Below are 144,179 nucleotides of genomic sequence, written 5' to 3'. Positions count from 1 at the left end.
TCCGCACCCCCCATAGTCGGGGCTGGGTATTCCCTAAACCCAACCCTCACTCTGACGGCTCATTGGACCCCTAATATCACTACCTGTGGCCCCCAGCAAACTCCTCAGCCTGGTCTGGGGCACCTCACTAGCACACTGCCCCTCCGCACCCCCCATAGTCGGGGCTGGGTATTCCCTAAACCCAACCCTCACTCTGACGGCTCATTGGACCCCTAATATCACTACCTGTGGCCCCCAGCAAACTCCTCAGCCTTCAATATCTGAGCCTTTGCAGATGGAACCTGAATTTTCTCCTTGGACTGGACTACACCCCTCCCCCCCCTTGATCGAGGCATTTGGGGACCCTGGCACCAAGGCTCTCATCTGTCAGGGGGGGGGTCGTGTTGCCACGGTGGCAGCAGGCTCAAAGCCGGACCAGGGAGCCGTTTCTGTTTGATAACCGCAGCACAATGGCCGCCGCGTTGGCTTAGCTAGAACAACATATAAATCCTGCCACAGTCAGGCTGCCGGCTCGTCGCCGGCTTACATAAATCACCCGTTGGGGAAGCGCCGTCGCTGCTCCTGTGCCAAGGCCCTGCGCCGGCTGGGGGGGGGTGGGGGGGTACGGCAGGTCCTTCTCCAAAATGTTGTCTTATCAGCCGCTCACAAATGCCAAGGGGGGCACAAAGGATACCCCAGTTACCCAGGCGATGCCAGGGACAGGGGCCACGGCCACGGGGCAGGGCCAGGTTTGTCGTCTTTGGGGCCCCAAAAAGTCTCAGAAATAAAATCAGTAGCTAGAAAGTAGAATCAGAAAATGATATCTATGTAGCTGGATTGTACAATTCAGCCATGGGGAAAAAATTTAAAGGCCACTATATATTTTAAAAAGTCTGCATTTTAAATCCTGGTTTAATCCTGGTTCTGCTGGCAGAAGCTACACTGAGCAGCAGGTTACTTCCAGGTTCAAAGTTTCTAAGACAGCAGCACACAAGAATAAGGTGAAGCAGGAGACACTGGGAACGACCAGAAACCAGCCAAGTAAAGGGCTAAAGGTAAAGTGTAGAAGCGACATTCTAATGCCAGAGATCAACTTATCCAACCGTTTCTCATGAATTAGAGGATGACATCAAGTGACCTTCAAAAGGAATGGGGAACATTAAGTGCAGGTGTGAAGTGCACTGCTAGGACAGTTTGTATCAGGCTCCTAGAAGCAGGACTGTCCCATAAAGCGAGGAAGAAGCCCTTCATCAGTGAGAAGAACTACTGTAGGCTGCAGTTTGCAAAAAAAGATACACACCCATTAATTGAGAAATGAGTGAAACAAAAAATTGCACTGTGGTCTCAATTTTTTCCACAACTGTATGTTTCCTCTGCATCTCCTAATAAGGAATGTGTTTATTTAATATTTAGTGTAGTGACTGTTTGTGGCCAGCAGGGGGCCACACCTTGGGGGCCTTGCACAAATCTGTGGTTTGAGTGGAGGTAAATACTGCCGTTGCCTGGATGCTCTACAGCCTGGGGACACAAATGATAGTCCAGCCACCCAGGTAGTACCTGAGAGACGCCATCGCAGGCCCTCGACACCCCACCTCCGCGTGACTCGTCCCCCATTTACACCCCGCGCCCCAGGGACCCCTGTGACGGGGCCGCATGTCTGATGGCTCCTTGGGGAGGGGGACAGGGAGCTGTTGGCATAGCTGTTACATGGGGCATCTGGCTGAGATGAAACACGGAGGCATAGTGTCTCGGCATCCCGCACATTGTGAGCGTGTCACAGAAGAAGGAAACCAGTCGCATGCTCGATGTTTTTCTCAAAGCAAAAGGACAGGAATACAGGATGTTCAGCCCCAAGGCCTTCAGTAAACGGAATGGGCTGCCGGAGAAAACAACCCCTTCTCATATGCATTGGCCATACTTAAAGGTAAAGGTAGAATTTGACTAGATAGATAGATAGATAGATAGATAGATAGATAGATAGATAGATAGATAATAATTACTTACATGGCATATTATCAGGAATTATATAAATCACTTGTACTGATATATGAAGATGCTACTAAATCACGATGAACATAAAACATTCATCAGGTAACTTAACATTAAAAAGATAATATTCCAGTAAAACTACTGAAGAGTTGAAGCCCTTCTCTGGTGGATCTGCACCTGGATCGACACGGGCATTGCACTGGATGTGGGAAGGCACACACACACACATACACACACACACACACACCGTGCCTCCACGTGTGTCCCCCCCCCCACCCCCCACATCCCCAGCAACATCCGTGTCACTGAGGGCTAAGTCTTATTACCCAAACACATCAGCAGAGAGGATGACTAGAGGCAGGCTGAGACGGTTTTACGGGGGGGGGGGATGACAAACAGGAAACAGTGAGTCAGTGGGGCGTCATTCTCCCCCCCCCCCACTGGCTGCATGACCTCCCCCACCTCCGCCTCCCCTCCCCCACACGCCAACTCCCCTTCCCCCACTCCTCACACTCCCTGCCCTGAAGCCCCCCCCCCCCGCCATGCCGCTGCCTGGGAGGGGCGGGATCAAGTGAGCCCTGCTGCCGGGGATGAACCCACCACAGGGCCTCAGATTAGCTTTTCAGTCGGAGGGACAAAAGGAGCCCCCCCCAAGCCCTACCCCCACCTCCACCCCGTTCCGCTTGAATCAGGCAGGCAAACACCAAGGGCTCTGAGAGCTGGGGGCAGGGGGGCCGTGAGCAGCGTCACAAGGGGGGAAATAACATCCCCCAGAGGCAGACTTCTGAAGTGCCGGGAAACAGCAGAAGAGCCCCCCCCCCCCCCAACCGAGTATCCGCTCTGTTTTCCGGCCAAACTGGTCGCACTGGTATTCCGGGCTTCCTGGGCCCAGCCGGCAGGGTGTGGCGGCCACAACGGATCTGCTTTCGGCCGCCAAACCTTATTAACTTTTGCCCGCCCGGTCATAAATGTCTTGAATGTGGGGGGGGCGGGGGTGAACTTCCACCGTTAGTCCCCATCTACCCACAAATGGCGGGAGGGACACTGAACCGTCCTGGTGTCCCGCGAGATACCATCGATCCGGAAGCTTTGTAACCCAACATGCCGCGCCGCTGCACCCAGGAGCTCGAGAATCGCGCGGCTTCTGCCCGCGACCGCTCTCCGTCCTCTCAGAGTCAGCCGGGATGACCCAGGTCCCTGGAAAAATCGAGCAGACGGTATATGAACATCTAGGAATTTCCCCTCTGTTTTGAAAAAAGATGATCCAGTGCTTTCCTGTGCTGCTTCAGGCTTCATTCACCGAACGGGGCAAACAAGGCCTTGTGTCTGCGTTGAGAACATTTGTCTATCATGAGGGAAGGTCTCACACCGGCTTTCTGAGCGCGGCCTGCACTGGAGATTGATTCTGGGCCTGTGGGTCGACACGTTTTTCGTTGCCACTGGAAATCTCACTGTAAACAGGCCTGAATGTAAACATATAAAACAACCATCTGTTTGCTGCAGCCGGAGGAACATCCTGGCATTTTTTTCTGACGCTGCTCGTTTGTTTTAGCAGCGTGTGGGGAAATACCACAACAGATTACGAGTCGGTAGCTGTTTTAATGCCGCAGTGTGTCACAAGAACAAGCCCTGCCTTGACAATACTTTCTTTACACATTTGTATGCTCAGTGAAAATGCTATGCTAGTCATTCTGTGATGGTGCCCCCAGGCGCATCCGATTGGCTCATACTGCCGCACATTGTGACACGTTTCTGCTGCTGGGTGTCAGGTGTCTGTCACCATACCCTCAGGTCATGAGAAAAACGGTGCAAAATGTAAACCCTGGGTTATCAGAACGGAAGGTTCCGGAAAAACTTGCAGACTGCAACCTGGCTCTTCAAAATGGCCCTGGACAGGCCACGCACTGACACTGGGACAGTGGACACTAGACCCGCGCGGCGGCAGGCTCCAGTCAAAGAGCACACTGCCACCCTGTGGACAAAAGGAAAACTGCATTCAGGCAGGGACTGCACTGTTTACAGTCTGATTCCTGCATCAGGTAATTTATATTAAACTCATTGATATATTAATAAATGTATAACTCCTGAGGATGTAAAACTCTCCCGAGGATGTAAAGGTGCTAGAGAAGTAAAGCTTGGTTCATTTGCACTTTTATTTAGAGTAATGGTGATGGGTCATATGGAGAGGATGGGTGTAGATGGATACCCCGGCATCTGGGCTGTGCTGGGTGCTATCTGTAGGGTGCTGTTGGGGGGGTGATCTCCTGACACATCTGGAAGGAGCCGGCACCAGAGCCGCAGAGGCGGCAGGGCGCCGGCATGACCTTTGCCCTCTCTCAGGGAGGTCCCGCTCAGTCGGAGTAGCTCGGCCCACTCAATGGCAGCACAGGGAGTGGTGGGGGGTGGACAGGGCCTCATGTCCTCCCCGCCCCCACCTGGGCGAAATGGCATTTCCGCCCAAAACGCCGCTCTTCCTGCTGGTCCAGGATGATGTTCCTCGGGACTGTGATGCCCCACGGCATGCTGGGATAGCTGGAGAGGTACTCATAAACCAACATGCACCTATCATGAGAGCCTCCCACAGGAAGTGCACCCCCCCTCCCCTCCACCTCACATGGGGGGCTGGGAGAGGCAAACAAAGACACAGCCCACAGCCCCCCCCCCCCCCCCCACCAGCCTCACTCCCCTGTTTTTTTTCCACATGGTTTCACCTCTCTGCTGGTTAACGAGGAGGCATGCAGACCCCCCCCACCCCACCCCCCCACTGACGCAGCCCTCCCCCTCTCCCCACAGGGGGCGCCGTAACACACGTCTCCATGCGACGGTTGGAATTGCCAAGAGAGCCCAGCTGCCTGCCGCAGATGCCCCAGGTGGCATGACATCAGCTACACCTGCAACTGCACAACTACAGCAGCACACCCCCCACCCGCTGCGATCGGGGGCCCTGCAGGGAGCCCCCCCCCCATACTCAGACATGACAGCATTCGGGGTGAAATATCATGCCGTTAATAGTCATTTAAACGCATGAAAAAGATACTTGGATTTGGAAAATTATTAAAATTATACATATATAAAAAAATATACATTTTTTATTATTTATCCATCTTCCTTTAAGAAGTTATCCAGCACAGGGTCAACATTCATTCAGCAGAAACTCCAGACTTTGGAGAGGGCCATACTCAAAGGCCTACTGATGACATCACTCTGCTGATCCTGGGATTTGAACCTTTCAATCACAGACACCTTGCAGTTATTGTACAATGGCAGCACAAGTGTATAGCACTATTGAAGAATTGCAAGGCACTGCTGGGACTCAAAGCCAGGACATTCCCTTTACTAGACAGATGTGTTTACCAACTAAGCCAGTGCACCACCTCCCTGAGCCCTGCGGCCTACCCCAGGAGGGACGGGGCACGGGGCGGGGGGCAGGGGGGCCACCCTGGGTGGCATTGCAGTCACAGGGCACAGCCTCATACACAATTACAAACTAAATTCAAATTAAAAACTAATTCAGAGCAACCAGACTGGCCAGGAAACAGGAGTACCTGGAGGAAACCCACAGAGGCACTGGGAAAGCAACACGCACAGAGCTGGGGGGTGGGGGGGGAGGATTTAAACCCCCATCCCTGGAGATGTGAGGATATAGTATTAGCTGTACTAATTAATTGTCACTGAAACTGCTTTTCATCTAGCAACACGGTCAAAAGAACAAAGGCCGGTGTTTTAACAGTACAGCTGATATTTATGTAGCAGAAGCTTTAACCCAACGCAGTGTACATTTCTGAGAAAACACGGTCAGGCCGGCCCTTGGAGCAAGTGAGGGTTACGGGCCTTGCTCAAAGGCTGAACGGAACCAATCACCGTGCCAAGCCTGGGATCTGACCCACTAACCTTCTTAATAACAGGCTAAGAGTCCTGCTCTGCTGAGCCAAACTGCTTATTTACGAGTCCAGTCCCCTTCGCAAGTCTCGGGGCGGAGGCAGTTCACTGCGCTGTGCACTGCAGCCACCAGCAGTCTGATAAAGCCCAGCGAGCCGCGCATCACAGGAGGACAGAAGCGGACAGCCAACCATGATGCCCGGTTTGCTTAAGCGTGATGCGTTGTGTCCTCCTGCGTCTGCACCCATCCGCATTCCAGAAAGTCCAGGTATCACCTCGCAATGTAATTCATTCCCAATGTCACCCGCAAGCCGCTTCTATCACGTCCACTGAGAGGGAAGCGGCCGTCATTAATAAGGAATGCCAGTAAGGTTTAATAATTGATGGGTTCTATGGGATATTCCTTATAATTCAACATTTTACTACAGGCACTACGAAAGCCAATTCCAGGCGTGTCCATCCGGCGAAGCTTCTCCATAACTCACCCTGGCAGCACTGAGGAGGAAATGTCTTCAAAGTGCCTATTTTTGTCCCACAAATCAAAGCCCCATCCACATCTTTCCATTATCAATTTCTAATTAAAGTGCCTGCAGACTAATAATAGAGTCTGAGCCATGTTTGGTTTGGGTCCAGGGCCGGTCGGGGGGGAGTGTCACGTAGAGCTCCACCTGGTGGACATAGAGCAGAATGAGGGCCAGGTTCCGACGTTAGCAACCGTATTGGAGAAATAACAGTCGCTAAGCGCTCAGCCCCACCCCCCCACCCCCCCAGGAATAAAGCGCCGAGAGGAAAAACAGAGGTCGAGAGGACAGGGCACCCTCCCCCATGCTGGGAAGCAGAGGCTGGATCTCAGGTAGTGGGAAAAGAGGGATGGGGAGAGAGGTGGAGAAGGAGGTCAGAAAGGGAAGGATCCAGGCAAGGTCATGGGGACGAGGACCTCTGACCTTGGCTGCCAGTTAACATCTCTCACAAAGCTGTGCTGGGAGTGGCACAGCACTGACACACACGCAGAGGCCGGGGGAGTGAGCGGGTGGGGGGTGGCGAGGCAGGGGGGGCCTGCGGTCTCGCTTGGCCATTCAGATGCGCTCATCTCCCACCAGGTAATCCGAGCTTGTCGATAGGTCTCCTCAGAAGGCTCAGGGCTTTCAGGAAGATCTCTGACAAGGGTCTCAGACCTCTGGGGGGGGGAGGGGGGGGGCTCTTACTTCCTGCACTCAGCAGAGATCCAGCGGAAAGGGGGGAAGGGGCAAGAGGGGGTGGGTGTGCTGTGGAAATCCTACTGCATTATTCCATTAGAAGGTAGCGTGCGAGGAATGAACAACAAGCAAGACCTCCTCCCCCACCATGAGCAATCAGAGACACACTGAACCGGGCCAATGTCACACTCACAGACACTGTTATACACATAGAGAGGCACAGACACACTGAACCGGGCCAATGTAACACTCACAGACACTGTTATACACACAGAGAGCCACAGACACACTGAACCGGGCCAATGTAACACTCACAGACACTGTTATACACACAGAGAGCCACAGACACACTGAACCGGGCCAATGTCACACTCACAGACACTGTTATACACATAGAGAGGCACAGACACACTGAACCGGGCCAATGTAACACTCACAGACACTGTTATACACACAGAGAGCCACAGACACACTGAACCGGGCCAATGTAACACTCACAGACACTGTTATACACACAGAGAGCCACAGACACACTGAACCGGGCCAATGTAACACTCACAGACACTGTTATACACATAGAGAGCCACAGACACACTGAACCGGGCCAATGTAACACTCACAGACACTGTTATAAACACAGAGAGCCACAGACACACTGAACCGGGCCAATGTAACACTCACAGACACTGTTATAAACACATTGAGCCACAGACACACTGAACCGGGCCAATGTAACAATCAGAGACACTGTTATACACATAAAGAGGCACAGATACACTGAACTGAGCCAATATAACACTCACAGATACTGTTATAGAGACAGAGAGCCACAGACACACTGAACTGAGCCAATGTAACACTCACAGACACTGTTACAAACAAGGTTCGAAGGGCACAGACACACTGAACTGAGCCAATGTAACACTCACAGACACTGTTACAAACAAGGTTCGAAGGGCACAGACACACTGAACCAGGCCAATGTAACACTCACAAACACTGTTATACACCCAGAAAGCCACAAACACACTGAAGCAGGCCATGACAACACTCACAGACACTGTTATAGACAGAAGGGCCCAGAAACACTGAACAAGGCCAACGTAACACTCACAGACACTGTTTGGAGGATCACAGACATACTTATTTGGGCATAGGCTCTGAAACACAAACACAGCCCCAAACACACAGACTGACATGCATGTAAACTAAACTGGGCTCTGAATATTCTCACTCACGCACACAAAAATGCACACACTTGCTCATTAGTATGCATAGTGGGTGAGGAGTCTGTCTCTCCAACAGCTGAGTGCTATTCAGGAACAAAAGGTCATTTAAAAGCAGTTATACAAAGGAGTTACTGATACCTCCCTGCCTTTGTGTGAGTGTGTGTGTGTGTTAGGGGGGCTACTCAATGGGGGGGGGGCTGACAAGGGGGGTCCACAACGGACATGACAGCTGTGTCACGTTGTTTTATTTTTAGGCGCCACCTGAAGCCCTGCCCCCTTGCAACGGCAGTGTGTATCCTGGCAACAGCTCAGTCCACCCTCATCTCCCTCCCAGACTTGGGGGGGGGGCGGTGGTGGGGATCTCTGGGGATCACCCCAATTGGCCACCCCCTGGGCTATTAGATGGAGGTGCATCCTCCTGATTAACAGCATTATCGTCTGTTTCCTGGGGGGGGGGGGGGGGGGGGGAGTTTGCCAGCGGTAGGCAGCTGACAGCACTGGCACCTCAGCGTCCCATGTAAGCCTAACCCCCCCCCCCCCCCCTCTGCATATCCTGAATGGACCGTGCCAGGTGGGACCCAACTACAGGCCTCAGTTCTCTGCCAATAGCAATGAAGTGAATGCTGACATCTAAGGCTCTGAGCTGCAAGATTAATGAGGCTTATAAATGTCACAGGGCACCTGAGTGCAATAAAGTCTTGCGGCTATTCGGTCTTTATTTGCTTAGAAGATACTTTTTGGTACTAAATTATTTGCACGTCATGCAAACATGTAAACAACACACACACACCAAACTCGATAGATAGATAGATAGATAGATAGATAGACCTGAGCAATTTTAACTTTTTTTATTATTAGCTCAAATCTATGAAGATATGCTAATTTTCACTCATAACTTTTTTTGCTGAATTAATAATAAGTTACAGTCATCTACAATCGCTGACAAACATGTCTCCATACTGAAGGCACTTTTGCAGAACGGCTCACACAGAGATCTATGTGAACTAAAAGCTGCATCATTTTTCAGTTCTGTGACAAAACAAAAAAAAAACCTTCAATGTCCACATTCACCAAATTCATGGATTGTTTTCTCAGACTCCACCCCCAGAAATACTTTACATATGTAGACAAGAAAAACATGAAAATGTGCTGGTTCTAACGATTTCTGAAAATGTATTATTATGGCTTATTATAAAAATAAACATTAAAATCGGCCCTTGCTTGCATGGTGGAGCTCGACTTTGTTCCTCCAGAGAAAATAACTGCCCAGGCCTGGTCTGGAGTCGGCATGGACATGGGGGTCCCGGTTAATTCCACCAGGGAGGAGAAAAACAGAGCACTGTAAGGAATGATCAGGACCAGGTGGAGTGGATTGACACATCCAACCCCAGTCACATGACCCCCCCAGCCAGAACCTGATGCAGATGTTTTCTCTAAGTAATGGCCATCAAACCCCACAAGCCACCACATCGCAGCTCACGAGGCTGTCAAGCTCTACAGCTTTGTTCCTCATGAAGACTCTCACAGATGTTGGCCTGGACATCTGGACAAGCTTCTGTCCCGTGAGCAGGGGCCACTTTACTTACTTGATTAGTTTTCTGCGATGTTTCACCCAAGTAACTGACACGAAGAGGGGGGGCTCAGTGGGTAGGAGGGTGACCTCACACCTCCAAGGTTTGGGGGCTGAGATCCCAGCTCTGCTCTGCCTGTGGACCTCGCCATGTTCTCTCCGTGTCGTGCTGGTTTCCTCGGGCTGCTCTGGTTTCCTCCCGCAGTCCAAACACAGGCAGGTTGGCTAATCTGTGTCTCTACACTGTGTCCCCTTAGTGTGTACATGCCCTGTGACGGACTGGCCTCCAGGGGTGGATCTGCTGGGATTATTCAAATATTTAATGTAGTGACTGTTTGCAGCCTACAGGGGACCCCCCCCCCCCCTTGTGGGGACCCCTCCAGGGTGGTACCCCATCCTTGTGCCCTTTTCTCCCTGGCATAGGCTCCAGGTGCCCCTGTAACCTTGATCAGGTGGCTAGAGGTGGTTAGAAGATTGATGGATGGATGGATGGATGGATGGATGGGATGTTTAAACAGTTGTGTTGTTACCAAAGCAATAGAAGTTACAGCAAAACATTAATTTCCTTCTAGGTTTTCAACCAGTATCCTATAACTAACAAAGCTACAGCCTTAAGCAGCCAACCATGCACTGCTGGTTATTCCTGGAAAGGAAACTGTGGAATTCCATGCAAGTCTCCCTGACTTTCTTTGCACTACTACTGGTTATCGTCATTAATGTTTTATTGTTACTGTCTTTTAATATGTAAATGTCATTTTGCTGTGTAATTGTGTGTGTTGTGGAACCGTTTATTGTCATGCATTATGCATTGACACTGTTCGTGTATTTTTCTTGTCTAAATGTCTAAATATGTACATTGTGTGATTGTAGACATGGAATTTCCTTTGGGATTATGACAGTATCTATCTATCTTTCTATCTGTCTATCTATCTATCTATCTATCTATCTATCTATCTATCTATCTATCTATCTATCTATCTATCTAATATAATGTAATCTTTCTGGTATGTAGAATAAAAGCTGTTCTGCTCGTTTCCTCCACGCGCGCCGTCCCGCCTGAATAACGGGCCCCGTGCTCCCGCAGTCGGCGAGTCCCGGAGCACGCTACACCACGCAAGCCTCCCCCTAGGACCCGCAGCTGTCCAGACAGAAGCCTGTAGCTCCCCACCCCCCCCTCCCCCGGGGGCGTACATGTGGTCCCCATTACAGTCCCGCGGAGATCGTAGGAACCCCAGCCAATTCACAGTCCTATGAGTCCCCCCCCCCCTCACCATCACCACTGACACACCCCCCCATACACGCTAGCTCATGCTGCATATTTCATCACACATCAAGAGTGCAGGCCCCCTCTCTTGTGGTTGTGTTGCGTAAGTCCCCCTGACGCCCCCCCCCCCCCCCCCCCGCCCCCACCCATCCCTTGCTGCATCTGACCCACACCTAGATCTGCTCCTGAACTGCTATGTTCGCTGGACCCTTTAGGTAGCCATTCCGGACCATTGAATAATGGACTAAACGCAGCGGGAGGACCGGAATGTTCTCCATCTTTAGAGAGCTTTTGAACCTCCCCGCTACAACCGTAAAAGTTACACGTCAAGGTTCGAAGTCGGACCACAGGTGTTTGACGGCCCGCCTTGAACCGCCTCCATCTTGCCCAACTCAGCGGGAGCTGGTGTAGTGGGAATTCTGGGAAACGCATACCCCCCCGGGAAGAGCGAACAATGTTTCCCGGGACATTAAACGATGCTGATTTTTTAATGCTAACTTAACCCTGGTGACTCCATGACATGCATAAAGATGGATAAAAAGCATCTTTTAAAACTTTTCTGCATGATAATCAGTCAAAAAAAATGTATATTGATATTGCCAGCAGTATCTGAGAGTAGGAAGACCGCTCTCCATTGTTGTGCCCTGTCTGTCCCCTGGCATCACCAGCACCTCTGCCCATTATGATGTCACAGTCGTTCACACTCAGAAGCATCTGTTCCCCGCTGAGCGTCGCGACGCAAAGCCGCTGCCGTTCCATTGCCAGTCCTCCTGCCCTCAAGGGGGCAGCACCATCCGACTCAATCATTCAGATACTTATTCAATTAACGAGGCGAAGCACATTAGCGCCGCGGACAGGGCCCGGTGTGGCCTGAGTGATCCGCAGATGCGGCCCTGAGAAGGTGAGCCCATATTGATCAGCATTTGTTGTGTCATTAATTTTCCAGATGGGCTTGAGTTAATTACAAGCATGGCATTAGTGAGGGTTCACTGCGGCAAAGACTCGCAAGCCAGGGTAGCGAGACTGATCACTACCCATTTACATCATGTCGAGCACAGCAGGGCCAACAGACAGCTCTATCTCGCGATACCGCAGGGCTGCTCATGGACCGACTATTAACTAAGGACACCCTGTGGTCAGTCAGGGAACAGCAGATCCAAATGGCGGTCTCAGGATGAAATGATGCTTTATTTGCCATTTGCACAAGTATATTGTCATGCTTTTATGGAATATCCTATTTTGCTCTCCTTTGACAAGCAGACACACACACACACACACACAAGAGTGAAGCTTGGAGTACGAGGACAGGGTCAGCCATTTATCTGGCACCCCTAGAGCATTTTTTAGAGGTCTAGGACCTTGCATGAGAGCCAAGCAGAGGTGTGACTATTCTGGCAAGAACGGGATTCAAACCGGCAACCTTCCAATCTCAGGCTCAGAAATGTAACCTGCTGAGCCACACACCAGCCCCCTCTGCCAATACCCAAATAAAGCCTGTATGCAACAATTTTTTTTATTATCAGACTAAAATGTCTTAGCTGGGTGGAATTTGTATACTCTCCCTTTGTTTTGTTGCATTCCTCAGGCAGATACATTTGCTGAGATCTCTAAAATGCCCCAGAGTTTGTGTGTATGTGCCGTATGATTGACTGGCATCCCATCATGCCTTGTGCCCTGTGATGGGCTGGCATCCCATCATGCCTTGTGCCCTGTGATGGGCTGGCATCCCATCATGCCTTGTGCCCTCTGCTTCCTGGGATAGACTCCAGGCCTCCCCATGACCCTGCCCAGGAAAGGCGTTTGGAAGATGGATGGATGGAGTAATGCTGCTATATTTAAGCTGTCCAGCTGACAAGCAGATGGTTTTTATTTAAGGCAGAAGTACAGTCCAGCAGGTGACCACACTCCAGAGCGGTGGCTTTGAATTGGGCCCCAGCACTGAGCTCTTACACGTTATCCGTTTGCTGACTTGGAACTTCTCTTGGATTCTCCTAACAGTCCAACGGTATGATGTTTATATAAAATATGGATTCTACACTGCCCCTAGTGTCTGAATGTATGTTTGACATCCCATATAAGGGTTAGACCATGGCTTTTAGGATAGGTAATACAAAGCAAATTCCAACTTTTATTGCAGTATATAGGAGGTGGTGTATGGCTCAGTCAGGGCACTGTGCCTATTATCAGTAGGTTGATGGCTTGAATCCTATTCTTGGCAGAGTAGCCACATCTCTGTTGGGCACTTCAGCAAGAACCTGGACCCCCTGAAAGCTGCTCTGAGGCACTGGAGGAATGAACCCCAGCTTCACCCTCACCTGAGGCACTGGAGGAATGACCCCCAGCTTGACCCTCACCTGAGGCACTGGAGGAATGACCCCCAGCTTCACCCTCACCTGAGGCACTGGAGGAATGACCCCCAGCTTCACCCTCACCTGAGGCACTGGAGGAATGACCCCCAGCTTCACCCTCACCTGAGGCACTGGAGGAATGACCCCCAGCTTCACCCTCACCTGAGGCACTGGAGGAATGACCCCCAGCTTCACCCTCACCTGAGGCACTGGAGGAATGACCCCCAGCTTCACCCTCACCTGAGGCACTGGAGGAATGACCCCCAGCTTCACCCTCACCTGAGGCACTGGAGGAATGACCCCCAGCTTCACCCTCACCTGAGGCACTGGAGGAATGAACCCCAGCTTCACCCTCACCTGAGGCACTGGAGGAATGACTCCCAGCTTCACCCTCACCTGAGGCACTGGAGGAATGACCCCCAGCTTCACCCTCACCTGAGGCACTGGAGGAATGACTCCCAGCTTCACCCTCACCTGAGGCACTGGAGGAATGACCCCCAGCTTCACCCTCACCTGTGAGTGTGTCGGAAAATTGAGGGTAAGATGGGCCATGTGGAAACTAACACATTTCCACGTACCTCTTTTCATATTTGTACAAATAAAGCCTTATTTCTGCAGGATACTTTGAATTCAGTCTGCCTTATAGGGCTGGGGTGGGGAACCTGATCCATGGAGAGCCGGTGCGGGTTTTTGGGATGACCTCACCATAAGCCAATAATAAGACAGTGATTCTCAACTGCAGTCCTGGGGACCCACTGTTACTGGCTGATTGAGAGGCCATCCCAAAAGCCCGCACCCACACTGGCCCTCCTTAGAGCAGGTTCCCCACCCCTGCTAAACCTGACTCTTTGACCGCCACGCTGCAGGTAGAGGAATAGATAGATGACAGCTAATCTATAGCTAATAGAAACCACGACTCGACAAAGATCTTACAGGGTGCTCTCTGCTTTAGAAAGCACTTTGGGTTTGACATCCACCATACGCGGCTTATCCGAACAGCCCAGACATTGGCCAGGCATCCGGACACCAGGTCTCCCCCCCCCCCATCCCCACACATGTCTGACAGACACTGGCTGTAATTCAACTCTTTGCCACTAGAGCAGGGGTGGCCAATATTATCCACAAAGGGCCGCTGTGTGTGCGGGTTTTCGCTGCAGCTCCCTAATTATATTGCTAATTAGAGGACTGATTGGCTGAAGAGTCCTCACACCTGGGTTTGAACAGCTGACCTAAAGGTTATCCCAAAAACCTGCATACACACCGGCCCTTTGCGGATCAGACTGGCCACCGCTGCACTAGAGGAACTGATGCTCTTGGCCCTGCAACTAATTGCAAGAAGCCCCCATTTGCTCTGATGGATTGCTGCTAAATTTAATAACTCAGGGTTGTTGGGAGGGTGTGTGTGTGTGTGTCTCCATCTGGGCTTCAAACCAAAGACCTTCTGTTTGGCCTGTTGATACGGTGGGATCAGCGCCCCAGTCAGCAGCCCCCCAGGCATGACAGATGCATCACGGCCACGCCTGGATTATGTGTGGCGGCTCCAAGCTTTCAAAAATCCTTTCATCCTTTTTTCTGTTATAAAGTTACGATCGTCATCGACGCTGGGGGAAGGCGCAATGCCTAGGCTTCTGTCAAGCCATTCCCCCCTCCCTCCATAACCCCCCCTCCCCCACCACCACCTCTATTTATGTCCTATTGATCATCCCTCTGCTTCGCAACATCTGCATCACTGGGGCAACGGCGATGACTTCTGGTCAGACGTCTCATTGGCTGGCTTTCATATGCTAAGTGACGCATCAGTGTCCCTCCCCCGCCAGCTGACCTTACGGTGGCTTTGAGTTTGAGCAGCAAAACAAGATGGCAGCCAAGGCCCTCAAGGAACCCAACAGTGATGTACGGGGTGATGTACCCAGCCTATATTACCATACTATTTCTCATATTTAAAGCAATATTAACACGAGAAATTACCTTTAAAACAGACACTGGCCTCCACTACATTTTACTTCTTTAGAAAATGCTTTTTATCCAGAGTAACATAGATTTTTTTTTTTGAGAAAGCAGGAGGAGAGCCCCTGGAGCAGATGGGAGTTAAGGGCTTTGCTCAAACACACAACCAGCTTTGGTCACAGTTCGGGTTACTTACAAACTGCATCAACCAAAGTGTCTATATTTAGACATCAAAGCAGAAGATAAACAGAACCTGTGTTGGCTCATAAACAAGTGCATTCCTGTCCTAGGTGCCTTGAGGTATTGCCACAATCTCCAGGCGCCCGCAGAAACACCACGTGGGGTCCTTCCTACTCAGACGCACCACACTACACAGGATGCGAACCTCCCCTTTAAGCCTTGGTCAAGTGGACAGACATTGGTATGCTAATGAGGGATTCTTATTGGATAGCTCTGTGCGCATAGGCAATTAGCTTCAGAGAAAGCCCATTAGTGGAGCATAAAGGCCAAGATTGTTAAAGGTGCTGTTTCTGGAAAATGGAAAATTATAATCCCGTTACCACATGAATGGAAGCTCCGTGTATCAATCAATTCGAGAGGAATTCCTGTATTTTTAAAGAGGGACTGAGAGTCCTTTGAATGTCGCTCTGGGTTCTGCAGCCGCGTCGCACGCACCCCATTTATGCACTGGCTCACCACAATGGCATTTTGTTTACTCTGCTGTAGGCGACCCCACTGGGCTGGAGTGCCCCCCAGCCAAAGAGGGCCCCCCCACGCAAAACCCTTGTGAGCTCAGGCCCCACCGTGAGAGACAATGACACTATTTAAGGGCACAGAGGGAGAAGAAACACATCAACCGCTCGAGCGTGTGTGAGGCTGAGGAGCTGGCAGTGAGCAAGGGCCCTCCTGCACTGGAGAGAGCGACACTGCAAACTGCATGAATAGATAAAAATACATAGATAGACAGACAAATAATTCCCGATAGCCATTTTTTATTTTATATATTCATTTATTCACAATTTATTTAGCCATATTTTTTGTGCAGCCATTTCATGTTTATTCCACAAATATGTACCTCTGCATTTTCCATAGTCGCCTACCGTCATGCTGTGTGAGGGTCCTTGGTTTGATACCTAAATCCATTTAGCGAGATAAGTAAACAGATTACAGACTGTGCCGTAATTTAGCCCTGATCAGAACGTATTGTTTTGCACAACGGATGAAATAATCGCACGAATTGTTGTTTGCGTGGCTGCCTGACAACATTTCCGACAGAAAAAAAAGGAAGCGTGCAGAGCAAGAGGCCCTTTGGCTGGGAGCCGCGTCCAGACGCGAGGAGAAACAGGAAACGGGCCGATGTCAGTCAGCCTGAGGAGTGCCGAGTATGGCGAGCTCACTTCTCCTCCCAGCGGACTGACACCTTGCCGTTTCATATCCGTCTTCTAGCGTGAATTCGAAATAAATCCTCACATCCACCGATAGCGCTTCTCCCCCCACCGGACAGCTAGCGCCCCCTAGAGGCGACAGACAATGTATAACGAATACCGAGCGGAATACCCCTCGGACGCTTCCAGGCGTCCCGTCGTCTGGTGTGTTATGCACCCCTCAGCTATGAGAAAGCTTCCACTATTTTGAGACATCGGAAACCTGTTAAATTTGTTATTTATTATTCGATTGTAGTTCATCCATCTGCTTATCCTGGACAGGGTCAAAGGGACTATGTGAATGTAACGCCATCCGAACCAGGAAAATCAGCTCCGAAAAACCAGCTTAATAAAAAGAAAATGGGCTGTATCGACACTTGTCACTGCGGGATTATTCATTAACCGAAAAACTGAACAGGGAATTTGCTTCTAAGAGGATGAATTAATAGCATAAGACTGTTTTAAAACTGCAAGCTAGACAATGAATGTTTAATAATGTATCTGATACTGTTGGTACAAACGTAATTGTGAAACCGACCTTAAAAACCGGTAGTAGTATTATGCGACTCGTAAACGCCAACCCGTATTTGGCCACGGAAGGCAAACAGACTCGGGGGGGGTGGGGGGAATTTGGAAATCATCCCGTCCGTGAGGCGCCACAGCTTGACCATGGCGCCCCCTGCAGGTGCGCCGCGGTAGTGCAATTTGATGCAAAAGGAGAAACGCCAGTCTCCATCGACCAGTGTTCCTCAAACCCCTGGGACCTGGGAGGGAGCAAAAACGTGGACCGTCTGGGGGTCTCTCTGACTTATATAAGGATTTGTGGAATGGGTTACTTATATAAGTTGAGAACTGCCTCTGTTGAGGGTAGAAAACTACAGTAGCATTATTAAGCTGTAAGAAGTAGGTTATAAGGGAATGAATGAAAATAATGAAAGAACAGGCCTGGATGGAGGATATGGGCAGATTGAGTAAATCCCTCAGAGCTAAGTAGGTTGTTCTCAGTATAGGGTGCCCTTGGTGTCATCACTGTAGTGATTCAAATTCCATACAAAATGTTGTAAAGTGCTTTTTATATATATATATTGCACACAAGATAATATCATATTAGTATAATGGCATTTGTTCTAAAGTGCATTTTGTGTATTCTATACCCAGGGACATTGGAGGGGCACGGATACCCAGAGAAATTCACAGGGCCCAACACTTTCTAGGGGATCCAAATCCCCCCCCCCCCCCCCACCCCCCTTGGTGAAATCAACTGAGCGATTGAAAGTGCCTACCTGAGCAGGGGGCCCAGGGTCACATGCGTTTTATGTGATTAAATAACAAAAATGTCAAATAAGCCACACATTTTCTTACAGTTGTAAACCAGGTATCACACAATTGAACATTCAGCATGTCTTTGGAATTGCTGGGGGTAACTGACCATTATGTCACAACCTGCATTTTGTCTTTCCCTCAATGGACTTATCACAACTCCTGCATGCCCACCAGGCTTAAGTCCATCCATCTTCTGTAACCACTTATCCTATTCAGGGTCATGGTGGGTCCAGAGCCTATGGGCACAAGGCTGGGAACAACCCAGACTGGGGCACCAACCCATCACAGGGCACAGTCACACACCCAGACTGGGGCACCAACCCATCACAGGACACAGTCACACACCCAGACTGGGGCACCAACCCATCACAGGGCACAGTCACACACCCAGACTGGGGCACCAACCCATCACAGGGCACAGTCACACACCCAGACTGGGGCACCAACCCATCACAGGACACAGTCACACACCCAGACTGGGGCACCAACCCATCACAGGACACAGTCACACCCCCAGACTGGGGCACCAACCCATCACAGGGCACAGTCACACACCCAGACTGGGGCACCATCCCATCACAGGGCACAGTCACACACCCAGACTGGGGCACCAACCCATCACAGGGCACAGTCACACCCCCATACTGGGATAAGCTGTTAGAATCTGTGGATATCCTGTGCATACAAGAGACATTTTTAGCAAAGCAAGACTTGGATTAACTTAATATGATAAATGATGATTTTCTTGGGCAGGAGAATCCACAACTGATTTTAGTATGGGAATTGTACGGGGTAGAATACCGGGAGGAGTGGCTAATCTCTGGAATAAAATATACGATCCACTGGTTAGTGTGATTAGGTTAGACTGGTCGACTGGTGTATAGCAATTAAAATCACTTACAAAGAAAACACTGCAGTAATTTTAAATGCGTACACCCCGTATGAATGTCATCATAATGAGGATGAATACTTAAATAGGTTGGCTTTGATAAGTGCTTTTATCAAAGACAATGACTGTACAAATATATTAATGGTGGGTGAAATGAATGCTGATATCTCTGATAATAACTCTCTGTTTGGTCAACATCTGATTCAGTTTTGTAAAAGCAATAGGTTGGTTCTTTCAAGTGAAGTGCTGTTACCAAAGGAAAGCTATACATACATTAGTGATGCATGGCAAGAGTATTATTAAGTATTAAATATAATTCTAAAAAGAGTGTTGTCATTATTGCCAGACGTAAGGAGGATAGGAAGCAAACATTTTCTCCTTTTTTCTTGGCAGATCGAGAATTATAAATCGTGAATAAGGTGAGATATTTAGGTCACATCATTAGGAGTGATTTATGTCATGATGATGATGATGATGATGATGTAATGCACCAGTGCTGTAAATTATATGGTCAAGCTAATATGTTGGTGCGTAAATTTCATATGTGCACAGATGATGTAAAGATTGCTCTTTTTAAAGCATATACTGCACTCCACTGTATACAGCACATCTGTGGTGTAGCTATAGCAAAGTAAAAATGAAAGACTTCAGGTGGCATGTAATGCTGCATTTATAATATTGTTTAAGCTCCCAAGATGGATTAGTGCAAGTCATATGCTTGTGACCAATAATGTTCCTACCTTTCATGCTTTGTTGAGAAATCTTATTCGTAAATTTATGTGTAGATTAATGGAGTCGCAAAATATAATTATTAAAGCCATAACTGAGCCGTCAATAAGTGACACACGCTGTTTCTATTGGAAAAAATGCTTGTATGTTTTTTAATGTGGCTTGTATAGCTGTGTTTTTTTATTTTTTACTTATTTTTGTTTTGTGTGGTTTTTGATGTGGACCTTTGTTGTCTGATATGAAATAAACTTACTTACTTACTTACACTATTCACTCACCCATGCACACTTATGGGCAATTTGGCAACTCCAGTCAGCCTGACCAGAGCAAACCCCATGACAACATGGGGAGAACATGCAAACTCCACACCTGTAACCCTGTCAGAGACTTGGACCCAGGTCCCAGTGGTGTGAGTTGCCAGTGCAAACCACTGCAGCACTGTGGGTACCAGAGGTGTGAGTTGCCAGTGCAAACCACTGCAGCACTGTGGGTCCCAGAGGTGTGAGTTGCCAGTGCAAACCACTGCAGCACTGTGGGTCCCAGAGGTGTGAGTTGCCAGTGCAAACCACTGCAGCACTGTGGCGCCCCCGAGGCCTGAGTATTTACACTTATTTTTTCAAATTTTCTTCATTGTATCTTTAGTTGGCTGTGGTCGTGATGAGATACCCAAATAATTAATATAATTCTATAATGTTAAAATAGATTAATTTATCATATTCTCTTAAAATGCTCACTTTATCAAAAAATATCCACCCTTTGTAAACAATGTAATAAACTTTCAAAACAAAAAGAAATAATACCTTTTTTTGGAAGTTACAAGGTTCAAAAGGCACCCTGTACTGAGAATGACCAAAATGCACTAGTAATGGTGTTATTACCCTCTAGCAATAAGACTCCTGTTTTATAATTATTTTGATACAGATTATTGTCAGTCATCTAGCTCTTTCCCCTTTAAAAGCAGTTTACTGGGGAGATTATGGATATATGGTCACTTGATGCTTTCAAGAGATGTATTTGTGCATCAACAGCCAAGCCATGCAGGTTAATTTTTATCATGCTACCTTTCCTAGAGGCAGCATGCAGTGAGAGAACAATAAAACTCGCAACACTGGTCCCCGTCTGCCTTCACATTTCACCTGCGATGTAATTAGATATCTGACCATACTGGTGACTGTCGGGTGGATCGGAGGTGAAGCACTTCAGGAGGGTCCCGCACGGACCACCCTGATGCTGTCACTCCTTTCTAGAATTCAATGGCCAATTGTGTCAGAAGCAGCACTAAGCTGTTTTCTCATGAAGGGTACACTTGAGATATGTCGATGATTGTTCTGAACAAATGTATCCAAGTTTGTTTTCTTATGTAAAGCCTGGACTATAGCCACTTTAAACTGATCAGGGATAACACCAGAAGTTAGGGAGGTGTTGAGGTTGTGTTTAAGTATGGGTATTATGGGTACTTATTGAGATTCATTGAGGAATTCATTGGGGATATGGTCTATTACACATTTACCGGATGAATGGTGCAGGGTGTGTTTACACAATCTTGAGACACGTGCAGTGCTTGGCAAGTTAATATTTTTTGACTGGTTTGGACTTCTGGCTAATTTTAATAATGAAAATTATAAAACTGTTACTGCTAAGATTAGAATGTCTTATGCAAGAACCTAAGAAGAACGTCCAAAAAAACGTCTTTTAAAACACGGCTCTCTGCCTTCTCAGATGATTAATGCCATCAGTTTGGTGACAATGTAACACAATCAAGTAAACAATAACAAGTGCAAACTTGGACATCTTATGTACTTTTTAGTCAATGATCCACCATAAGTATGGCACAGACGCTCATGCAGGGTAAACGCTGAAACATCTGTGCTACTCCCATGCTGGGTCACCAATAAAAAGGAATGCAAGGCACGCAAATTTGGACTCAGTTATTGTTCAAATAACTTTTACAAAAGAAAAAAAAATAGCTAACCTTTTATCATTATTATGCTGGTTGTAGCAGAATGGAGACCCTCCTTACCCGGCCCACGACTGTCAGACCATACTTACAGGAACATTGGCAATTCAGTTATCTCTCTAGCACACTAAACCACTAGGGGGCAATGTGTGGCTCAGCGTTTTGTGGCTCAGCAGCCCTGTGATCAGAAGGTTGCTGCTTCAAATCCCATGTTCCGCAGAATTGTTTCTCAGTTGGGCCCATGAACAGGGCCCTGAACCCCCAACTGATCCTGGGATTGGCTGATCCTGGGATTGGCTGATCCTGGTTTCACAAAATGAACTTCACTTTGGGTAAAACTATCCACTAAAGAAATAAATAAAAATGTAGCAGCCAGCCCAAAAGAATACCCAGGCAAGTGTTTGTGATGGATCACATCTAATAACCAAAGGTCATCAGCCCACATGAGACAAACTGAGTTAATGAGATGTTTCACACAGGCCAAAACAAAGGCAGATGAAAGTGGCCCAACTTAACATATACCCATTACCCAGAACCCAATTACCAAAGTCCCCCAGAACCCTGGTTCCAGCAGGCCAAGTAAATGCAGTAGCACTCATGGTAGCCCCAATCACTCAGAAGAAGCACTCTGACAAATGAGCACAGCTTGAAGAACCCAGCAAGCTTTCATACCTAACAACCATGTAAATGTCAGTAGGTGTGCATTCCTCTGCTGAAATTTTCCAGATGGTTCGGTTGCTTTCTGGCGCCCTCTGGTGGCCCCACCTGAGCTTTGCCGAGGATGTAACGTTCCTCCTTTTGCTCTCAGGTTTACGGTGCTCCGTGTGCAACCGATAAACCACAAGCAGTGTTTGGTAGTTTTGATTGCTTTCATTTTCAGTGGAACTATTTCATTCTGGGCCCGTGTAACAACTATGTCGCAAATGTATGTAATATTGCTGACATTGCTACTAGAGGTTTAGCCAGGTATTTAACAGGTGACGTTTCAACTGAAGGTATCTGTTTGCCTTAATCAAATCTCCTTCACCAAGAAGATGTCGCTACTTTTAATAGCAACCAATCAAACATGTAAGTTTTATTTTTAGCAGTGTAAAGGTAAGTAATAATGTTAATGCTGATAATACTGCTAATAATGCTAATAATAACAACAATAATAAGATCTATATATCTATTATTATTATTATTATTATTATTATTATTATTATTATTATTATACACGGGAAACAGGATCCCCTAGTGCAGGGTTATTCAAATCACGGTCTTCGGGGTCCAAGCCCTGCTGGTTTTCCAGCCTTCCTTTACCTGTCAGTCAGGTGTGAGGCCTATGGCCAATCAGAATCAGTAATTATTAAACTAACTGCCTGGGAGAACTGAAAACAAGGGCTAGATTTGAATAGGGGGCCCTTAGTGGAACATCTACCTCTTAAACTTGGTTAAATATGGTTTCTGGTGGTATTCAGTCATATTAGTGACATGATGTGAAATTCTTAGGATGCACCATTGTAGAGATCCTGGGTTGTTGAAGTCGGAAACTGTTTAACCTGTGATTCAAGGTAACGTACCTGAAGCTCTAAGGATTTTTGGCAGGCAGTTTTGTTTGCTATGTTCTTTGATAATATTAATGATCCCTTCCAATTAAGATTGTTCTGAATAACCATTGCATTTGCTATAAAGGCTTCCTCAAGCTAGAGGGTTAAGGAGTAGATAATTGGTAAGGGTTCAGAGACATTTTATGAGAAGTTTTGCATATAGATATGACTATTCTTATTAAACCCTTGGATTGTTGAGGTTCAGTATCATTCGTTTCCTCATGGAAATTTCATTGCTGGAAATAATCTAATTCAGCCTCAGTGTCAGAGACCCATGGCCTCATGGAAGTATTTTGCTAAAACAACTGACTTTTCACGGTTTGGAATTTTAACATCCCTAACATGCATGAGGTTAATGGTTTAACATGCAGGAGTTTCATGGTTTAACATGCATGAGGTTCATGGTTTAACATGCAGGAGTTTCATGGTTTAACATGCATGAGGTTCATGGTTTAACATGCAGGAGGTTCATGGTTTAACATGCATGAGGTTAATGGTTTAACATGCAGGAGGTTCATGGTTTAACATGCATGAGGTTCATGACTTCAATTACAAGTGCAGCTAGGCTGAGCTGCAAGTGAATGTCCAGCTACAACTGTAAGCAGTACTGGAGCAAGAGCTACACAGTGTCTTCCAAACAAAGCAAGAACCTAATAAGACAACTATTCAAATCAACAGAAAATGCAGCATTAAGAGCATTCAGGAATAGATGAGTGTAAAATTACGTAAATCACTGGAAAGAATCTATACTGCAAAGTCCACACTTCATGCGCAGTAAGACTCTCACAACAGGGTTGGACTGATAGGCCTCAGGGCCCCGCCCACCTCCAACTGCAAATCACACATGTATGCAAAACATTTACGAAGGTTAAAACACTGATATCATAAACCCTGAATGAAATTGTGACATGCTATTTTTATATCTCCCATTTTTATGTATGCAGTTTCATTATGGTTGTCATAACACAAAAGATATTAAAACATTTTTGAAATGTAATAGTTTGTAATGTTTTGTAGTCAAACGATGTTGTCGAGGCATGTATTTAACAAAATACGCATGTTTGTGGAATTTGTTAATTACTGCAAGGCATGATGGGTATGATATTTGGAGGCTACTTAAATTTCATGATCTGCTGCTGGTTTTGGAATTTTGGAAGGGGGGGGGGGGGTGGGGGCTTGGTCCATTTCTGGCCATGGCCCACTGTACAGAATCCACTCAGGGGGTACATGGTAAACATAGTAAACCGTGAAAAATGCTGCTGGCGTTTGATTTCATGTTAGCCTTTAACTTTATCCTTTTCCCAGACACTACAAAGGGTATATTTCCTGTATTTTCCTTTAATTAAACTACTGTTCTTTCGATTTAGTGACGTTTAAACAAGGCATTAATACAAAAACTGAAACGACTGTAGATAATCTCTAAAAGCTTCTTTGATTCAGTAGCAGAGAGAAACTCATTTCCTTACAGCTTCTACAGGGAAGAGCATAACACTGGCTGGGACAGGCTGGTATAAGGTGTAGTGATTTTCTGCACACACCGAAGGTGTTCGGCTTCTCTGCATTAATTGCAGGCCACTTCCTTCTCCAGTCTGTTATTCAAGTAGACACCAAGACATATAGGCGATTTACCAGAGTGAAGTGGCACCCCCTACTGGTCAGATGAATATGTTATATCAATAAAATTATACAGTATTTGTCATAGTTTAAAAATGTGGCTTGTGTTGATCATATCACTGCGCAATTAACAATCTATTGTACATGTATTTGCTTTTCTAATTTTTATTTCCATATATATATGTATATATTTATATATATATTAATTTATCTGGATAGAGTTTAGCATAGCTTGCATTGAATGACTGGTTGGGCTCTCTCACCTTACACCCCCTGGGAGAAAAGCCTACATTACCTATTACCTATGAATCAGGACACTTTGTTAAACATAAGCAGTGTTTCTCAACTCGGGGTGATGGGACAATTTTCCGTGGGCCACAGAGTGAGTGTGCTTTAATAAAAATGACTTTTCCCAAGCCCCCCAGTCGAAAACTATTTTTTGATCGGGACTTAATGACCCATGAAAAATGCAGGTCCTAATGCTCGGGGACCCCTGTGGGGACCACTGTCACAGTACCATTTAATCCAGTGATCACCAAGTGGTGGAATCTGGGCCGCATCTGGACCGAAACACAATCCGGACCAAAATCTGTCATCATGGGTCCCACCAACACTGTCAGAAAAAAAGTACCAATTTGTACCATTGAGGGGACCATTACTTGTCACTGGGGGGGGTCTGCCAGTTGTATCCTAGCTGTAGGTACCTTGTAGGCACACATATGCACTCTAAGGAACATTTTTGCAGCATTGAGGGTACATCATTGTTGCTTGTACAGTGGGACACAAAACTGTACCGGGGCTGTGGCCTTTCGTCTGACAGTGACCCCATCAACATGATGCACTGGACCATGGCTTTGTGTTGCTGGTGGAATTTGGCCCATGGGGAATAATGATTGGTGACCCCTGACCTATGCACACAGCGGTCTGATGCTCCCTGATGATACCTAGCACGCTAACATAAATATGCTCTCAGTTCAGTTAACTCTGAGTGAGGGCCACTGAAATGAAACGTTGGACGGTGACAGTGTTGTATGTTCATGTGCCCTTTACCCAAACCTATCTGCCTTTACAAAGGTGTGATGATCTTTCAGCCTGAGCCAACAGAACGATGGGTGGCCTAAGACAATGAGACACTTTAAGCGACGATTCACATTACTTAGCAATAGAACAGTCTGCGATAAATTCTAAATAAGTTATAATTTTAATCTGGGAGAACACAGGTTCTAGTTAAACTGTCCCAGTCAACGGTTAGATCAGTGTTTCTCAATCTGGCCATCAGACGGTCCACATTTTTGCTCCCACCCAGCGTCTGCCTGTCCCTGACGACCGGGTTGAGAAACACTAGATTAGATGAACCAAGTTTGGCGCCTAACTAGAGCAAAATAAAAAGCTTTACTGATGAACCCGAGTAATCTAACTGTGACCACAAGAGGGAGCCCTTTTCACGACTACAGAGTGAGGGCAGCAGCTTTTGGGTCTATAGGTACAGTAGGTATAGTACAGTTTCCGTTTTATCCGCCATACGCTCACCATGGCTGCAAAAGGATGGGTGAAATTATCCAAAGCTCCCCCAGGCTCAGCCAAGCTGCCAAACTGCATTTCCCAAGGTCTTGAAGACAGTGAAGTCCTTACAGATTTATAGCATTAAATATTATTCATTGATTATCTATCTCTATAATGTCCGCAGATCTACCATTCTGTCACACCGTATATGGTAGGACGCATAGCCTGTTTACTGAATAATGTGTGAAAATCATTTGCCTTTTCTGTAAAGCTTAAACGTAAGACAGGTGAAACACCGATGGGCGTTTCGCAATTCTTTTCAGAAATGCTGCTGGTGTGAACTGATTGGACACGAATTGAATAAATATTCTTTATATTTAATATCATGCATATTTCAGGTCCCTTACTCTGTCTATAGATTGATTCGGTTTTCATTTCATTGTACCACTCATTTAAATTGAAAATGACCTAGCGGCATACATACAATAATACACGCACCATCCAAAGAAGAAATCTGACGCTGGCATGGTCGGACCACAAAACCTTAGATCACGCCTATTCGGGGCAAATCACATCGCCGCGTCGAAAATCGAGTCTTGAAGAAGAAAATGCAATTTAAATACATATTAAAAGCTCGGGAACTGGAGAGAGGGTAGGTTTGCACTAGGCGTGCGCTATTGCTGCAGTCGGCGAGTGCGGCTGCGGGCTGCTTCAGGACCTCTGCGTGGACAGCGCGCGTCGGCGCTTCATCATCCTCCCTCTTCATCCTGCCATTGTGGATAACGTACACTTGGCTGCTTTTATGCACTCCGCCATAAAGCAGAAGATCATCTGACGTTTTTTTTTTTGGACAGATCGAGAGACGTACGGGACTGATCGCCATAATAAAGGAATACAAATCAAAGTTGTACCTGCTCTGGTCCACGCATAGGACAGGCTGCTTAAATCGTTCGGTGTGTTTTATCGATCCCCGAAAGCTGATGGCCAGCACCTCAGGCAGAACATCGATGCATGTAGACCTGGGAGATTCATACGAGCAGCTGGATACCTAAAATAAAGCGGAAGACCCGGTAATGGTGGTAAGTATATTAGATGATATTTGATTTTGAAGTAATAGGTTATATCATTTTAATTTGCATTTCAGTTTTATTATTATTATTATTATTATTATTTTTATTATTTAGAAAAGTTAGAAATCAGGATTGGCTTGATGTGTCGGTATTGGCTTCATGCCTATAATAATTATTAAACATTAATTTCAAATGCCAAAACAACCGTGATTTTTCTGTCACCAACACATAGGTATAGTGATATTTAGAAAAATGGGCATATATGGGGGGTTTTGTTTTGACTAATAATCGTCTTTGCGACGCGACTATAATATTTCATTCATTACGTTAGCTGGAACAAACCTGTAAGAATGACTGATGCAGTATTTCATCAAATATCGATGATTTGATAAATCGCTACGTCAACCTTCACATCACACTGCAAACATAAGATTGGCTTTATCTAAAAGAATGTTTTATTTGAAAGGGATATTTTTACTACATGAAATGTGCTTTATATGAAGCCTATGTAATTAACGGTTTGAATTGGTTCTGTTCACTTCTCTTACAGGTTTTCGAATAGTGTTCGTGCTGTGTGGGAACTTGATCCAGGGCTATTGCAAAGGGCTTGCCTGTCAGCTATGTACGTAAGCAAAAGCATATCCTGGCTACAGTATTAAGTAAGCACTACGTGTGACTACCGCTAGTTTTGAGAAACAAGAATGGACACAATGACCCACTTACAAGCTGGTCTCAGCCCCGAAACCACAGAGAAAGCTCGCCTGGAGCTGAACGAGAACCCGGACACCCTACATCATGACATCCAGCAGGTCCGAGACATGATCATCACCCGGCCGGACATCGGCTTCCTCCGGACCGACGATGACTTCATCCTACGCTTCCTACGGGCCAGAAAGTTCAACCAGATCGAGACGTTTAAGTTGCTGGCACAGTATTTTCAGTACCGGCAACAGAACCTGGACATGTTTCAGAGCTTCAAACCCGATGACCCCGGCATCAAACGTGCTCTTACGGATGGTTTCCCCGGTGTCTTGGAAAACCCCGATCAATATGGCAGAAAAATACTGATCCTCTTTGCGTCCAACTGGGATCAGAGTAGGTAAATATTTAAATGTTATTACTTTGTGTCATCTCTCTTCATCACCCTTTAACATTTCCATCCATGTTTGTAAAATATATGTATAGTTTAAACAAAGTCAATTTTGTTTGCAGATATAGGTAGACTTGTACACAGACATCTTCTGGAAGTTCCATGAATCTCAGAATCACCTTCTAGACCCATCCCTGATCCATGAATTCTTGGGAACTACGTTCCAACCCCCACTCCTGTTTTTTTTGTGATAGGCCACCCCCACCCCCCAACTGCAAAAAGGCCAGCAAATTCTTGCAGATCATTTAATCACATATCCACCGAGGTTTCAAGTTCAGGTTCAGAAATCAGGGCTGCTGTTGAAGATTGGGCCCCATGAAAGTATAAAAATGTTTAGGCTCGCAGTCTCTCAAGGGCCCTTGGAATCGGCCTAACTTTTCCCAGTTTTACGGCACCCCTGTCAGAACGTACAAATCCAGACCAAGATTTTGTTTCAACCAGCCAGTTGAGTATAAATGGTCGCAGTCACAGAGTACTTAACTGGCTGGTTGAAACAAAATCTTGGTCTGGATTTTTAATTTCTGGACCTGAACTTTCCACCTCCGACCTTTTTTTCGAGGGGGAAATCTCTGAGACTGGGAATTATTGGTGGGATGTCTGAATATATTCTTCCGTTAATGGTTACTAAGAAAAGCCCTACTAATTACAACACATTTCATTCATTGATGGGTGTTAAAATAATCGAATGCCAAAGTTTTTTGTGTGTATACATGTTGTTCCTTTTTTCACGTGGATTAAAGGCCAGTCTGTCGCTGAATTAATCTGGCATCCATACCGGCAGTTTAACACATCGGTCATCATCTCCGGTCATGCGTGTTTCCGGGGAGGTGTGAAATGTGACCTGAATTTCAAAACCGCTTTGCTTCTTCTCAGTTGGAGACCTTACATTCATGCCCATGAAGAGCATCACTGCCCATTTTGACTAAAAATAATCTAACCACCCCCCCCACCCCCCAAAATCCTAGCAGACTACCAGTGAGCCCCACAATGGATATAAACAAACATTTTTTGGCTTAACATCACATGACATCAAAATAGAAAATAGTACATTTGAGCAGAATTATGCAACATTTAAAATCTCCAAAATTAAAGATATGTTTTCAGATAAGGACTTTGGATTGATGGGGGCAATTACCTGCATGTCTTTGATTACTGATCGACCTCCATCACCGAGTCTGGGGTGTAGTTGTTTACCTTTAAATACAACCTTGTGGCATGTCAGAATATCGACATGTGGCAGCAGGAATGTCCAATACTTGTAACAATAGGTTCTTTATGTAGAATAAGCCTTTTAGAGGGAAGCCATGTTTCCTGTATCATTCAGAGCCCTAAAGGAAATACTCAACAAATAGCAGGTGTTACTGTTAGTACTGTTATTTTGATATAAATTGTTATGAATTGGTGGTTATCAAATAGTTTTACACCTGAATGTCTTTAAAAATACATCAAGTTCAGACAAAAGGTATTATAATCCTAGTTATTATCAGGAAAACTTCAACCACTAGAAATGCAGTAAAAACATAGTGTTTCTTTTTGGCTGTGTTTATGAAATTCCTTTTACTTTATTATTCGTTTATGGGATGCCACGTGTCCACAGTTCCAGTGAAAACTAGCACCTGTTATACTGAAAATTTTAGCTAGTAAGGAGGAACACTCTTCAAATTACTTGAGTTTCTCTAGGTATTTCCAGCACAACATTCTGTTAGTGATTGCTTGAAGCTTCTAAATGAAAAAAAAAAGATTAGCATGCCCTCTGGGAAATCATCACAGTGTCCTTCATTACCTCCAAGCATCGGAGAACATCCTTTAATATCCTTTAACATCTCCAGATTTCTCCGTACATGCAAACATATAAGAACACAAGAAATGACACAACTCGTCTCATTACTGTCAATGGGCACCATATGGGAAAGACTGATTACTCAGCACTGACCCAAAGAGACATATAAAATAAGAAAAGGTTGTTGCCAGGTTTAAAGAAGTTTCTGGAAATCTACACCAAAGATGAATCACTGTAAGGATGTTCACATTAAAACAGCCGTTAGTGGGAGTGAACAGAGAAACCTCATCAGGATAGTAGGAGCCTACATTAAAATATAATACATGCAAAATTTAATATTCAACTTTTGGGAAAATGTAGCTGTAATGTAGCTGGTATCATCACCATCAATACAGAAACACAACAATTCTGCAAGTACTCAGAGAGACAAGATTTGATGGGTGATTTCATCACATAAAATAAATCGCATTAAGAAAGGATATTTCTACAGTTGCACCAGTGTTACCAGCCAAAAGGTTCATGACCTTGCCAATATACTTAATTGTGAAATGCATTTATCAGACGTTCATCTTCTTGTTAGAGGTGGAAAGTTCAGGTTCAAAACATACAAATCCAAGATTTTGTTTCAACCAACCAGCTGAGCATAAAGAAGCACATTCACAAAGCACTCAACTGGTCGGTTGGAACAAACTCATGGTCTGCATTTGTATTTTCTGAACCTGAACTTTCCACGTCTGCTTGTGGTCTTGTTGTTCTTCATTATTGGTATTACCTGCTTTGAGTATTTCATACTGTAGGATCACCTTGAGTGGGCAGGGCAAAAATTAATTAAGTGTCAGTTCCTCTTCTGCTCAGTTTAAAGCTCAGTTGGTTGGTGAAGGTATTGTAGACTTGTAGTGTTGTAGGACTTAGATTCAATTCTGGGATTGGGCAGATTAGTTTGAGGGGGTGGGGTATGTCTTACTTGGTTATAGAAAGGTTGCTAGTTCGAATCTCATGGTTGGCAGAGTGATGTCACCTTTGGGCCCTTGAGCAAGGTCGTTAACCACCAGCTGTACCTGGAACTGGCTGACCTTGCCTTTTCAATTGTATATCACTTGGGGTCTTCCATACCTGCTTGTCCAATGGCTGTGAAATATGTCTGATATGTAAAGGATTATGGTATATTTAGGCTATGGTCTTCTGAGGTGCTCCAAAAAGGTAATACATCCTTGATTAAGGTATTTAGCAAGGTTATTCTCCATGCGTACTGTCAGTGTAATGACATCATCAGCTGTAGGTTATAAACTGTGGTATTCTGTTCGTTGTGTTTTGTCTGATATCACTATGCTCACACTGCACTCTTGTCTATGATCCCACAAAGGAACTGCTTCACAGACATCCTACGGGCCATCCTGCTCTCCCTGGAGGTCCTGATTGAAGACCCCGAGCTGCAAATTAATGGCTTTATTCTCATCATTGACTGGAGCAACTTCTCCTTCAAGCAGGCCTCCAAACTCACCCCCAACATCCTTAAACTGGCCATCGAGGGGCTGCAGGTGAGACAGAAACATACACACTTTCTGTCATGTTCCAGTGATATTCGTTACACGCTTATTCTGAATGGGTGCCCAGTGGAATGTAGAAAACAATTTCACACGGCAGAATTCTGTATCTCAAAGCAATCCTTTAGGTTCTAGTGGGTACTGTCAACATCATTTAAGTAATTTATCAGAATTTATGTACAAACAGTATATACCAAGAGTGTGGTGTATGGCTTAAATGGTTAGAGTGGTGTACCTGGGATTGGATGGTTGCAAGAATCCCTGGAACGGCAGAGTGATTTCCCAGTTGAGCCCTTGAGCAAGACACCTAACCCCCGATTGCTCCCAGGAAAGTCTGACCCTTTTCTTTTTAAATGTATGTCACTTTCTGTAAAAGCGTCTACTAAACATGTAATGCATTTGACTCCGACGTAATACAGCACTACTATTGCAATGGTTTCATGCTAATTTGAGAGCAGTAGTTCTCATTTCTAGAACAGATGACAGATTTCGGGAGACTGTTAAGTGTTGGCAAACGACGTGAGGACATGTTGGGTATATTTTTCGTCGGCTGAAGGGCCTACTCCTCTCTGGAGTGTGATGTAACCATCGGCTAAATTGTGGAGGCTCACGGTTCTAGTAGGATTGGATGAAAATGGATAAAACAGAAGTAGATGCATGAATGGCCCTGTGTGTGTGTTCATCACAAGGAAATCGATGAGCTTTGTGTTCTTTTATTTCGCCTGGAGCCTCTTCTTCGGCTTGCTGTCGAAGCTCTGCGGTGCTCATAGAAATATGTGCTTTTTCTTTAGGAGCACATGAGGCTGGACATTTATCTAACATCCAACTAGAAAATACATTGGAAATTGCAACTTATATTCCCATATCCACTGGCATCTTGGAACATTGTGTCCCCATAAACTGTACGGCACAGCAAAAATGTCAAATTATGTTTGCTGGAGGCTGTTGACAATCGGGAATTGTGACTCGAGTGATTATCAAATTACTCCAAGTCTCACTTCTTTCAGCAGAAATCTGAATACAGTAATTGAGGCAAAGTTTAATTTCCAAGCAGACAAATGACTAAATAACAGAATGGATGTGACCCAAATCTCTGCAGTTTCATAAAGACACCATACTGTCAACATGTCAACATTCCCGGCTCAAGACAGGGAATGGATTCTGTGCAACGTTAAACCAAACAGTCTGAGCCAGGTCATGTTGGGCTGTGTCAGGAATAAATAAAGATTGACATTTCTGTTGGATCAGCGTTTACATATTGTTGCGACGCCTTGTTGCTAAGTAACAGGATCAAGTGGAAAAATGGTGTGCCATCAGTATCCATGACGATTCAGGAGAACACCATCACATTCAGGCTTTTGTTTGGGATGTTTCATTAGAGGGTGCGGACAGCAGATATTTCATAAAAATGTGACAAATATGACTACATGTGAATGTTTAGTTTTATCCTAGGGGCCTGAACAAAGGTCCAAATGAAACTGGAAATAATTTTGAAAAGACACCAGTCTTTTGAAAAGTACCACTTGCTGTCTCTGAGCTCACAGAGGTGGTTACCAAGTAACCGCTTCTATGGATTTAGTGGAAAACAATCTTTAAATAAGGCACTGGTGTGTCTGGGAGGTGTGATGTCACCCCGATGCATAACCATCTCCATCATCATCATTATAGTTGCATTATAATCACTTTACTAATGATTGTACTTACATCCTATGATAATTAATAGAACAAATTGAAAACTGGAAAAAAAGAAAAATATACAGTCAAACCTCGGATTGCGAGTGTTTTGCAAGACGAGCAATTTTTTTAATGAATTTTAACTTGATAAACGAGTGAGGTCTTGCACTACGAGTATTATGTATACGCTTTGTCTGCCGAGCGTCACGTGATCACAACTGAGCCGATGGTTCTTCTCTCGCTCTCACTGCGGGATTGTGGGTAATCATCTCCCATGCTTGGTCTCAGTCGACATGCCTCACTCATACAGTCAAAATTTAATAGAAAAGCACCACCCAAATAAGGGCCTAGCAGTGCGAGGGATGAATCTGTTTAACGGCAATGCAATGTCCACATTTCCGCAAAATCGAAAAAGGAGGCAAAAGTGGCCATCATTGGATAGGTTCTTTGTTAAAGTCGCACAAAGAGAAAAAATATTCCAGTGAGCCAACAGATAGCAATGATTCTGTTAGTTGTAGTGAATGTTGTCCTACAGAATAACCCTCCTCTTCTCCTCTCTCTCGTCTCCCTCACACCATCCACGATTATTTTCAAAGGTAAAGTGCAGGTTAATTTGTTTTAATCATTTTTACTTTATATTTTGTATTAATCATTTTTTAATGAATATTTTTGGGTTGTGGAACGAATCATTTGAGTTTCCAGTATTGTTAATGGGAAAATTTGCTTTGATATACGAGTGCTTTGGATTACAAGCACGTTTCCGGAACGAGTTATGCTCACAAACCAAAGTTTCACTGTATATAGAAAAAACCTAAATTAAAAAGATAATTAAATATATACTGTGTGTGTGTGTGTGTGTGTGTGTATATATATATATATATATATATATATATATATATATATATAATATTTATATATAGTTATTTTTTTACTTTTTTTTTTTTTTACTTTAATTAATTCACCCCCCAAAGTGTGATGTCATCATAAAGCCCTAACTGTCCTCTTAAGGAATAATAGAACTTAACAATGTGGCATGTACAGTATGAGGGATATGAGCAAAGACAATGACCTCGACAGAGGAGAAAAATAATTTGCTGGATCTTGGGAGCATATAAAGACAAACTCACAAAAGGCAGTAATTTTCCTGTCTTTGTCATTGTTTGGGGCTTGAATGAATGCTATACTTTATTTCCCCGGGGGGTGGTGGGGGGGGAAGTTACTTGCAGCATGTGAAGAAATGGAGATGAAACAAATGGATTCGCTTCCGGAGTCTTTGGCTGCCGCTCTCCCAGCTGCTGGTTGCTTTGGCCAATGAGAACAGGAGTTCACTGCTGCTGTGTGACCCACATTTCACCAAGTGCACGAGAAAGTGAATGGAACACAAGAATGTGAGAAAGGGGGTGTTGTGTGGCTCAGGGGGTTACGGTGCTGTGTCTGTGTGTCATCCAGGGTCAGCAACGTGATGTCACCGCGGGGCCCCTGAGCAAATTGCTGTCACCGGGTGACCCTGCTTTCATAAAGATGTATGTCGCTTTGAATAAAAGGATTTCTTAAACAAAAGGAAAATTCCGATTATAAAATTCAAGAAATGACAAAGGAATTGTATTTTGAATTTCGGCCAAGCTCATTCAAAACTGCTAGCATACTGGTGAATTTAGTCACGTTATCAAGATTTATGCAATTTAATTAGCCCGCACAACAAACTTTCATTACAAAACATTGGCAAGACATGATGCGCTGCTCGCATTAATTGATTTAATCTCTGAGCTTATCAAGGTTGCCTCACAGCTATTCGCTCTCATTAAGGACCAGGTTTGAATTCTGGTCCTGAATCTGACCTTGTTGACTGACAAAATGCTGGGCGCAGCGACACCAGGCTGCCGAAGTAAACATAAAAACCATCAAACAAATAAACAAGGTGTATTGAGGAGAAAACACTGTAACATCTGCACATAATCAGTTAGCAGGTAAATCTAATGAATAGCAAGAATATATAACAAGTAGTGCTTGCCAAGGGGAAAAACAGGTGCCAGTAGGCAGGAAACCTTCCCGGCGCACTGAGGAGCAAAACAGAGAGATGCTGGTGCTGCGTTCCAGTGAGTGTCAGTACGCAGGAAACTTTCCCGGCGCACTGAGGAGCAAAACAGAGAGATGCTGGTGCTGCGTTCCAGTGAGTGCCAGTACGCAGGAAACCTTCCCGGCGCACTGAGGAGCAAAACAGAAATGCTGGTGCTGCATTATAGTGAGTGCCAGTACGCAGGAAACCTTCCCGGTGCACTGAGGAGCAAAACAGAGAGATGCTGCTGCTGCGTTCCAGTGAGTGCCAGTACGCAGGAAACCTTCCCGGCGCACTGAGGAGCAAAACAGAGAAATGCTGCTGCTGCGTTCCAGTGAGTGCCAGTACGCAAGAAACCTTCCCGGCGCACTGAGGAGCAAAACAGAGAGATGCTGGTGCTGCGTTCCAGTGAGTGCCAGTACGCAAGAAACCTTCCCGGCGCACTGAGGAGCAAAACAGAGATACTGGTGCTGCGTTCCAGTGAGTGCCAGTACGCAAGAAACCTTCCCGGCGCACTGAGGAGCAAAACAGAGAGATGCTGGTGCTGCGTTCCAGTGAGTGCCAGTACGCAAGAAACCTTCCCGGCGCACTGAGGAGCAAAACAGAGATACTGGTGCTGCGTTCCAGTGAGTGCCAGTACGCAGGAAACCTTCCCGGCGCACTGAGGAGCAAAACAGAGATGCTGGTGCTGCGTTATAGTGAGTGCCAGTACGCAGGAAACCTTCCCGGTGCACCGAGGAGCAAAACAGAGAGATGCTGCTGCTGTGTTCCAGTGAGTGCCAGTACGCAAGAAACCTTCCCGGCGCACTGAGGAGCAAAACAGAGAGATGCTGCTGCTGTGTTCCAGTGAGTGCCAGTACGCAAGAAACCTTCCCGGCGCACTGAGGAGCAAAACAGAGAGATGCTGGTGCTGCGTTCCAGTGAGTGCCAGTACGCAGGAAACCTTCCCGGCGCACTGAGGAGCAAAACAGAGATGCTGGTGCTGCATTATAGTGAGTGCCAGTACGCAGGAAACCTTCCCGGTGCACTGAGGAGCAAAACAGAGAGATGCTGCTGCTGTGTTCCAGTGAGTGCCAGTACGCAAGAAACCTTCCCGGCGCACTGAGGAGCAAAACAGAGAGATGCTGGTGCTGCGTTCCAGTGAGTGCCAGTACGCAAGAAACCTTCCCGGCGCACTGAGGAGCAAAACAGAGATACTGGTGCTGCGTTCCAGTGAGTGCCAGTACGCAAGAAACCTTCCCGGCGCACTGAGGAGCAAAACAGAGAGATGCTGGTGCTGCGTTCCAGTGAGTGCCAGTACGCAAGAAACCTTCCCGGCGCACTGAGGAGCAAAACAGAGATACTGGTGCTGCGTTCCAGTGAGTGCCAGTACGCAGGAAACCTTCCCGGCGCACTGAGGAGCAAAACAGAGATGCTGGTGCTGCATTATAGTGAGTGCCAGTACGCAGGAAACCTTCCCGGTGCACTGAGGAGCAAAACAGAGAGATGCTGCTGCTGTGTTCCAGTGAGTGCCAGTACGCAAGAAACCTTCCCGGCGCACTGAGGAGCAAAACAGAGAGATGCTGCTGCTGTGTTCCAGTGAGTGCCAGTACGCAAGAAACCTTCCCGGCGCACTGAGGAGCAAAACAGAGAGATGCTGGTGCTGCGTTCCAGTGAGTGCCAGTACGCAGGAAACCTTCCCGGCGCACTGAGGAGCAAAACAGAGATGCTGGTGCTGCATTATAGTGAGTGCCAGTACGCAGGAAACCTTCCCGGCGCACTGAGGAGCAAAACAGAGAGATGCTGCTGCTGTGTTCCAGTGAGTGCCAGTACGCAAGAAACCTTCCCGGCGCACTGAGGAGCAAAACAGAGAGATGCTGGTGCTGCGTTCCAGTGAGTGCCAGTACGCAGGAAACCTTCCCGGCGCACTGAGGAGCAAAACAGAGATGCTGGTGCTGCATTATAGTGAGTGCCAGTACGCAGGAAACCTTCCCGGCGCACTGAGGAGCAAAACAGAGAGATGCTGGTGCTGCGTTCCAGTGAGTGCCAGTACGCAGGAAACCTTCCCGGCGCACTGAGGAGCAAAACAGAGATGCTGGTGCTGCGTTCCAGTGAGTGCCAGTACGCAGGAAACCTTCCCGGCGCACTGAGGAGCAAAACAGAGATGCTGGTGCTGCGTTCCAGTGAGTGCCAGTACGCAGGAAACCTTCCCGGCGCACTGAGGAGCAAAACAGAGATGCTGGTGCTGCGTTCCAGTGAGTGCCAGTACGCAGGAAACCTTCCCGGCGTACTGAGGAGCAAAACAGAGCAGCTTAACAGAGCAGATGCAGCACCAGCTTAAAAACATCTAACACCCATTTTGCACTATTGAAACTTAAGTATCTTTCTTTTATTTCGCTTAAATTCGCCCCCATTTCGCTCTCGAACCGTCCAACCCATCACTTTGTGACATCATTCCGGTCGCTGTCCTGCCCGGATTTTTGCAAGGCAAAGACTCTCCTAAGGTTCCGCCTTATAAATATTGGAGAACCTCTTCAGAATACCACCATTATTTAAAATGGACTCAAAATAGTCCAACATGCACTGTACTGCAATTTAATTCAGAATTGTGCCCCAGGCAGTCACCAGAGGTGGGTCTTGCAGTATGTTAATGCACCATGGTCATTCAGAATAAGTGCAGCTGGGATCGTGATTACTAGTGTAATCTAAGACAGTATTTTTATATTTATCTATAGAGGATTGTTCTGTTTATCTGTAACAGGTTAGGGGGATAACAGGTTTTACTGTTTTCTGATTTAAACAACTCCCTCAATGCGATGAATCATACGTGGGTAGGAATGGAAAAGATGGTTCATATTTTTTTGCTTGGAATTTAATATTTAAACTCAAAAGAGCTATTCAGAACCTGAAAATTCATCACAAATTTTCAAATGGTCAGAGAGCTGTTAATTAAATATGCGTCTCATTAGTTATGAGACTTTTCTGGAATAGAGATTAGATTACGACCTTGGAATCCTGGCCAATCTTGGCTGTCCTTTTGAGTCTCAGAACACAGTGTTACTCTACTGTTGTCCTATTATTCAAATTGAATTGCTTATGAAGTCACAAAAGGTGACACCCAGTCCCACAAAAATAATTAATCATACAATGTAACATAGTTGCAGCTGGATCTTGTTTACCAGGCTGACAGGTCTACCTGGATCATCTCCCCAATTCCTAACCACATTCTATCCAATCACAGGCTAAAGGGACCTTCAAAAAGAATGTATTGGGTAGTGAGAACCACCTGGGCAATGGAGTCTTTTGGGCACCATTTAACTGGCATCACTAATAGCCTTCTGCTGATTTTAATAGTTTTCTTCTTAGGTTCTTGCTTTGTTTGGAAGACACTGTAGCTCTTGCTCCAGTGCTGCTTACACTTGTAGCTGGGCATTCACTGGAAGCCCAGCCGAGCTGCACTAGTAGTTGAAGGGTTCTGGATGGGAACTGGGGCAAATTTAACATAAGACAGTTATTTTAGCTCTGTGTGTGGAAAAGAAACACAAAATGGGCTTTGGATGGCCTAAAGGTCCAGTGTTAGAGTCTCGATATTTTTATTGCAGTGGCAGAAATGTAATAGTTTTTGTGCTCGGTCCCATGATGTGATAATTATCATACTGGACTTTGAATCCAGTGATCCAGTGTCTGTAATGTACTGTTTTCCTCACTTGTATACTTTGTACAAAAGAGTCTGCTAAATACAGTAAATGTAATATAATTATTTTTAGCAGCCTGATACCTTTACCGTCTTCATACCCGACTGCTCTGTACAGCTAAATGTCTTTGATGTGGTCACCAGGGGGCGATCCTGAACCTGGGGTACCAGCTGGGAGGTTGGGGGCGTGGCTAATCACTGCTCCCGCCTGGCCCTACCTGTTGTGTGTGTGAATAAATGGCTTCAGGGTTAAACACCATGAAGGGGAACCACCGCTGCACCTCTGCCATGACCTTAGCTGTACAATAACGTGAATCTCTATAGGATTTAGTTATAGTGTTTAGTTAGCCAGTATTTCTCAAACGCTTCCGAAATACCAGCTGCATGTGTACATAATCAGGCTCACTCAGCATTTATTAAAGGGATGCGATTATTGGCCAATTAAATCAATCGTTTAATCCGACAAAGTGTGTGAATGTTTAATGTGTCATAATTTTATGCCATATAGCATGAGGTACTTTTGTATGCAAAGTTTGCTGGGAAAAGCTGTGAATGCAAGTAGAATGAAATGCTTTATTTGCCATTTGTACAAGTATGAGAACAGGTACGTTGGAATTGTCTAAGGACTTTGCATGGTCCATACTGTCCTTTAGAAAAGACATACACACATATAGAGGTGAGAATGAAACTTGCGGCCTGAGCATAGGGTCATGTGTCCATCCAACACCCCTATAGCATTTTTTGGGGGTTAACAAACTTGCCCAAGAGTCTAACACAGACGAAACTATTCTGCTGAGCAAGGGATTCGAACCAGCGACTGGTGATCACTGTTCTGTAAGGTGCCAATGCAGTTTGGGCTGCTAAGCAGCTAATTAATTACGTTTTATAACAAACTTGAATGTTTTCTTCTCTTTCATCATTCTGATAGGACAGTTTCCCTGCTCGCTTTGGCGGAATCCATTTCGTCAACCAGCCGTGGTACATCCATGCCCTGTACACAATAATCAAGCCCTTCCTGAAGGACAAGACGAGGAAGCGGGTAATTACCGTCTGCCTCTTGTGTGAATCTGGTCTCGTGCGCTCAGGGCGACGCTCTGATTAGGTCTCAGAGTGACAGGGAGCTCGGATAACAAAGGCTAACAGCTAGTACAAGGAGAAAGTTATGGAGATCTAAGGAAGCTCTGACTTTAATGGGGGTGGTTTCTGGGGTAATAAGTTATAGCACTGTATTTCAGTCATACTGGATTGTTTTTAAATCGTTTGCCGAATTTTGTCATGGCGGATACAGGAATAGGGTTACTTTTGAAAACACTGCATACCAAGGTATGATGTCCGGATGGGAAGATGGTACGAAAAATTAAATACTGCCCAAGCTTTGGGGGTATATGTTATGCAAGTCTGCAAATAATGCCAGGCTCTGTCAGTGCTGGAAGGGACTGGGTATTTAGCTTTAGGTTCACAATAACGTGTAGAGGAGCAGGACAAGGGCACCGGGATAAGTGAGGTTAATGCACTCCAAGCCGTGCGTTATACTGCCCGCGGAGGCACAGACTCGCACATGGAGTGCCTTTAAAAATGTATAATGCACGGTTTGAAGTGTGTTAACCCACTTACACCACAGTTACTACACATTTGGCTTACACATTTGTTCATAAAGACATCTTTTTCGCGATCACGCAATGAAAACACATTTCTTAGTAAGAATACTATGTTATGCAAATGATTAAGCATTTTGCTTATTCACAACCCAAGCCACCTTCATTAATAATAATAAAAAAAAGCTCATTGCCAAGACCATTAAACAGTAGCTAGTTTGATTATAATAATGCATTTATTTACTATTGTGATTTTCCTAGCTGGAACTACTTGGGCTGTTAAAGAAAATGGATCAACACTCTGACCAATCAGATTTGAGGATGTGCTTTAAGGCTACTGGACATATTGAAATGTTCTTATGCTAAGATTTTATTACAAGGGATTTTCTGTATTAGTTGACAGCTAAGGTTTAAGAGTGCTTCCTCGACGACATTTAGCTCAGCATGGGCCGAGATATTACTGTCATCTTACATGCTTCAGTGAAATAAGCTTATATGAAAAAATGTTGGGGAAAAAAAATCCTGTGTTTTTTTAATATCACAAAATGTGTGACGTTCTGCTATTCGGTCTCGTTTTGCTGCACAGATTTTCCTTCACGGGAACAATCTGAACAGCCTGCACCAGCTGATTTTCCCAGAATGCCTGCCGTCGGAATTCGGCGGCACGCTGCCTCCCTATGACATGGGCATGTGGGCACGGACTCTGCTGGGCCCGGACTACAGCGACGAGACTGAGTACACGCACACGTATGACGCGCTGCACGTTAAGGAGGCCCTGGGGGTTTCTGCACGTGAAGATGCTGACACGCTAATGAAGAGGTATTTGAAAGCAGACCATACTGCAATGCTTCCTAAAGCTAAACAAGTGGACCATTGTACTAACATAGCAAGTGGCATAGGTTCAAATCCCAGGGAAACCATGTAAATTGTAACCCTGCTCTCTACTTGAAGTTGATTTGGATAAAAGTATCAGATAAATGAGCAGATATACAGTCCAAACACCCATCCTTGATGGCACCTAACACTGTACAAGTGTTTCATACCTACTCCATTAGCTGGAAAGCTACATATCTTATAGTAATTACTGTATAGATCTCCTGTCCATCTTCACGGGGGGGGGGGGCAGAAGCCTGGTACAAGGCTGGGGTCCCCTGCCTCCCCTAACGTAGTAACTTTGTGGCCAACCTCACATCTGTGAGCCCCCTGTTAGCCACAAACAGTTTCTACACTTAACATTAAAATAAAGAAGTTCCTCATTTAGGAGATGCAGAAGCAGCAGGTTCTGCTAACCAGTTAGCTAGCTGCAGCCTCCTGACTCTACTCACTGGCTACTATTTAGTTTTTAAAACATCTGGGGGGGAGGGGCAGAAACAGCTAATTAGCCTTAGTCTTTAAATATTGAAGCCCTGACTGAAGTGTAAGTAGGACATGGTGGAACCTCACCGGCTAGCACCGGCGTGCTGGGGAGAGGGTCACATCCCGCTCCTGCATGCTATGCGGGGGCAGCTGGGATGAATCGATTGAATCCCTAATGATGGTTTAATTTGGTCTGTCTCTGTTGGGTGGGGGTAGACGACCCCTTCGGGGGGGGCACTGCCCACTCGTACTCACAGGCTCCAGATAGGCCCCCTGCAAACCCGGGTCGGATGATAGGTTGGAAGGTGGACGAATCTCCATTCTGAACTACATTTCTTCGCAAATGCACATTTCATTATTTCCTGATTACTTCCGATTAGTTGAAATGCATTATTGAAGCTCGACATGCCGGCCCTCCATTGATCTTGCAAATGTTTCCGTTAATTGGCTCTTTCTCCATCATTTGTTTATTCTCCTTTTGTTAAAGCGAAAGTAATTCCGTCCCGTCCCGTCCCGTCCCCCCCCCCGCAGGCCCGGGATCGATAGGGAGCCGTCGAGACTTTCCTTCATATTCTTTTAATGAAGAAGAAGCAATATGAAGTCCTTCTGTCGTAACTCGTCTTTGGTGACTCGTTATAGCTGCTCAGGGCCATCGTTGGGCTTCGTGGGAAGTTTTATGTGTTCCGCTGCTTGCTGTGGATATTGGCTCGGAGACGAGGTGCCGCTTTGATTTAATATCCCATTTTTCCTAACTGCTCCTTGTTACAAGGATGTGCTTTCGCGTCAAATTCCCCCTTGGGAACAAGCTTCTCTGCATTAATCTAAGGAAAGACTCAAGGATCTAAAGGTTATTAAAGGTTTATTTTGCTGCAATGGTAGTAACTGAACAAGATGCTTTTGCCTCCCTGAAGAGGAATCCAGATAGCTAGCCACTTTTGTATTGCCCATCTTTCCTGTCTACATTCAGTCTTTTTCATCTCTCCTTTACAGGATTTTATAAGGTGGAGGGCATGAAGTAGCCATAATTTATGCAGGGGGACGATCCTTATCATTAGCCAATGATATGTTTTGAATCAGTGAGTGACAGGGGAGGAAGCTAATCAGTTTTAAGCTGGGGTCAGTGCCCCTGTAGCCCCGCCTCCATATACAGAACTGACCTTTATATTTAGATCCGGGTCGTTTTGTCACAATCCCGTCTTGGCTGTTCCTCCTGCTGACATGGGCTTCTCCTTCTGTTGAAGACGCACTGTTGGCCGAACTTGCCTGTGACTTTGGTGTTGTGAAAGGGGCAGCCCAGTTATGGGACTGTAGGCCTGCACTGACTAGATACCACAGTCTCCTCTGTGCTGTGATTAGATTGCCAATGAAAGGGCTTTAATTGGTTGTGAGAATATAGTATTTATGGTAGTGTCATCCTCATAAGAACATAAGAACATAAGAACTATACAAACGAGAGGAGGCCATTCGGCCCATCGAGCTCGCTTGGGGAGAACTTAACTAATAGCTCAGAGTTGTTAAAATCTTATCTAGCTCTGATTTAAAGGAACCCAAGGATTCAGCTTGCACTACGTTATCAGGAAGACTATTCCATACTCTGACTACACGCTGTGTAAAGAAGTGCTTCCTTAAATCCAGTTTGAAATGTTCTCCCGCTAATTTCCACCTATGGCCACGAGTTCTTGTATTTGAACTAATGCTGAAGTAACTATTCGGTTGAACAGCATCCAAACCTGTTAGAATCTTATAGACCTGGATCATGTCCCACCTCAGTCTCCTTTGCTTGAGGCTGAACAGATTTAGCTCAAATAACCTTTCCTCGTATGACATTCCTCTAAGACCAGGAATCATTCTTGTGGCCCTACGCTGCACCTTTTCTAAGGCCGCTATGTCCTTTTTAAGATATGGTGACCAAACCTGTACACAATATTCTAGGTGAGGTCTCACCAAGGAATTGTATAATCTTAGCATTACCTCCCTTGACTTAAACTCCACACACCTGGAGATATACCCCAACATCCTATTGGCCTTTTTTATTGCTTCCCCGCACTGGCGAGAATGAGACATGGAAGCATCAACATACACACCAAGGTCTTTCTCATAATCAGCTACCTTTATTTCAGTAGGTCCCATAAAATACCTGTACTTTATATTTCTGCTCCCTACATGGAGTACCTTACATTAGTCTATGTTAAATTTCATCTGCCAGGTGTCAGCCCAGTCACTAATTAAATTTAGATCCCGCTGTAGCTGCTGAGCCGCTAGTTCAGTATCTGCTACACCACCCACCTTGGTGTCATCTGCAAATTTCACCAGTTTACTGTATATATTGGTGTCTATATCATTTATGTAAATTAGGAACAAAAGGGGTCCTAAAATTGAACCTTGCGGTACCCCACTATGAACGCAGGCCCACTGTGACATTGAGCCTCTTATAACTACTCGCTGCTTCCTATCTGTTAACCAGTTATCAATACCTGTCGCTTTGAGTTTAAGTGAGAGCCTCTTGTGGGGAACAATGTTCATAATTCATATGTTATATAATTTTGTAGCCTCTCACCAAATAGCTCAGGAAAAAATGCATCGATTATAAAGGCTGTACAGTTTCTCAGTGGGTTACACTGCCACACCCCCAGGGATGGGGGTTCAAATCTGGCCCCTGCCTTGTGCATCAGGAGATGGCATGTTCTCTCTGTGGTGCCCAGGTTCTCCAGTTTCTACCCACAGTTCAAAAACATGCAGTTAGACAATTAGTGTCTCTAAATTGGTTATTCTGTGTGCTGAAGTGGGCTGGCGTCATATCCAGAGTGTCCACATGTGTTTCCTGGGATTGGCTATAGCCCCCGTGATCCTGCATAAGGATAAGTGGTGTGCGTATATATATATATATATATATATTTTGCAATATGCAGCCTAGTTCTCAGTTTGTCACTGATGAAGGGCTTCTTCCTTGCTTTATGGGACTTCAGTCCTGCTTCTAGGAGCCTGATATGAACTGTCCTAGCAGTGCACTTCACACCTGCACTTCACGTTTCCCATTCCTTTTGAAGGTCACTTGGTGTCATCCTATGATTCATCAGCTATCAGATAAGTTAATGATCATCTCTGTCTCCTGGGATAGGTTCCAGGCTCACCACTTGGGGTGTACCTGGAAATTCTGGGCCACCTGACAAAACATCACCTTGCCCCCCCCCCATTATATAATTTAACATATTGAAGGGTCCCTGCAAAGTACTGGGTTCCCTGAATCTGCCAAGGTATCCATGCCCCATCTGTGCCCCTCTTCTCCACGACCCTGTTGCAAAAGATGGTTGGACATATAAGAAGTTAATCTGTGATTAGACTGGTAGAGTAACAAGGTCAAAGTGTGCAGTGTTCCCTTGGTGACGGAAGAGTGATTCATGTCCGGCTGGCTAACAAAATGGACGGCTTTGTAAACGGTCAAAAATGTACATAATGACGCAAATTTATCATTTATTTTATTTGATGCTGACCTCAACCATCAAGGAAACAGAGGCCTGGTCAGAATTTAAACACTAAATTGAGCATTAAAGACTGCTGCTCAAGAGTTGCTTGATTTTTTTGTCTAGATAACGTCAACAGTGCAGTGGGGTTAGGGTTAGGGTTATATGGCTCTATATGGGTCATATGGCTCTTATATGTTTATTAGAGCCTGATTAAAGGGTTTCAATAGCAATGATGGTAGCTGAACAAGACCGTCTGAAATTAAGCTTTATTTTCCATCATTATTTATGCATACAAGAGGAATGGTGTATGGTTCAGTGGGTCAGGATGCTGTGCCAATGATCAGAAGGTTGTCAAATCAAATCCCTGGTTGATTTTACTGTTGGGCCCTTAACCCCAATTACTCCAGAAACTGGCTGGCCCTGCTTTCTGAATTGTGCACGGTTTTGGATAAAAGTGTCTGGTAAATACATACAGTGTGATCATGCCAAGCCACCAGACTGGGAGGAGACAGTGTGAGATTCACTCCAGCCCAGCGTGGGCCTGTATCAGACTCAGGCTTTGAGGCAGACCCAGAAAACAGAGGCTTATGCGTTTTGTTTAAAAGGCAGACGCCTTTATCCAAAATGATACAAGCAGGGTCAGCCAATGCATGAGCAATTGGGGGTTAAGGACCCTGCTCACGTGGCCAACGGTAATATCACTACTGAACCTGGGATTTGAACCAGCCACCTTCCGATCACACAGCACCGAAAGCGTGAGGCCTCCTGTCTGCTTCTGACACACCTAGTAAAACCACTGCGTGTAGAACAGGGATGGAATGCCAGTGTGGTGCAACGATCCACAAACTTCACTTGTTAATCAAAGGTTGTGGGGTCAAATCCTGCTGGTTTAATCACTAAAAAGGAAACCTGCAGTGTATCAAATATAGATGATCTAAACACACCCAGCTCTTCTCAACTTTATCAGCAGGAATTTTTGCATCTGTGTTAATTAGGTGCTTGTGACCAAACACTTAAAAGGGGCACATTGGGACTTAATTAAAAGTCTAAAGGCTACTTGCTGAAATGAGAATTTAACCTTCATATTTAAGAGGAAGTAAAGCTCACATGGTTAAAAGATGCAGATTGAAATACATGCACCATGTCTATGACAGATACAGAAGTAAAGAGCACAGGGCTGCAAAACAGGTCAAGTGATATATAAGTTGAACAATGAGTGAAATTGGTCAACTTGGATGCACAAAGGGGATCAATTATCAAGACCAAACTCAAGTGCAGCTTACATTGAGACAAAGATCCCTGAGTGCTATCAGGCTGGTCAGCTGAACTCTGCATATAGTGACATTTCAGGAAAAGAACCATCTGTGTAGTCAGTAGTAGACACAACTGCCTTTCTAGGATTGACATCATGGCAGGTATTTACATAATTTAGCTATGAAAGGCCGTAATAATGATCTTTAATACCGGTGTGATACATGCATTGGAGAACGCATTTATCAAAGCTTTGTTGTGTATGCATAGCTGTGCAAAAGCCTTAGGCAGTCAAAAAGTGTTTAAAGCTATTTATCTATGTAGAAGAACAGAACTCAGAAAAGAACACAATGTAACATTAGAAGATATGCAAATGAACAGTAACACAATATAAACTAAGAAGAGTTTCTTCGGTTCTTGCTAGATGCCTAGATGAACACCGCTTCAGTTCCTGAACCTCCCCTCAGGGGCACCGCAGGCACTAAATTAACTTAATTAGATAACTTGATGAGGTATTACTGGGCCAAACATGGTTTATTGGATGTCTTCTGCAAATACTGTGGTGACTTCAGGAGGTTTTGAAATGGCGTTAAATGACAGAAAATCATAGCTTTACACCAACGTTATTTAAACATAATTTTCTTTAGCAGACTGTTGCATAGTACTGCACATACCCTTCCAAGACAATGAATATAAATTATACAAGAGAATTGTTAGTCTACTGATATTAAATACTATATTATACTAAAAATAATGGAGAGAGCCTTAAAAATGAATGAAGGGAGCATGAATTGTGACCCAGTTAAACAGCGTCTGCACCTGCCAGGAGGTTCCGGAAGGCTCTGTCTTCTCAGTAACGCCTTAATGTTTGTTAATGAACTTCATTATCATCTACAGACACTTAAGGCTGTGCAGTGTATTCAGCGGAAAGCAGACATTAGTATGAAACTCTCATTACCTCCTGCTGTATCACTGCAGGTTTAATTTTCTTTAACTCATAGACGTGTCTGTATGCCTTGTGATGGACTGGCATCCCATCCAGGGGGCACACAGCCTGGCTCCAGGCCCCCCCAGGTAGGGGTGGGTTCGTTATTTCTGGGGCCACACTCAAATAGTCAGAAGATCATGGTTAATTTGCAGAACGTGTTGTTTCGGCATCTCCTAAATATGGAATGTGTTTGTTTAATATTCAGTGCAGTGACAGTAGTGAAGGTCAAATGAAGCTTCCTGAACCATTTTTTGACCCCCACTAGATGGCGCTCTTAGTTTGCGTTGCAGCATGCTTTGAACCTTTTTTTTGCACAGACAGCACCATCTAGTGGGGTCAGAAAGTACAGTAAGTGGTTCATGAAGCTTCATTTTTCCATCACTGTTTGTGGCCAACAGGGAAATGTCTGATTTTAGTGGTGGTAAACACCGCCTCTGCCCTGAGACCCTGACCAGAATGAATGGATGAATCGATGGATGGATGGATGGATGGGAGTCCAGCTCATTGTGTCACCCCCACTCTAAAACCACCGCTTTTACATAGACAGTGTATGTGTGGTACAGTGGGTCAGGACTCTGTTCTTTTGATCATAAGGTTGTTAGTTTAAATCTCAGGATTGGATGATGTCACTGTCGGGCTGTAGAGCAAGGCCGTTAAGCCCCAGTTGCTCCTGGGACTGGCTCACTCTTCTTTCTCAAAAATGTATGTTGCTTTGGATTTCTGGACACAATGCTACTTACTCACAAGCCGCTTTAATCAAAATAAAGCATTTTTTTACCACCAAAATTCTTTTAACCTGTAAAGGGTTCAACAACAATCAGTGCTGCTGACTGACGGAGCACCAGCAGAAGAATCTCTTCTGGCACCCAAAATTGGCCACAATGTGCACACACTCCCTGCAGGTGGCGCTAGAGCACACCAGTCAAGAACCAAATAGCGAACTGGCCTACAGCATCTATTTTCAAAACCATGGAAACATCAATGATAACGTGGGCCCGCTAACAGGGTGGGGAACAGCACAATCAGTCCCCCCACCCCCGGCATTCACCACGAGCATAGGCCAGACGGCGACTCACTACGATGCCTTTGGCATAACTCTGCCCCGGGACAAGCAGGAGGAAGGAGCCTGATATGAGTCATTCGTCTTAAGGAGGGCTTAGCATGATCGTGTTGGCCAGGGGGCCGCGAGGGACTGGCAGGCGACCGGCGGGTCCTGTGCAGTTTGTCAACACGGGAGCTTGAAGACGTGTGGCTTGGCTCGGCACGTAGGCGACAGACGGAGAGAACGCGGGCCGCGGCTTCTGGCCTAATCCCTTCTGAAATCCATCTCTTTTGTTCCAAAATTTGAATCCCGCTCCCTGAAGTTCTCAGATCAGCGGGCAGATGGGAGGAGTCCCTACTTTTACACATGGCACACTTTTCCACTGGAGTTCAGGAACCTGGTTCCTGATTCTGAGTTCATGGGCCAACAAAAAGCTCATAGGTTACCTCACATGTAATTTCATGTATAGTACTAGTCCCACCTAGTAGTTCCTTGTGGTGTGAAAAATACCTACTCTAGAGAATGGGATAAAAAGGGCAACAAACTACCAGAGAAACTATAGTCAGGCCAAATTCCTGCAGTAGGAGAGCATCTATAGCCTGCTTTAATTTCTGTGGGGGTATAGCTGGGTGATACTGTATCTGACTACAGCTCAAATAGTCCCAGGTTCAAATCCCAGTGCCCCCTCCTATGGGGAGGTTTAAGTCAGTTAAAGTTCTGCCTATAAGGCTGAATAACCTCATACCTGCTGGGCCCTTGAATCAGTAACCATGTGAAAAAAGCTCCAGGACTGCTGGTTAGACAGTTGTCCATAAGATTTGCTGTTATCTGTATGCCTTAAAAGGAGAGCATGATGGGATATATGAAAACAAACAGAAAAGCCTGTGCAAATGGCAAATCAAGCTTCATTTCATATTAATATAATCAGCTTTCAGCTCTGCAGCCACAGGCAAAATGATTGGTCACAATGCTGCACAAATCCAGTGTGAAGTACTCTGGCATGGTCCTCGACAGCTGGGGCTTCTATAATCAAGGTCAGACATTACCAGCTTCACTTTTAATAGACTCTGACAGCACTGAAGGTGACCAGAGCGTATGCCTGAAATGGCACATAATGTATGCCGTCTAGCAGTTCATTTTGACGGAGTGTTTGAGACGACATTGCCGGTCAACCCACTGAAGGGGTGCCAACTTCACACTGCCTCAGTAAGGGGGCGCCGTTGGGGAAGTTTGCCTAGGGTGCCAACATAGCCAATTTCACACTGTCACAGAAAGGGGGCGCCGGTGGGGAAGTTTGTCTAGGGTGCCAACATAGCCAATTTCACAATGTCACAGAAAGGGGGCGCCGTTGGGGAAGTTTGCCTAGGGTGCCAACATAGCCAACTTCACACTGCCTCAGTAAGGGGGCGCCGTTGGGGAAGTTTGCCTAGGGTGTCACATCGGCTTCGACTGCTGCTGCAGATAGAGGTTTGTTGTCTTCATCGGAATTTTGTGAACATATTTAATCCCTTATTTTAATTAGAATGGTTAGGTCCAGCTAGCAGTAGCTATCAGTAGCCATCAGTCTCGTCGGTGATTCTATACCCTATTTTGTGGGACTTCAACCACCAAATTTTTTGACTCTGCCCCTCTGACAAATTACTTTTTTAAATTCATTTTAACATGTCCTGTGTTTTCGTACATACATTTTATTATGGGGGAGGTGGGGGGGAACGGAGCTGACGTCCAATATTCCTTCATCACAAAGGTTCCTAGAATAGCCCCTAAGCACAACACATTACACACTGCAGGGTCTGAGGCTGGCAGTATTTGCTTTGCACTGACACGCTGCGAGAGCCATTAAGTGACACCATATGACGACCAGACGGCTCCCTTAGAAAATAAATCATTTTGTTGTGCTTGATGGGTTTAATGACTTGTCACTAAGTAATAGGATCCATCCTGCTCATGAAAACTCGGACCCAATAAACAGGATTGAAGTTATTCACCCTCAACCCCAACGCAGCCCAACGCGACCTACTGACATCCGTGACCCAGTGTTTAAATATCCAGTCATGTCTCTTCCTTGCCTCCCCTCTCTCTCCCCAATCAGACTGGACTAGGCTAGATGAGATCAACTGTGCAATAAGACTACAAGCCATAATTGGCTACAATTATGGCAATGAGACTGATGGCCCTGGACCTTAAACTTCTCTCCTTTGACCCTACCAGCTCCCTCTCTGTTGCTGATTTCTATAACCAGTCCCTGAGCAGTCTTCTGGACTTCCACGCGCCCTTAACATCCAGGTCTGTCTCATTCTCGTGCTCAGCACCTTGGTACACCTGCGAGCTGCGAGAAATGAAGGCGGCTGGGCGTGTCCTGGAGAGGCGGCTCAAGGCTTCTGGGCTGACTGTCCACAAACAGGCTTACAGGGAACACAAGAGGGCGTATGCAGAAGCTCTGAAGGTTGCTCAGTCGAACATCATCAGCAACAGTTCCAGGAACTCCAAAAAACTTTTTTCAACTATAAATCACCTTCTAAAACCTCCTTCACCTGCCCACTCCGAGGCCACCGAGGAGAGGTGCAACATGTACATCAATTTCTTCAAACAAAAAGTTGATAACATCCGCTCACACCTCTCCACCACAGATATCCTGCCTCCTCCAACTATCGACCCACTGTCTGAGACTGTCCAGCCCCTTTGCTCCTTCTCTGCTACCACACGGGAAGAGGTGGAGGACGTCATCAGGAAAATGAAACCGTCAGCCAGTTCCCTGGACCCTTTCCCCTGAGCCCTGTTGAAGGCTAACATCTCTGCTGTATCTCCACTCATCACCAGGATCATAAACAACTCCCTCCTGGTTGGCCATATTCCTTCTGCATTAAAAACTGCTGTCATCAGACCTCTACTGAAAAAACCAACCCTGGATCCTGAAGTTCTCTCTAACTATAGGCCCATCTCCAATCTTCCATTTCTCTCTAAACTTCTGGAAAAAAACTGTTGCTGCACAACTTCATGATCACCTCGAACTAAATAACCTGTTTGAAAAGTTTCAGTCTGGTTTTCACCCTGGCCATAGCACTGAAACAGCCCTGGTCAGGGTCACCAATGACCTTCTGATGACAGCAGATACTGGTTCCCCCTCTCTACTCATCCACCTTGACCTGACAGCTGCTTTTGACACAATAGACCACAACATCCTCCTTCACCACCTGCAGTACACCATTGGACTCTCAGGAAATGTTCACAACTGGTTCACATCATACCTGACCGGCAGAATTGAGCATGTCACCCTTGGCAGTGCAAAATCTCACACCCACAACGTCACCTGTGGTGTCCCACAGGGCTCTGTGCTAGGCCCCATCCTTTTCACCATCTACATGCTCCCCCTTGGAAACATCATTAGCAGGCATGGTTTATCTTTTCATTGCTACAGTATGCCGATGACATTCAGCTTTACCTCAGGACTACCCCCATCTCCTCTACTGCCCCTCTGTCAGCATCCACACTGACTACCTGCCTGGAGGAGATAGAGGTGTGGATGAGGCTCAACTTCCTAAAGCTGAACAGTTCAAAAACTGAAACCATCTTAATTGGCACACCTCACCATCTCCGCTCTTCTACCATCACCAGTATCACTTTCTCTGGCCAAAACATCCTCCTTTCCACATCTGTCACCAATTTGGGTATTAAAATGGACCCTCAACTCACCTTTGACACCCACATCAAACACCTCTATAAGTCATCATTCTACCACCTCAAGAACATCGCCAAACTCCGCCCAACACTCAGCCTGGCAGATGCAGAGAAGCTCGTCCACGCCTTTGTCTCCTCCAGGCTGGATTACTGTAATGCACTCCTCATTGGGATTCCTGGCAAGAATATCCAGAGACTACAGTATATTCAGAACAGCGCTGCCAGGATCCTGATGAGGGTGCGGAAGCATGACCACATCACCCCCATCCTGAAAACCCTTCACTGGCTCCCTGTCCCACTCAGGATAGAGTACAAGGTCTCTCTCCTCACCCATCAGTGCATCTATGGACATGCTCCCCTTTACTTACGAGAACTCCTCACCCCCCATACCTCCTCACGCACCCTCCGCTCTGTACACACTAACACCCTCCAAGTCCCCAGAACCAAGCTCCGCAGCGTGGGTGATGGGGCTTTTTCATCTGTGGCGCCGAGGCTGTGGAACACCCTCCCTGACTACCTGAGAGCCCCACAGTCGACTGATGCTTTTAAACAAAACCTAAAAACTCATCTTTTTAGAAAGACATTTTCTTAAAATATTTTATAGATCCTCCTGTTTTATTTCTTTATTTTTACTCTGTAGCACTTTGAGATTGATAAAATATAAAGTGCAATACAAATAAAATTTATTATTATTATTATTATTATTATTATTATCACTGGCGTGCACAGATAGAGACGAGGTGGTGCTGAAGCACTTGCCCTTTTGCCCTCAGTCCAAAAAAGTGCCCTTTTGAAAGACGTGATTTTTTTTTTTTTTTTTAAAGCTGCGCGATTTAAAAAGGTGTGAAAATAATGGCTTGATTTGTGCCCCTTCTTCAAAGACACCCGAACCCTGTCGCTTTTTCACTGTCACCGTGTCACGTGAACACGCTTGCAGTTCATTTGTTGTGAGGCGTGTAGCAGCGGCATGACATAGGACTACTTGGAGTAGGCATAGTAGGCTAACTATAGCGACTGGGAGCCACGGCGGACAACACGGCAGCTCTTTCCCTTCCCAACCAGTCAGGTAACCCATGAATCGAGTGAAATTATTCTGTTTGCCCTCTAAGACCAACCTGCAATTGTTTTGTTGTGAAGTAGCCTATCAGAAACTGCACATGACAAACTTTGCCAGCTTGCCCCCTCCATCCATCCATATGGATAAACAAAAAAACGACACATTTAAAATGTAACCTAAACCATTTAGGCAACCCCACTCTCCATCAATTCCGACCTTTTTGCATACACTATTGAAAATATCACGTTATGCTATAGGCTACATGCCGTTAGGCAGAGGGCTCTTTTGAGCCCATTTTTCGTTACAAATTTTAGGATGATCTCACGGAAATCTGTGAATAAATACAAAGTTTTCAAACTGAAGTCAGTGACGGGAAGACATCACACTTTTTAGAGATGGAACTGCAGAAAAACCTAAAACCTTGACATGATTATGAATAATAGAATTATGGACGTTTCTCCGTTTTTGTGGATTAGCCTTTCCATAACTAACGTCAACTACTGGATACAGATTTTATCTTTTTGTGGTGTGATTTTTGATTTTTAGAGAATGTTTTGAAATAAAAGTCAAATTGCATTTAACCTGTGCGTTTTTTTTATTATAAAAAGAAAAGGTTTTCCACATATGCAAAAAGTGCCCTTTTTTCCCCCTGGAGCACTTGCCCCCCAAAATGTCTGTGCACGCCACTGATTATTATTACAAGCCATTTGCCTAAGATCCAATCAAAAGCTAAGGGAATCAGGAATGGCTTGGAATGGGCATTCCTGTACAGTATTAGCAAAAAGTCTTAGGCTGCTGAAGACAATTTTAGGTTTCAATTATTTATTTTTTTCTAGCAGATACTTTCATACAAATCGATTGAGAAAGTGGGATCAGCCAGTGCCTTCAGCAGCTGGGGTCAAGGGCCCAACAGCTCAACCAGCATGCCGACGCTGGGATTTGTACAGGCGGCATTCCAGGTCAACATGACTCTCAGATCACTGCTTTCGACAAAAGTGCCTGCTAAATGTGTAAATCTACCAAGCAAAACGCTTTGCAGTACGGGTTGGCGGTAGAGAGAGAAGTTAGCCTGCAAGTTTATATAGGCAGATCCTTAAGTCTGTCTTTAAGCTGAATTCGTAGGTAAGTCAGAATAATAATACCATACATTATAATTATACAGTAATAATAAAATTAGCTACATACGGTACAGTACTGTACTGTACCTCGAGCCGGCAAACTGCCGAAGCCGTGCAATGTTTTCACAAGTGTCACAAATTAGTGTGTTCATTCATTATTACAGTTGTATTTAAGGGGAATTTTTGACATAACAGGCTTTATGGCAGTTTGTTCGTAGGTACGAGGAGGCCATTAAGTCAGACATTCGTGATCCGGGGACTGCCTGCAGTTGCAAACTACAGCTTTTACATTATTCATTGAGCAGATGCTTTTATCCGAAGCAGCGTACATTTCGGGAAGCAGTTCTTGGAGTAAGCGGGGGTTAAGTGCCTTGTGCAAGGGCCCATCGGTGACATCACTCGTCTTCGAACCGGTAACTTTCCGATCATCGGTAAAGGGTTCAAATCCACTGGACCGCACACTGTTAAAGATTTTAACAATGTTATATAACAGCAAAGTACACAAGTTCAACTATTTTGAACCAGTCCAGTTACTGGTGTAGTACAGCTGCCATTAGGAAGCCAAAGAATTGCTTGGGGAACAATGAAAGCATTTTGGCACCAGCTGGAAATGACTGGAAATAGCCCACAGTTGTTCTTCCTGTTTAAGTGCATCATTCACTGGCACCGTAGCGTGTTGCGATTTCAACCGTCTTCCGAACCCATTTTGTCACACGCCACACCAGGGCCGGCCCAAGGCACAAGCGAATCAAGCGGCTGCATTATGATCAGGGGCCACCAGGGGGCCTCCTCATCTGAGCAGCCTATCAGAGAAGGAAGGGAGATGACTAATGACAATTAGGTTAATCAAATGTCAATCAGGGCCCCGGAACGGGTTGGAGTGGCCCCTGCATTACGCCGCCATCTTAATACCGCTTTTCCTGGTGAGGATTTGGGGATGCTTGAGGCCATACTTTTTTTTGACCATTGGTTTCTGTTTGCAGATCCCAGTCGGCTGTAGAGCCCGGAACACTGAAGGCGAAGGGGAGGGACGATGACACAGCCCAACCCCTGCTGGCTCTGGACTGATGGGATGGCCAATGTCACCGTGACCCAGTTTGAGCTGCAGCAGAGTGCCCGTGACGATGTCGAGCGAACAGGACACTCAGTGTCACAGGGCAAATCACTCACAAGCCATTTACCTGATGTTGCCGACTCTGGCTGAGCAGAAGGCTACTAGTCCATCTATGTTTTATTACAAAGTTCGACGTGAAAAACCTTTTAAAAGCCAAGGTAGATTTGCCGCAGTGAACTCACCGTTTGCTACTGTAGATGCTAAGTTTCTCTTAAAAATAAAAGACAATTTCAAGGATAATACATATTTATCAGGATGTCAATCCTGACACCTCGAAATCTTAATCACAAGAACAAAAGAATGTATGTAAAATCCATTTGAAATGATGATATTCGTAAAGTGTATATAGAGGTTCGTAATTGCAAGTTGTACTATGAAAAGGACTTTGAAAAACTACAAAAAAAAGGATTCCAATAATACACAAAAAAAGATTTGCAATGTATTTCGGAATAATTTTAAGTACATCTTTTGTCATCTTCGCTCATTATTAAATAATAATGGCCTCTGATTTGTTGTACTTGCACTTGTTCAGTGTTTATCAGCAAACTCCTGAACCAAATGAACCAAAAATAATCTTCAACGTTTCAGCAGGGCGTAACCATCAAGTGCAAAACATGTCACAGTATGTGGACAGGAAAACTTGTGGAGAATATTATTAGTTTAAGGGCCCACATTTCACAGCCACGTCCCACACGTGCACAACTGCACATTTACCTGTTTAGGGCTGAGACAGTGTACGCCGCAGCAACAGATCTGTGGGTCTAGTTTCTAAGCAGGTGAAGACGAGATAAATTCAGGCAGACCCTGTCTTACCCAGACATAAGAAAAGAATTTGTGTTTTGGCCCTTCTTACCGAAGCAGCACACATATGAGTGTTCAGGTTGGTCAGGTCTTGACCAAAAGTATGACTCGTTCATGTGTGCTATGGTCAGAGGTGGAGATTTCAGGTCCAGAGAGTACAAATCCAGACCAGGATTTTGTTTCAACCAACCAGTTGAGTATAAAGAATCACAGTCACAGAGGACTCAACTGGTTGGTTGAAACAAAATCCTGGTCTGGATTTGTACTCTCTGGACCTGAAATCTCCACCTCTGGCTATGGTCCTCAGCATCTATCAGTAAACTAGGTCTTTGTAGTACAAAGAACTGTACTGATTAACCATAAGCCATATCCCACATGCAAAAATGACCAAAATCCTTACACCATTCTTAAAAAGTGGCCTTTCGGTTCACTGGTTCACTTTGTATTTTAATTTAGGCCAAAAGCATATGAAAGAAACCGGTGGAATAAAGTTTGCACTATAATTAAGATTCCTTATATATATACCAATAATAAAAGCCACAAGAACCAGTTGAAAATGAATATACTGAGGGTAAATAAATAAATAAAACAAAATCATCAAAAAGTGTGCAAGAGCGAACAGATTGTCCTTCATTTTAATAACAGAGCATGACGAGGTGATTAATGCACCGATGTTCCTCTCATCTCAATAATCTTCCGCCTTTAGCCACGAGACATCGGGGGGCGAAAAAGCAATTTGAGTGGCTGTCGGCAAACTCCTCCCCCCACAAAACAGCTGAACGAATTTCTATCAGAGTGGAAATACTTGCCCATCGGAGCGTGACTCTTCGAATCAGCTTTTACCTCCATTTTTCCTGTCTCGTCGTTGCGATATCGCCGCACCCGGAAGGCTTGGGGACGAGGCAAAGGTGGGCATGACCGCGCATTCTAACCAGCTGGTCCTAAAACAGACCCCCTCGGACCCATGATATTCAGGATATGAGACGCGCTTCGAGCAGATGTGCACTGCGATCAACAGCCAATCGGCATCCATGCCTTTCACTGTCATGGAAAGTGGGGGAGGGCAGGGGACGGGGCTCTGTGGGGTAGCGACCTGAGCCCATTACTGCAAGGTCACCGGTTCAGATCCAGCAGAGTAATGTCATTGGCAGATGCCGCGTTTTCCACCCTCCCCCAAAAGTTTAGTTATTGACTTAATTTGTGTTTGGAACATCTGAGATAGAGCAGGGGGTCCCAGAAACAACAAACCCGGCCCAGACCATTGGGCCCTTGAGCAAGGCTCTTAATCCCAATTGCTCCAGGGACTGACTCTGCTCTCTCAAATGTGCATCACTATGGCTTAAAACATCTGCTAAATGAAGCCTTTCTCTGCAGCCGAGACAGATCTACCGACAAACCCCATGAGCATTTCATACTGCATTGCTGACTCCACTGTACCACAGGGAGTCAATAATCTGAATGAATATTTCCCACGGACAACTTAGACTTATAATTCATCTTCACTTTCCGTCATACGCCAAAGGATTCGGGAGCTTTAAAAAGAGAGTAGGCCACACTCTCCATTTCGTTGGGCTTGAGCCGGTCAACCGTCATAGGAATGCAGCTGTATTTGGGAAACCTGGAGTATTTAAGAATGTATATCTCTGCGCTTCAAGGGATTCACTCCACAATACATCAAATGAAATGATTTATGAGGAATTACTCAAGCAAGTGCAGTAATTAGATAAACGTGATGGTGGTGGTGAGTTAATCTTTTACAGCTGTAATTGCTATTTAAAAAGCCTTTTGAAATAAGCAAATATAGTAAGGCCAACCCAACAGTTCAAATATGGAGCCAGGCCTGCATTGCGCTTTAAAAAAATAAATGCCACCCGAATGCTCCATGTCTTTTTCATCCAGTTCACTTTGCGGTCACACATTCATACTGGTCTGATGGCAGGATACTGGTCTGATGGAAGGGAGTACAGGACGGTGAGCCACACACTGAGGCAGGGCCCACTGAGCCCAAGGATGTCTTCTGAACTGTCTGTCTGCAACTGGTGTGATGTCAAGGGCGAGAGGCACTCTGCCAACAGCGGGGGGGGCATCCTACTGTGCAGGGGGACCTTCACTGAGCCTCTTTTCCACAGTCGGGGGACTAGTTTTTAGTTTTATTCATTTTTATTAATCAGCCAACAAAATGAACTGTCCCAAAATTAGCTAAAAAGCTACATTTCAAAACTACCACCACTTAATGATGCTATCTCCTCAGACGGGTGCACTGCAAATGAAAGTGTCCCCCCCCCACAAGCCCTCCTAGATGGTATGTGCCGTTGCTGGGCTTTAAGGGACCTCCCTCTAAGAGAGGAATGTATTGGGCCTGCATTGGTCTCCAGTTAGTCTTTGAATCCCACACACAGTGATACACCAGCCCTCCCAGCCATTGGTTCCCCCCCAAGCAGATCAGATGCATCACAGCCCCGAGAGACAGAGAGGGGGAGGGCATTACAGGTACTCTGCTGGTTCCCTGGGGGGGGGGGGCTTAATGTCCTGCTACTTTAAACAAATTGTGCTATTTTTGGGGGCAGAATTCAAGTAATTTAGCAACATCCAGCATAGGTTCCTGGTATGTACTGGTGGCGATACCACCAAACCACACATTTGTGGGGGGGGGGGGGGGGGGGGCATGAAGTTTGAGGGCCAAAAACAGCTGCTACACTTGGTTGTGGGGGGGAAGTAGTAATTTTTTTAACAAACCTGACCCACCTGGTATATTCTGGTTAAACACTGATAGCTGAATGGTATTACACTGCTAACCCAAGCCCGGTGCACTGTGCTCGTCTTCGGGCAGGATCCGGGCTCCGGGCTCCGGGCTGCAGGCTCCAGGCTCCAGGCTCTCCACAACCCACTACAGGAGAAGTGGGCTGGAAGTTGGACAGATGGACATTGTAACAAGGTACTAGAAGAAGATTTTTAACATTTCGTATAAACTCATACCCAGTCGTTTTGAAGACACACACTAAAATGTGTTCATGAATTTAGCTTGCATTTTCCCAAGAGATAAGACAAATGAGCATTTCAGCCCCCCCCCCCCCCACCCCACTCACATGGTTCATTCCATCTCTCTGTTATTCCTCCCACCTTGTGCAGGATAGCCCACAGAACTGCAGCTCCAGCAGAACCTGCCCAAGTCAGCTCCCATGGCGCCGGTATTAGCCTATTTCCAGCCCACCCGCTCTACGCCACGTGAATTATTGCCATAGAAACACACCATGTGACCAGGTAGAGTCATGCCACAGCACCAGCGCTCTCACTGAATTTATTTTAGGCCTATAGGCCTGAGAATCCAAAGGGAGGGGCATTTCATACAGTAATCATCCACTAAAACCCATTAAATACATTTACATTTGCTTATTCTGTGTTCTAAGTAATGCACAGAGGCCTTTATTACATTATACTAAATATTCCCCTGCAATTTGACTTGGCATAAATATTCATTAATTACCACTTGAATTCCATGTGCAATTGCTGCAGAATAACCACTTGTTATTCATTTACTGAATATCCATACTCTTGCCAGAACTTGCCAAACAACATATCCATAAACCCACAGCCACAACAAAACGCCAATAGCAGCACAATCAGAATAAATTCCAAAAAAAAAAAAAAGCAGCCAATGCAGAGAGAGCCTGTGACAACACAGCGTCTTCCCGGAATCTTCTCCCAAGTGGCTCACGGGGAAGGGCAGGAGAACAAGCCCCTTCCCGCATCCAGAAGCCATTTTCCATTGTTTCCTTAACCACTCTGCCACCTGCTGTCATCCAAGATGTACTGCTCACAAATGCACACGCTCGCTTTCTGTTCACGCCCCACACGGCTTCAAATCCAAGCTGCGCCTTTTACGAAAATTCTCAGATGACTCCGCTGTCGCCGGGTAGGACAGAATTCAGAATAGCGATATTATTTCAGAATAGCGATATGTTATTATTATTCTCCATTTCCTCTGTCCCATCTTGCTCTCCATGAGACACATATGTAGGTCAGAGCAAAGCTTGGGGGGGTGTCACAGCCCCCCAGGGGCAATCCAGCTTTTGCAGAAAGCTACTGGGTATGTTGTACCAGTCCAGAATATCCACCAAAGCCTGATCCAGAAACCATTAACCTGTAACCTTTATCAAAATCTTCCTCCTTATGTTTGGAGATTTTAGGCCAGCCTCTTCTTTTGGGGGGGGGGGGCATGTATGGCTCAGCTGGTTACCCCCCTGTGCCTGTGATCAGAACAGAAGATCATTGGTTCGATCCTTGGCAAAATCATTAAATCTGTTTGGCCCTTAACCGAACCCCCCCCCCCAAATGCTCCAAGGGGTGCCAGATGAATGGCTAGACCCTGCAATTTGACCCCAAACTACATTCTCACCTCTGATATACATGTGGACATCTGTGTGTGTGTTTATGTCTGATGAGGTATGTACCAATGTACCTGTGCTCATACTGGTGCAAATGTCAAATGTCAATAGGATAGTAGATAGTGACAACAGAAGAACGTGAAAATAAACAAAACCTTTATGGTAAGAAAAACCAACTTAACAGTTACTTGATGGTACCTTAGTGAGTATGGGGCATCTGAGTACCTTAGCATACCTTAGCAGTCAATACCAGAGACAGAGCATACTGGTTTATACAGTATATTCACAGCAAGCCTAGTATGTCTGGGTAAAAGGATGCCACCACTCCACCGTACAATGTAAACACCCCTAAGCAGCACTAATTATATCCTATACTACTATACCAGTCAGAGTGTGATGAGCTGGAAGCCTATCCCAGAATGCACAGGGGTCAGTGAGAGAGAGACACACAGGGGCGGTGGGTTTGAAACCTACAACCTGGGACGTGACAGGAAACCGTGCTGCTCCCTGAGACACCAGCCCACCCTTAAGCCAGCAGTGTATACATAAAGGGGGGGGGGGGGGGGGGGGCATTTTTACAATGAAAGTTGATTATTTATTTAAACATGCAGGTGACATTGTGGGAGAACACCCTCGAAGGGCAGGCTTAAGAAAGTTCTAGAAAGAAAACCATCAGAACCATCAGGATCCTGAGGAACACCTAAGAAAAAAAAAATGACAGCCAGTCAGTACAAAAATCACTCAAATACGATAATCTTCTCTCAGTTGTTAATGGCATCTTGACTTGATTTTAACCTGCACCCTGTTTTCTAAGGATTTAAACCCACACCCTCACCTCCTGGAATTTAAACCCATATCCCTAATCTCCTTAGCTCCTGAGAATTAAACCCACACCCCTTACTTCCTAGGATTCAAACCTACATCCATCACCTCAAATTTAATTCCCTCCCTCATTGGTGTGCTGCTTGCCCCCCCCCCCCGCCCCCATGTGTCATGTACATTAGAGAATACAGCAGGATGTGACCTTTGGGGTTAAAATGAAACTCATACATCTGGCCTGTACGTCACATTTGGCCCGCTGATCTAATTTTACTGGCCCGCAGTTTCATGTTTAAGTCTATGAAGATGGACACATTTTTGGTCACACATCTGTCTTTGAATTAATAATAAATATCTAGTAAATGGGCCTTGCTGAAGGGCCCATCAGTGAAACCACTCTGCTGACCCTGGGATTTGAACCTTTTGATCACAGGCACAGCATCCTAACCTCCGGAGCAGACCAGCTCAACAGGTGAATTCATTAGTGGATTCAACCGATAAAAAATACCTCACCTAAAGGATTATTAGGAACACCATACTAATACGGTGTTTGACCCCCTTTCGCCTTCAGAACTGCCTTAATTCTACGTGGCATTGATTCAACAAGGTGCTGAAAGCATTCTTTAGAAATGTTGGCCCATATTGATAGGATAGCATCTTGCAGTTGATGGAGATTTGTGGGATGCACATCCAGGGCACGAAGCTCCTGTTCCACCACATCCCAAAGATGCTCTATTGTGCTGAAATCTGGTGACTGTGGGGGCCATTTTAGTAACTCATTGTCATGTTCAAGAAACCAATTTGAAATGATTCGAGCTTTGTGACATGGTGCATTATCCTGCTGGAGGTAGCCATCAGAGGATGGGTACATGGTGGTCATAAAGGGATGGACATGGTCAGAAACAATGCTCAGGTAGGCCGTGGCATTTAAACGATGCCCAATTGGCACTAAGGGGCCTAAAGTGTGCCAAGAAAACATCCCCCACACCATTACACCACCACCACCAGCCTGTAACAAGGCATGATGGATCCATGTTCTCATTCTGTTTACGCCAAATTCTGACTCTACCATTTAAATGTCTCAACAGAAATCATCAGAGACTCATCAGACTAGGCAACATTTTTCCAGTCTTCAACGGTCCAATTTTGGTGAGCTCGTGCAAATTGTAGCCTCTTTTTCCTATTTGTAGTGGAGATGAGTGGTACCCGGTGGGGTCTTCTGCTGTTGTAGCCCATCCGCCTCAAGGTTGTGCGTGTTGTGGCTTCACAAATGCTTTGCTGCATACCTCGGTTGTAAGGAGTGGTTATTTCAGTCAAAGTTGCTCTTCTATCAGCTTGAATCAGTCGGCCCATTCTCCTCTGACCTCTAGCATCAACAAGGCATTTTCGCCCACAGGACTGCCGCATACTGGATGTTTTTCCCTTTGCACACCATTCTTTGTAAACCCTAGAAATGGTTGTGCGTGAAAATCCCAGTAACTGAGCAGATTGTGAAATACTCAGACCGGCCCGTCTGGCACCAACAACCATGCCACGCTCAAAATTGCTTAAATCACCTTTCTTTCCCATACTGACATTCAGTTTGGAGTTCAGGAGATTGTCTTGACCAGGACCACACCCCTAAATGCATTGAAGCAACTGCCATGTGATTGGTTGATTAGATAATTGCATAATGAGAAATTGAACAGGTGTTCCTAATAATCCTTTAGGTGAGTGTATAGTCACAACTTAACAGCCACTTCCGTCCGACGGGCTTCAAACCTAACCAAACTGGTGAGATGACAAAGGAAGCAGTTCATGTTAAAAACGTTTCTATGGGGCCCTCCGTGGGATTTGAATCTACAACTTTTCCAAATTCTATCCCCAATTAAGGGCAGCCTCTGTGCCTGTGATTAGAAGGTCTCCAGTTTGAGCCTGACCTCTGCATTTCTGTGGGTCCTTCAGCAAGGCCCTTAAACCCCCAGCTCCCTGGGCACCACTATGGGTGGCTGCCCTTTGCGACCAGCTCTTACCTAAAGAGAGCAAGTTGGGGGAGGTGTTTAAAAAAAAATAAAGGGGAGAGAATTTCCCCATGGGGATCAATAAAGTATCCATTATTATTACCCAGTAAGCTAGCAAAGCCAGTGCGCACCTCTCCTAACATGAGCAGCTATGAGCAGCTCCAGAATACACTGCTTGCCAGGTCCCAGAGTTCCGTTCTGAACACTAGGCCTGAACAGCATTTCCCTTAATGGTTTAAAAAAAAAAACTCACAAACGGGAGTGGGTTCAACATGAACAAAGTGGTTCTTCATTTTCCAATTAAGTTAATCTTTCTTTTCAGTCATTCATGATCAAATTGTTGCCATTTTGCACTGATTGATGTTGCCTCACGGTGAAGGAAAAATCCAGCAATATTAGTCTGAACGATTTTCATGGCAGCACAGAAAAGCAAGAACATTCCAAGCGTGGGGCAGATCCCACGTGACGCTGAATAATGGAGGTAAAGCTCGCTGCCTCGGCCGCACATCGCTGAATGTGCAGAAGGTACCAGAACAAAACAATACACTACTAATAGCAGCCCCTTTTCACGCATCATAAGGCCACAGCCTGGACTGATGGAAATACCAGCTTTGTGACTCCACATGCCCCAGGACAGGGTGCAGACGACGACCAAGAGCTTGTCTCACCCCCTTCAAATGAATTTCTTTCTCAGACCACTTACTACAATGTTTCCCAAACCAGTCCTCGGGGAACCCTGGACAGTCCACGTTTTTGCACCCTCCCAGCTCCTAGCCAATCAGGAACACCGAATACCTGGTACAGGTGCGCTGGGAGCTGAGAGGAAGCAAAAACGTGGACTGTCCGGGGTTCCCCGAGGACTGGGTTGGGAAACACTGACTTACTCAATCTCTCTACCTCCCCGATCAAACAAATTCAGCGACTCTCTTGGCACATTTTACAGCATAAAGAGAGTTTAAAAACCGGCCAGACGCAGATATTTCTTAAAGAGCATCGGCATCTTGAGGTGAAGGCTGGTCTCCTCATTCCCAGACAATGACGGAAAGCTTCACGACATTTAGCAGAACATACATTCGAGGTCACCCACCACATAAAGACAAGTAACATAATGAGCCCTTTTCAAAGGGTAACATTTCATCACCACTTACTAGTCCCATAAAATAAAACCTACATATTTCAATTTGGAAGTTCAGAGTTAAAAAAAAAGCATCCTTTATTTTTATACACAATCATTTTTGGCATTTTTCACATTAACGGTTTGGCAGCTATTCCACCATCTCTGTTTCCTGGGTTTTTGTGACAATGGACTAAAAATGGTAACCGGTTTTGGTTAATGTGCTATACGTTTGGTTAATGTGCTATACCTGTTTCGGTAATGAGCAGATGGCAGGAGAGGAATGTGTCACGAGGGGCTGCGATGGATTATTTGAGCTGTCATGTGATAAATAAAATACAACATTATCTGACATCCACAAAATTTTAAGTAGTGTTGTTTGACAAGACAATACAGCAGTATATAATACAATGAAGTGTTATGTGAAGAAGGACTTACCCTGCTAAATGCTAATGCTAAGCTGAGGACCTTCTTCCCCATTAGAACAAACCTAGCAAGAAGCCTTTAAAACAAGCGGCACCATGAACTATCACGGTCTTAACGGCATTATTAATCACTTTCTGCTGGGAATGAATCTTGTTTACTCAAAACACAGATTTCTATAAAGTGACCGCGACGTGTCTTTGTTCAGGCAAAAACGGGTTGGCGAATGAACGACGCCTAAAGATTGAAGTCGGGTGCATGTCAACCAGAGTGAAAGAAACCACAGGGGAACAAAAAAACACGTGCAGACATTGGGATCTCTCTGGAGCTTTGGATCGCTCGCAGCGCGTTCTGATGAGCTGTATCTGCAGTCGGCAGGAGGTTTGGTGGCGGGAGGGAGGCATCCGCAAAAAGTCACCTTGCAGACTCTCCAAGTGGCCATTTCCAGGGCTACAGATTGGACAGGATTCCCAGCTAAGAGTCAGAACAAAATCATGACGGAATCCTGCCGTGCTGAGCGCCGATGCTGCCCCTATAAACTCTCCGGCCAGCTTGTATTTCAGCAGGATGCTTCCATTGTGCTCATTTCCTTTTCAGACATATTGACCTGCTTCTAAAGTAACAAAACAAAAAAATAAAAAAAATAATAAGAAATCAGCGAAGCATCCAATTGTCAACGTGGCCTGCCAGTTTTCTCCTGTGCCTCGGGCTTCCATCAGAGGAAGGTTGTAAGACAGTGGTACCTTTGATTTTCTCTGCTGGGGTAAAGAGATATTCCTATCTAAATATGCAAAACAATAGCCAGTGGTCTGCAGTCAGTGGTCGGCCCGAAGTCCTGGCGTCCCGCCCTGTTATATCGGTGAAAGCGTCTGCCTTTGATACTGGGTCAGCTCTGGGTGCCACACGTCTACGATGAAGATCAGTCGGTAGCTGTCCGCATCCTGCCACACTTCATGCTCGAAGGAGTCGTCAAAGATGAGGATCCTGCCCTCCTCCCAGTTCCTGTGGGAAATGACAGACGGAGATTTACTCAAACAATCAGGACACCCTGGATGGGGCAGGACACAGACTACAAAGAATCAGAGATTTGCCTTAACGGCATGTTTTGGGACTTTTTTGGAGGAAACCTACACAAACTGGGGAACATTCCAAGCAAACTCCACACGCACAGAGCCGACAGGAAGTGGGTTTTAAGCCCACAAACCTTCAGGTGTGAGGTTCCAACACTTGTTAGTGTAAAGTAAGCCACTGCACCTCAGCAGTGCACTTTAAGTACAACGCAGTGGCGGTTTTACCAGCACATAAACTGCAAATTTGTTGTTGGCCACAAACAGTCACTCCACTAAATATTAAACACATTCCACACTTAGGAGATGCCGAAGCAGCATGTTTTGCTAATTAACCATGATCTTCTGAGCCCCAAAGTGACTCGTTGAGAGAGGCCCCAGACCCAATCCCAGGCAGCACAGGGCACAAGGCTGTGGGCATGCTGGATGGGATGCCAGTCCATCCCAAAGCATACGGACACATCTATGAGCTAGAGAAAATTAAACCTGCAGTGATACAGCAGGAGGTAATGAGAGTGTTTCATACTAATGTCTGCTTTCCACTGCACAGTGTCTGAAGATCATAATGAAGTTCATTAACAAACATTAAGGTGTTACTGAGAAGACAGAGCCTTCCGGAACCTCCTGGAAGGTGCAGACGCTGTTTAACTGGGTCACAATTCATGCTCCCTTGATTCATTTTGAAGGTTCTCTCCATGCTTCTCCATTGTATTTAGGAGATGCTGGAGCCGCATGTTCTGCTAACCAGCAAGCAAGTTACCATCTTCTGACTCCACTCACTGGCTATTTATTTAGCTTTTGCTAAATAAATTTGGTGGGGGGTGACTTTAAGTGGGGCCCCAGCCACAGCTTCAGCCCCTGCAGCCCCCCTGCCTCGTCCGTCACGCCCATCCCCTGACGTCGGGCAGCTCAGCTCACCTGGTCTCGTTGGTGCACCTGATCCGGCAGCCGCGGGCAGGGATGACCAGCCCCAGGTGCATCCGCAGCCGGCAGTTGGTGGGCCCCGTGTGGGGCCAGACATGAGTTCCTGGCTGCATCACGGAGAACTTGATCTGTGGCGACAGGAAACGGGAGGGGCCCGTCAGATCAGATAAAGTAAGAAAGCCGTGAAAACGTCCCCCCCCCGGGCAGATTGGTGCCCCCCTCCCCCACTGTGCCACCCCAGCTCCACCACCCAGGGACAGGCAGAGCCAAAGATTCTATCATTCATCACAAATCGGTGCTCATAAGATGTCAGGATGTAACATTGGACCTCAGAGCCTCACACAGCTTTAGGGAAGAGACACAACATTAAAGGAGGGTGAAGGGCTGAGAATGTGGATATGAAAATGGGCGGGGCTCCAGCATGCCACACCCCCAAGACCATAAGCTGCCCCATCACAGACAGTCCCATCGTGTGACAGCGTGGCTATGGGAGGGGGGGGGGGGGGGGGGTCACCCACCTGGCCCCGTTTGCAGCCCGTGGACTCTGGGAAGCGCTCCATCAAGGCACAGGTCTTGGGGGAACTGTTGCACGACTTCTCCACCTTCCTACCTGCGGTGGGTGGAGAGGGACAGTGGATCAGAGGAGGGCTAATGGCACCACAGCATGGGGGAACGTATGGAGCAGATTCTGTAAGCATTGACTGATGTCAAACCGGTTATCAGATGCACACATACAGGCACGGAAGCCACACGAATTTAACGTTTCACACCACGAAGCATGTTTACACGTTTTTAGGAGATGCTTTCATCCAAAGCAATGAGAAAAACTTGGGGTCAGGGAGCAGCGTCAGACAGTGTCCCCGGAGCAGCCGACATTAAGGATGTTCCATAAAGGGTTAGGGTCAGGGATCAGCGTCAGACAGTGTCCCAGGAGCAGCCGACATTAAGGATGTTCCATAAAGGGTTAGGGTCAGGGAGCAGCGTCAGACAGTGTCCCCGGAGCAGCCGACATTAAGGATGTTCCATAAAGGGTTAGGGTCAGGGAGCAGCGTCAGACAGTGTCCCCGGAGCAGCCGACATTAAGGATGTTCCATAAAGGGTTAGGGTCAGGGAGCAGCGTCAGACAGTGTCCCCGGAGCAGCCGACATTAAGGATGTTCCATAAAGGGTTAGGGTCAGGGAGCAGCGTCAGACAGTGTCCCCGGAGCAGCCGACATTAAGGATTTAAGGATGTTCCATAAAGGGTTAGGGTCAGGGAGCAGCGTCAGACAGTGTCCCAGGAGCAGCCGGCATTAAGGATGTTCCATAAAGGGTTAGGGTCAGGGAGCAGCGTTAGACAGTGTCCCCGGAGCAGCCGACATTAAGGATGTTCCATAAAGGGTTAGGGTCAGGGAGCAGCGTCAGAAAGTGTCCCTGGAGCAGCCGACATTAAGGATGTTCCATAAAGGGTCCAACAGTGATTTGCTTTCTCCACCAGCCATAGGATTTGAACCCACAACATGGGTACAGATCAGAAATCTGCTGAGCTACTCGCCACCCCCACAGATAACAAATGCACAGTGGCGGAAAACTCATCAAGACCCATTTAGTGGAACTCATTAAAACTCATTCTATGAGTCCGGGGACGTGACCAAGAAGTGATTTGTTCAGATGTGATGTCCTGATCTGGCAGGCCACTGACAGGCAGCGCTGTAGGGACAAAGCACTGGTGGTAATGAAAGAGCCGTCCCACTCGAACACCAGCCTACTGTCGCGGCCACGGTCAGGGAGGCCTTTCCCCGGCATGAAGGGCAACACAGAGGGGCTGCGGAAAAGCTTCAACCTTCTGGCTGCTGGCATTCTGAACGAGGACCTTCCACAGCTAACAAGTAACGATGTTACTTAACGCACTTTCATCATTCCATACTGTAACCGTCCATTTCACTACTGATGAACACTGCTCTGTACTGTCTATTTTACAGTCATCTCATTATTTTTTATTCTTATTTATTCCAATTTTCATACTATTTTTTTTCCTTTGTATTGCATACTTCCTTGAACACAATCCAGAATGCAGGTGGAAAAGCCATTTTACTACACAGTACTACAATGTATGACTATGTGACAAAGAAAACTAAACTAAAAACCTGAGCTTGATTTAAAACACAAGCCAGCCGACCAACATCTTAGGCAGATTTAGGTTTTCCTCCCGTATCGACATTTCAAATGGGGCTTTATTGTCAGAAGAACCACATTGCGCACTGGATTATGATGCAAGCTACATATATACATAAAGTGCATAGACAGGACAAGTGGGGGACACATTAACATCACTGACACACAATGTGGAAGTAAACACTGATGGAATATTTCAATTGGGCAATGATGGAGCAGCAGAGTGGTACGTAGGAGTAAATCAATAACAAATTAATATTAAAGATAAATACAGGAAACAGTGCAATAATGCAATAATGGTGCAAATGGCAATTAAAGTCCAAATCTGTAGGCATGGGGGCACCAAGGAGTTCGGAGTCCGCTAAGTTATGGGCAAGAAGCGGAATCAGATTTTTCATGTGTATGGAGTCGTGCTTCAAAGTAGGGTTTTCACAAAGAACAAGCTGTTCGAAAAGATGAGCTGTGACATAAAAATTAAAAGCATTTGTTTGACAACGGAATGCAACAGTTTGGGGGTGTCGTCTGTTAGAGCAAATCATTTGGACAAATCTTGCTAAATGGTTCAAACTACAAACCATTTATTACTTACCATAAACTCATGTAATTCTGTCAGAGAAACAATATATAACATAAATACCTTTATAATTCGATGGTTACATGATTGCTAAATAAACAATAATAATCATTCTTGGAAAAGAGTATATGCAAGTTACCACTTTTGCGTTGGTACTAATAGTATATATACAGTACGTTACCGCTTTTGCGGAGGCGCTAACAGTATATACACAGTACGTTACCGCTTTTGCGGAGGCGCTAACAGTATATACACAGTACGTTACCGCTTTTGCGGAGGCGCTAACAGTATATACACAGTACGTTACCGCTTTTGCGGAAGCGCTAACAGTATATACACAGTACGTTACCGCTTTTGCGGAAGCGCTAACAGTATATACACAGTACGTTACCGCTTTTGCGGAAGCGCTAACAGTATATACACAGTACGTTACCGCTTTTGCGGAAGCGCTAACAGTATATACACAGTACGTTACCGCTTTTGCGGAAGCGCTAACAGTATATACACAGTACGTTACCGCTTTTGCGGAAGCGCTAACAGTATATACACAGTACGTTACCGCTTTTGCGGAAGCGCTAACAGTATATACACAGTACGTTACCGCTTTTGCGGAAGCGCTAACAGTATATACACAGTACGTTACCGCTTTTGCGGAAGCGCTAACAGTATATACACAGTACGTTACCGCTTTTGCGGAAGCGCTAACAGTATATACACAGTACGTTACCGCTTTTGCAGAAGCGCTAACAGTATATACCGCTTTTGCAGTCCTCTGGCTGTGGGGAGCTATAAATTCAGTACTACTACTGTGTAGATGAAAGTCAATTCCGCGCATTACAGAACATTGGCTTTGTATTCAGTACATTTTTATAGAAACAAAACTATTTCTTAAATATCAACTTTATGTCTGCACAAGCACGGCCAATGGGTTATACAAAGCATTAGAAATAAATATGAACCAGACTGCCCATGTAACCATTATGACGACAACTAGGGATAACATTTAGTTTTTGTTAAACTAGGCTATTTATAAAGACTTATTGACCTAGATCCAGGCAGGCTGACTGATTGACATTTTTTTTATTTTCACTTTGTCTAAATCATTTATCCATGGCTCATTTAAAGCCCATTTCCGAATTGCCTATTAACATGTTGGTGAGATTCAAGTCCCGCTGAAAACAGAAGCATCAGTCTGACGTCAGTCCGTTTATTATAAATCCAGGATGGGAGAACGCTCTGATGAGAGAGACATTGGGTTCAGTATTCAGAGCCATCAGTGTCGAGGTAGTATATATACAGACTGTACTACACTACAGTCGACTACAGACTGTCTCCAACTTACGACTTAGCTCTGTCCCGGCAGACGGGTCGCATGTCGAAATGGACATATGTCAGAATAAGATAATCACACTGGCTTTGACATGTGAGACTGGGAGACATGTCAGGCTGGGATGGTCACACTGCTATATAATACTGTATGTTTCCATGGCAGCTACCGTACGGTACACAGCGTTTGCCCCGGCTCCATGTGCGTGGAGTTTGAATGTTCCCATGTCGTCATGGGGTTTCCACATGGTACTCCGATTTCCCCCCCACAGGCCAAAAACATGCTGAGGGTAATTAGCTACCAAATTGGCTGTAATAGTGAATGGGGTGTGAGTGTGTCCTGCGATGGGCTGGTGCCCCATCCTGGGTTGTTCCCTGCCTTGCGCCTGTAACCTCCGGGATAGGCTCTGGATCCCCTGTGACCCTTAAGAATGGAAGGATGAATTTTGGTTGTATATGCAATTCATCGCAAGTAGCACAGGGTATCGCGTGCAACCTGTATATATTTCCAAGCAATGCTTTTTTTTTGGAGGAATCTCCTGGCATTTTCTCGCGTTTCTTCGATGACTCATCGGTTCATGATTGCTGCTGCCAGAGCTGTAAGTTCGCTATACACACTTATCCCCACAATGTGGCACCCCAGGCAAGCTTTACTGCCGGCGCTACCCATCCAAGACAAAGTGCAGTTGACTTGCCAAGTTGGCCAAGATACAAAGTATGCGTGAAACGAGACATGTCTTCCACTTCACAAAATGACGTATTTATGAGTTGCATTTGACCCGCTTGTTATGCCGTAGAAGCAGCACTGGATTATGGGAAATGGAGTTGCTATTGATCCCAAGTCTAGCATCTCCATGACTCATCATTGCTTGCATGTTGAGTGTTTCACCAAGATCCTGCTGCCATCATAAAGACTTGCCACTTTACTCCACATTCTAAGTGCTTGATTTCTGTAACAAGGCAGTGGCATCGTCCAGGCAGTGGACTGTGACCATTATGTTAGATTTTATGACCATACTTATCCAGCCGTCTGTGGTCTGTGTATGATGTGTTGTTTTCCTAGATGCCACTTTCTCTGACTCAGTGAATTCTTGCAGTTACTGTACAGCTCGGGTTCTGATAGAATAGCTCTTTTGTAGAGGGTCGGGGGGGCAACGCGTGTCTCTGTGGTGATCACTGGTTCAAGTCCAGCGGTCGGCAGGGTGATGCCACTGTTGGGTCCTTGAGAACGACCCGTAACCCCACATTGCTGCTCAAGGGCCCAACAGTAACTTCACTCTGCTGTTCGTGGGATTTGAACTGGCAACTATCTGAACATAGGCACTAACCCGCTGAATCACACACCACCATAGATACACTTGTAGAAATAAAAATTCACGCAATGGAAATAAACATTTAATAAAATAAATGTTTAAATGACGAAAATCCATGTAAATCATTTCAATGTGACCATCACACCAGGCTGTGTATTTATGTCCTTCAGTACTTCCAAGACAAACCCAAACCCATCTGTCTCCTTCCCTGTCGCTTCCCTGTCCCTTGGCTGTGCCACTCAAGAGGCTCTTGGCTGACTTCTGGCACTAGCTTTCTGTAGTTTGGCAAATGTCACTGGCTTGTGTGCACAGTGAAATAATCTGCTAGGGAGAGTATCATGTACTAGTTAAAGCAGCCCAGACCAGTCAGAGCATCCAGGACAATGAAAATACCCAGTTCCAGTGAGAACATCCTATACCTGCGAACCCATCACCTACTGGTTTGCCAAGCTCTCTGACATACCCTGCTGCCACAAAGTGAACTGTCCCCACACGCCCGTCTCCCGGAGGTTCTCGTCTTCGGGAAGGAAGAGCCCACTAGCGGCATCCATCACGGAGAGCGCCTCGTCCCTGATCATTTTCCAGTTCCGCTCCAGGGTCTGGCGGAGACACGGGAACATCAATGTACTTGTTAGGTTTGCGTTTACATTTTATTTATTCAGCAGATAAACATTTTTGGAAAGCAGGGTCAGATAGTCCCTGGCTGGCAATTCTGGGATAAGGGCCTTGCTCAAGGGCTCAACGGCTACATCATCTGACTGACTATGGGATCTGAACCACCAACCTTCTGATCACTATCACAACATCCTTGCCCACTGAGCCACACATTGACTCACTAGGCAGATTTGTTAGGGAATTCATTAGTTATGAAATAGTGACAGTTTAACAGATACTTCCATCTGACATGCTGTGAACATAACGCCCTTGATTAAAGAAGCAATCCAGGTTAAATACATTATGACCTTTTGATTACAGGCACAGCATCCTAACCCGCTGAGCCTCACAGCCGGTTTTCCCTTAAGAAGTCCCTGTAGCAATAACTGCTAAACTGTACCTCAAACATCTTTTTCTTTTACTGCTGCAGCTCATCTTCCTGTGACGTTACACTTTTAGACACAAGATGCTGCGATTTGTTAGATTCGTTAGATTTTCACCCCGAGGAAAACTTTATGGCAGGTTTTAAAGACTAAAAAGAGTTTTGGAATTTGAAAGTGTAACAATGTTACTTTTCTATTGATTTATTTTCTTATTGATATACAACAAAAAGGATTATGCAGAAGAACTGTGTAACTACACAGCTAACAGTCCTCAAGATTGTCATTATAATACCCTGTGAGCATTTTGTTACTGCTGTCTAGCCTGACGACTGTTTCATTCTGTTACTTCAAACTGAACGTCTTTACATTGTTCACATCCATTTCTGACTTGTCACCTTTCTATCTTGTCCATTAAGACAAAGTTCTAACACTACAGTCAATAATAAAAAGACCATAACAACAAATCCTATTAGAGTTTACAAAGATACTGTGGCAGCTGTTAGCGGAGGTATGTCTTAGGCTGGTCGCTTCCATGATTGTGATTTATTGACCCAGTTTTCGATTAGAACCACAAGGGGCCACAATAGTAGCTACAGGAATTTCATTCATTTTAAGTGAATATGTAAGTTCAGGCACAGGCTGCACCTCAAGCTGGAAACGAACAGGGAAGGTCTACAGAAGCCCACATTATGTCTATTTATTTAGCAGACATGCTTGCCCAAAATATGAAATGGAATCAGAGTATTTGGGAATAAGGGCCCAGCTAATGGCCTCAAAGGTGATATTATCCCTGCAGGCCGCGGGATCTGAACCCCCAACCTACTGGACGTGGGCACACTCCCCAGTGGTGCTGGAGCCGACCTATAAGCAAGTAGCACATTTCTCGTAGTTATGCCTGGGCGACTTGAAGGGGGCGCCTTACCCATGTCCCCTGGGCCGAGGTTCACCCTGAGGAATGTCCCATCAACAGGTGTTCAGACTTACACCACAGGCATCCCCACAATTAAAGGGACCTAGCAGAAAAGGAATACTGCCCCCTTGAGGATGTTTACGTCCGCCCTGTAAACCCAGGATGTCAGAGTTATACCTTGACCAGTTCGGTGTAGCCCGTCTCCCTGGCGGTCCACCAGGGCTGTGCCCGCAGGCCGTTCACGTTGTAGAGCGATCGCTGCCACACGGAGGCGAAGTGGCCCCGTTGGTGACCCAATTCGTACCACTTGTATGCCTGGGGGGAGTGCGGGGGGGGCAGGCTGTTAACTTAATGTTAGTGCTAGCATTAATGTTAGCACAGCAGCTTGGATTTGCCAGTGTTTAGCCTTTAGCTTCATGGGTAGATCACATGACCTGACAGTGAGAGAAATGCGCACTGGACTCACGCTGTCGTCCCCGACGCGCTGCAGGGCATCGCCCAGGTGGAAGTAGAAACGGCCATCGTCGGTACCAGGGGCCCCGGACTCCAGACCCTCCTGGTAAACATGCAAACACTCAGCCCGCTGTGATCCTTCATTTTCTATTCAGCTGCATGGAGTTACATGTCATCGCAATATTATCGTTGCAAGGACGACTATGCAATTAAAAGCAAAATCCCAAAAATTGCTCAGTTCATGGGACACATTTTCAACAAAATATCTGCGGGCTTTGTGAGTTTCGGAAATGTAACGAAACTTCTCTGCTGGACTGCGTGAGGACTGAGCGAGCTTTGGTTCCCGATACCGTAACATATGACGAGGGAGCCTGACTTTAGGTTGTTTGCAGTCTCATCCAAAAAACAACAAAAAAATGGACTGAGTTTTGGAAATTTGCTCTTTAATTGTTCAATTGTCCATATAAGTTACTCTGTAGGTGTCTATATATGCTGGTGCTTCTCCAATTCCACCCACTGCCGAACACATAACTCATCTCATAACTGTCAGCATGCATAAAATATCATGGAGCAGTTGTCCAGAAACCAAGGCACAGGACAAGGAACTTTTGGCTTGAAATGCTTTGTGAAGAGTGTATGTAAACACAGGCCCTTCCAACCCCTTTCGAAGCCCAAAGCAAAATCTGATTAACCTAGCTGTCATTTGTTGTCTTCCTTCTCATTCTGATAGGCTGATCGGGCAGGGCGCCCCCTGGTGGCTGCTGGGCACTAAAGCAGCCACTTACTTCGCTTATGCCCTGGGCTGGCCCTGCGTAAAAACGGCTCATCGCGTATCATTGCACTTCATGTATGGTATATTACCCTCTGTAATGGGTAAGGGGAGAAGCAGGGAGGAAAGGGAAGAAGTCTAAATTATGCCAAAAATCATTATGGAGTTATAAAAGAGTGTTAAGAAGTCAGACCAATTCAACTCAAACTAATTAAGCAATTTGGCGACAAGGTCAATGGAGTGTCTGTACTGCAGAAAGAAACGGACGACGGACTGCACTCGCCCGTAACTGTCAAGGGCAGAGTGACCGCGCCGTCTCTCTCTCTCACACGCGCCGGACCGCCTTCCCCGGAGAAGCCGCCGCTCACCCTCAGGAAGGGGATGCTCTCCGCGATCTTGTTCTCAGACTTCAGGATGAAGCCGTAATGCACTTTGGCAAAACCATCTTCGGGAGCCGTGGCCAAAACCTGGGAGGGGGAGAGTTTCCTTTTTATGGCTCGAGATACTCAGAGAGTGTTGCGGACAAACTCAAGTATACAGACCTCACCCTCACTCTCTTACACACACACACACACACACACACACACACACACAAACAACTTGTATTCATATCTTTGTGGGGACCACCCATTCATTTCTATGGGCCCTAACCTTAACCATAAGTAACCAAACAAAACACAAGACTATGGGCATTTTTAGCTTTTTTTCCTGCAGTTACAGATTTTTATGAAGCTGAGTTTCCCCTTGTGGGGAATGAAAACGTGGACCCCACAACGTCAAAACAACAGGTTTTTATGACATTGTGGGCATATTTGGTCCCCACAATGTAATATATACATAACCCACCCACCCACACACTCTTATCCATACCAGATACGACATCGAAACATGTAACACAACAGTGGAAAGTGCTAAGAATCGAATCAATATTAAGTGACTCTGGGGGCCAAACAAATATACAGACCCCAACCCCACCCACACACACAGCAGACACAGGATACCAAACAAAAGCAATGCAAAGTGAAACGTAATGGAAATCCAGCTATCCCCACAACAAACAGAGAGATTCTGCAGTCGGCAGAGTGATGTCGCCACAGAGTCCTTAAGCAAGGCCCTCAGCCTCCAAAGGCTGCAGGCACCGTCTGACCCGGAATTCACAAAATGTACAAAGGAAAAGTGCCGAACTGTCCTCATCCAATTTCTGGATGAAAAGTTTCTAGCAAAAAAATAAAGGGATCTCATTAACGATTCCCCTCCTGTCTCTCTACGCCCCACCCCCACCTGCTCGTAGACCTTCTTGGCACTCTTGTTGTCCCCCATTAGCAGGTATCCCACGCCCAGGTCGTTCTTCAGGGAGATGTCCTCTGAGAATATCTGCACCAGCTTCTCCAGGGTCAGCAGGGCGCCTCGCATGCGGCCTGCATCGGGGACGGATCGCGTCATACGTTGTTTAACCGGCACTTTAATCTAAAAGCAGCTTACAGTTCTTACCTGCTGGCACACCTGTATTTTTCACTGGATGAGTCAAAATAATTTGTTTTAAGTTACATCTTGCCTCTTTCAGACCTTAATTAGCATACAAATGCAAATTAAATTGCTAATGCAAATGTAAAAGTGCAGAGAGCAGCTTCCTGCACAGGCCAATGAAATGCAGCTACACAAAGCCAGCTACACAAAGCCAGACTTTGAACTGCTGCTTAGTTTTTGTAAGGGGAGGAGCCGTTTGCAGAGCAGTATCACTGCAGGTCCTATTCCATTATGAACAGAAATAGAACTAATATTTATTTCTAACCTACTACTGTCCTTTTAAATGACCCTTCGCGTGTGTGAATATGCCCTGTGATGGACATGCATCCGATCCAGGGTGTTCCTGAGATGGGCTAACTGTAAACCCACACCAGATAAGCCAGTGTTTCTCAATCCGGTCTTCAGGGCCCCCCAGATAGTCCATGTTTTCGCTCCCTCCCAGCTCCCCACTAGACAGTTCGCACTTTTGCTCCCTCTCAGATCCCTACTAAGAGCTGAGGGGGAACAAAAAAGTGGACTGTCCGAGGGTCCCTTGAGGACCGGTTTGAGAAACACTGAGATAAGCGACCCATCACGGGGCAAAAGGATTATGCGTAAGTTATGGATGGCAGGTTAATTACGCGTGTGTTTTTGGACTACAGGAAGAAGCAGGAGCACCTGGAGGAAACGGGGACCCAGGGGGTGTGAAGCTACAGCGCTACGCTCTGAGCCAGCAGCCTGGTCGCTGTCCATCATCGTGTTTTAATTTACACCTCCGATTCATATTCTCCCAGGCCTGGGGAGGGGGGGGGGGGGGGGGGGTGTAAGATAAATGAACCTCTCGAGTACTGAAAATCTAGGTGGGGTGAATGTGAGCAAGGTTAAGCGGCCAAGAGGAGCCCTGTTACAGGAAGCATTTATAGGCATGCGTCAGGTGCTGTGTGAGTCATGTGCTGTTCAATAGGAAGCTATGCAAACATCATATACACTGTATACAAAGCCATCGGGTATTCTACACCTATACTACCTAATGGCCAAAACACTTTATATAAGAGAAAGTACACATTAAAATGACAAAAGTACCATACAGGAAATGCATAAATGCGTAACACGTTTATTACTACTAACAAGTATTATTGGTATTATAAGTTAGTACTACTATGTACTGTACCATTATACAGCTGGCAGTGCAGTGACTTTGTTTACGCTAGGTACCCGTGGTGCATTGTGGGTATTATAAGTTAGACAGGCTATGTACTGTACCATTATACAGCTGGCAGTGCAGTGACTTTGTTTACGCTAGGTACCCGTGGTGCATTGTGGGTATTATAAGTTAGACAGGCTATGTACTGTACCATTATACAGCTGGCAGTGCAGTGACTTTGTTTACGCTAGGTACCCGTGGTGCATTGTGGGTATTATAAGTTAGACAGGCTATGTACTGTACCATTATACAGCTGGCAGTGCAGTGACTTTGTTTACGCTAGGTACCCGTGGTGCATTGTGGGTATTATAAGTTAGACAGGCTATGTACTGTACCATTATACAGCTGGCAGTGCAGCCGCTTTATTTACACCAGCTACTCATGGTGCACTAAAGCTGCTTACATCTGCATTATCCAGTTAGCCGGTGAGGAATTCCCAACTATATTTTAACCTTATGGGACCTTGGACATATATGCAGACGTTGCGCAGAGAGAGATGTTAAGTGACACTTAACTGTATTTGAATATCTTAACTGGGTGGGGGTCGGGGAGGCTCAGCAGATTAGAACGCGGTTCCCCTGATCGGAAGGTCACCAATTCAAATCCCCTTGTTGGCAGAGTGATATCACCACTGCGCCCTTGAGCAAGGCCTTAAACTCCAGCTGCTCCAGGGACTGTCTAACCTTGCTTCTCAGCTGCATGTCACTTTGGATAAGAGTTACTGTAGTGTGTTTGAACGAGGCACACGAGCTAAAATGGAGCTCACACATTGAATTATTAAATCTGACACAAAATGTGTCCCATTATAGCGCTCAGTAAAACGTTGAACTTTATACTTTAAGCACTGTAAACTTAAGCATGCTATAATCCTGTTTGCCTGAGAGACTCTTCTGAAGAGCAGCGGCTGTCACACAGAGATGTCACACAGAGATGTCACACAGAGATGTCACACAGAGATGTCACACAGAGATGTGGGACAGAGATGTGGGACAGGACGTACCCAGGAACTGCTGCCTCTCCGCCCTCCTTTTCAGCGCCGCCCTGACCAGGTCAGCCGGGACGTCCGGCAGATCAGCTACTTCACCGTAGGTGCTGATGGCCCCCTGGAGCATCTCATTACTCCTCATCTTCTCTGCCAGATCATCCTCGGACTGAAGGGAAAAGGCGTTCTTCGCTTTTTCATCCAATCATGTAACCATCTGTTACTTATATTCCATCCATCCATTTTCCAACCCGCTTATCCTTCTGGGTCGTGGGGGGTCTGGAGCCTATCCCGGAAGCTACGGGCATGAGGTGGAGAACAACCCAGGATGGGGGGGGGGGGCAGCCCATCGCAAGTTACTAATATTTCTGAACCTATATTAGCCACATTCTGTATTTGATTTTCATGTCCATCAAGGTGTTCTAGGAACCGAGTGGTAATATGTGACCACCCATCCTTTATGGTCTTCAAGCATTTGGGGACCCCTGGTGGCCACAAAAAGTCACTACACTAAATAGCTAGCTACTGACTCTACTCATTAGGGATTTATCTGATTTTTGAAACAGGTCTGGTGTGTTTTTAAGAGCCTCAGAAATAAACTCCAGACTGAGGACCACATTACAGACTCACCAGGTATGACTTCAAGAAGATCAAACCACATCTACCACAATACGTAGCTCTGTTCCTTGTCTAGACACCCGTCATCTCACTGTATGTCTTTAACGGCAGTGCTGCCCTCACTGTATGTCTTTAACGGCAGTGCTGCCCTCACTGTATGTCTTTAACGGCAGTGCTGCCCTCACTGTATGTCTTTAACGGCAGTGCTGCCCTCACTGTATGTCTTTAACGGCAGTGCTGCCCTCACTGTATGTCTTTAACGGCAGTGCTGCCCTCACTGTATGTCTTTAACGGCAGTGCTGCCCTCACTGTATGTCTTTAACGGCAGTGCCGCCCTCACTGTATGTCTTTAACGACAGTGCCGCCCTCACTGTATGTCTTTAACGACGGTGCCGCCCACACTGTATGTCTTTAACGACAGTGCCGCCCTCACTGTATGTCTTTAACGACGGTGCCGCCCTCACTGTATGTCTTTAACGACGGTGCCGCCCACACTGTATGTCTTTAACGGCGGTGCCGCCCTCACTGTATGTCTTTAACGACAGTGCCACCCTCACTGTATGTCTTTAACGGCAGTGCCGCCCTCACTGTATGTCTTTAACGGCAGTGCCGCCCTCACTGTATGTCTTTAACGACAGTGCTGCCCTCACTGTATGTCTAACGACAGTGCTGCCCTCATGTGTCGGGGATTTAAAATGCAGCAGGATGCCTGGTGTTCAACCAGCTGAAATGCTCTTGTCACGCCCCCTCCTCATCTCTCTTTATTGGCACCAAAGTGGTGCTTATATCATGGATAAGACCCTTTGTGTCGGCTTTCAGTGCCGTTACTAAAGTGGCACCGACCCACACAAAAGCCGCCCATCGGAACCAACGCTGCATCCCGCTCCTCCCAGTGAGCAGGCAAAGACCACCTGCTGATTCCTGCACCTTGTGAAGACAAGTCTTGTACTAGATGTTCTTCATGCATGGCTGCTTGATGGTAAAGAGAGGAGCCCAGCTACTTCTAGCCGGCAGAGTCCCTCACGACCTCCAACAAACGCCTTAACACCCATATCTTCAAGGAAGACCTCAGCTAACCTCATAGCCCAGCCGCTCTTACGGCAATGCTGGCTCCTTTATAGCACGACGTTCATGTATAACCTGCCTCACTTGTACTGTGTATTAAACAAAAGTGTCAAACGAAATAAGGTGCCACTTTATAATAAGGCTCCTGTTTGTCGCTTATAAATGGTATTAACTCATTAATACAAAGATAATATAACTTGTTTGTAACTCTCTATGACTTACAAAGTGTTATGACATAATTAATAACCTGATTATACATGACTCATAAACCCTTTATAATATGGCTAGTCGTGTTATACAGTGGTACCCAAAATAAACATAAAAAAAATGTTAGCAGGGTGCAGCTGTCGGGGAATTTCCTCATCATTCCTACATTCGCAGTTTGTAGGGTTACGCAGTGACCTGATATAGCCAAAAACGGAGACATACCTGGGCTTTTCCGTAGCGTGATCTGGGACTCTGAGGATATCTCTGAACGAGAGCTTCAAAAGCTCGGACAGCCTCTTCAACTCTTCCCTAAAAAGAAAATTTCCATATGGTTGCATAATGGACAGGATATGAATGAAGGACATTACTTTTAGCAACAACTGTACCAACTGCAATAAATATTCTGCAGTACAAAGGCAAAATACAGTAATTATGCTGACAATAAAACTGAGAAATGGGCTTCAAAGTTTTTTCTGACTACCCACTCATGTGTAGCAGGTAGGTAATAAGTGTTCTCTTCAAAACCAAGCATAGCTGAACTAAGGTATTTTGTTAAGCCACAGAAGAGAGCTGAGACCCGATTTTAGTCACAGCTCAAAGTAAAATGCCATTTCGGTGCTTTGCCAGTGGATGGCAGTGTTACAGTTTGAAGGGAAACACGGGTAATCAGAGCCACTCAAGAGGTTTAGCCTGGGGACCCAGATTATTCCTCAGGTAAGTCACAACCCCAAATGTTTTGTCTGTATTTGTTTGCGTTTGTTTATTAAACAGAACATGGGGAGGCAACATTGTGCATCATTTGTAACCATAAAAGTCCTACACTACTATATATGTAACCTTTTTCCGTAGACTCTCAGCGGCGTCGATCTCTGCTTTGATGGTTTTGTCGAATTTATTCAGCAGCTTGGGCTTCTTCTTCTTAGCTGAAATGAAGGGGGGGGGGGGAGATTTTAACACTCACAGGGGCGGCTTCCCAGAGAAAGGCCGTAAACTGAATGGATCACACTGCACAAATGCCTCCCGGTCGCGGCTGAGGGCCAAGAGGAATGCAGAGGTTCCAGCTGCGAATGAGAGCCCTGAATGGCTTGAGGGAGATCATAACCTCATCTGAGCGTGTATGCGCTTAGGAAGAACAGAACTCTGAATGTACAGAACCAGCTGATAGGTGCCCTGGGGGAACCTGGGCGTTATTCACAAAAACAACACGTGTCTTGTCGCGACTGAACACGTATGTGGCTGTGGGGCACACTGAGGAAAAATCCATACAAACAAGCATACAACTGAGAACATGCAGCCAGAAGACTGTGTTGTGTATTATCCTAATTAAGTACTTGATGGATGTAATGACAGACAGACTTGTTTAAAATCAACATATATAGGATTCAAGACCCATATACTCAGGGAAACTGTAATGGTATCTGGGTTCTTGTTTCTAAAGACTGCATAAAAGAAGAACAATTCTACTGAACCTAATCTTCTGTGCTGAAGGGGACTGTATGTTGACCAAACGGGTTAAGACCCCATGCCTATGATCTGAAGGACGTCGTTTCAAATCCCATGGTCATTGGAGTGACTGTGGTTGGGCCCTCGAGGAAGAGCCTTAATGCTCAGTTGGCATCCCCAACACGAATAAATGCCACTAAAAATAAGTCTCAAAATAAAAATCCTCCATCCTGAACCATTTGTTGTACCACTAAATTACTCCAAGTACACAGTTCTACGTTCTAAGGTATAACATGCCCAGCATACAGTCTTAGACATGCCGTGTGTGTGCGTGCATGGCATAAACAGCAAGTCATCGCCACCAATGAACCAGAAGAGTATGTCTTTGTATTGTGGGTGGAGATGGGCGAACGTGGAGGAAACACAGAGTACATGCAAACTCCACTTGCTACACACACCTTAGAGGCAAGGGAAGAGCTACCCAGTGAGTCACCATCCCAACCTAAACTTCACTTTATGCAACAGCTAAAATCTGTGGAAGACAACCTTAACCTTTCTTATATAAAATGAAACACTTATTATAGATTCAATTTTAAGTGCACTGTCGGCAAATTATGTAAGAAAATGTGAAGTGCGACCAAGAGAGGCAGAAACCTTCGTTTAAGTTAAAAGAAAAAGAAAAACAAGCCCGTGCTGCCCCCTTGAGGTTTGAAAAGGAAATGCACGCAATATTTCTGTATTCTCTTTATTCCAGCATTCCAAGCTCCTACCTTGGAATTTGGGTTTCTCTTCCTGCTGGGCCTCAGCAGTCTCTGTAAAACACAAGAATACCATGACGTAACACACAGCCGCCAGAATAGCCCTGATTCAGCCAATGACATCATGCCCTGGGGTGCTGCGACGCTAACTGCTAAGGCACCAATAATGTAACATCAGCAGTAAATTGTGCTTGCTGAGCATGCCTTCCAGTGAACTGAAAGTAGCAGAAAATCCTGTTATCACTGCAGTGTTACAGCTCATTTTTACAAGAGAGCTGTTGGTCTAAACCCACCGCCTGTGATAATGCCTCTGTCCCTATTCATTCTATAGTTAACTCATCAACTTAAGCCTATAAATTCACCTGAATTTAAAATAAAATTAAAATACATGCCAAGACATCCCTAAGGATTGGGACTGGGCGGTTTCTGGAATGAGATAAGCCGTGTCAGTTGTCAAGGAGATCTCATGTTCACCCAAAGTAGAGACACTGTAGCTGTTCATGGTCAAGCTTGGTGGTCCGGAGCCTCTCTCAATGGCAAACGCCATTTGAATGGGAAACCAGATACACCTACGGGCAACTATGGACGGAAGTCCACCAAAATAACACACTGAGCTTCACAGACCTTGCAGAAATGTTATTTTATAAAGTTAAAGGTACCAACAGGTATCAGCTCAGTTTACAGCCTCAGAAGTCATTCAGCAACATCACCGACTGGCGTTTTCTGAAGCTGAATACAGATTATTACTGAACACGGCAAAGCAGACGGATTACTGGCTACCGGTTCTTGAACAATGTCTGAATCTTGCAAACTTAAAAAAAAAAAAAACAATATCTGGATTAGTACAAGAAAAGAGACACAACGTTTTGTCCCAAACCTTTATTTTCAGCCTCAAAACAGACTTACAGAGAACCATGACAATCATAAAAATCCCCATTGCAATTGCACAATAATTTAAACCTTCTGACCTATACAGAAATACAATTTAAAAAAAAAACCCAGCCTGCTCACCAGGTAAACATCTCTTCAAGATAAAAGTGTCATCGGACAGACACCCTTTAGATTGTCTAAGTTATTGCTAACGATACAACATCCGGTTCAAAGCAAAACAAATCCCAGCTTTCATTTATGGCTTTCAAAAACACATGGTTAGTCACACCTGTCCTAACGTAAATCAGTTCCCTAAACAGTTCAATTTTAGTCATCTTTAATGTTAAATGACTACCAGCTTCAAGAAAAATTATCTAATACCACTGAAAAAGTGTCCCGAGAGTAGAAGAAAGGAAAAAAAAAATCTTTTTCCCCCAAAAGAAAATCCAAAGTGTTTATTTTTTATTTTAATGTTTATCTTGGTTAATAAAGGCACAGTAGCAGAGAGTCCTCCAAAGGCACAGGGGGCAGTACAGGCTGATTCCCTGCACTCATGTAACATGCTAATGACACTGAGGTATGCTGAACACACGTTGGCGTAACAGGCGGGGGGAGAACACCATACTCGTAGAGTAGTGTGACGATTTGTTGATTACCAAGATCCACAATATTTTGAGTATCTTACGGTCATAAAAGCAGTAAACAATTCACCCTCATCATCTTACACAACAACAGTGGCACACTCTCAAAACAACCACCGAGTGCAAACTCTTAGAATACCATTAGTGTGGACAAGGCAAACCTAAGCATCTCCGGTTTATCTTTGTCATCGTTTCTTAAAGGTTGTTTCCTCTGTCACTATCGACCCAAGTCATTCAAAATGAGACGATTAAAGCACACCTCCCATAAAACTACACTGTCAGGACAAGAAGTACCAATTTGTACCTTTGAGAGTACAATTACTTGTCACTGGGGCTGTACCCACAAGGGTCTGCCAAACGTACAGTACCTTAGCTATAGGTAAATGCACCTTTTAAGGTTGAGAAACGGACTCTGAGGGATATTTTTGTACCACTGGGGGTACATTAATATTATTTGTACCCTGGGGTACAAACTGTGCCAGGGCTGTACCCTTTTTTCTGACAGTGTAGGAACATGGACTTGTACGTCAGTTTTAGCAGTTAGTGTATTGCTTTGTAAACCAAAGCCAGGCATCACCACAGTCAACCTGGCGACTCACGAACTCTACAACTGGCTGTTGTACAACCAATAAAACTGCAAGATACTAACTGCAACAGAGAAGGGGAAAAAAAAATTAGTATTTAGCTGCGGCTCATTGCGCAAAGCTAGCAATACCCCAGTGTGCTAACGTCTGGCACATCACCAAGGCAGCCCCTAAACATTCCTTTAGTTACGGTGCTGACACGCGTTTACATTACGACGCACAACCTTTGCACATCTCAGCTGTGCTTGGCAGCTTTGCGTTGGAATGCTGAAAATGCCACGAACTTAAGGGGAAGGTCACTCGAGTTAGAAGCTACGCTTCATCACCAACTGTGCACAATTACACGCACACTAAATATCACAGAGCCAAATGCACTCCAGGGTCCGTCTAAAAATGTAACCAATTAGGCATGAGCAATGTAACCAACAAATATAAAACAAAAAGGAGATGGAAATGGGAGTGGGGTTTAAAAACAAAAAACAAAAACAAAACGATGTTGGTGAGAGAGCATTAAAAGGTATGGAGATGTTATAAAAGTACAAATAGTGAAAATTTCATGTCTGCCTCTGAAGCGTTACACCATCCGACCACAATTACTGTCATCATTGATTAGCTTTATCTCATTGGTGGGAAAATTCAAGTTGCTCCCATTCAGCGGAATGTAATTTTGGGCTGGTCCTCGTGGTGTCGCAATTCTCTGCATTTCAAGCCTTACGTATCTGGAAAACAAGGGGGGAGACGCTAAATTAGAGGGCCCGGCTGGATTGGATTGGCTTAGGAGCTGAAATCAAAATGACCCACAGACCCTCATGACATGCAAATGCCACATGGAACACCAACGAGAAAGGGGCAGAATGCTTGGGCAGTCAGAATGGTTGGTTACCATGACGACAACCGTGGCAGGCCTTTATCGACAATCATTCCTCTACACCAGTGCTCTTCAAATCTGGACCTCGATTCCAAATCCAGGCCTTGTTTTCAGTTCTCCCAGGTAGTTAGTTTAATAATTACTGATTCTGATTGGTCAGAGGCTTCACACCTGGCTCACAGGTAAAGGAAGGCTGGAAAACCAGCAGTGCTCAGACCTCAAGGACCGTAATTTGAATAATAGGGCTCTATATGAACCAAAGAGACTCATTTACAATGGAGATCATCGGCCATAGCAAGACATTCAATATACTACAAAAGTCTATACAATGATTCTGTGGTTTAAACCAGGTTTTTAATCTTTTTAAATACTACACCACTACAAACACAAAACTAACAAATGCTAAAAATACCAAAATAAAATCCTCAAAACTGGCAGCAGTTTGTGAACCGTTTCAGGAGATACAGTCTTATGACCAACTGGGTCACCGACAACCATAAGAACACCTACTGTTTTATTTGTTGTACATGAGAAAATAAGCAGTATTAACCTCTGAATTGCAATACAACAAACTCCCAAGCCACCCTTTAGGGGTATAACAATACCATTTGCCCACAGTTCTGTATGTATTGCGGATCAGCATAATATCGAACCATTTTATTTATTTATTTATTTGATATGAGGATACAGAAACCATACTGTTACCAAGGCCCCGAAACCACAATACATACCAAACCGTGGGCAAATGGTATCGTTACACCCCTACTACTGCTGAATAAAAACCTGAAGGTAGAGTGACACAGGTTCCAGTGTCCAGGAGACAAACTGCTATGTACAGAGGTTTACCAGGCGATGGAGGCTGTCATCGCGTGAGCTTTTCAGAGAACAGAAATCCAGCGGAGGCCAAAAGGGAATCGCTGAAGCGCAGAGTGAAGCTGGTGAACCCACAGAGCAGGACAGGATTGGTGTAGGCAGCGTTCCCATAAGCCCACGGACTCCAAATAACAAAAGGTGACAGATATGCTCAGTGAGGTCCATGAAGAGCCGGGCCAGAAGTTCAGGGGCTGCCGGGCAGGCATTCTGATCCTCTCGCTTTGCAGATTATTCCTGTCAAAACGACAGCTCTGGGGTAGATTCCACGGCACAGTGTGAAGAGGTCATTTTGCCGATGTGCACAACCCCGGGGCCAGATACAGGCATCAACAGCACTGAATCATATCTAAGCTCACAAACGCAAATCTGGACCTTTTGTAAATGTTTCAATTGTAAATACAAGTGGCCAGGACTCCCTTAAAGTACTTCTAAATGATTGGGGATGCAACGCAGGACTTTCACGTTATTAAAAATGCATAGCTACTCCAGCTAAAGGGACATCACGCCAACTACTATGAGTATTAATAATGATGATAAAAACTATTTACAGCAACAGCTTAAGTTCAAATATATTGTCAAATTCCACCAGTAATTTCTGCTTTTTGTGGTTATATGCTTTTCCAAGAAGTGATACAATACAATTAACAGCCATATATAGTCTGAAGCGCTACTTTAACTGAGCACCACAAGGGGGAACGATCATGTATCAGGCTTTGTAACATCGCATGACACACATTTCAGTTCAAAATTATCATAAAAATGTGTTCTATAAATACCTCATCATTTAAACTACTGGTCATTTTTATACCAAAAACGCATACAAGTTCAAATGAAATAAACTAAATATTGCTGCAACCCAAAATAAGAAAGATGAAGAGAGACTCAGAACTAAAAGCAAAAATGACAATGACTGCATGTGTAGAACTGATAAAAGCCTCCCCAGAATCGGCCTATCGTTATCATTACTGCGGCCTGGACTCTTGCATTACCTCCACTTCCTGCTTCTACTAAATCCATAGGCATCAATATGGAGTTGGCACTGATGTTGGACGTGAAGGCCTGGCTCACAATCTCCGTTATAGTTTCCATAGTCTGGAGAAATGCAACCATGCATTTCACTGCACACTGTCCTCAGCATAATTGTGTATGACATTGACAAAACCGTGATTCTTGTCACAATGCCTCTATGTGCAGGCAGACACTGGCCACCTTTACTGGTGACATACCTTCGAAACGGTCTTTTGTATGAGAGCCTAGACTGAAATGGAGGTCTAAAACGACTCTGTGTCTAAAACCCCATAACGCAAATCATGCCTCTGCTGCTCTGCTATTTCAGCGACTGCCTGCACCACCTGCAATGGGCCCACCAGGGGGCAGCATGCACCCTAGCCGCCTGGTAACAGGACAGCAGGGGCCCCTGGTCCAGAAGCCCCTGTTCTTCCAGTGTAACATTACACTTATACAGATGCTTCTCTCTTCACAATTGTTTGACTGGGGATATTTCGAGCGTTACAATGGTGCAACAGCGATGCACATTCAGCAGTCAACAAACTTAGAATTTTTATCTGTCCCTTGCCTAACGAGATATCATACGATATTTTCAACTGTCGGGCGTTGGCGGCATCTACTCAATCACGCGTCCAGTAGTGATCCTGAGCGCAAACATCTCAAACAATGTTTAACAGCGTAACGTATGATTTTTGTTTTTCCCTGCATTTAACCAAATTTTCCTAATCCTATCATGTTAGTGAACGGCCAAGTGTCTCAACTCCGGGTGACAAGAAAAAGAGGGTAGAAGATTACTTTGGAGATGAAAATTAAGATAATTGCCCAGCATGAAGGTGGCAAGTCTGCAACGGCCTTCGCATGTTCGTTTACTTATTTTATCATATCACGCTCATATTCGACTTAAGATATTTTAATCTTACGATGGGTTCACTGAAAATAACCTCATCAAAAATCGAGGAGCATCAGTATATCTATGTGACCTTCCTAAAAAGCCTTCCACAACACCAAATATAGTGAAGGATAACCATGTAAAGGAACTTAAGCCAGGACCCCCGACGGAAACCCAGGGTCCCCTTCCGCATTCGGCTCCAGACCACCATAGCCCAGTGGAAGAATCACTCGTCACATGGGTCTGACCTCAGTCCTCATTAGCTAATCACTCACTGAATGAAGCTACAGAACGATGCACTTTTATGTGTTGACCACACAACCTAATCTGTTACGCTGCAGACTTGTTAGTGTAAAGAAAATGGTTACGAGACCAGCATCTCCACTGCAGGACACAGGATCACCCCAGAAACCTGAAGCCCACAGAAGAAGGTGTGTAGCAGCCAGGAGGGACAGGGTTGGGAGATTGATAATTACCTGTGGGCCCTTCTTGATGTGGATCCTCCGTAAGGACTGGCTCGTCTGTGGACAAAAGTAAAACCACTTACTTACTATGTCGTTAGCTGAACACGGAAGCTTTATGTTTACATTCATTATGCAGACACTTTTATCTAAAGCAATGTATGACTGATAAGCAGAGTCAGTCACTCCCCGGGGCAAATGGGGGCTAAGAACCTTACTCAAGGGTCCAACTGCGGGACCACCCTACTGATGCTGAGATTGGAAGCGGCAACCTTCTGATCACAAGCGCAGTACCCCGGCTTGGAGACCTGCACACCACCCACACCTTCTTTGTGGAGGGTATACGATGGAAAAGCTAGAATATCTACTGCAATGGCAAAATAATCTTGTTCAAAGTGATTTTAAGCTCCGCAAATCTGTCTGCCACAAAGCAGAATATGCCTGTCACAGGAAAAGCAGGGAAAAGCAGCCGGCTATGCAGGTACGTCACATAAGGACGGCAAACGGCCCATTCAAGGACAGCATGAAGCCAGCAGGGCTTTGCCTGGAGATGGAGAAGGTTCCCCTCCCCATGCTTACCTGAGGACTCAGTCTGAGGCTGGTCTTCCAATGGACTGGCTTCCACCTCTGGAGACAGACATGAATTAATCCACATTAAAATTTTACCAGCATTGCAGTCAGGCCCTTCATTTCTGCCAAAAGCACCGAGGACATTTTCTTACAGAGCATCATAATTCCGTTAAAGCAGCAAAACTAACAAGCGTTGTTGTTCACCTGTTAGTTCTTCTTGTGGTACCTCTGTAGCAGGCTCATCTGGAAGGAGGAAAAAACAGGAATAATCAGCTTAAACATTTCACACTATTTGTAGTCAGAGAGGTGAATCATAAAGGAGCAACTGAATATCCAGTTGGCTTAGATCAAAATACACAGATAACTCTACCCAATATGTGACACATTAGATTAATTAGAAAACTATGGATAGAAAAGCTTAGTTATGGATATTAATTACAAAGGCGTATCAAGACATTAGGGTGAGAGAGTGGCCAGACTGAAAAGCTCAGACTTAAAGCAGAAGATGCAAGTTCTAAATGTCCAGCTTAAATTTTTGAAGCTTGCACAACTTCCTCTTGTGAGGGTCATAAATGTAACAACCTCTCTGATCAGGGCTGACAGAGAGAAAAGTGTTTCCTTAGGCAACATAAAGAGGTTTGACGGCTAGTTTCGATTTTCTGAAGTGCCTCTGCAAACACTCTATATAGTCATTTGCTGAGTGACTCCCTCAAGATATTTCCAAGGTTTTTCAGGCATTTAGAAAAGCTTAGTGCAGGGTTTCTCCCCCAGTCCATATTTTTGCTTCCTCCCAGTTCCCAGCCAATACACTGAATACCTGATACAGGAGAATTGGGAGCTGGGAAGGAGCAAAAATGTGGACTATCTGGGGGTCACCAAGGACTGGGTTGAGACACACCGGCTTTAGTGTGATAAATAACATCATCCACCCATTTTCCAACTGCTTATCCTTGATGGCAACACACACATTATACAAGTCTAAGCAAGTCTCATAAAATGAATTCTCTGGTTTTTAACCTTAGGTTTTACACATTAGATCAGCATAGATCTTTCAAAATAGATCATTTTTCAAACAGACCTGTCTCTTAACAAGCATGGCCTCTAGCTTATGAATTCAAGAACAATAGAAGATTAAGTCCATGTTTAACTTTGAAACAAAAAGAAAATTAATATACAATTATATTATTAGACTCTCGCAATTCCAGGACGGATACATCACAGACTCTTCTTACAATCCTGCAGAAGGAGCTACAGCCAGAGCCAGACAATATGACTGCATGACACCTTGCTGGTGTCTCTCCACAGGGCTCCTGTCAGAGTTCGGATCAGATTATTTCTCTTTCTTCTATATCAACGTAAAGGTCCTCTCAATTCTCAGCAGTTAAATGCAGACTACGCTCCTGGCCGTGCTGCCTATATACTGTCGTTGTGAAAAATAAAGCGCACTCCCTTTCACTTCTAAGGATTTACATATCAGGCCATATCAGCATGTGGCTCAGTGGGCTAAGCCTGTGTGCCTGTAATCGGAAGGTCACTGGTTCAAACCCAGCCTCAGCACGTCTGCGGGTCCTTGAGTAAGGCTCTTAACCCCCAGCTCCCTGGGCGCCCCAACAGGTGGCTGCCCTTTGCAGACAACTTACTCCACAAAGAGCAAGTTGAGGGAGGCGTAAAGACAATTTCCCCACGGGGATTAATAAAGTATCTATTACTAAAATAAAATCACCGTACAACCTCAGACAAATAAATAACACGACATATCACAGCGTCATTAACAAAAACAAAGCCAAAACGAAGAAGCAAATGTGTGAAAATCTGCTAATCAAACACACTTGATTGATTCATCATCGGCGAGCGTGACCACCTCTATAAAAGCAGACATTCTGGCAGTTTGCTGGTCTGGAGCATCCAGGTCTGTATCACCATCATGCCAAGGAGGAAAGACATCAACAGTGACCTTAGAGAAGCAATTGTTGCTGCCTATCATTCTGAGAAGGGTTATAAGGCCATTTCCAAACAATTTGAAGTTCATCATTCCACAGCGAGAAAAAGATTATTAACAAGTGGAAAATATTCAAGACCATTGCCAATCTTCCCAGAAATGGACGTCCCAGCAAATTCACCCCAAGGTCAGACCGTGCAACGCTCAGAGAAACTGCAAAAGACCCAAAAGCTACATCTCGCACTCTACAGGCCTCGCTTGGCATATTAAATGTTAAAGTGCATGAAAGTTGGAAAAAGACTGAACAGTTATGGTCTGTTTGGTGTGGTTGCTTGGAGAAAGCATCTAAAAGCCTCGAAAAATAACTAAAAAGAACATGGCAGCCTGGCTCAGGTTTGGAAAGTTGCATCTCAACAAACCACAAGACTTCTGGGACAGTGACCTTTGGAAAGATGAGACCAAAGTGGAGATGTTTGGCCTATATACACAGTGGCTTGTTTGGTGAAAACTAAACAGCATATCAGCACAAACACCTCATATACCAATTGTCAAGCACGGCGGTGAGGGGAGATGATTCTGGCCTGTTTTGCAGCCACAGGATGTGGGCACTTTGCAGTCATTGAGTCGACCATGAACTACATATAAAACTGTAGGCCATGGTATTGTAGAGTCAAATGTGAGGCCATCTGTCCAACAGCTAAAGCTTGGCTGATATCGGGTCATGCAACCAGACAACGAAACCAAGCACACCAGCAAATCTACAACAGAATGGCTGAAAATGAAAATAATCAAGGTGTTGCAATGGCCCAGTCAAAGTCCAGACCTCAACCCGATGAAATGCTGCGGCAGAACCTTTAAACAGTTGCGCATAAACAAATGCCTGCAAACCTCCATGAACTGAAGCAACGATGTACAGAAGAGTGGGCCACAATTCCTCCACAATGATGTGAGAGACTGATAAAGTCATACAGAAAACAATTGCTTCACTTTATTGCAGCTAAAGGTGATTTTAAAAGCTTTTGAAATCATGTGGTCTACTTTGTTTTCCACACATAGCTTCTCCATTTTGGCTTAATTTTTGTTGAAGAATGACACGGTGGAATCTGTCGTGTGCTGTTTTACACCTGAGGTTAGATTTAAATCATTTTAGAACCTGGTAAGGACTAGATGACTTGAAATGTCCTGATATGAAAACCCACAGACCTGAAAGTGGGTGTACTTTCTTTCTCGCATGACTGTAGGGTCCATAAAGTGCTAATTCGATCAGCCGTAACCCCACACTTCCTTCCCTTTCTCAATGCATGGGCACTGTGGGCATTTGAGTCTTCAGAACTGAAGCTCACACACAAACATTTTTTTTTGAAGTGCTTACGGAAGGCTGATGTGTCTGGGCAGGTAGGAGGTTAGGCTGCCAGATGGCTTTGTAGCCAAAAAACAAAAGGGGACCCATCTCTTCCAGGAACAACTCCACTAGCCTACACCACTGCAGGTTCCCTGAATGCTCTTAATGCTGCACCTTCTGCTGATTGGAACAGATGTTCTATTAGGCTCTTGCTTTGTTGAGAAGATGCTGTCGAGCTCGTGCTCCAGTGCCTGGTTAACACCTTGACAGCTGTATGTTTGCACGTTGCTTTGGACAAAAGCCTTTGCTAAATGTAATAAATGTAACAATTTAGGGAAACGCTTTGCAATTACGATACAGGTAATATATTCATTATAAATCACATATGAATGTGAGCTTTGACACAGAATCCAACACAACCGATGTACCTCATTATAAACAAACAGAAGACTAAAGTGACAATTTTAAATCAGGCGTTCCGTACAGGTTTTTTCCTTGTTCCTTAGCAACCAAAGACCCCCATCCACTAGTCATTCACTATGACCATGCAAAGCAGCCTATGGTCAGCTCACTTGACATCTGGCCAGCATCACCAACCTCACCACACCACGTCCTCGCTCGTGTTCAAAAGGATGCACAATGCATCAGCAGCTGTCTACACGCTATGCCAGATAATTTCCTCTCTCCTTTTAAGGGAACGGTTTAGCTTCAGGGTGAATTACTGGGTCTGCTCGGGGCCTGAATGACACTATGTCCAAACCGCGTTGTTAAAACAGATCTAACAATCCTGAGGATAAAGCCTCACTGAAATTAATACTGTGCTTAATTTGTCCAAATACTATCAACAAATTAAGCAAACAATATAAATATCAAATAATGGCACAATAACTCAGTCAGCCTGTCACCTCTCCCCCCCGTTGTGTGTGTGTGTGTGTGTGTGTGTGTGTGTGTGTGTGTATGTGTGTGAGAGAGAGATAGAGTGAGTGAGTACTTTGCATATCCTCCCTGTATTTGCATAATCACCCAGTCCCCTCCACAGGCCAAAAACATGCACTTCGATGAATAAGAGCCTTCAAACCGCAAAAACGTGACCGCACACACCAGCGCATGCCCTGCAATGAATCCGCAGCCCAACCTGCATGTGCCCTGCTTTGCAACTCGCACATGCTGGGATAGGATCTATTGTATCAGGGCCTCAACACTACTAGCACTAGGGTGTTAAGCTTAACAACCTGACATGGACTAGGCCACCAAAATAACAGCAATACTTGAATTATTAGCCTTGCATTTTATTGCATCTTGCTTAGTGCCATCATCTTTGAATATCACTATAATTATGGGTAAGTGCATGCATGCATGCATTTTTGGGTGAGTACGTGCATGCATGCACGTGTGTTCATCTGCATAAATGCACACATACTACCAGACCTTTGTGTATATTGTGCATGCAGACCAGAGTGCATGCATGCATCTGTCCAACGTTAATACTGACCTGCTTCATCTGTCTGACTGCCATCCAATGACACGTCACTATCCACCGAATGTGCTGCAAATCAAAGAGGAAGACGGTTTGAGCCACAATTCACCACATAAGCCATGCTGTCTGCTATGCTCACCAGCATCTGACTTGATTACCGAAATGCTCCCGGGGGGGAACGAGGCGTTTGTGCTTCTGCAAAGGTCACGTAAATTGGACCAGTCAGTTCAGACACACCGTCGTACCACCCTGAGATATGCAGACTCACAGGTCGCACATCTTCACACATCACCTCACATTAGCATGTAATGTGTGCTGTGTAGGCAACCAGACATTGTTGGGAGCACAGTGAGAGTCATGTTCTGTGACTTCTCCAGTGCTTTTAACACGATCAGACCATCACTGCTGGGGAATAAGCTCACGGAAATGCAGGTGGACGCCCCACTAGTAGCTTGGATCACGGACTATTTAACAAGTCGGCCACAGCATGTCCGGCTGTCAGAGCTGCCGCTCTGACAACATCCTGAGCAGCACGGGGGCGCCACAGGGGACGGTCCTATCACCCTTCCTCTTCACTCTCTACACCTCTGACTTCAGGTACAAGTCCCAGTCATGTCATCTGCAGAAATTCTCTGATGACTCTGCCATTGTGGGCTGTATCAGGGACGGTCAGGAGGAGGAGTACAGGGGCGTGGTGGACAGCTTTGTCGAGTGGTGTAAGCTAAACCATCTACAGCTCAACATCACAAAGACAAAGGAACTGGTCATAGACTTCAGGAAGCATCCTTCTCCTCCTACCCCTGTCACCATCAGAGGGGCTGATGTGGAGATTGTGGAGGACTACCGGTACCTGGGGGTTCACTTGGATTGTAAGCTGGACTGGACCAAGAACACTAATGCTGGACAAAGTCGGCTTTTCCTACTGAGGCAGCTCAGGTCCTTTAATGTTTGTAGGAAAATGCTGACTATGTTCTATCACTCTGTGGTAGAGAGTGTCGTGTTCTTTGCAGCTGTGTGCTGGGGCAGTGGGTTGAAGACAGCTGATGCCAACAGGCTGAACAAGCTAGTTAAAAAGGCTGGTTCTGTCCTGGGTGTCAGACTGGAGAACTTGGTAGAGGTGTCTGAGAGGAGAATGCTGAAAAAGCTTCTTTGTATTATGGACAACCCCTCTCACCCCATGCACGCCTCCATGATGGACCAGCGAAGCACACGCAGCAAAAGACTGATTGCCTCTAAATGCAGAACTGACCGCCACAGGAAATCCTTCGTACCGGTGGCAATAAGACTGTACAACTCCTCCTCACTCTGTAGGTGATTTCCCAAGGACTGATAACAAGCTCAATGTTTGTTTTTCTTCTCACCATCATATGCTATCATATGCATCATATTCTGCACAATATTAGGACACTTTAATATCACCACAGATAAGCTATTTATTTTTCTCAGGATACATATATCGTTACTACTTCGAGCCACTTGATATTATTTTGCACTATCCTATTGTATATTATTGTAAACTAACATTCTTATTGTATATATTGTATTTTCTTATTTCTTAGAGATATATATTCCTATTTCTTATATTGTATGTATATCTCTGTCTCTCTTACTGCACTGAGCATGTGTATGACAAAAGAATTTCCCTCGGGATAAATAAAGTTCTTCTTATCTTATCTTATCAAATGATAACTGAAAATATAAAAACTAAAAAAAATGTAAAAATCAAAATCTGAAATGAATGACCATCTTAGAGTGTAGCACAGTGACCGTTATGCATTACCCACTGGAGGGCAATGCAGTGACCGTTATGCATTACCCACTGGAGGGCAATGCAGTGACCGTTATGCATTACCCACTGGAGGGCAATGCAGTGACCGTTATGCATTACCCACTGGAGGGCAATGCAGTGACCGTTATGCATTACCCACTGGAGGGCAATGCAGTGACCGTTATGCATTACCCACTATCGCTCCCAGATTAGTCCCTTGCCTTATATGCTACACAGCCTGCTCCCCAACAGATACATACCCACTGTCTCCTCAGGCTGCAAATCCTCAACGAGTTCTGGGAAAAAACAGGCAACCAAAACTATAATATCACTATAATTATGGGTAAGTGCATGCATGCATTATTAGGTGGGTGTGTTCATCTGCATAAGTACACATATACCTACCAGACCTTTGCGTATACTGTGCATGCAGACCAGAGTGCATGCATGCATCTGTCCAACGTTAATACTGACCTGCTTCATCTGTCTGACTGCCATCCAATGACACGTCACTATCCACCGAATGTGCTGCAGATCAAAAGAGGAAGACGGTTTGAGCCACAATTCACCACATAAGCCATGCTGTCTGCTATGCTCACCAGAATCTGACTTGATTACCGAAATGCACCATGGGGGAAGGAGACATTTGTGCTTCTGCAAAGGTCAAATGTAACCATTCAGCATTACCCATTGGAGAGCAGCGCAGTGACCGTTCAGCAATACCCATTGGAGAGCAGCGCAGTGACCGTTCAGCATTACCCACTGGAGAGCAGCGCAGTGACCGTTCAGCATTACCCACTGGAGAGCAGCGCAGTGACCGTTCAGCATTACCCATTGCAGAGCAGCGCAGTGACCGTTCCCAGATTAGTCCCTCACCTTAAATGCTACAGTCTTCCCCCTAGCACATACATACCCACTGTCTCCTCAGGCTGCAAATCCTCAACGAGTTCTGGGAAAAAACAGGCAACCAAAACTATAATATCATTATAATTATGGGTAAGTGCATGCATGCATTTTTAGGTGGGTGTGTGTGCCTGCATGCATGTACGCGTGTTCATCTGCATAAGTACACATATACCTACCAGACCTTTGTGTATACTGTGCATGCAGACCAGAGTGCATGCATGCATCTGTCCAACGTTAATACTGACCTGCTTCATCTGTCTGACTGCCATCCAATGACACGTCACTATCCACCGAATGTGCTGCAAATCAAAGAGGAAGATGGTTTGAGCCACAATTCACCACATAAGCCATGCTGTCTGCTATGCTCACCAGAATCTGACTGTAATACCGAAATGCACCATGGGGGAAGGAGACATTTGTGCTTCTGCAAAGGTCAAATGTAACCATTCAGCATTACCCATTGGAGAGCAGCGCAGTGACCGTTCAGCATTACCCACTGGAGAGCAGCGCAGTGACCGTTCAGCATTACCCATTGCAGAGCAGCGCAGTGACCGTTCCCAGATTAGTCCCTCACCTTAAATGCTACAGTCTTCCCCCTAGCACATACATACCCACTGTCTCCTCAGGGTGCAAATCCTCAACGAGTTCTGGGGGGGAAAAAAAACAGGCAATCAAAACATGAAAAAATTGCCCACTCAGTGGGCAATTTATTAGGTGGCCCTCTTACGGTAAACAGCCTGATCTTCTAAACAGCCAATTGTGTGGACACAACTGCACACAGACATGGTCGAGAGGCATAATATAATTACTGCCTCAGTGTCGGACCATGCATCCTAACCATTCTGATTTTGAACACTGTTTGATTGTTGGTGTCAGCAAGGATCTTCTTGAGATTTTGTAGTCTAAGGTGGCCCAGCACTTGAGAGGGGGCCCACATTCTTCCATAAAGCAAATTCTACCATAGGGGACCCCTGGACACTCATTACGCCCATATTAACTGAGCATTATTTGAATGTGAAGCTTTATCGCTAAGCAGGTGACCCCCTGTCACAGGCATGTGGCCTTTCTCCGCGCGGACATGTACTGCAGGAGAGATGCCTGCATAACCTCAAGGTGGCCCCGGCAGTGCGATAGGACTTTACTCCAATGGCCTACACAGTCCTCACATCCCGACAGAGCAACCTTCAATTTGAGGTGGCAGAGGAAGTGTGCAGCAAGAAGGTATGACCAAAATAAATCTGCAATTACTGCCTGACATTATGGGTGTAAGCATGGATCAAAACCCCCTACGAAAATATTTGACATCTTGCCTAATTCATGCAAAGTACTCACGATGTTTTGGAGGCTAAAGGGGATCTACCCCCCCACCACCAAAAAAGGCCAGTGAGTATACATATAGCTCAAGACAATATTCTGTAGATGTTGATGTAACTATATTAAACACCCATCTACATGCATAACTTAAGTTGTTTTGAAGATGAGATCTTTACTTGTCCTACCCATTACCTATCTGCAAAAAGAGCTGAAGATCATCCTTATATAAACTTACCCCCCCTTGTGTCGATTGTATCTTCTATGTGGTCCTCTGCAGGATATAGATCAGACACACACATGAATATAATAGAATAAACAATGTGCGTATTTCTTTGGTGCAAAATCATCAAATCACTGTCAACAGCATCCCCAGAATTAGCCAGCCCTACCGAGCTAAATGACCTAAATGACCAGCTACTATCTGTACTGTTTTGTTATACTCTATTGTTTTACACTGTCATTAGTGTCTTAGTAACAGACCGTGGCTGAGCGATTAAGCATTTCAAAGCACCTGTTGCACATGGCCAATAAAGAATCTTGAAATCTTAAGCCACACTCAATGATGCATTAAAATAATCAACTTTAATGGTTGCCCTGAACGAAGGTGAACTCTATTCTTCAAGTCTGCAGCTTGAGTAGTTGACGGATAGCATAAGAGGATAACGAACCTGAGTCAGGTATGTCCTCCTCAACCTCTGGAAGGGGTACTGCTGCTACAATGACAGTTAAGGAAGGTAGGGGGTTGAATATAACATGGTAGAGAGTACATGCGTAGCAGCAGATTATGGGATGGACAAATGGAGGGTCAAACTGACGCTGTTAGTACAATGGGGTCAAGACATGGTGCACATGGCTTAAAGACAAGGACACTCAACAGGAAAGTGGAACGAGAAGCAGCGATGCTCAGCTTGAGTAGCTTAAACAAAGACGACACTATCACCACGCATCTGACAGTCTACAATGGACCATAGTTTGCACAAACCTTGGATTTCAGATTCCACATCCATGTTCTGAGATCCATGGACTGTTACAAGCAATGAAACCACAAAAAAGGTTAGGGGGGCAACTACTTTGGTCCCAGGACGCAGTATAATCAAGAATCAGAGAATGAGCTCACCGTCATTGACATCCTCAGAGTCCTCAACAGCATCTGCAAATACAATCAGCAGGAACTCAAACGATACTCTTAGATACCTTTGTAGAGCAATAAATTAATGAATAAATGCTTCAAATTTGACAACGTTACAACGTTGAGTAATGCGCTTTAAAAAAAAACCTTGGATGTCTGTTTCTTCGTCTCTTGGAAGGTGTTCTGTGTGCAAAGATAGCACACAAAAAGTTAGAGCAAATATTTGTCAAGGCCATTTATGACATGTAAACACCCATGCATAACGACCTCTCATCTGAAGCCTTACCTTCAAACAGATAGTCATTCCCAGCCTCGATGACCTCCGCTTCTGTGACATAAGGGAACAGGTCTATCAGTATGGAAACAGACTGTTTCACGGCAAATTTCCTGAATTCGATTTCTCACAAGGTAGGGGTATGTATGTATGTATGTGTATATATATATATGGGGCCACAGGGGCTCCAGTCCCAGCTAAAAGCTATTGGCCCACGTAGTGCCCCCTCCCTTGTCACTCACCGCCTTGAAACATATCATCATTAGGTAATGATTTAATTTAAGGTTTAAATTATGGTCCTTCTTAGAAACGTCTCGTACAACTTGTTTACAAAGACGAAAGAGTCATGAATAAATGAAACCAGGAAGCAGGTACTCGAGCACCTTCCTCGGTGACAGGTACAGCCTCGTCATCATCAGCTTCCCGAGGTTCTGCAGGTTCCAAACTTCAATTACCCCCACATTTAAATCGCAGATACCACACATATACTGTATAAACTTCTGTCCTGAGGCCTTGTCTATACATGACCACCGGCATGTATTATTATAGCGTGACGTTTCCTTTCTCTAGTTGGAGCAGGCCATCTTCAAAGGGGGACAATCCTCTGTGGCTCATTTGTAACCATTTGGTCACCATGAATTAATAAGTGAGATTAGTTCTCCAGTGAACAGTGGTTAATTCATTATTTAAATGTTTTCGTTCCTAGGGCTCTACAACCATTTATTAAAAGCCTATTAAACGTGCATTAGCCACATTGTCCCCATGGTACCAGAGCTTAATCTTCTATAACTGCTTCAACCCGAGCTTTTTCAAATGAATACTTTTTCTCATCACCTATTGCAAGAGTCTGGCTGTTATTTTAATCCCCATGAGATGAAACACCCCAGCAACATAAATTCTTTTACAAAAGACCCACCACAGGAGGACCAAGAAAAAGCATTAATTACATTTGTAAGACAAATTAAACCCTTTAGCATTTTGTGCAATAAAAAGCTCAGCACAGGCACGGGTGGGGGGGGGGGGGGGCTCACCCTCCTCAGATGTCACTCCAGTTTCCACCTCAGCTTTCAAAGCCTCTTCGACAGGAGGAGGAGTCACCACCTCCTTTTCCTCCAAAGGAGCAGCCTCTTCCTCCTCCTCCTCTTCCTCAAATGGGGCAGCCTCTTCCTCCTCCTCTTCCTCCTCCAGCTCTTCCTCCTCCTCCAATTGCAGCTCTGGTTCCTCTTCGACCACCTCCGGCTCCTCCTCTTCAGCTATCTCCTCCTCCTCTTCCTCAGCTACAAACTCTTCCTCATCTATAGCCTTTTCCCCAAAGGGCTCCGCTGGGAGTAAAATCAGTGAAGAAAAGGCTCTTAACCTCAACCCTCCAAGCTAAAGAACTGCAGTCGATTGTCATGCAACTACGGCCCGCGGAACATACACAGCTAATGAGACGAGGATTCGGAAAATGCCCCTCTAACCACATCAGGCTCCTTAACCGGTTTAACATTCCAGTTGAGAGAAGTATATTCAAAATAATGTTAGCAAGCAAACTATACAGCCCGTGGTGCAGCTTCAGATTTTGGTCCCCATGAAACTATCACACTGGGCCCCCAACCCACACCAACCCAATTATACTCCAAATTTTTACTCAGGGGCCCTTGGAATCATCCTAACCCCACCCCCCCCCCCTTCATGGCACCGCTGCACTGTTGATGTGCAGAGGGGGAATGTAAAGCAGATAAGACCTACGTACCCGGAGGCGTTCTGCTGGCTTCCTGAGCACTGTGCTGGGCTGAGAATGCCTCCAGTTCAGGTTCACTTTCCACTGAGGGTGCAGAAACTACAGATGGGGGTTATGTCTCACTTGAGTAATCAGACAGACAGACATCATAGGCACCGTCAAGCGGGAACTTGGCAAAGCTACTGAGGCCTATAAACGGTCACAGAGCACCATGCCTCCTTCAGAGGTGGACATTTCATTAGAGAGACAAAGAAGAGGGTTAAAACTCCACTGACCAGCTGTAGGGTGCCAAAGCAACAGGTCACCATAGTCTCCAAATGAGCAACAGTTACTGATTTATCAGAGGCTTTAATCCGAAGCGACATGAGATTCAGAAAGCTGGGTCAGACAGTCCCACGGGCAATGGGGATTGTAGGGTCCTGCGGTGACAATCCTCGGGATTTGAACCAGCAACCCTCTGATTGCAGGCACCGAGCCACACACATTAGGAACTTTAAATATCGTCGTACTACGTTTTTCTAAGGTTTGACTCTGTCACAAAAACCTATTTAGTTGAGAACAGCAGCTACCTTAAAGGAAATTAAATGACAACCAGATGTTCAGAAACACCAGGCAGACGAGGGTAGTCTCCGTATCCTAAACTGAAACTAACGCACACAGGTTGTGTAGAGTTTGAGTGTAAAATCATCATTAATAATCACTACTAGCCAGAACATTGCGATTTATTTTAATGTATGTTAATTAGATTTGATGAGTTTCGTGATTGAATAAAGGGGGGTGGGGTAAGTTGAACGCAGGAAGTGAGGTACTGTATGCCAGGTTACCATGACTACTAGAATTTGACATTACAGCACTATTGACAAACCAACACCCACTGAGGAAGACGCCTATCTGAGTAAGCTTCGATCGATACAGGTGGAGCTTACAGAAATGCTTAACAGGCAGGCTATGCCTCTTTACAACCTGATAAACCAGAAGAGGAAGGCACTGTGGCTTTAAAATAAAAAAAAAAAAATGATAATAAATTGTGCAACTGTGTAAGGAACGCAGTGGGTTAAGGGCCAAGTTCTGCTATGTTGCACTCAGTCTGCAACATCTCTCAGCATGTGGAAATACCGGGTGAAAAGTGTTTCTATGGGTCTCTCTTTATGTGACCACATGAAAGGTGTTGAACTGGGTTGGGGTCCACGAGACAGTCTGCAGGACACATCGCTTAAGGTCACTGCTTCTTTGAGGCAGAGCATCATACAAAACCAGGGCTACCTACTTGTAATTAGAGTATTTTTACTTCTCAGCTGTATAAAAGGTCTTTAACATGAAACTATAGGAGTCGCCCTAGACAGGCATTTGCAGTCGAGTATCGGGACTAGTGCAACCCTACGTCTTACCTGGTTCTGGAGGTTCCTGAGCGTCTTCTGAAGCTCTGCTCGCCATTGCCGCAGGTTTCTCCGTCAGCCCTGAATGTTCCAGAACCGCAGCGTGAAACTCATTGCAGCATCATTCATCATTACACCTAGACAGCTGTTGTGAAGGACGTTTCTCCTCTTGCGATTTCATAAAAGAACCAGGACTTTTACGGGTTAGAAGCGGCAAAACATCAATTAGCCATTTATTATTATTTTTATTTTTTTTACACAAAGAAAAAAAAATTTGTAGAACAAAGGGAAGCTCAGAATGACCAACAAAAACGGAACAAGCACAAATCAATGACTTTGGTTTACTTTTGCCTTTTTTTGCACAACCTCTACCCAAAAAAGTAAATGGAACTCCAAACATAAAACCAGGAGAGACACTTTTCTCGCCATGGGCATGTTAAATGTAGATTATATGGTAACTTTGAGAATAATCATAGTATCAGGAAAGAGGTTCGGGATTCACACAGTCTGCCTGAACACATGGTCACGATCTGCCTGAACGCATGGTCACGGTCTGCCTGAACACATGCCCCACTTAGAGCAGAAGAGCCCAGCATTTCCAGTTCATCACAACGGTGATTCTGTCAAGTGTCAGACAAAAATCACTGGTAACTACACTGGTTTTTCCAGTTTCCATTCCCTGCAGATACTGACAACATTCAGTTCACTGGATCATTTTCAGTGAGGGGGGGAAAAAAAAAAAAAAAACTAAATAAACAACAGTCCATGAAAATCCCACAAGTTTATTTCTGAGAAATGTGTGTGTCGTGTTCTTCAAAAAGTAGAAATTCTTCTCCATTGCATAAAAAAAAAAAATTAAAAATGTTCACCAAATCTGCAATTCACCACTTATAACTGGCATTTGAAAACAGAATGACAGTACTTAAATGTTTAAGTTTGACACTTAAATATTATTTCAAGGGCCAGTGGGAATAAACATTACAAAAACTTACAGCTTTCTTACATGAGATTTCCAAAGATACAGTACAATGGTAACACTCCATAATTGGGACTAAAACTCACAAACACATTTAAGCTATACATAACATCCCCTCAGAGTGATACATCTGGCTTCCTGGGGGTAGCATGCATGTCAGAGGCAAACTATAACTGACGGGACTCAAAAACTTGAACCGAGAATTTTTTTTATTCCCATCCTCCGAGGAGCAAACGCCCGTCTCGGCGCCTCTCCCGTCCTCGCGACACCTTTAGACCTTTAGTTCCTTGCACGGGAACACCAGCAAGAGTTTTGTCGTAAGAAGCTCACCGACGTCATCTCTGGGAGATTCAGAGTCTCACTTCTTCCCGCCCTTGTCGGACTCCTTGGGAGTCTTTTTGGATGCTGCTTTGAGTAGATCCTTCGTGGAGATCTTCTCGTCCTTCTTGCTGGAGGCTTTTCCATCCTTATCCGCCTTTCTGCCATCTTCCTCCGGCACCTCGGTCTTCTCCGGTTTCTTGCTCGGTGGCTTCTTCTCAGCTTTCTCTTCCTTGTCCGGTTTAGCCTTCCTCTCTTCCTTGTCCGGTTTAGCCTTCCTCTCTTCCTTGTCCGGTTTAGCCTTCCTCTCTTCCTTCTCCTTCTCCTCCCTCTCCTTCTCAGCCTTCTCCTTTGCAACCCTCTCTTTTTCTTCCCTCTCCTTGGCCGCCCGCTCCCTTTCAGCCTTCTCCTTCTTGGCCTGCTCCTTCTCTATCCTCTCTCTCTTCGCCTCCCTCTCCTCCTCTTCCTGTAGCTTGGACTCGGCCCTCTCTCTGGCTCTCTGTGCCGCCGCCTCCCGCCTGATCTCCTCCTCCTGGAATGCCACCTTCTCCGCTTCCTCTTTGGCGACGATGGACCTCACCTCGGCCAAGGCCATCCTGGCGATCTTCTTGGCCTCGATCTTCTCGTGAATCATCCGTAGCTGCTCCTTCAAGGCTTCCTTCAGCTTCCTCCCGATGTTTCTTGTAGGGTGCTCTAGAGGGTTTTCAAATGGGTCTCAGCGACTGGAAAGCTGCCCCCCCAGTAATATGAGTGGAGGTCAGTGGGGTGTCAAGATGCAGCTGACTTCAGCTTGAACTCAATGCACCAAGTCCAGCTGAGGTAGGGGGTTAAGACTCAGACAAGCAGACCATTCCAGAACCCACCATCCGGTGTGAATTTCACCACATTTTCATTCTATCAGAGCTGGTAAGACAGACAAGCGTATTCATCCAAGTAGTGAGTGCAGTGGCCAAATGCAGATCAGAGATATTAAGAATAATACAGTCCCACTTAATGCCAAAAAGCGGCCTCTTTGCAAACAGTTATTTCACTAAACCAAGCACAAGCCCACAAACAAAACTATTTCATAACCAACATGACACAATCATTAGTCATCAGATACTTACAAATGTTTTATTAGTCTGTTCAGGTTACAACAAGAGGCTGATGCATTCACAAATAAGCAAACAACTAAAACTAATGTAAAAGTAACAGAAAAACACTGAGACCATGAGTATTATAAAATAATTGAATAGATTATTTCTATGGCAAGTTATGAAAGCATGCAATAGTCATTTAGGACCAACAAACCCAACTGAAGATGCACCTAAATTCATCTTACTCCCAAATGCAAACAGTCCACAAAATACCTTTTGGTTTATCTTTCTTCAAAGTTCCTTCCCCTGCTTTCTCATCTAATGTTTTTGAAGGAAAAGGGAAGTTAAAAGAATAAAATCTACTAGAAGGCAAGTCATCTACAGCATGCCAAATACCTTTTAGACCAGAGGACGGATACTGGAACATCAAAACTAGTTTGGGTTAACAAAAACAAGTGCCACTTTAAGAAAAAGAAAAAGAAAATAACCTGAAACTTCAATAGCGATCATCAGTATGACACTCTTAACGTGCCGTGCATTAATGCGTGACATTCTTTTGCATAGATATCAAAAGAGATGTGGACAGCTTTGCCTCAGATAGGCTTGTTTTCACAAATTGCGCACCGAATTTTCTGTACTGGAAAGAGCAGTAACACTTGGTTGCATGATGTAACCTCTGCAAGCTGTGGCCTTGAAAGGCTGTTAAATAAGTCTCCCAGGTAGGGTAATGAATCCTTATTGACGAGAGAGAGACTCAGATCAGAATCTAACCAATGGGACAGGAGGATGCCAAACCTCTGTGGTCCAAGAAATGGTTCTGGGGGGATGTGGGGGGGGGGGGTAATTTACCACATGCAATCCATTACATATGCACCCTGCTCAGCTGTTTTTCCTTCATTCGCTGTCCACCACCTCACAGATTTAATCCAAATTGATAAATCCAGTTCTGTTCACACTCACACTGATTCCACACTGATTTTCCCTCATATACATGAGCACTACCATTCCAAATTTTAAAAAGAATTCTATTAATATTGTAAAATCAAATTTCAATCTGGAGATTATATTGCCCAAAATGCAACAGACCCCCTTGCTTAGCCTAGTCAGTCAGCACCACATTTTGAAAGTGTTAATATTTTTGATAACATTTAATATGTGTAGATACAATCTATCAGCGCAAATAGCAACACTGCAAAATAGCATAATACAATTAAGCAATACGGAGTCCTACAGTGAAATTAACAAAATGAAGAAGATTATCTGCAACTGCATTATTAACAGCTGACCAGAATGGTTCCGTCTGCTGTGTTTAGTCAAACAGAAAGAAACATATCACCACACTCATTTGATTCCTACACTGCAAACCGTATTCCCCAAAGGTCATGTTCTTTAGGGCCACGGAATTCTACATTATCGTTCAAGTGTTATTTGTAACATGTGGCTCCAAGGCTACAATTATCTCTGATCTCATAATGCAAACCAGAAGGATAGAATTTAATGAATAATATTCTTGTAAAGGGGGTCGACCATTCCCATTGGTCAAGGTCATTCTGCTGCGAGACCGTTCTGATCATGGATTCGGCAGTCTGGGGTTCAGGCTAACACTTGTATACGACTGTTTTTTTTTTTTTTACTGCAGAGAGTAAATTAACCAACCACAGGATGCCACATCTGCATCGTCTACATCACTGCGACAGACTGACTTTTGAGCAGTGGTGACATCGGCACACCTGAGCCCTAAGTAACAAACACCGAGTAAGCAGCTACAGCCTCAGAGGACTACGCTGCCTTCAAATAGGACATATTCATAACCCAAACATCTCATTCTAATACGTTAAGAGAAATAACCTTGCTGATACCTAGAAGGGGTACGGAAGGCGTTTATTTTAGGGGGATGAAACAGGAATCCTGACCGAAAACATACAAAATAAGCATCAGTAATTGGTATGCCCACAATACGAAGCTTCATGAATATATAGACAAGAAAGCCCTAGAGGGAAGAAATGTGGTAGGTGATCATGACCTCCGAGGTGGAGAGATGGTGTGTATCTTGGGCATGGAAGCACTGTTAGCTCTTTAAACATGCGGGGTGAGATAAATCCAAGGAAAGCCAAGTCTTAAGGTCCAGGTTAAGCAGCGCATCATGGTAACGCTTTGGCTGTTATTCATATTTGAGTACGGTTTGCAGGAGTTTGACCAAACAACTGCACGTTTCGGGGAAAGACAAGCAACGGACGAGACCGTTTAACAGCGTGTGAGTTTGGAGCGCCATGTAAACCTTTAGATATTCCCCATGGCTAATCTGACTGCCAAAAAACCCCTGGGGCGCGTGCATGTACATCCGTACTGGTTCAGCCGTTCACTGTGTCTGACGGGAGGAGCAGCATTGTTGGGAGAGGGACAAAAACAAACAATAACAAACAAGAAGCATCCGCTTTAGATTCATTTCTCAAAGAGAAAGTACTTAACCCAGAAGGAGCTGATATCGCTATTGATTTTTCAAGTCTAAGATCACACCCTGAACGCCTTCGCTCTGCGATGCACCAGCACCGTCCTCCTCGTCCTCCTCCGCTTTCTCAAACGGAGTTATTACGTCATAGAGAAAAGCCAGGAACCCATAAAACCAATCAGAGCCCTCCTCCGCTAATATACCAAGGACTTCCTGCAGGGAATCCGAACTCTCACTACTGCCATCTTTGGTCAGGCCTATGTAAACAGAGGGAAGAGAGGCAGAAAGAGAGAGAAACGAGAGAGAGAGAGAGAGAGAGAGAGAGGGAGGGAGAGGTAGTAATGCAGGAGAGAGATAAATATCGACGTTGCAAGTAAGTAGACATGGGAGAACTACGCATTAACAAGTTAGAAAGCAAGATACAAATGTAACAGATACTCTATTATACAGAGAAAAGCAAAGGACAGTCAGGACAGGGTAGAATCTTTTCAGGGAAGCATGCAGAGAAGAGGTCAGTTTAAGGCTAGGCCCAACACTAATCACTGAGTTTAACGTCAAGTGAAAAATAACCTAGCTAAAAACGGGATGAGTTTCTTTTGTATTAAACACAAGGCTAGGTTTGTCTTTAATGACCCGATTAAATTTAATTTTTTAGGGCCCGTCCAATATGAGTGGTAAATTTCGTTTTGTTTTTTGTGGCTGTAGCTATTTTAACCGACATTACTGAATTCTTGCACACCGTGATTTAGGGGAATTTAATCTTAAAAGCATGCATCCTCTCCAGGTTGATTTAATAGCACTTCACAAGTGTCGATGTTAAGCATAAAAAAGGGATATGATACTTAAAAACAAAAGTAAACCATAAGTCAGTCATGCAAGATAGATAAATAAGTAAAAGTTATTCAGCGTCATCAAACACACATGAACAGCAGTAGGTAATACTTGCCAAGAAGAACCCTGGCATCCTCCACGTCGAAATCGCCATCCCCGTCTGCGTCGTAGGCTCCGAGTTTCCCTGGAAGGGGGAAAACCAGTTAACGAAGTCGTTTGAATTGACCGACGGTGCATGTTCAAGGAAAGCTTTTGTGAAAGGGCACACATTTCAATCTGCACGTGCCCAATGGTCAGATAAGTTTGGTCATAATGAGGACAAACTTGAGAACAGAATATTTGTTACCTTTGGAAAGTGTCAATGATAATGCATGTATAATTATGCACAACTGTCTCTGCAGACTAGCTTTATAATGCAACTAGAACAGTGTCCTTTGAAATGCTTCGTAGAAGCTTACTGGCTGGTAGGAAACAATGCTTCAAGGTCTTTGTTTGGTTATTTTGAGCCTTGAACCGTGCAGCTATGGCTGACCTTGTTCTTGGATGGCTTCCGAGGCTTTTAATAGCCCTGAAAAGCTCTCAAACTTTCACCACAGACATCTTCCCTAAAACTGCTCTTCAGCAGAATATCAAAGGTCTTCATCGACCGCTCACCATGAATTCAGGATAAAGCTCTCTTAAGAGGCGCTTAATGTGTGGGAAGTGACTGAAAGTGCCAGTGCCTGAATGTGCTCTTTGCAACATCGTGAAGGTTTGGCTCTCCAAACGGAAGGCATTTTCAGCTGTTAATTAATGTTAATTTATGCAATTTACACATTTGCATGGCAGAGAAACAAGTCATACCTTGCAACACCTCTGAAATGTTATAGCGGAACTCCTTTGCTCGGGCTACATGCAGGATTAAGACAAAACAAAGACAAAATTAGACATTGAACCATGGAAAGATTTTAGTTGTTAAGGGGACCTTGTTACCGGTCAACAGAAGAGCCCATGTGACACGATGAACTCCGCCCACAAAGCACGTCAGCAACACTCACCAAGCACGTCATCGTAGTCCACCAGCTCAAACCAGACCACTGCCACGGAGGTCCAGACTCCCAGGAGGGCCAGCACCATGAACCAGGTGAAGAAGGTGCTCCCAGAACCCCCTTCTGCTTTCTTCCCATTCTTATTGGCTGATGGTTGCCTCACCTCTAGAAACATAGAAAACCACAAGAACAACAAATGGGTGAGGACATCACCATGAAGAACAGTACTCTACAGGGTCCCGGCAGACATTATCAAGCATGACTTTCTATTCTGTACCACAGAGGTAAACTACCCCAGTAGCTGTCCAGTAGTCCTTTTCTTTAAAGAAATGCTCATTCACAAAGAGACGTGTGGCCTCCATCAGTTCAGTCAAATATAAACCTTCCATGTTTTTAGTCATGCCAGGGTATTATTTCTCAAGGAAGTCAACATAAAAACAAAAGCAATTCTGACAGCTGGACACCCAATCAAAAATAAAAAAAAAAACATCAGCGAGCCACATCACAGAGCTGAGCTGAATGGACTCGTCACTGTACGTGCGTCGGAAGAGTGCTTTAGAAGAATAGGCGTTTAATGCATTAATTACCCAAGGAGGAGCACACCCTGCAGGGGGACACCTTCCAAGCGTATAAATGAGTCACAAGAAATGAGGCATGTTGTGAAAGTCAACCGACAGGACAGCTCTGAGGATCTCACTCAAAACTTCTGGAGCACCAGAAGCAGGGCTTACAGTTTCCGCAGTTTTTAAGGTGTTTCTGGATTCTGACAAACAGCCACAAACACTAAAACAAAACGTGCTTTCAAGTTCCAAAACCAAGCCGACAACAGGATTTTCCAAGATAGAAAGTGGACAAAGGTCATTAGGTGCATGAAAGTTTAGTCTGACAGTAACTATAAGGTTAGTTCAAAACTGAAATGCTCAGAACCTATGAAAACAAAAAAAAACAAAAAAAAAAAAAAAAAAAAACGGGAAATGTGCAATATGAAAGGATTCAGGATTCCGCGTCAAGCCAGCAGGTTATAAATGGCCACGTGAGCCGGATACGGGGTGGATCTGCTCATTCCTGAAGTGAGTCAGATACCACAAGTCAAGCAGTTATAAAACTATGCAGGAAGCTGAGCCTGCGCATTTCAGTAACCATCAGAAAAACTAAAATAATAAAACAAAGGTACCCCCCCCCCCCAAGACAAAGTTAAAGGAGTGGAATTGACCACCAGCAAGAGGATGTCAGACAATTTACATTACGTAGACAATAACGTAATTTAGTCCTCAGTACATCCAAATTAAAGGCATTTAAAAAATCATTTAAGGAATATTGCCACTGGTGACCGAAGCCAAAAGTGTTGCTATAATTTGTAACACTAAGCCTCACTAAACTAAAGTCAGTTGTGCAAATTCCTAGCTATCAATACGTTACCTAGTGCTGCTGTTCAAATAAACAATTACATAACACTCATATATTTAAAGGTGGCCATTGCAAGGAAAACCTCATCCTAGCTTGGGGAAGTCTGCGGTTTCCTATTCCTCCAAATACAAAAACTGCCGATTCCGTCCAGTTTTCATTTATCTGTTACTATTTACACTACCATACAATTCTTCATCTACTAGAAATACATATAACTAAAAACTATATACATTTTGATTCAGTGTCACTCTGAAAAACAGAAAAGGACAGCAGGTCTAAAAACAAGAACACCTCTACTCCCAGCAAGGCACGCTGTGAAAATACCCAAGTAGGTTCAACTTCCAGGTTATTTATTTATTTTTTTAATAAAAATGGCTGTATCCAGGTCCTGTTCCCTCTGGCCATAGAAGGGAAGAGTGTTTTCAGGGAGAAGCTCTCCGGAGAAGCCGATGCATTCCCGGGCCTCCGAACAGGCTGGGGTATAAATATGATAGGATGCCAAGCGGGAATAATGAACAGGTGCAGGATCCCGTCTGTCATTAGTCAGAGAAAAGTCATGCAGGTTTTACAGGCTTATTCAAGGACTGTAGCGACAAAGGGTGTGAGGGCCGAAGTGAGGATCGTCAGCTGTCCATACGGAGACAAACGTGTCCGTGGCAAGACTCGCCCGTATCCATGGCAAAAATACTACGTAGGCCATGTTTCTAAGTACCGCGTCCGTGGCAAAAACTGGATCTTGATCACGATGTCCGTCAAAATTCGCCATCCACAGCTAATGAGACTGAACGAGACCCCAATCGTCCTCAGTACGAAGCACAAAACTGTCGCGACACGTTTAAGAATAGTTACTATGACAGCAATCACAAACGCAGACGTGCCCTGTACTTTTTCGCCCCCGACGGCACCGCCAGAGCACCACGCCAGCTCTCATGCACCCAGACACCCCAACACTACTTGTGATACTTATTGTTCGACGAACGTTTGCCAGCTCCAGCTCATAGCATCCGCTCTCCTCGGGCTGACGCTACCTGTCTCATCAGCCACGTTGTTCACTTCGGCGTTCGGTTCTCCCATCGCCGCGGGTTCATCCAGAACCATGGCAAAGATACGGCCACTCGAATCCCCCAATTCTGCCCCCAAATGCCACCATAAAGCGCCTGCCGGCGGCTCTTTCCGCAGCTAACTCAGCTAGAACCTGATACAGCTCTCCGGCGCCTCGGGAATATTTTTAGCCTAAGCCCCACCACACAGGCAAAAACTTATTTGGGCAGCGGTAAGGAGGGGGCTCTCAAGCTACGTCACTCTGCCATCCCAAGTCCTAGAAGGCAGACGGCGGGACACCCCGAGTGTAAAAACTGCCCACCCAGCAGGAAACGCTGAACGCAACCAGAGGCATGGCTGTCATTAGCTATCGACACTGACGGGTACGGGTCCCCCCAACCAGAACTACGAGAAGAAATGATTCTAGAAGCGTAAAAGAGGCTTTCACTAGGCTAACTGGGATGGCCGTGTCCATAAAAGGACTGCTCCAAATTGCACTCAGCACCATCTATAGACATGCCATTGTGGCGTACGGCCGCAAGTCTGTCGTTTATCTCGCCAGCGGACAGGGACTTCAGAGGGACACCACTGCGTTATCTGGGGAATTTCCTGCTTCCCGTACTGTATCCAACAGGGGAGACTGAAAACCATCCTCTAGTTTACATTAAAGCGACTGTCTCAGTTCGTTTTCAGCGACCACACCCCCTGCTTCCTAAAGAGTTGTGATTGGACAGTGACTACATTTCCCGGTGCCACGGTTTCAGCAAATACTTTTCAAAAGTGATAATGAGCCGATGCAGCGGAGCAAAGACGACCACTGCATTTTCGGTGCGATGTGGCACGATTTCATCGTTAAATTGTACGTTAATGTAAACCATTCTAATTGTTTTTCTGGATGGTACTTGAACAAGATGCAAATCAAAGAAATAATGGTTTTGCTTTTCATTGTGTCAGGTTCTCTTCACGACACCCACTGAAAAGCAATGCCTCTTATTCACTGCATTTCCACATGGCACAGTTTCTGCATGCGGCACGGTGCAAAACTATATGTCGCGTCGATTGTTTTTCCTCCCCGCGTGCCAAAGTTGTGTTTGCATTTCAAGATGGCACGAAATACACTCCAGTGTCTACAAATTACCTATGGCACAGTTAGTTGCTTGACCTGAAAGCTGAACACCAATATTTCGCGCTACCTCATTCAGACAACTTTTATTAGATAAAATAACAAGGCAAGTAATCTATGCAACACGATAAAAATAAAAGCCTAATAATTCATAGACTTCGGATACAAAGAATGAAGACCATGTGTTAGGGAGAGATAATGAGCATGCGCGTAAAGCACAAGCAAACATCACACAGATAACGAAGTAGAATACTAAGGACAGCGTTGAAGACATTTTAGAAAAACATCATAAATTCATGCAAAAAAACTTGAGGAAACGTACAAGTCAACAACCAACCACAAACATGGCAATGTTTAGTCCATTTATTAGGAAACTTGTCCAAAAAGCATAAATGCAGAACACACAGTTGCAATCTTTCACCACTTTACCTTCAATCTGGGAAAGGCAAAAGGAAGCCAGACTGAAATTCAAATGACCTCATGAGCAATAAAGAAATGATATTCAAATATAGGTGGACTTATGAGGTCAATTACAGCTGGAATGATTAATCAAACCCAGTGTTCACATTTATTCATTGAAGATCACAAATATCTCTATGCTCATATTAATAACAAACATCATAGACTAATAGTCTCTCCTTAATCCCTAATTTATTATTCCAGGATTTAAGTATGCTTTATTTATTTAGCCAGTTATTTTAGAACTTAAAGTGACTTACTGCACTGTATCAGTTTCCACTGTGATTTGCTAGGGATTAAAGGCACCATTAACTAGGGTGACCAGATAATCCATGTCAGGAAGGACACTGAGCTAGGACATTGTTTGTAAACTACCATTTCAATTAAAAAGACCTGTGGCCTGTACTAAGAAGCGGGGTTGCTGGTTTATGGGGGTAACTTGTCGGATTTAAGGTACCAGTTTAAATTGACTTCATATTCGTTTACTTACATTTTGCCCAGACTCCCTTAAATCCGACAAGTTACCCCGATAAGGCCGCTTCATAGTACAGGCCACTGGATTACACTTTAGCACTGAGGTCTTGCTGTGTGCTGATTGGTCAGTCTCCTATAATTATGCATGTGTCGCTAAAGTTAATGTGAAACAGCTGGATGAGTCTTTCAATCAAGGAAACATACCAGTCAGAGAACAATAACAACTGAACTACTTAGCCAAACAAGAGCCTTTCAGTATTTTGTAAAACCTGAAGTAGCCCAAAGTGTCCTCCCTGACATGGATTATCTGGGTAGCCTGCATTAACATCACGTTACACATAAACAATAAAAAACAATCACAACCTTGCCCAATTATTGCAGGAAAAAAAATAATCCAAACCCGTGTTTCTCCAGGTCCCCATTAGCACTCAAAGCACATCACTAAAAAAAACGAAACACGCCAAACAGATCTAAGGCTAGTGTTCATAATTTCTAACTGATACTTATTTATTAACACACTCCTCTTAAACTGTTTATTAAAATATTGCGCTTGTTCTATAAATCAGAGTCTTCCCACCCACCCATTGACTATGTGCACAAAAATTTCAGTGTTTCCCCAAATACTATACGTGTATATGTGAAAATAAAAACTTAACTTCTTGACATAACTGACCACAGAAAGACACGCATATTTAAGCGTTCGGACCCTGCATGCAAGCCCAGAAGATGGCCACGCGTGACCCCTCCTACACGACCTTAAGAAAATTGGGTTAAAAACCATGACCAGGCATATGATCACCCAGTGTTATGCGGACCGACGCCACGGCAAGCCGACTTTTACTAAAGCCATTTTAATGCCTCATGCTGAACAACGTGGTGGCATGGGGCAGCAAACTAAAACAAAATACATCCCTACTAAAGAAAGTAGGGACCTGAAGCGAAAACGGGACACCCAAAAAAAACAGCCTCACAAATAATTTAACTCCTTTCTTGCAGCCTAATGAATTTCACGGGCCTTCTTCACTGGAATCAAAGGTTGAATGGATTAATAAAAAACTATGTGTATACCAACCTTTTTTTGTAGGTGCCCTTGTGGTTTTCTTCGTGGCCATTCTGATGTTGATGGTGGAAAATATTAAAATTCTATTACTAAAGCCAGACTCTAAATTCTAACAGTGACGAATACCTAAAAACCCAAATCCCGATTCCCTTAAAATGCAAAGCTCAGTGCAACTCACGTCAGATGATGAGTGTCAGTGAACTCGTACAATCAGAAGGCTCCGTCTATTAAAGTAAACGGAGAGAAGGTCATATCGAGCCAATAGCTGCAAGGGGGCGGACGCCTTATTCAATCGTGTGGATGGTAGTGACATAGACCCGCCCCTCGCGTCTTGTTTTCCAGCACTGGAACGTGGCAAAATGGAAGATTCGCTGATATCGCGAGATTTCGGTGTTGAACCCTAAAATAAGTCCTGGGAAAGTGGTGGTTTCTGAGCTGTTCTGGCTGGTTTCGTGTGCTGGTTATTCTTCTGATTTTTGCAGAAATGCAGCCTTCCTGATTCCTAGAATTCAGTCTGCGTTTAAGAAGTTAGCATATAAGATAATATTCTGTACAAAATACACGATTGCCGCATACGCGCGCACTCTCACGGGAACAGCAGCCCAAGCGCAAGTTGCCCGTGAGCAACGCCTACCGTTTGCTATGTGTATTGTACTTTTAGCAGAATATCGCTCCAAAAACGAGTGTCAAAAAAAATTATTTTCTACAAATGTAACAAAATGCCATTAGCGGAAAAAGAACAGGTTGCATTAAAAACTGTCCGTCTTACAACCAGGTGGTATGGAGGGTGTTTTTTAACAATATACAATAAAAAATGTAATAAAATTTAAGTAATACCAGTACCTATTAAAATATCTGTCAAAATCACCCATCAAACTCAGTGGAGGGGCTCTAAACAAAACCTAATATCTGATTGGTTACATTGCAAATTCTGACTCCAATTCTGTTGGAGTCAACCGCTCCACCGAGTCCGTTGATGAGAAAATGATCGTTTCTGGAGACGTGGTATAAGTAATAAATGATACTTTATTACCGTTACCAAAGCTTTGGGGAACAGTCACTCAGCAATCTTTCATGCGTCTTGTGAGCTGCTCTCCGAACAACAGGTGGATACATCCTTTATAGGCAAAAAAAGTTGCAACACATCAGCAAAGAATTGCGACATATCAGCATATTCATTATTGAGCATCTTGTGATCAATAGGGGGAGGTGACTGGGCAGTGGAAATTAGTCTGTGGTCACCTTGCTATCGGTGATCATCAGGGCAGGGACGGCTGCAGGTGGTAGAATTTAGACTGTGGATACCCTGTTATCAGTGACCATCAGGACAATACCAGAATTAACCTTCCCTGCAGCCGTCCCCTGAGGCTGTTATCACCCTTGCATCTCACTTGTCCCTCAAGCCCCCCTCCCCGTGGCTATTTATATTGTTTTACGTTGCAACAGCTTACTTCTCAAACTTAGATCTATACCTTAGTTTGAGCCTCTTGCGACATACTAGTTCCGCACTTTAAGTATTACAGCCTGCTACAGAATCATTGCATCATCAGAAGTTTGAAATAGTAAGGTCATATAATAATCATACAATTATATATATGCATCTTTCTCCACACGCGATGCTCACGCTTGGATAGATGGATGGGTGGGTGCGTTCGACTTGGGGTTAGGTCTGTCTGCAGCTGACGTGGCGTGGAGCGAGATCTGCCGGCGGCTGCAGGGGTGGAGTATTAACTGACTACAGCCAAGTCAACTTGTGCGAGACCTGACTGCAATGGCAGCACGGCCAGAAGGGTGTCCTATATCCCCCGTCTTCCTGACCTGTCTGCCCCCCTATAATGTTTGTGTATGTATGGTCGGGTTGATGGCCAGTTTTTTTCGCTGGTACTTGTGACTAGTGACATGGTGTATTGCAACAGCAATAAAGGGTTTCATCATCATCACCATCAAATATACAATCTAAAATATAATGCAATAGCGAGGATGTACAGACTAAAGTTATTTGTGCAATAAAGTGAACATGTGCAGTATATGTGCATTCCAGTACAAACGTAAAGACCAGAATTAGTTTGAATTGAGAAGCCTTATGGCCTGGGGGAAAAAACTCTTCCTGAGTCTCTCTGTCCTGGACATTAGGCAACGGAACCGTCTGCCTGAGTTCAGCCTGCGGAACAGGCAGTTTGCGGGGTGTAAGGAGTCCTTGATTATCTTAGTACCTCTGGACCTGCAGCGTTTATTGTAGGTGTCCAACAGGGAGGGCAGAGGAGATCTGACATGACGCTCGGCCGCCCCGATCACCCTCTGCAGGGCTTTGCGGTCCTTTAGAGAACAGTTCCCAAACCATACCGTAACCATACCGGCTGAGAGGTGCTGCACAATCTGTCTTAAGTTGTCTTGCTCTCGCGAGGTTTTTGTACCATGTGATATGGTGACGCGTGGTGACGTTTTGCAGCGCCTGCTGAAGTCGGACAAAAAAAAATAAAAAATCTAACCTGGTCAACTTCTAACATTCACTGAATTTTTGGAAAAATTTCAAATATCCGTAAGACCAAAGGAATATGCTGTGGTTCTTGATGCTGTCCCCACAGGTGCATTACATCCTCTAAGGGACTTGTTTGACTGATGTGCATGGGGATGTAACTCTTACTCACGTTTATATTGCGGAGAAGGATGTTGTAAATAAGATTAGTAACAAAGTTATTAGAAATGCTATGCTCACGGTTACACTACCTGCAGCATGATTCTTTTGGTCTTCTATCTTTCATGATATAAATTGGAAAAAAGTATGGAGTATATTCATAGTAAATACTGCATCAGTAACAAGGTTAGAAAAGTGTCATATAAATTGTTACATAGGATTTACCCGGTAAAACAAGCTTTAAGTAGATTTAAATTGGATATTGATAACACCTGTGATTTCTGTGGGATAGAAGAGGAAAATGTTATGCATATGTTTTATCACTGTGTATATACAAGATTATTCTGGATAGATATAAAACAGTTTATTAAGAACAACGTAAAAAAGAAATGATATAGTGATTGCCCTATTTGATGTATTTATTTTATTGGAAAGGTAGTAATTTGATGCTAAACAATGTCTTTGTTATTGACTTACTTTTGTTATTAGAAAAAATTCATATTCATAAAGTAAAGTGGGCAAAAACCAAACCAAACTTCACATATTTTCTGGTGGAATTTACACAATATGTAGAAGCCATTCGGAAGTATGAAAACAAAAAAGCAAAAAAACATATCAACTTAAGTCCTTCCAGTGTATGTGATATGTGTGTGTGTGTATATATATATATATATATATATATATATATATATAAAATAAAAAATTATTATTTTTTTTTTTTCTTCCCCTTTAAAGGGTTAAGGTTACTTTATTGTCATCAACAGCTTTATACAAGTACAAAGTGTGATGAGACAACATTTCCCCATGGCTCCGGTGCAACATCTAATAACACTGAACATCACATACAACAGGGCAAAAAAGTGCAAACAGGCAACACAACAAAGTGCAACGGGTGCGATCACATTACAGTACACAACAAGTTACAATGAATATACGGAACAATAAAAGGACAGAACAGTACACAACACTACACAACACTCCAGTGTTTTTGAGTGGGGAGCCTTAGTGACTGAAATTGCACATGGTAATAATATTATATTGCACACGGTACTATTGCACTGGTTACTGTATTGTACAGAGTAACCATGAAGTGCAGGTATGAGGTATTTCAGAAGCGCTATGATCTAAATTTAAAGTGTGTTCAGAGCCCTGATGGCTTGTGGAACAAAGCTGTTACACAGTCTCGTGGAGGCAGAACGGAAGCTACGATACCGTTTGGCAGATGGTAGGAGTGAAAAAAGTCCATGTAATGGATGGTAGTGATCCTTCACTATGTTTCTGGCTCTGTTGCAGCAGCGGGTCTTGAAAATGTCTTTCAAGTGAGGTAGGGGCACCGATAACCTTCTCTGCTGCTTTCACTATCCGCTGCAGATAGTTCCGGTCCGAAGCCTTGCAGTTCCCAAACCAGACAGAGATGCAGCTGGAGAGAAGGCTTTCGGTGCTGCTGGTGTAGAATGTCTTGAGGATCTGTGGTGGGAGGCGCTCTTTTTAGTCTTCGCAGAATGTGCAGCCGCTGACGAGCCTTCTTGGCTTTAGAGGAGGAGTTGAGGGACCAAGAGAGGTCCTTCATGATATGGACACCCAGGAACTTGGTGTTTTGCACCCTCTCGACAACAGCGCCAACGATGGTTAGAGGTGTATGCACAGTGCTGCATCTCCTGAAGTCAATGATTATTTCTTTTGTTTTGTCCACATTTAATGAGAGGTTGTTGTTCTTGCACCAGTCTGCCACTCGTCCCACCTCCTCTGTATATGCTGAGATGTCATTGTTTTTGATGAGACCCACCACAGTCATGTCATCTGCAAATCTAATGATGTGGTTTGAGCTGAGCTCTGCTGTGCAGTCGTGAGTGAGTAGCGTGAAGAGCAACGGGCTGAGCACAATGCACCTGTGCTCAGTGTGATAGTGTTGGAGCCGATCCGGACAGACTGTGGCCTGTCAGTCAGGAAGTCAAGGATCCAGTTCACTAAGGGGGTGTTTAGGCCCAACCCAGGGCTGGACTGGTAATCTGGCATACCGGGCAAATGCCCGGTGGGCCGACGCACTTGGGGGCTGGTCGATATAATATGATTTTTTATTTTTTTTTAATTGGCCAATGACCGGCCCATAAAGCAGGGATAAAGCAGGATGGAGAAGCAAAAGCGCAAGGGCAAGGGGGGTGCGGAGAAGTTGCAGGCCAAAAAAATGACCGCAAGGATGGTGTACTTGTTGGTTGTGTCCGACCGATTGTGGTGGGCCGGTCTGAGCAAAAATGCCAGGGCCCTTTTTTGTCCCAGTCCAGCCCTGGCCCAACCCACTCAGTTTAGGTGACAGTTTCTGAGGGATGATGGTATTGAATGCTGAGCTAAAGTCAATGAACAGCATCCTCACGTGAGAGTCTTTCTTTTCCAAGTGGGTCAGTGACAGGTGAAGTGCGGTGGATATGGCATCGTCAGTCGACCGGTTCTGACGGTAGACAAACTGGAGGGGGTCTAGAGAGCTGGGAAGATTGGCTTTGATGTAGCCCATGACTAGTCTCTCGAAGCACTTCATGGTAATCGGTGTTAAGGCCACGGGACGGTAGTCATTCAGGCAGGATACTGCTGATTTCTTCGGAACTGGAACGATTGTGCTGGTCTTGAAACATTCTGGGACAACAGCCTGTTTCAGGGAAGTGTTAAAAATGTCCGTAAGAGTGTCTGCCAGCTGCTCTGCGCACTCTCTCAGCACTCGAACCCGGGATGTTGTCGGGGCCGGCAGCTTTCCGTGGGTTAACTCTGGATAGGGTCTGTTTCACTGCATCTGTGGTCAGGCAGATTACCTCCTCTTCCGGGAGCGGAGCAGATTTCCTGGTAGGCTCAGTGTTGAGTGCATCGAACTGATTGCATTATCTATGTCTACACATATATACCCCTGGCGGTGTTCATGCTCATGTGATATGTTTCATACATATATCATTGTACCTTATGTTGATTGCTGAATAAAGAGGGAAAAAAATCTAACCATGATGCATTGCGTCAGGACCAGAATGCATTGCTTTAAGCCAGCGCTGTAAGCGGCTGCATGAAGTCAAACGCACCCATAGTTTGTCCTTAATTGATGGTTAAGTTTCTCCACCTGAGGCCTGTTTCCCTGCACTGTGCTCATTGGTTAAATGTCTTGGTGATTCACACCTGCCTTTTGTTAGTCCTCATTCTTTGTGTATATAAATGCCTGCCTTTGTCCTGTCTCTCAATCTGCTATTATAAATGTTACTGTGTGTTTAGTCCTCTGGTTTACTGCTGAGTTCCTTAGCGATGCTTTATTTCGTGGTTTTCGTTAATTCAGTAATTTTCCTTGTTTTCTGACCCCTTGTGGTGCTTTCGTTTTGTAGTTTTACTCTGTTCTCAGTTTCTTTAATAAACCCTTTTTGTCTTGGAGCCGCTAGTGGATCGTCACCTTTTTCCCCGCCTGTGCCGTGCCGCGCTGTAACACACCCCTAGTGCGCAAGTGCATGAGTGCGTGTATATCTGTATGTCAGTGTGTGTGACTGCGGTTGTGTGGTTGATTTTCCAGATTTTTTTTTACGTTTGAATGATTTTTTTAATGTTTGAATGTTCGTGTGTGCACTTCCTATTCACTCACATTCACTGGTGCCTCGACTGTCCATTCATAGTATGAAGGGTAGGAAATGGCATAATTACTCTAACGTTAAACGAGACAAACATGTTCTGCAAAGTGGGCTTTGAACAGTGGACGCTGGGGGCCAATGGACACATCTTGCATTTTTAGGTTACCTATGTATGTACATGTTTATTAATTATTGTACTGTATCCATATAATGTGCAATAAGACAATACATACATGGGTTAATAACTAAGACAAAATAAGACACATCTATAGTAAAGTGCTTAGAGCAGTGGACCGCTATGACAGTGCACACATCTCCAGGGCTCTCAAGTGTCACGCATTGAGAGTGACAGTCACTCTTTTCAGTCTTTTGTCGCGCACTCCCGCCACACATTGTATTTCTCACGCGGAAAAATAATTTGTAGGTTAATATGCCGCAGAGCCCAATTTTTCCCATGCTTCCCGCTGGAGTCTAATGGTGCGTTCGTTTTTCTCTCGGAACTCGGAAATTCTGAGTTGAGTGACATTACGTCCGACAATCCCCCATTCGAGATACCACATCTCGGAACAAACATGGCTGCCTCCTTGAACACGCTGCTGTGTGTTGTAGCTTTATATTTTAGCAGATTTGGAGTAAGATTATTTTTTCCGAGAGACAAACAAACAAGAAACACGAACTAGTCAAACCACATTAAAAGCTTTATAAAATATTTTAGTACATTCATAGCGATATTCTTTTTTCGATAGGCAAACAAACTACAAACAAACCAAAGACACTAACAAGTCTGGTAAAAATCTGATATTGCATGCTAGGATACTGTTTACGGTCATGATATGGTATTCTCTAAATCGAATACGTGCAATTACATTTGTAACTATTAATAAATTTAACAAAATAAACATTTTTAAAGATTTATAAAATAGAATTACTGTTGAGTGTGTAAGCCACTATGTTGAAATCAGGGACGGATTATGGGTTGTGTGGGCCTCTGGGTTTGTCCTTTGGGCAAAAGCCCAAGAGCCTGTCACTTACCAGCCAATCAAAAAAAAGAAAGGGCCTACACAATAGCCAATCAGAAAATAGTACTATTGTATCTGGGTAAAATACAACACAAAAACCAATGAAAAGGCATGCTGTGGAATGTCACTCTTGCCTGTCTTTAAAACTTGACAGCCCTGCATCTCAGATCTGGTACTCCTATAAATCTATATATTGTACATTAAGCACAGTCCACTGTATAAAAAGCTCACTTTGATCGTACATGTCTGTCTCGAAAGACAAAGGAATCTGTCTAAAGCAGCCGTAGGGCGGCGACAAATGTGAAAAATGAATCGAGAGTAAGATTGTGTGATAATGATTCGCGTGGATAATATCCCCAAAAATCCTACGCCGGTTCACCGAGTCCGTGTACATTTCTGCTTAGACCGCTTCCGCGTTTGATACGCAGCATTTTCTGTTTGTAAATGAAAATGAAAGTATTTTAATGCGGGTCTTTCCATTTTGTCAAGAAACACGGATACGATTCTGTATTGCAAGGTAAGATACAATTTAAAATAAAATAAGCTATATTTGGGAGTATATAGTATACTTCCAAATATAGCTTATTTTATTTTACTACTCCCAAATAGAGTTTATTTTATAGCAGATGCTATATACTGTTTCTCAAACTAGTCCTGGGAGACACACACACACCTATATAGCGGCCGCACCTGTTGCATGAAGTAGCTACTAGATATTATGTATGTATGTTACTATTTACCCTTCGTGTTCATAGAGACCCCAGCATCAGTCATCTGGTCTAGATCGGCCCAAAAATGGGGGGAGCTGCTTCTGAAATTACCCCCCCTGTGGAGTGTAAAACAAAGAGAACTGAGAGGTAAGACAGAACCTGTGTGTTTGTACGGCTTTACACACGGTAATAAAAAAATATTCTCGAAAGAGAGAGTAATCTGTCTTAACTTAATTCACTTCCTCGAGACCTAACTGATTCAGGTCAGATGATTTATGTTTATCCTTAATGAAATTTATGAAATTTAATTTCCTTCAAGAATTTACATCTAATTGTACTCCCTGGACACCGTGCTCTGCTGCCACCTAGCGCTGATTTTTCGATTTTTCACATCCTTATGGTGCGAGGTGATTTTCTGAAAATGCGCTAAAATAAAGTTAATATTTTCGCCCCCCCCATTCAGAACATTATCGGTATTCAGTCCAGTAGCCCGTCAGGGATTTTTTTTTATTGTTAACTTGGTGAAATTTATTGTGGGGGACCCCATTTAAGGCTGAATTTATATAATATCAAGCAAGAACACGCAAGTCTAGTAACGGAGGCTGTAACAATGATGCTAAACCTTTCATACTGGGATCTTCATTTTAGGTGAGACACTTTATTTCACATTAAAGCTGAATGTAAACAAGCATGTTTGCATCAAAAGCTTCACAGCATAACAAAGTACATGAAGACAGAGCAGAAGGTTAAACAGCTGAAGATTTAATGTGACCCTGTCCACATTATATGGATTATATTTATATAATGAGGATCTTTCCTCTCACTGTCCACAGTGTCCTGATGGAGAGAGCAGGCTCACCTGTACCCAGCTGTGTTTCCATGAACAGTGACTGGTCAATGGACCTACCAATCCACTTCAGAGAGGGACCTTTTCCTACAGATCAAAGGTAAATATACATTAAAACATTGTTTAAAACACTCAGACTGTCAGTCAAAAGACATACAGGCAAACACAAGCTACAAGAAAAGAAACTTCAAATTTCAAATTTTTTAAACTTGCAAATCCCATCATTTTTGAAAATGTAAACAGAAGTTTTGTCTTCTGTATAAATCATGTCTGAGGTAAAAGGATGATGATTACTGTAAAGACTGACTTCTTGCGAGCTGGAATTAGAAGGTCGATTGAAAAGTGCATTTTAAATGTCAATCCTCAGCATGCAGCTGGAAAAAAGCTACTGCTCTATATTGACTAAGCATGACTGGACAATAGACTGGGATGGATGTTTCTGCTTTGATAATAAATAGATTCTCAGGGGGTCCTCAGCTCTGTTCAGACTGAGGCTTCAGTTTGAACATGTTTAATGGAACAGTGTCTGTTACTAATTAGCTAGTTGTTATGGGATCGGGGGATGGTGCAGGCGAGGAAAGGATGACGATCCACAGTGCAGCTCCAAGATGACAGGGGTTTATTTATAACAAAACACAGAGCAGAAAATAAGGGAACCACGAGGGGTCAAAAGGCCATAACAACAAAACACAGGGGAACACTAGTAAAGAGCAGCAATACAGGGAGCAGAACTAAGGGGAAAATAACTACACAGGAATCCAATACACACAGGAACAAAGCACAGGATCAACAGCATGTGATACAATGACCAAGTGAGGGAACTGACCACAGGCAGGCAGTAAAATACACAGATCATGGGGACTAACAAAAGGCAGGTGTGAGTACTCAACACAATCAACCAAATCAGAGCAGACACTGGAAACAGGACACAGGTGGAATTAACTAACAATTAACAAATAGAACTAAGGGGCTATGAACCTGGGACCAGGGAAAACACTTGTGAGAGAGAAATTGACTAGAGGGATATTTTGTAATCAGTATTTCATATGTACTTTATACAGCCTGTAACTGATGGGTCTGACCACCTGCAAGCAGCCCCCACTCACTGTAGCCTTTTGTGATTTTCCTGCTCTGTCTGATAAACACACTCTAAACCTGCATTTCTGTTCTCTAGCCTGCAGTTCTGGGGGGTATTCCAGAAAGCAGGTTATGTGACATACCCGGGTAAGTTTAAGGGTAAGTTAGTGGATAACCTCAACTTTCGGTTCCAAAAACGGAGGTTAACTTTCTGGGTATGTACGTAACCATAGCAGCTTACTCTCTGAAGATAACCTGCTACTGAGCAGGTTATGTTCCAGGGTAAGTTTGTTGCAGAAGGTTACTGAGCATGGCGTGCCCTTTTGATGACGATCCTGTGAACGTGGAGGCATAAATTATACAAGGTTTTTTTCGCCGGGAGAGAGTTATAAGACCGCGTATTGATGTCTTTTCATTTCCTAATGATTATTTGAAAAAGCGTTATCAGTTTTCAAAAGAATCGTTCATTTACTTAACATCTCTTGAAACCGCATATTGCAAATGTCACAAACCCAAACCGCGGGTCTGCGCTTAGCACAGAAAACATTCTGTGCATAGCACTAAGGTTTTTTGCGTCAGGGCATTTTTTGTACAATATGGGCGACGCAGAGCATATAGGAAAGGCAACTGTGTGTAGAGCCGTTCGCACAGTATGTCTGGTACTTAACGCTTCTTACACACGTTTATACAGTTCCCTGTCCATAAAGCTCTGCGTGTTATTAAAGAGGAATTCCACAGAGTGGTAGGTTTGTCCTTTGTAGTAAAATCTATGATGCATATTTAATATATAGTCATACTATTTATATCTATAGCCTACATGTATTCATCCTGCACACACACACACTTGATACTTCCCTATATGACTTTCTGTTTCAGGGTTTCCAAATGTAATTTGGAATACATGTAATACATGTATAGTGACAATAAAAGGCATTCATTCATTCATTCATTCATTCATAATTGGGTGCATTGATGGCACCTACATTCCTATTAAAGCTCCTTCAATAAATGAGGGAGACTATGTTAATAGATAGATAGATAGATAGATAGATAGATAGATAGATAGATGTCTTTATTGTCACTATACAAGTACAGCGAGATAGTGTAGGAAATCTATTCATAGTATCAATGTGCAGGTAACTTGATTTTGTATCCTTAATTTTTTGCCTTGTTAAAATCATCAAACTCATTACTTTTTTCCACTAACTATAGGTAATCATTACAGGACAGTACAATGCTGGTTACCACTGGTTGCCCTCAGATGGGGTGAGGGGAGGTGGTGGTGGGCTCCCGCCAGTTAGACGGGCTTCAGCCTTTTTTCTATTAGCTACATGACAGAATATACTAAATCGTGTTTAATAAATAGTTAAGTGATCGTGTAATCAATTACCTTTTTGCAGAATGTTTTTGTGTTTCATTTTGACTTGGCTCAAAGTTCTTCTGTCTCCAGAAGGATTACACCTTATTAAATAAGAAACCATATATTCCTAGTCGATATACACATTGTTATTTTAACCTAAAGAAATGAATGGCAGGAAAAGTAAATGCTTTCATAGTGATTTAACAGTAAAAAGGATGCGGAAGGGTTATGTGTTTAATTATTTTGCATTATAATAAAAGGGGAGGCGATGTCAAATTTGCAATTTAATACACACGCATTTATTCTGTCCTTTATTTTTTGCCAAGCCAACTCTTTCTTTAGCCGATGCAGCCGTATTGCTTTTTTTCATTATTATTGGCTTGAATTCGTCATATGCGTGCATTAAAACTTCCAACTCCGCCTCTCTGAAGTATGCCGCTCTCTTTTTTTCACTTTGATTTTCCATTCTGACTCGTGAAATCGGCGATCAATTGAAAACGTCTTTATGTATGCACGGTGCACGCGCATTAACTCTGGGTAAGCAATAGGAGGTTGATTGAACTTACTCTTCTCAGGTGTTTTGGAACCGACATACTCATGGTATGCGGGTTTGGGGTATATCAACCCAGAGGTTAAGATTTACCAAATGGTAAGTTAACCAAGCTTTCTGGAATACCCCCCTGTTCAATCTAATGAGCACAACGTTCAAGCACATATTGCTACACTAAGGTTAACTCTTAATTCTCTTAAGCTTACATTCTTGGCAGTCAGCTGCCTAACACTCAGGTACTTTTGCATTAGTTGCACAAAGATACAGTTTCAAAGCTGATTACAAAATATCCCTCTAGTCAGTTTTTCTCTCACACTGGACAAGATCCTACGGAGCTGCCAGAGGTCACACCAGAGCCTGGGTCTGCTGGGTACCTGAGGTGCAGCTCAGCAAGAGACAGGAAGCCCCTGAGTATTACAGGCAGTCTAGTGTTAACCCTGGGAACAAGGGACAGAACAAATCCCTTTGGGGTTAAGCCAGCTGCTTTTGGAGCTTTTTAGTGCTGTTGGGGGGGGGGGGTGATATCATGCAAAATTTGTATATTGTTGTATTGTTATACATTTAATTGTAATCAAAATTAATATATAAATGGTTTGGTAAGAACATTGATCAATGTGTTTGAAAAAAAAGTTGAGGTCAGCTGGGGGCCCCAAATTGCAGGGGTCAGGGTTGTCCCCCCAGGGTTGTCCCCCCCCCCCCCCCCCGATCACTCTGGATAGTTATGGTAATTAAGTTGAAATCTGTTTGAAATCATGTTAAACAGTTTACAAGAAGTAACCAGTGAATGTCATTGAGTGACTGGGAGCTACATGCCGAACCGTCTCTCCTGGCTGCTACCTGCTGTCTCTCTGTGCTGCCACTAGATGTCACTGCTTCTCTTCATAAACAAGCTGATGTCAGGAAGCCGCCCTAATGAAATAAGCTCAGAATGTGGATGGCAGTTACATCTATTTAAATAAAAATATAATGGTTCGATATTTGTGTTCTATTCACAGGGACCGAGTGAATAGATGTAATTCACATCCACATAAAGGAGACTTATCATCCATCTTCAAGGTTTGCATTTATTACTGAAGTATATTTTCTTTAATTTTATCTAAATTGACATACATCTTCTACAGATGCACAATAAGTAGTTTATCCTGTCAAAGAGATGATATTTACAACTAATCCTGCGTTCCGTTTACCTCGGAGGTCGGAAGTCGGAGCTGAGAATGATATCACACCCAAGTTAACCTCGTTCCAGGACAGCAAGTCGGAAAGACATTTAGCAAAACCAGGGACCTGAAATCGCTTGAATAGGGACCTGGTTCAAACAGCAGAGTTTCTTGCTTAGCCAGATAACTCCTTGTATTTAATGTGCCCCAGTTTAAATGGCCTTCATCTTCATTCACTTATATTTAGCTCAGACTACTTTAAAATCTTTTATTTATTATTTTATTATTCTTTATTAGTTGTTCGGCTAAGCAAGAAATCCTGCTTTCTGAAACAGGCCCCAGTTCTAGCCAGGTTAATTGTTAGTCATTGTTAGCAATACCAGTTGATAACACATTACGTGGTGTTTTGCACATGAAAACACCATAGCAACACGTCCACAGAAAGGGGTGTGTGCAACCAATTTAATGAGCAACAAATAGTACAGAACTGCTTATAAACACTGTAAAACTACAGCTTTAACTTCTGTTGATAAAGGGTGCAGCCATTTTGAATTCTGAGGTCGAGGTTGTGTAGATTCCCCCGACTTCATGAGTTGGAATTCCGAGTTCAGGGGGCGTTCCAGTTGAAATTTCCCACTAGGAACTCCAAATTTCCAAGTTACAAGTTGAAATGGAACGCAGCATAATTTACAAATGAGGTTATAAAAAGATACAGTGCCAGGAGTGATAATAATTAAACTGTAACTGTTCATTTCAGCTACTGGAGAAAAAAGTTCAAACGTTTCTGAAGGATGAGCTGATGAAATTCAAAAGGTACCTGGATCAGAATGACCCAGAATGCTCTGAGCCTCAGCTGGAGGAGGACAATGACCTGGACAGTGATGGTCAGATGCAGAAGACCTGTGGTAGAGAGGGAGCTCTGAAGATCACACTGTACATCCTGAGGACCATGGAGCAAAATGATCTCGCTGACTTGCTGGAGAAGAGTAAGAGCTGTACCTCATTCAGTGTGTGTTTGATTTGCCGCAGAAAAGGAGTTTATGAAAAAATGTATTACATTTCAGTTTATCATATATTTAATGTGATTTAATTTGGCTTAAATGAGTAAAAAATGTTTTTTGAAAAGCTCTCATTTCATTTCAGGGCATCTTCTGTCGCAGTATCAGCGCACAATCAAATGTAAGCTGAAGCAAAAATTTGAGTGTGTATTTGAAGGGAAAGCTAAGGAAGGACAGCCAACACTTCTCAAAGAGATTTACACAGAACTCTACATAACTGAAGGGGGAGCTGGAAGAGTCAATGATGAACATGAAGTGAGACAGATTGAAACAGCATCCAAGAAAAGGGTAACAGAAGATACTACAGTCAAGTGCAATGATATATTTAAACCCTTACATGGGCATGTGGCACCTATCAGAACTGTACTCACTAAAGGGGTCGCAGGTATTGGGAAGACAGTCTCTGTGCAGAAAGTTATTCTTGACTGGGCAGAAGGAAAAGCAAACCAGGACATTCACTTCATATTTGCTCTTCCTTTCCGGGAACTGAATTTGATTAAGGATGAATACAGTCTGATTGATCTGCTTCACCACTTTGTCCCAGAACTGAAATCGCTTGAATCCACTGAGCTGTGTAGATACAAAGTTTTGTTGATCTTTGATGGTCTGGATGAGTGTCGCCTTCCTCTAGATTTTCAGAACAATGAGAGCTGGTTTGATGTAACAAAGAAAACGTCACTGGATGTGCTGTTGACTAACCTCATTAAGGGGAATCTGCTTCCATCCGCTCTCCTCTGGATAACCTCCCGGCCAGCAGCAGCCAATCAGATACCTCCTGAGTGTGTCCACCAGGTGACAGAGATACGAGGGTTCAATGATGCTCAGAAGGAGGAGTATTTCAGGAAGAGATTTAGTGATCAGAGCCTGGCCAGCAGGATTATCACACATGTGAAATCATCAAGGAGCCTCTTCATCATGTGCCACATACCTGTGTTCTGCTGGATTTCAGCCACTGTTCTTGAGAGTCTTTTTAGTGAGTCTAACAGTACAGAAATTCCAAGGACTCTGACTGAAATGTACACACACTTCCTGATGTTTCAGGCCAGTTTAAAAAATGACAAGTATATGCAAAACTATGAAACCAAGCTTAAGGAATACAGCAAGGAATTCCTTTTGAAACTTGGTAAACTGGCTTTTGACAACCTTGATAAAGGCAATCTCATATTTTATGAGCAAGATTTGATAGGGAATAACATTGATGTCACTGAAGCTTCAGTTTACTCTGGAGTGTGCACAGAAGTCTTTAAGGAGCAATATGGATTGTACCAGGAGAAGGTGTACTGCTTTGTGCATCTGAGCATCCAGGAGTATCTCGCTGCTTTATATTTGTTTCTGTCAAACTCATCAGCTGACCTGCTGAAGACTGCAGTGGATCAGGCATTAAAGAGCAAGAATGGACACTTGGACCTCTACCTCCGCTTCCTCCTGGGCCTCTCAACAAACTCCAGTAAGAATCTGTTACAAAAACTACTGGGAGAGACAAGACCCAGCTCATATAACATTAAGGAAACAGCCCAATACATCAAGGAGAAAATACAGGAGAATTTGTCTGCAGAAAGGACCATCAACCTGTTCCACTGTCTGAATGAACTGGGTGACAATTCTCTAATAGAGGAAGTACAAAGATACCTGAGTTCAGGAAGCCTTTCAGCAGCAGACCTCTCACCTGCACAGTGGTCAGCTCTGGCCTTTGTGTTACTGATGTCAGATATGGAGCTGGATGTGTTTGATCTGAAGAAATACATCAGATCAGATGAAGGTCTTCAGAGGCTGCTGCCTGTGATCATGAAATGAAGGACAGCTCTGTAAGTGATCTTACATACGTCTGTTGCTAAAGAAGTACAGATGTTATTCATGATACTGCTTTTATATCTTATCAAAACAATTAGATTGTATTTATATGGATGCCCAGAAGTTCTTTTTCATTCTGGTTACTGTAGGATTTGTATATTTTTGTAACATTCTTAGTGTGGCGTGTGGTTCAGTGGGTATGGACTCTGTGCCTGTGGTCAGAAGGTCATTGGTTTAAATACCAGGCCGGCAGAGTGATGCTGGTTTTGGACCCTTGAGCAAGGCCCTTACCCCCCAACTTCAGGGGGCTGGATGCTGGCCAACCCTGAGCTCTGACCAGTATGTGTGTGTCAGAGAGAGCAACATCAGAGAGGCGACAGCACTATTTTACCAGGGGGATGAATAAAGTTTCACTATTTCATCCCTATCTGACTGGATTGATAATTGTGTGATTAGTGTTTTGGAAATTTAACAGGTTCTCAGATACAGCAAACAGAAAATAAGTATTGCAGTCATGATGTCAGCAATTCAAAAGTCATATAAAAATACATAATTAAAATAACTTAAGCTCTTCTTGACATTCATATCCCACATAAACATGTACACTTACACACATCCGAGGCAGGAACCGAACCCAAAACCCTAGATCCCCTGGGTCGGTTGTAGTGCTGGTCACTGAGCCCCAGCGCTGCTCAGAGCTTTATAAAAATACTTGCATATATGCATATATTACAGAGTCTCAGGGTAACTCACCCTGTAAGGTCATTAAAAAGCAGTTTCTGACTAGGACAAGGAAACAACAAAATAACTGATATTTCAGCTATATGCTGCATGTCTTATTGTACTTAAAAATGTTTATTTTGATTTTTTATTTGATATACCTGTGTGTGGTGTATGTATTTATATCGTAACACGTTTCCTTTTCCAGGCTGGACAGCTGTAGACTCACAGAGACATGCTGTGAAGTGTTGGCTTCAGCTCTCAGATCAAACTCCTCTCAGCTGAAAGAGCTGAACCTGAGTGACAATGACCTGCAGGATTCAGGGGTGATGCTGCTCTCTGCTGGACTGAGGGATTCACACTGTACACTGGAGATACTGAGGTCAATATTACTGGGTATTCCACACTGTAATGTGTAATTACTGAAATCTTTATTGAAGTCGTGACATTTACTTAAAAGTAAAACTCATAGTGGTGACGTGTTTTTATTTATTGGAGAGATATTGTCTGTCTCTCTGCAGGCTGTCAGGCTGTAGAGTCACAGAAGAAGGCTGTTCTTCCCTGGCTTCAGCTCTGAGGTCAAACCCCTCACACCTGAGAGAGCTGGACCTGAGCTACAATCACCCAGGAGACTCAGGAGTGAAGCTGCTCTCTGCTTTACTGGAGGATCCCAGCTGTAAACTGGAGAAACTGAAGTGAGTATAGAATGTGTGTCTGCTCCTGCTATAGACTCATGTATGTGGAGAAAATGCAACAATTAAATAAATGGATACAGCAGTACTATGTCCTTCTGCTTCTGATATAGTGTGGACCACAGTGGAGAGTGCAGGACCAGACCAGGGATCCAGAAATGTAAGTTTGTTTGCATGTTTTTATTCTTAATACCGTTAATACTACTTTATGAAAGCATTCACACAATTATTGTGATATTATTGTGTTTCTTTTGGGTTTAAAGATGACTTCCTTTTTAAATAAAAATCGTAGTCAATGAAATTGTGTAGAAATACATTATATCTTGTTTGTGTTTGTGTGAGAGTGTAACTGGGATTAATACATTCTGGTATAGTCATGCATGTTTTAAAAAATCCTTCATATGTTCTTTTTGTGCATGTGATGACTGTACTGTTTTGAGATTTGTTAGGATTGTCCTAAAACAGCACCCGTAATCTCCCCAAACTGGCTGTGACACTGAATGTCTCCTAAGTCTGCGCTAGTGATGGGAGTTTCGGCCCTTTTTAGTGAGTCGGATCATTTGGCTCAGCTCACCAAGAAGAGTCGGCTCTTCTGGCTCCCAAACGGCTCTTCATTTTATTACTTCTGCCTCAGCCAGATTCAGCGCTGTTATGACACATGATTGATATGTGTACTAAACCTTATGATTTCCTAAATACCATAATTTTACATTATGTTTGGTATAAAAAGATTAAATGTAAAAACCTCAAACACTACTACATGTGTATTGAACATTATATAAGTGGAAAATCTGTTTTTGTCTTTGATCTATTAATAACAGTCAAATAACATAAATAACAAATAACAAAGAAATTATAAAGAAAATTTCAACGTGCAAAGCATCAGCATCCAACAGTTTTAGTATCTATCCGCTTTAACAACTATCTATCACCTTTCTAACAGTGTAACATTTTAACATTTCCTTTGGGGCAGAAAGGCTAAGTGCCTCAGCTTAGGCCACTTAAAATTAATAAATTGTTTTACATGGCCGCCCGCCTCAATTTTTTGGTGCCGCCTCGATTTTTTTAATTTATAAAAATGATATATTTTTTTTATATTTTTTATATTTTTCAAAAAATCTGTTTTTTTCACCTCAAAAACTGTGGGTGAAAAATCTTGAATGTCATCCTCGGATTTTTCAATTTGACGCTTCTCGGACAATGGTTTTTATCGTTTGTCAGATTGTGTGTGGGCCCACGGTATTAAAATCTTGGCAGGGCATCAATATAACGAGTAATATATATTACCCTGTTTGAGAACTTTTCTAGTTTTAGTATATCTCTGTTGCCGTTCGTCTTTTCGCTAAAAATATAAAATATAAAATCCCCTACTCACCAATATTTTAGAAGTTTGAATCATGTAAAACAATTTATTAATTTTAAGTGGCCTTAGACGGGCTGATCCGGCTTCTAGCAGTAGCAGCACGCTAGCATGTCTTTTTTCTTCCATCTGAACTGTTGGATGCACAGTTCCTAAGCGCCTGTGAAGGTTGTTTGTGGATCCTGATCGAAATGACAGCTTCATCTTGCAAACCGTGCATTGTGCCTTTGAGTTATCATAGCTATTAAAATGCATCCAAATGCTGCTTCGTTTCCAACTATTATTCATCTTGCCTACTATTCGCGCACCACACTCTCTCTTTCTCTCCTCCTCTCCTATGGCAAGCCATTTTAACACTTGATCAAGTCACACTCCTATCCGTAATTACATTATAGATATGCATAATATCATTTCTCCTAGTCAAAATTATATTCTTACTAGTCAGAATGGCAATTACAGATATCCACAATTGCATTCTTACTAGTAGAAAATGTATTTCAAGATATCTATAACTTTATTTCTCCTAGTCACAATTCTATTTAAGATATCTTTAAATCTTTACAAAGAATAAGTGGCCGTTTTGACATTTAATCGCTAGACTGGATATGTATTGCATATATCTGTAATTCAATTGTTCCTAGTCAAAAAGAGCATTTCAGATATCCACAATTACATTTCAGATATCTAGAATTAACATTCTGGATATCCGAAATTGAATTCTTATTAGGAAAAATTTCAGATATCTACAATCCAATTGTTACTAGTCATAATTTTAATTTCAGATATCCGAAAGGAAAAAAAACATTCCAGATATATATAATGTAATTTTGAATATCCAAAAATACATTGTGAATAGTAAAAATGTCATTACAGATATGCACAATTCATATTATGACTACCTCCAATGGGCTCACCACCCATAGGAAGGGCCATAGGGGTCGGGTGCGATGCGAGCTGGGCAGTGGCCGAAGACGGGGACCTTGGCGGTCCGATCCTCGGCTGCAGAAGCTAGCTCTAGGGACATGGAATGTCACCTCTCTGGTGGGGAAGGAGCCTGAGCTGGTGCGCGAGGCTGTGAGGTTCCGACTAGATATAGTCGGGCTCACCTCGACGCACGGCTTGGGCACGGCTCGACGCGACCCAGTAGGATAAGCAGGTTGGACGATGGATGGATGGATGAATGTCAAGAAGAGCTTAATGCACTTGGCACCAGGACACCCTAGGCCACAGTTCGATGATTGACTTTGTAGTCGTGTCATCGGACTTGCGGCCGCATGTCTTGGACACTCGGGTGAAGAGAGGGGCAGAGCTGTCAACTGATCACTACCTGGTGGTGGGTTGGCTCCGCTGGTGAGGGAGGAAGCCGGTCAGACCTGGCAGGCCCAAGCGTATACTGAGGGTCTGCTGGGAACGTCTGGCGGAATCCCCTGTCAGGGGGAGTTTCAACTCCTACCTCCGGCAGAACTTCTCCCATGTCCCGGGGGAGGCGGGGGACATCGAGTCCGAATGGGCCATGTTCCGCGCCTCCATTGTCGAGGCGGCTGACCGGAGCTGTGGCCGTTAGGTGGTCGGTGCCTGTCGCGGCGGCAATCCCCGAACCCGCTGGTGGACACCAGTGGTGAGGGATGCCGTCAAGCTGAAGAAGGAGTCCTACCGGGCCTTTTTAGCCTGTGGGACTCCAGAGGCAGCTGACGGGTACCGGCAGGCCAAGCGGGATGCGGCTTCGGCGGTCGCTGAGGCAAAAACTCGGGTTTGGGAGGAGTTTGGCGAGGCCATGGAGACCGACATCCGGACGGCTTCGAGGCGATTCTGGTCCACCATCCGGCGGCTTCGGGTGAGAAAGCGGTGCAACATCAACACTGTTTATGGTGGGGATGGGGTGCTGCTGACCTCAACCCAGGACGTTTTCGGTCGGTGGAGGGAGTACTTCGAAGACCTCTTCAATCCCACCGACACGCCTTCCAACGTGGAAGCAGAGTATGGGGACTTGGGTGTGGACTCCCCTATCTCTGGGGTGGAGGTTGCTGGGGTGGTTAAAAAGCTCCTCAGTGGCCGAGCCCCGGGGGTGGATGAAATCCGCCCGGAGTTCCTTAAGGCTCTGGATGCTGTGGGGCTGTCTTGGTTATCACGCATCTGCAGCATCGCGTGGACATCGAGGGCAGTGCCTCTGGACTGGCAGACCGGGGTGGTGGTCCCCCTCTTTAAGAAGGGGGACCAGAGGGTGTGCTCCAACTATAGGGGGATCACACTCCTCAGCCTCCCTGGTAAGGTCTATTCGGGGGTTCTGGAGAGGAGGATCTGCCGGATTGTTGAACCTCGGATACAGGAGGAGCAGTGTGGTTTTCGCCCCAGCCGTGGAACAGTGGACCAGCTTTATAATCTCCGCAGGGTTCTGGAGGGTTAATGGGAGTTTGCCCAAGCAGTCTACATGTGTTTTGTGGACTTGGAGAAGGCATTCGACCGCGTCCCTCAGGGAGTCCTGTGGGGAGTGCTCCGGGAGTATGGGGTGCCAGGCTTTTTTTAAGGGCTGTTCAGTCCCTGTATGACCGGTGCCTGAGCTTTAATTAACATTCTGGATATCTGAAATGTAATTGTGGATATCTGAAATTCTAAGCCCAATAGATATGAATGGCAAAAGTGATGTAATTTCTTATAGGAAGAATGATGATGTGGATATCTGAAATGACAATTGTGGATAGGAAGAATGTCATTGTGGATCTGAAATGCTCTTTTTGACTAGGAAGAATTAAATTACGGATATCTGCAATACATATCAAGTCTAGCGATTAAAACGGCTTGCCATACTCTCCCTCCCTCCTGCTCTGTTCCTGTACACCGTCAGCATGCGCCCCCCTTGTCTGACTCATCACGTGATTGGTCGCGTGGCTCACGACATTAACACAAACTTCAGTCACAGTCAGAGCAGCATGGAGCGCTGAGCCGCGGAGACGTTTTGCTTCTTAAAGATGTGTCTCGGTCAGGATCCGGATCTTTTGAACGACACATCACTAGTCGGCGCTGCACGCGGCTGGAGGGGGGTATGTGTCCGAAGTGGTTTGAAATAAAGACAAATTAACTTCTAGTGGTACTCTTTGAGGTATAATTTCATGTTTAACATGTTTGATTAATGCTGTTTGTAATTTTATTTACCTGTAATTAAGGCTATTAATTTAGCACGCGCAGCATTTCGCCCCGTCTTCCCGCAGGCGTCTGACATTACCTGAGGTATTTCACATGCTTGAATTCCTGCTTCGTTTTCATATTTTATGTATCGTACTGAATAATAGAGCGCAGGCTAAAGTGCAGTTCGGTCCCCAGCGAGTCTCTCAGCGCGGCGTGTCTCACAGCGCAGGGGGCAGCCGGAGCGTCGCAGACTCGGGCGGCTACATGAGTATATTGGGAATAAAATGTGTGTATTGGAGCGAGTTCTGTGTTAGTGATAGTGTTGTAGTTCTCGAGACCGGTCTTGGTCTCGAGACCGGTCTCGAGACCAATTTTTTGTGGTCTCGGTCTTGTCTTGGTCTCGACTCTATTTGGTCTCGGTCTTGTCTTGGTCTCGGACATAGCGGTCTCGATGGGATGGGGAAAAAAAGAGAAAACTGCACATCCTAACAGAACAGTATCATTATTTATTATGCGCCTCAATTCAAATGCAACCTGTCAGATGCATCCATTTCAAAAACGTTACATTTTATACATTTTCTCCACGGACACTGCCAGTGCTTCACAGTCCACACACATCATACACATCGTATCATACATCGGCAAAAAAATGTCCGAAAATGTCCGCGAAGTCTATAGCATAGTTATAATTCAAATAAATTAGGTATTTTACATTGATTAGAAAGCACGGTCTTGGAGGTGCAAGTCAATCTGGAGGCTCATTCTCTTCAATTCAAAGCAAAGGATCATTACATAGCTGTATTCATAGCTTACCCGAGGCCTCTGTCCCTGGTATAAGAGACTTAATATGAACATCTTTCTGGTACATCCCATCTCTTTCCCTTGACGAGGTCTGATAAAATGGTTATAGGAGAGGATTGCTGAGAATATTATTTTCTATCAGGTCTCGTAACTATGACAAATCTGGGAGATTTTAAATGAGAGACATATGGACATACGGACAATATAATTGAAAAGATAACATGAATTTGATTTAACGAGTAATGGCACTTTACAGCAATGCCTTTTTTCTCTACAGTTGATCTGGGTAATGTGATGTCGATTCTAGCCCTAGTCTGTTTACGGTCTTGGTCTTGGTCTCGGCCAGTCTTGGTCTTGGTCTCGCCTTAGTGTGTCTTGGTCTTGGTCTTGGTCTTGGTACCCTCAAGTCTCGGCAGTGTCTTGGTCTTGATACCCTCCGCTCTCGGTAATGTCTTGGTCTCGGTTTAGGCGGTCTTGACTACAACACTAGTTAGTGAGTGTGTGAGGTGTGACAGTGATAATGATGGAGATGCTGGGCTTCGCGATGGGATTAATCGCTCTTCCTCTTGCCTACAGACTCCTGCCAGCTGACGCTGGACCCCAACACAGCATACAGAAACCTGTCTCTGTCAGAGGGGAACAGGAAGGTGACATGGGGGGCAGAGCGGCCATATCCTGATCATCCAGAGAGATTTGACTACTGGTACCAAGTTCTGTGCAGAGAGAGTCTGACTGGTCACGCTTACTGGGAGGCTGAGTGGAGTGGAGATGGAGCCTGGATAGGAGTGACTTATAAAGGAATCAGGAGGAAAGGAGACAGTACTGACTGTGTGCTCGGATACAATTACAAGTCATGGAGTCTGAGCTGCTATCCTGACAGTTACTCTGTCTGGCACAATAATAAACAGACTGTCATACCCATAAAGCCCTCAGACTCCCGCAGAGTAGGAGTGTATCTGGACTGGGCGGCTGGTACTCTGTCCTTCTACAGAGTCTCCTCTGATGGACTGACCCTCCTGTACAGCTTCACCTCCTCATTCACTGAACCCCTCTGTCCAGGGTTTTGTGTTTCTATAAACTCCTCCCTGTCCCTGTGCATGCTGGGATAGCTCACTGTGTGCTGGAGGAATCATTTTTACCTTATCAGAGTGTCACATGTCTCTGCTTCTCTGTGGCAAAAAGGTAAAATCTCTGCTTTTTAACCAGTATAACCCTTTTTACTCTGTCTGAAGTGTGACGTATGTTAGACAAAACAAGTGACTGGGTTCAGCAAACTGAACAAACATGCAAAATGACTGTTTATCTGTCTGATTAAAATGCAATGAAATGTAATCCTGGTGAGTGGGGGGGCTTTTCCCCTCCCCTCTATATGTACATTTTATATATTTATGTCTGTATATTGTATTTGTTACCTGTACACTGACAATAAAGGCTTCATATTGTATCCTATTAATGTCCTGGTTCAGCTCTGCTCAAAGCGTGAGGTAACTGGGTAACATAAATCATATAATACAATTAAATAAATACACTTTACTGTAATTGACCATCACTAACACGATTTGATTAAATCAGCATATATAATAACTATGTAAAAGCAGACGGGAGAACAGCGTAGAGCTAAAAACAAAAGTCATAAATCACGTTAGTAACACACGTTAGATTAAATGATCAAAATACAACAACCATTATAAAAATTTCCTAACTAAACCTGTGAACTGCTATACCTGACAACCGACAAGCTAATTAGCAAACGGCATCTCTCGCCCCCATTAAACCACGGAGAAATAATCATTAAAAGCCAAACTAAGTCCTTACTACCTAAGCAAATAATTTCACAAGTAATTAAAAATAAAGCGCAACACATTTTTTACTTCTCACCAAAAATACGGTTTAACTTCAGATGGCTGAACCTCACGTCCGCCCCCTACTGCTGTCTTGAGGTAACTGCGGGTTTCCCGTCGGACGCAGCACAGGAGACGCTGCGGTCCCTCAGTTAACGTCCCCATCACAACACGCCAGATATGGTTAACGGGTACAGTCATTATGTAACGCACAGTAAAACATTAACCTGATAAAAATACTATAAAATTAAAGTCTTAACATTTGGTGAATTCTAAAAATAACATGCATATTTAGCAACAACGAGAATGGGCAGTTAATAAGCTGATTTGTTATTCTGACTGCAGCCTTTCTATTTTTCCTTAAGACTAATGTGGATAGCATTCTGATTTCACTACATGCCTGATCATCTATGATGCACTGTATATGATTCCAAAAGATCAAAAAAAGAACAAAATCTCTGTTTTAGGAATTCTGATTTACTTTATATTTGTCTAAGTTTTTTCTTTTTAATTCACACAATTTTGGAATAAGATTATCAAATGCAATGTGTCCCACAATACACTCACAGTGGCATTGCAGCAATACAGATATACCCCTGAACACAGTGGAAAGGTGGATTCTTACTCTGACGTCCCTCTTCTTCCTCTGGTGACGAGCTATTGGCCTCTTGAAAAATGATATCAGTTACATCACTGCTACACTGAACATCTAGATCACTCTCTTTTAGTTCATGTTATGTTGTATGAGCTCTTATTAAAAAAAACACGAAAACACACATTTTAAAAACAACACAGAGGACAACCTCAAAATAATATTCACAATTGTGGTGAAATGTATGCAGAAACCTTGCGACAGTGTAATAAATATGAAAACACATCCACTGTTGATAAAAAACTTTTTTTAGCTCATTCTTAGTTCATGTTGAATTACCTGTTATAAAAATATGAATGCCTAATACTAACCAACAGTATGATCATTTTCTATGGTCATTTTTGTTAACATTTTTGAAGGCATTACAGGACCAGTGGTTGACACCTGGTGCGTCGTCCCCTTCGCAGACTGTGTCTAAGTTTGTTAGCTCCCTTCGTAATCAGCTGTTAGGGAATTAGCTCGGTCGTCTCTGGGAGCCTCACAGGAGAAAATGAAAGCGCAATTCGCTAAGTCCGCAAGGTCCCGGTGTTTCCAACCAGGTGATCGCGTCCTAGTCCTTCTGCCGCTACCCGGTTCCTCACTGCGCACCCGTTTCTCAGGTCCATATGTAATACAGGCAAAGCTTAGCCCCACCAATTACATGCTAGAGACTCCTAACCGTAGGAGGAAAACTCACGTGTGTCATATTAACATGTTGAAACCCTATCTCGATCGGTTGGTCTCCCGCCCCTCGCCCGACTCCTCATTGCTTCCCACTCCTGTAAGCACCGTGTCCCTCAGTAAGTATTCACCGTAGTGTGATGACTTACACCTCGGGAGAAATTGTCTTCCCTGTGCTCGCCTCCCTAATTCAGAGGCTCTGCAAAACCTTATGTCCCGGCTCAGCCACTTACCTCAGTCGTTTCATCTTTATTAGGTCGCTTCCGGTCCCTGTTCGCCGATTCCCCTTTGCGTACCCCAGCTGGGGAGCATGATATTGATGTTTATATTTAGAGGTATAAATAGAGGTTTAGAGGTTTATATTTGATCACATTCCCATAAAGCAGCATCCTCATCCCTAGCCTGATGGCACGTTCCATTTTTGCACAGATTACCAGAGAGTTAATGCGGTGACTCGTCCGGATGCCTATCCACTTCCATGCATGGAAGACTGTGTCGATCGCATCGGCTCAACAAAGTACGTTACCAAGCTAGATTTATTAAAGGGCTATTGGCAGGTTCTGCTAACACCCCGTGCTTCAGAAATTTCCGCATTCGCTACCCCTGACGTCTTTCTACAATACACTGTTATGCCTTTCGGACTATGCAATGCCCCGGTTACATTGCAACGACTGATGCATAGAGTGCTCAGTGATGTCCAAAACTGTGAGGCCTACCTAGATGATGTGGTCATTTATTCGGATTCGTGGGAGCAGCATGTAAGGTCACTTCAGCAGGTGTTTGCTCGGCTGCAAAATGCTTCGCTGGTGCTCAAATTCGAGAAGTGTGAATTCGGGCAAGGTACGGTTAGTTACCTTGGGAAACTAGACGGTCATGATATGGTCTAGCCACTGGACGTAAAAGTCCAGGCCATCAATGCAGTCACAGCTCTGCAGACTCCACGAGAGTTAAAACGTTTCCTGGGAATGGCCGGTTATTATTGTTGTTTCTGTTGGAACTTCTCGGATGTGGTTGCACCCCTTAGTCAGTTGCTTCGCAAAGGGGCGAAGTTCGTTTGGTCCCCCGCGTGCCAGGCCACCTTCAACGCTGTTAAACTACTGCTTAGCAGTTCCCCTGTTTAGGCTGCCCCAGATTTCACTAGGCCCTTCAAGCTGGAAGTAGATGCTAGTGGCGTGGGTGCCGGTGCGGTCCTTCTGCAGGAGGATCGCCTTGGACTTGATCACCCGGTATGCTATTTCTCAAAAAAAATTGTGAAACACCAATTAGACTATAGTGCTATCGAAAAAGAAGCACTAGCCTTCTTGTTGGCATTGCAATATTTCAAAGTGTACGTGGGAGATAGTATTCAACCAGGTGTACACCAACCATAACCCCCTATTGTTTTTAGAACGCATGTGTAACACTAATCAGCGTCTAATGCGCTGGGCTCTGACTGTCCAATCCTTTAACCTGGAAATAAGGCATAAGAAAGGAGTTAGTAACTTGGTGGCCGACGCCTTCTCCCGAGCTTGATCATTACCCCCCGATTGTTTTGTTCGTTTTGGTCTCCCTTTCTTTGTTGTGGATGCTCTTGTGGGTACTCATGATTGTGATTGGGAACTCCTGTTGGGTTCACCCTTGTGTGGGGGGGGTGTTACGTGCCATAAGGAAGGTATGTGCCCTAAGTTTCGAGGGGATGCCTACAGGTTCTCCATACTTCCTGCCCTCGTCGCCATTCGCTGGTTGCTCCCTTCGGCTCCACCCTCTCGGACCTGGCCACGCCCCTCTCATCTCCAGTGCTGCTTCCTGTTTCCTGCTTGTGCAAAGAAAAGGCCACAGCACGGAACCTCGAGAGCTCTGCTCATTGTTTTGGATTATTATTTGGATTATTGTTGGTTTGATTGCTTGTGTATGACAGTTTTTGGTTTTGGTTTCTGATTTTCGCTTCGCCCTTTTCTGGTACTTCTACCCTGGTGTGACCCTCTGCCTGTTGTTTGACTACCCTTTTGCTTTCTCCCTCTGGTAGTGGTACTGTTGCTCAGTTTTGTGTGCTTGCTGTGTATTATACCTAGGTGTGTAAAGAGTGACTGCCATTTTTGTTCTGCGTGACGTGTTGCTTAATTGTTGGTTTGGTTAGGGAGCTAGGAGTTAGTCTTGTTGTTTTGTTTGTGTTCTGGTTTTCATGTAGGAGTAACTTAGTTTGGGTTTCATTCGGTAGCGGTGTTTTGTTTGTTATTTTGCCCTGTGTGACTCCCGAAGTCTGTTACACCTAGTGTTTGTGAAAAATAAAATTAAAAATTAAAAATTAAAAAAAGATCCCCCTTGTTTCCCGTGTTCCCTTTCCTTATTCCCCGCTTGTCTGGTCTCCCCTTTCCCTTCCCTTTTCTGACGGTCTCCAACCCTAGACTGGGGA

General features: G+C 44.6%; 2 protein-coding genes and 1 pseudogene across 15 annotated transcripts; 2 read left to right on the top strand and 1 right to left on the bottom strand.

Moving 5' to 3' along the window:
* Nucleotides 1-26,466: 26,466 nt before the first annotated feature.
* LOC111847214 (clavesin-1) lies at nt 26,467-56,547 on the top strand. Its single transcript, XM_023818194.2, has 6 exons — nt 26,467-27,508; nt 28,050-28,598; nt 31,793-31,967; nt 40,305-40,415; nt 41,558-41,790; nt 55,909-56,547. Exons 2-6 carry the CDS (start codon nt 28,201-28,203, stop codon nt 55,991-55,993), a joined length of 1,002 nt encoding a protein of 333 aa, XP_023673962.1. The 5' UTR covers nt 26,467-27,508; nt 28,050-28,200; the 3' UTR covers nt 55,994-56,547.
* An 8,685-nt stretch (nt 56,548-65,232) lies between these two features.
* Nucleotides 65,233-116,756, bottom strand: unm_hu7910 (un-named hu7910). Of its 14 annotated transcripts, XM_072710759.1 has the most exons (37): nt 116,157-116,756; nt 114,581-114,612; nt 110,590-110,745; nt 110,396-110,440; nt 109,668-109,736; nt 108,925-108,978; nt 106,546-106,590; nt 103,915-103,983; nt 102,539-102,625; nt 101,835-102,125; nt 100,816-100,857; nt 100,677-100,712; nt 100,518-100,550; nt 100,383-100,424; nt 100,069-100,113; nt 99,636-99,671; nt 98,698-98,733; nt 98,332-98,385; nt 98,094-98,129; nt 97,655-97,708; nt 97,441-97,476; nt 95,428-95,481; nt 90,859-90,897; nt 90,664-90,711; nt 90,100-90,144; nt 83,903-83,944; nt 82,527-82,612; nt 81,912-81,998; nt 79,818-79,968; nt 77,389-77,525; nt 76,476-76,574; nt 75,352-75,441; nt 75,063-75,200; nt 73,402-73,537; nt 68,091-68,182; nt 67,567-67,700; nt 65,233-66,583 (listed from the first exon to the last, which is right to left on the bottom strand). In XM_072710759.1, the coding sequence occupies exons 3-37, from the start codon at nt 110,666-110,668 to the stop codon at nt 66,433-66,435; spliced, it is 2,718 nt and encodes a 905-aa protein (XP_072566860.1). In that variant the 5' UTR covers nt 110,669-110,745; nt 114,581-114,612; nt 116,157-116,756; the 3' UTR covers nt 65,233-66,432. The 14 variants fall into 14 exon arrangements, with proteins under 14 accessions (XP_072566860.1, XP_072566849.1, XP_072566847.1 ...); XM_072710748.1 differs by lacking the exon at nt 114,581-114,612 and having other exon boundaries at nt 116,157-116,755; XM_072710746.1 differs by lacking the exons at nt 114,581-114,612; nt 116,157-116,756 and adding an exon at nt 113,016-113,837 and having other exon boundaries at nt 100,069-100,110.
* Nucleotides 116,757-123,762: 7,006 nt separating this feature from the next.
* LOC111847252 (protein NLRC3-like) lies at nt 123,763-140,077 on the top strand (annotated as a pseudogene).
* The last annotated feature ends 4,102 nt before the right edge of the window (nt 140,078-144,179 follow it).

This window comes from Paramormyrops kingsleyae, chromosome 4 (assembly GCF_048594095.1).
Source record: "Paramormyrops kingsleyae isolate MSU_618 chromosome 4, PKINGS_0.4, whole genome shotgun sequence".
NCBI classification, from domain to species: Eukaryota; Metazoa; Chordata; class Actinopteri; order Osteoglossiformes; family Mormyridae; genus Paramormyrops; species Paramormyrops kingsleyae.
This window is presented reverse-complemented; position numbering and strand designations above follow the sequence as displayed.

Coding starts and splice junctions, on each gene's coding strand:
- LOC111847214 (XM_023818194.2), top strand. CDS start 28,201: ATGGACACAATGACCCACTTACAAGCTGGTCTCAGCCCCGAAACCACA. Junction 28,599..31,792: donor TCCAACTGGGATCAGAGTAG/GTAAATATTTAA, acceptor GATCCCACAAAG/GAACTGCTTCACAGACATCC. Junction 41,791..55,908: donor GCTGACACGCTAATGAAGAG/GTATTTGAAAGC, acceptor TTCTGTTTGCAG/ATCCCAGTCGGCTGTAGAGC.
- unm_hu7910 (XM_072710745.1), bottom strand. CDS start 113,085: ATGGTTCTGGATGAACCCGCGGCGATGGGAGAACCGAACGCCGAAGTG. Junction 99,672..100,068: donor GGAGGACATACCTGACTCAG/GTTCGTTATCCT, acceptor TATATCCTGCAG/AGGACCACATAGAAGATACA. Junction 76,575..77,388: donor CCAAGAAGGTCTACGAGCAG/GTGGGGGTGGGG, acceptor TCCCCCTCCCAG/GTTTTGGCCACGGCTCCCGA.